The 119,974-nt window shown below is 57.6% G+C and overlaps 5 protein-coding genes and 1 long non-coding RNA gene across 11 annotated transcripts; 2 read left to right on the forward strand and 4 right to left on the reverse strand.

Moving 5' to 3' along the window:
• Nucleotides 1-17,777: 17,777 nt before the first annotated feature.
• FKBP6 (FKBP prolyl isomerase family member 6 (inactive)) lies at nucleotides 17,778-37,933 on the reverse strand. The gene is made up of 8 exons (XM_074844941.1): nucleotides 37,807-37,933; nucleotides 36,399-36,488; nucleotides 35,705-35,907; nucleotides 34,383-34,502; nucleotides 33,102-33,296; nucleotides 32,664-32,773; nucleotides 29,597-29,677; nucleotides 17,778-18,193 (listed from the first exon to the last, which is right to left on the reverse strand). The coding sequence occupies exons 1-7, from the start codon at nucleotides 37,922-37,924 to the stop codon at nucleotides 29,599-29,601; spliced, it is 915 nt and encodes a 304-aa protein (XP_074701042.1). The 5' UTR covers nucleotides 37,925-37,933; the 3' UTR covers nucleotides 17,778-18,193; nucleotides 29,597-29,598.
• A 426-nt stretch (nucleotides 37,934-38,359) lies between these two features.
• On the forward strand, nucleotides 38,360-45,168 carry TRIM50 (tripartite motif containing 50). 2 transcript variants are annotated; one of them, XM_074844775.1, is made up of 7 exons: nucleotides 38,360-39,496; nucleotides 40,600-41,039; nucleotides 41,977-42,072; nucleotides 42,947-43,177; nucleotides 43,520-43,542; nucleotides 43,826-43,950; nucleotides 44,259-45,168. In XM_074844775.1, exons 2-7 carry the CDS (start codon nucleotides 40,635-40,637, stop codon nucleotides 44,864-44,866), a joined length of 1,488 nt encoding a protein of 495 aa, XP_074700876.1. In that variant the 5' UTR covers nucleotides 38,360-39,496; nucleotides 40,600-40,634; the 3' UTR covers nucleotides 44,867-45,168. The 2 variants fall into 2 exon arrangements, with proteins under 2 accessions (XP_074700876.1, XP_074700875.1); XM_074844774.1 differs by lacking the exon at nucleotides 38,360-39,496 and having other exon boundaries at nucleotides 40,582-41,039.
• Nucleotides 45,169-48,032: 2,864 nt separating this feature from the next.
• On the forward strand, nucleotides 48,033-51,675 carry NSUN5 (NOP2/Sun RNA methyltransferase 5). Of its 2 annotated transcripts, none has more exons than XM_074844776.1 (10): nucleotides 48,033-48,172; nucleotides 48,316-48,438; nucleotides 48,512-48,686; nucleotides 48,764-48,872; nucleotides 49,186-49,324; nucleotides 49,740-49,855; nucleotides 50,232-50,410; nucleotides 50,494-50,698; nucleotides 50,786-50,938; nucleotides 51,146-51,675. In XM_074844776.1, the coding sequence occupies exons 1-10, from the start codon at nucleotides 48,080-48,082 to the stop codon at nucleotides 51,249-51,251; spliced, it is 1,398 nt and encodes a 465-aa protein (XP_074700877.1). In that variant the 5' UTR covers nucleotides 48,033-48,079; the 3' UTR covers nucleotides 51,252-51,675. The 2 variants fall into 2 exon arrangements, with proteins under 2 accessions (XP_074700877.1, XP_074700878.1); XM_074844777.1 differs by having other exon boundaries at nucleotides 48,542-48,686.
• Nucleotides 51,676-51,881: 206 nt separating this feature from the next.
• POM121 (POM121 transmembrane nucleoporin) lies at nucleotides 51,882-64,592 on the reverse strand. The gene is given in 14 exon segments (XM_074844778.1): nucleotides 51,882-54,188; nucleotides 54,418-54,546; nucleotides 55,266-56,933; nucleotides 57,256-57,411; nucleotides 57,698-57,800; nucleotides 58,200-58,324; nucleotides 59,034-59,104; nucleotides 59,905-59,996; nucleotides 60,992-61,163; nucleotides 61,481-61,561; nucleotides 63,432-63,593; nucleotides 63,917-64,109; nucleotides 64,249-64,540; nucleotides 64,542-64,592. Coding segments are annotated over 14 exon segments (3,390 nt in total). The 3' UTR covers nucleotides 51,882-54,093.
• Nucleotides 64,593-65,905: 1,313 nt separating this feature from the next.
• On the reverse strand, nucleotides 65,906-119,734 carry HIP1 (huntingtin interacting protein 1). 4 transcript variants are annotated; one of them, XM_074844801.1, is made up of 31 exons: nucleotides 119,541-119,734; nucleotides 86,902-86,965; nucleotides 86,155-86,297; nucleotides 85,623-85,679; nucleotides 85,045-85,125; nucleotides 82,558-82,634; nucleotides 82,235-82,296; nucleotides 80,709-80,849; nucleotides 80,110-80,167; nucleotides 76,732-76,807; nucleotides 76,288-76,419; nucleotides 75,568-75,665; nucleotides 75,312-75,384; nucleotides 74,695-74,878; nucleotides 74,511-74,599; nucleotides 74,302-74,418; nucleotides 74,106-74,207; nucleotides 72,242-72,436; nucleotides 71,976-72,123; nucleotides 71,726-71,812; nucleotides 71,499-71,606; nucleotides 71,004-71,140; nucleotides 70,787-70,897; nucleotides 70,615-70,673; nucleotides 70,388-70,481; nucleotides 69,903-70,003; nucleotides 69,685-69,790; nucleotides 69,322-69,445; nucleotides 69,035-69,096; nucleotides 68,348-68,459; nucleotides 65,906-68,025 (listed from the first exon to the last, which is right to left on the reverse strand). In XM_074844801.1, exons 1-31 carry the CDS (start codon nucleotides 119,655-119,657, stop codon nucleotides 68,015-68,017), a joined length of 3,126 nt encoding a protein of 1,041 aa, XP_074700902.1. In that variant the 5' UTR covers nucleotides 119,658-119,734; the 3' UTR covers nucleotides 65,906-68,014. The 4 variants fall into 4 exon arrangements, with proteins under 4 accessions (XP_074700902.1, XP_074700901.1, XP_074700904.1 ...); XM_074844800.1 differs by having other exon boundaries at nucleotides 71,499-71,609; XM_074844803.1 differs by lacking the exon at nucleotides 119,541-119,734 and adding an exon at nucleotides 95,715-95,849.
• On the reverse strand, nucleotides 91,066-94,857 carry LOC141931967 (uncharacterized). Its single transcript, XR_012625723.1, has 3 exons — nucleotides 94,081-94,857; nucleotides 93,934-93,995; nucleotides 91,066-91,548 (listed from the first exon to the last, which is right to left on the reverse strand). It is a non-coding gene; the product is annotated as an uncharacterized LOC141931967 (long non-coding RNA).
• Nucleotides 119,735-119,974: the final 240 nt, after the last annotated feature.

The following is a 119,974-nucleotide window of genomic DNA, read 5'->3' on the forward strand; positions in this document are numbered from 1 at the left end:
GGCAGGGAGACACCCCCCGGGACCCGCACCGCACCCGGGACCTGCCCCCCCCCACTCCCCTCGCGGGGGCTCCCCAAAGCGTGGGGCACCCACGGGGACACCCCAGCACAGCCCCCGCGGGGTCCCGTCCCGCCCCGCCCGCGCGGCTGTGGGGCACACGCACCCCCCCAGCCCCCGCCGGACCCCCACCTCCCCCGGCCCCAACAGCCCCCCCGCACCCCCCGCACCTACACACCGCCCGCACCCCCAGCCCTGCGGCACACACCCCCTGGGCACACACACACCCACAGAATCACAGAATCCCAGAACCATCTGGGTTGGAAAAGCCCTTGAAGCTCCTCCAGCCCCACCATGAACCTCACACTGACCGTTCCCAACTCCACCAGATCCCTCAGCGCTGGGTCAACCCAACTCTTCAACCCCTCCAGGGATGGGGACTCCCCCCCTGCCCTGGGCAGCCCATTCCAACGCCCAACAGCCCCTTCTGCAAAGAAATCCTTCCTAAGAGCCAGTCTGACCCTGCCCTGGCGCAGCTTGAGGCCATTCCCTCTTGTCCTGGTGCTGGTTCCTTGGGTCAAGAGACTCATCCCCCCTCTCTGCACCCTCCTTTCAGGGAGTTGGAGAGGGCCATGAGGTCTCCCCTCAGCCTCCTCTTCTCCAGACTAAACCCCCCCAGTTCCCTCAGCCGCTCCCCATCAGACCTGTGCTCCAGACCCTGCACCAGCTCCGTTGCCCTTCTCTGGACACGCTCGAGTCATTCAATGGCCTTTTTGGAGTGAGGGGCCCAAAACTGAACACGTGTGCGTGCACACACACACACACACACACACAGAGATTCCCCCCCGCCCCCCCCCAAGCCAGGCACAGCACCCCCCACAGCCCCGCACACCCATGGGGACAGCCTCACCAGCACCCCAAACCCCCCGGGGTGCTGCCGGGGCCCAAACCCCCTCCCAGGGGCACCCGCAGCCTGGCAGTGTTTTGGGGGTGAGCGGTTGTGCACACCCGGGTGACGGTGTGCGGGGCACAGGCGCACACACCGGGGCTTGCTGACGCACGGCTGCCAGGTTCCCCCCTTGGGAACCCCCTTCCCCACAGGCTGGTGGGGTGCCATGCCTCAGCTTGGGGACAGAAAGTGCCGCTTTGGTCCTGCTGCTGAGAACTGGGAAACTCACATCACCAGGAGCAGAGGGTGCCTGTGCCCGGGTCTGGGGGCTGTGGTGGGCCAGTGGGGACCGTGGGAGGTGGCTCTGCCCCAGCACCCACGGCATGGGTGGGGAGAGCCGTGTCCCTGCTCAGGACCCTCCATCCCCGGGTGTCACCCAGGGCTGGTGGTGGCACAGGGTGTCACCATGGGCAGGGGATGGCAGGTCCCGGGCGGTGACACAAGTCAGCGTGGCCGAGCCGGGGCTGCCCGCCCCCAGTCCCACTCCCACTCCCAGGGTGACAGATCACCCGGGGGCAAGGGGAGGCCGAGGGTGCCCGGCTGGAGGAGCCACGGGTGCTGAGGCCAGCGTCAGAACCGTGCTGGGGGTGGCAGCACCCCTGGGGACGGGCTTTGCCACCCGTGCCACCTTCACTGGATGCCACCAGCTGCCCCCCACATCCAGGAGCTGCCGATCCCACACTTCTCCCCGGGGTGCCAGCGCAGGGTGCTCCGTGCCATCCCCAGCACCCAGCAGGATGGGGGGGGACCAGCGGCTCAGCCGTCCCAGGGGCAGTTCGGGCAGTTCGGCAGCGGGTGCGGGCACAGGCTGGCGCCTGGGGGTCCAGGCAGCGCCGCCGTTCCCAGGCATTCCTGCAGCCCTGCGATTTCTTTAGTAACAACATAACAACCTGTCAACGCGGCTCCTAATCGCCAGCCGCACGCTGACACCCCGGCCATACATTATTTAAACATCCCCGATTCGGTGCTATAAGGAAATTCCCTGGGAGCCGCTTATCGGTTGTTGTAACGGTGCAGGAGATAAGCTGTCGCCCTGGAATTTCCCTCTAGCACGGGGTGACTGCGCACCCGGCTCCAGGGCCCTGGGAAAAGGGTTATTTGGGCTTATTTGGGGCACTGAAGGGGGCTTTGTCCCCTTGGCCACCAGCTGGGGGGGGGAGGGTGTCCCAGAAAGCACCGTCCCATGTGCACAGGTGACATGGGCCAGCAGCTTCAGGGGGCTTTGTGCCCCGGGTTAAGGACATGCTCCTCCTTGTGTGCTCTAAAAAATGGATGTTTTGGGGGTATTTTGTGCTGCAGTGCAGGTTTAGGGGCAAATTGTCACCCACGGGTGCGCTGGTCACCACGGATGTGTCTGCTGCAGCTGGGATGGAGGTGGCACCCTCAGGGTGCTGGGACTTATCCCTGGGGTCTCTCATCCCATCCACCCTCCCCAGCCCCAGGATGTGTGTCCTGCGTGGGGTGAGGGACCCAAGGGTGGCACTGCCACCGCTCCAGGGCACCCTGAAGCCCAGTTCCTGCCACCAGAACTTCCCTTTAGGGAGCTGTTTGCTAAGGAAAGCTTGGAAACATCACCTGGAAACACCCGGACGCCTCAGAGCCCAGCTCTGGCTGCCCAGCAAGGGTGGGGGCAGGCAGCAGGCAGGGCAGGGCGCACAGGCGGGGGTCGGATGGGACCAGGGCGTGCCAGCCCCACCATCCCCGCTCACCCCCATGGGTGCCCTCGCACTCCCCAATCCTGCCACCTGAACTGTGAAGGGTTAATGGGGGGGGGGGAGGGGGGGGGCAAACGTACAAATCTAATTTAAAAAAAAGTCTTTTAATTTAATTTTGCTTTAATATGTAAAACTGTTGCTCTTGGCAGGAGGCGCCGCAGCCCAGCCAAGAGCAACACATGGATTTTCAGAGTCAAGGGGCTCCTTTTAACGTAGAGGAGCGGCCGCCACTCCCCTCCGCCCCGCACCCTGGGGTGGCACCCTGGGTGCTGCTCCCCCACCCTGACGCCCTCCTTGGGTGCTCCATGGGATGCCCAAGCCCTGCCCAAGCCTCAGAGACCTGCAGTGGGGACCACAAAGAACCCGTGCAGCCCTTCTCAGAGCTTCACCCCACCCACAGCGGTGGGCGGGGGGTACCAGGGGGTGCCACCAGCACCCCAAGTCTTGCCCTTTCATTGCACCACTGCCCGTGCCTGCTGGGGAGCGACCTGCCCAGCCGTGCCTGCACCCCTGGGGTACGCTGGGGCAGCCGGGGAGGGGACGCTGCTGGGATGGGGACACCACAGCCATGAACAGAAGCTGAGATCTCCAGCAGGTCTGGAAGCCTCGCAGTGAAAACAAGAACACCAGGTAGAGCAACAGAGCAGATTTACAGCCTTGGAAGTGGCCCTGGGCTGGGAATCCAATATCAATAGCTGGAAGAAAGGGCTCACAGAGGCTGCACAGAAATCCTGCCCGGGAAGCAGCCAGGCCGGCGGAGCGGGGCCGTATCGCAGGAGCCCGGGAGCCTGTGGTTCCTGGCAGCAGCTTTGCCCCATTTCCTTTCTTCCCGTCAACAGCGCTTGCAAACCTGTGCAAGAGCCTCAGCGAGGGGAGGGGGAAGGAGAGAAGGATGGGCCACGGGTAGAGAAAAATCCCCCGCTGCCGCCCCGGCATAAAGAGAGGCTGCAGCAAGGCCCCACTTGCCCGGCCATGGATGGGTCCTCCCTGGGTTGCAGGGTTTGGGGGATCCCCCTTGGCACCAGCGATGGGGACAGCCCCGGTGGGAGCCAGGGAGGGGGTGATGGAGCAGAGGAGGGAGCGATGGAGCAGGGGAGGGGGTGATGGAGTGGGGTGTGGTGATGGAGCAGGAGAAGAGGTGATGGAGGAGGGGAGGGGGCAATGGAGCAGGGGAGGGTGTGATAGAGCAGGGGAGGGGGTGATGGATCCAGGGAGGAGGTGATGGGGGTGGGGAGGGGGTGATGGAGGTGAGGAGGGGGTGATGGGGGTGGGGAGGGGGTGATGGAGGTGGGGAGGGGCTATCGAGCTGGGCACAGGGCAGTGGAGGTGGGGCAGTGGGGCAGGGGATGGGGCGATGGAGGCAGGGAAGGGGGAGATGGATTTGAGGAGGGGGCGATGGAGCTGTAGAGGGGACGCCGGCTGTGCTGCCCTCGCCCCTGCCCCTCCCCAGCAGGCTTTGCCCTGCTGAGCCCACGGCCCCTCGGTGGTCCCAGCTGCCCCAGTGCCAGGGTTGCAGGCAGGGGCTGGGGCAGGCAGGGAAACCCCAATAGCAAGGACAGGCCACCGGCCGTGCCCAGGGGCAAACCTGGGCTCCGTGGCACCCAGTGCTCTCCCTGCCAGCCCGGAGGGAGGGCGATGGCACAGCTCCACAGGGATCCGGGGGGGATAATTTTCCTTTCCTGAAGAATTTCACAGGAATAGCTGGCACGAAAGGCCGGCAGCTTCGATTTCAAAGGGATGCCAGTGCTGGGGCCAGATGGGCTGGTGAGCTTGCTCATCCTGGAGGGGTCCATCCTGGCAGCACCCCACGCCAGGCACCCCGCAGGGCTGCAGGCTGGCACCCACCTGACCGGAGGGGCAGCTGCCCCTGCCCCAGCCCCTGTGTCCTTGGGGACACCCTCGCGTGCACCAGCAGGAGCGATCCTCAAGATCAAACCCTTCCTACCCCCAGGCATGGTCCTGCGTGATGCAGACACACACCAGACTGTGCACGCCATGGGGCAAGTGATGCTCTGGGCCCCACGGCCTTGGGCGCGACCTGCCAGGCTCCCTGCCACGGGCAGGTGGCAGCGGGGTGGGAAGATGGGGATTTTGGGGGACAGTCCCCAAACAAATGGATTTCCAGAAGGGGTTGTTGGGCGTTGGAATGGGCTGCCCAGGGCAGGGGGGGAGTCCCCATCCCTGGAGGGGTTGAAGAGTCGGGCTGACCCAGCGCTGAGGGATCTGGTGGAGTTGGGAACGGTCAGGGTGAGGTTCATGGTGGGGCTGGAGGAGCTTCAAGGGCTTTTCCAACCCAGATGATTCTGTGATTCTGTGGATGGAGGAATCTGACACTGGCAGGAGGAGATGGGTGAACACGCGTCACAGATCCTGCCCAGCCCCAGACAGTGTCAATGGAAGGGAAAATCCATTTCTTCCCTGATTCTGGCATTAGTTATACCCCAGCAGGGTGGAATTACCAGCCCCACTCCCTGTACACCCAACCAGCTATTTTGGTGGCTTCACGGGTCTCTGCAGCATGTGCCACCAGGCAGGCAACCCACTCCTGCGAGGGCACCGTGGGCACGGCAGCGGGCAAGGCAGGGAGTGCTGAGCACCCCAGCCCCACATCCTGGGGGTTCCGCCGGTCCCCAGCCGGGCGCTGACACGCTGTCACTTGCTGCTGAGACATCCAGACCCTGGCGTGTATCCCCTGAAGGACAGGACTGTTCCCTCCTCCTCTCCCCCCGCTGCCGTCGGCGCTGCCGGTGTCCCAGCTGGCACAGCAGAGGCTGGCACACTCCCCAGCCACGCCAAAGGCTCTGCAGCATCCCTGAGGGGCCGCAGACCCCCACCCTGTCCTATCCCAGGTCAGGGCCCAACCCGATCCCCCATTCCAGGGAAAGAAATCTCTTCCCAAAGGCTCCGCTGCCCCTCAGAGCAGTGGGATGACACCCCTGCCTGCCCAGCTGCCCCCGGCACACCCTGCTCGCTCACGGGCAGCAGCGCCCACGCCTCTGCACCACCGCCGAGGGGGTTGCAGAGACATTTCCTGCAGGAGCCAGGAGTTTTTCACTCCATTTCCCCCAAGCGTGCGGTTTCGGTAACTCGAGGAGCCACGAGAGCCGCTGCCTCTGTCTCCTTTCCCTGCCTGAACTGGCAACTCTGCGAGTGCCGGCAGTGGAAGGTGCTGCAGGCGCGGGGGCGAGGTGATGGGGCCGCAGTGCAGGGGATGCTGTGCTCAAGACCCACCTCCCCCCTGCCATCCAATCGTCACCCCTGGGGTCCCCCATCCATCCCAGGGCAGTGGGTGACACCAGCGTCCCCGTGTCGTCACCTCGTGGCCTTGGGTCCCCTGCGTGTGTTTGCGGTGACAACCCCAGCCCATGGTGCGAGGACACCGTGGCCAGGGCTCAGGGACATGGGGTGACACAGACTCTCCAGGGGTGCTTGCTGCAGTCTGGTCACCCCGTCACCCCGCAGCTGGGGAGCTGTGGGCACCCTGCAGCCACCGCAAACTGGGAGTGGCATGGAGGGACAGTCCTGGTGCCGGCAGCCCACCTCCCCGGCCACGGTCACAGGGTCCCTGGGCCACAACACCTGTCAGTGAAGGGTTGACGCGAGACAGGCAGGAGACACGTGAGCAGGACACGTCCCCACCACCCACCCCAGGAGCCCTGGGAGCCCGAGGGACCGGCACACGGATGGGGACCACGTGCAGCCATGGGCCTTGGGGGACAGGGCAGGAGGGCAGCGGGGTACCCTGGGGGAGCCCTGGCTGGGAGTGCAAGGGGACAAGAGGGGACATTGGGCAGTCCCCCACCACCTCCCCCGCAGTATTTTAGCTGGCAGCGTAGCTGGCAGCAGAACAGGCTGCTTACAGCCTTCTGGGGGGACTGGGATGCACGTCCCTGGCAGTGGGACCCCCTCGCCATCAAAGGGGAAGCTGAACTGAGCCATTTCCTGTCCCCAGCCACCTTGCTCACCCCTATAGACCCCTCTGAGGGGGTGGGAACAGGACCCAGGTGAGCCTTGGCAGCAGGCGTTCACTCTGAACCCTACTGATGGCAACATCTGCAGTTTGCAGCAGCTGCCTGATGGAGGCAGGTGAAGGGCTGGAACTCCCTCCTAGCTGGCTCAGCCTTGGGAAGAGCAGGTCATACAGCTGCCAGACTGACCATGGGGCGCCCGTCTGCCCCCCAGCTGACCTTCAGTGCCCACCCCTGTTTCCTGGCAGCCTGAGGACAGGCAGAGGAGGAGCCTTGTGCCGGGAGCAGGCTCTGTGGTGCTCCCAGAAAACATCCCAAGCCAGCACAAGAGCCCTTTCATCCCCAGCCCTGCTTGCCCCCCGAAGTGAAACTTCTTCCCCAGGATGCCCCATCCTGCAGTGCCGCCGAGCCGCACGCTGCTGGCAGACGGGTGTCGGCCCTGGGTCCCGGCACAGGCACAGACACACACGCTCCTTTCTTCGCCCCTCAGCCCCGCGTGCGGCTCGGCGCTGGCAGGCAGGTCTGTGCCGCACAATGCGCCTCCTTGTTCGCCCCGGCCCAGGGCTGGCTTGCGGGGAATGGCAGGGAATCGCCTCCGTTTCCTGCTGGAGTTTTATTACATTCACCGTATAAATAAATAAATATGATCCAGAGGAGAAGGGGAGAACCACGGGGCAGCCTGGAGCCAGGCAGGACGTGGGCTGGGGCTGAGCCCCGCGGCACTGGGGCTGGGAGCAGCCTGGGAGGGGGTAGGGGGGTCCTGGGATGCCCCGCGGCGGCTGTGCCCCCTGCGATGTCCGTGCTCCCCGGGTCTGCGCCCTCACGTCTCTCCAAGGAGCAGCTGAAATCCCAGCAAACACAATCCAGGAGGCAGCTCCACAGCCCTGGGGCCGCTTCAAGCACCCGGCAAGGGGCTTGTTGTGGTGGGCATGGACCCTGGCCACCCGCATCACTCCTGGGCTGGCAGAAAAACCTTCTCCCAGGCCATTTGGGAAGTGTGGGAGCGCCCTGAAGCCCTGCCACCCCAAGGCCCAGCAGAAAGCTCCTGCATCCCCGGCCCACTCTCGTGTACTCTGTGCTGCTCCACCACCTCTGAACGGTGCCATGGGCCAAGCACTCCTGCACCGGTTCAACTAGTGTGGGCTGGCGGGCTGCACCTCGGCAGGGACACGGCCAAAGCACCCCTGGGACGCAGGAGCAGCCCTGCAGAGCCGAGCCCAAGGCCACGCTGTGCTGCCCCAGGAGCAGAGATGGCTGTGAGGACTGGACCTTGCTGGAAATGGTTTTAACATACTATTGAATGGGCCAAATTGCCCATTTGGTTGCTAAGTCAAACCAAAGGTCTCCTCAAGCACCATCACCCTGCAACCTCCTTTGGGTGCCCCATAACTGCAGGTGGCCTTTGGCCAGCCCCCACTTGCTGGCAACGCCGTCGGTGCTGTGGTCAGTCCCCCTTGTGCCTGCTGCAAGCTGCAGCCCAGCCGTGACAGCTGGATGCAGACGCCTCCCTCCAAGCTGCAGGGGCTCATCAGGGTGGTCCAGGAAAAATTTCAACCCCTCCAGTGCTTTTGGGTTGGTTTCATCTTCTCCAGTAAGGTTCGGACCAAGAGTAGTGAGCAGGCTGGAGCAGCCCAGACTGAAGCTCTCCAGTCTTCGCAACCTCCGGTTGAGTATTTGCACGTACCTGAAATCTCACTGTCCTCTTCCCTGTTCCTGGACAGAGCTCATCAGCGCTGGGAAACACCATGTTGCATTTCTCCTCCTCCTCCCGGGACCCAGATCAGTCCATGTTCAGGTCACAGGCCTTTTTCTGATGGTTCCTACTCAAGGTTGGGTCACTTCTTGCTCTTAACAAACCATCTGGTACCAGCATCCTGCCCCCTGACCTGGTTCCTCCTTGAGTACCTTCCTCATCTTCTCCTCTCCACACGCAGCATGCTATGAGACCATCAACTCCAGCCTGGCCAGAGGAGCAGCTCCAGGGAAAAGTTCTTCAGCCACGTCTCTAATCTGCTCACCAGGGTGCCGCCATTGGGCAACAATGTCCATCGCAACCTCCACTTGGCCCTCTCTGGAGAAGAGCTACTGTGGACAAGCTGCTGCAATAAGGACCAGAATTACCCCAGTGCCTTATTTCTACAAGGGACAGGTGCTGACATCTCGGCAGAGCCAGCCTGAGGGACACTGAATTTTGACAACTTTGGGGCAACAGATCTTCTGCTCTGCTTGAGGTGAACCCGGAGCCCTTCTGCCCCGCTGCCTCCCACTGCCTGCAGGTTTTGGACTTCACATCCAAACGGGTGTTTCCTGATCAGTCACTCGGCTCCACATCGTGCCCAGCCAGTCAGGTGGGCTCTTACACCCCTGAGTGATCAGCAAACACCCCTCGCCTGCCTGGCACCCACCCGCAGCCCACACCTGACCTGCAAACACTTCACTGGGAGTCCAGACCTGATCCCAGAGGGGGAGATGGGGTTCAGGCACAGGGGACCCAGAACAGTGAAGAATTAAACCCAAGATGAGCCAAGTGTGTTCCAGACGAACGAGGTGACCTACTCGCCATCCCCTGCAGCCCTGCTTGGACCAGCCAAGGACCACCCCAACCCCCACGGCTGCCTGGGCACCCCATCGCTCCAGGGCAGCACTGGTGGGTGCAGGCAGGGAGTCCAGGGGTGTGCATCCCACTGGGAAGGACGGGATGTGGCAAAAGCGTGACCTACTTCTAGCTTAAAAACATGCTAATATGCAAGCATTTATGAAAATGCTCAAGAACGCAAAGTTTAACCAAAAAAAAGCAGTGCCATGGTGGGTAGGCTGGCTGACTCCTTTTCTTTTCCAAATAATATTTTCACAAGATGGGGCAGTGCTGCTTTAGGTCCATCATCGTCATCACAGCACTGAGTGCTCAAGACGGCAACTTGGAATGGAAACCCTCAGGTATGTCAAACAAAAATACTATTTACTGTTCACTTACTAATCCTGTTCTCCTTTGGGGGAAAAAAACACAAAGGTCCCATATTTATTTAGCAGAACTCAGCACTTTTGGGTTTTGCAGATGGTGCCTAAATATAGTTCGTGAGAAACAAATAATCTGTCAGGGATTTCTGATCCCTCCACCTCTGCAACCACTCTTCTTTAAAGGTCGGGTGACAGCAGCAAAGGCTCTTGCCCCAGCTGGCAGCCCCTGACATGTGGGCATGAGTCCTGAACTAAGAAAAGGTGTTTTCTGATGTGTCACCAAGGCTGTGAGGTGGGTCACAGCATCGCGGGCTCCTCCAGCAGTGCTGGGGGTGGGCTGCAGGACAGCTCTGCTCTGTCCCCATCCCCACCTGGTCCCTCTCCTGCCCCTGTAATGGCACCAACCCCCCGGGCATGTGCCAGGTCACGGGAGGAGATGGGGAAGGGCAAAGGCTCGCTCACTATTACTGGGGATGTCAACATCTTGTCCCAGAGCAGCGCCAGGCCACAGGTCCCAGCTCCCTGGGTGCTGGTGGATCTCCCCAAGCTGGCGTGAAACACTCGCTGCTGCTGGGCACGGTGAAGGCAGGAAAGCTGCTGCCCAGGCAGGACCAGAGCTCTGCGGGAGGGAAGAGATGGAGACGGCTGCAGGGATGGGACAGGAGAGAAGAGGAAAGAGCAAAAGGGTTGAAGACAGGGCGATCCCTAAGAGGGAGTCCATCTAAGTATTTGCAGAGGATGAAACCTGAGCTGAGACCCTTCCCCTGATGCCCAGCCTGTGTGTTCCTGCTCTCTGCCTTATCCCAGGGTACCCTGAGTTTTCTTTTTCTACCTCTCCACCTGCAATTCTTTTGCCATGTCCAATGGGCAAAGAACCAAAGGCAGTGAGGTGGAGACGGTGGGCAGCGCCGGCAGGCCTCGTTGGCCCTAGATACTTCCAAAAACCAGGACTGGAAAACAAATATGCCTCCAGGTATGCAGCAGAGACCGGCCTGAGGGCATCATCCATCCGTCTCATCCATCCATCGCGCTGCCCTGGCTGTCTACAAGTCACGCAGGCAGCGCTGAGGGCAGAAGCCAGCTGCCTCTGGGATGGGTTCCAGCCACTCTGCACCCAGCCCACGGCTCCAGGTAAAGTCAGGTTTGCTGAAACCCCCGCAGGAGCAGCAATGAGGCGCACAAGCGCCATTTGGGATGTCAGCATGACAAGACGGATTAGCCTCGGGTGGCGAAAGGGCTCCTGCCCCGCTTGTCCTCGCTGAGATGCATGGCAGGGAGCTGTGGCACAGCAGCAAACCTGAGCCCTCCCCTGTTCTGCCCGGCCTGGGGGGTCCCCCAGCACCCTCTGAGCATCCCCAGCCCACGTGAGCCCCGCGGGGCTGCCAGCCCGTGCTGCGGGAGCCGGGAAGGCCAGGCAGCACTGCCCTGCCCACCACCAAACCCCATCCCCGATCCACCCTGGGAGGGGACGCCCCCCAAAGCCACGGGGGTTTGGTGTGGACCACATCCCTGTCCCCCCCCCCCACCATCTGGCAGAGCACGGATTCTGCCCTGGCAGGCACGGAACGTCCCAAACACCCTGGCAAAGCAAACCCTTCCCCGCCAGCCCCGCTCGCCTTCCCTCCCGCCCTCTCTCCCCTCCTGGCTGCCGCATTTTCCGCCCTCACTGCAAACTCTCCAGCACAGGAAAATGTGAGGCCATGGAAAACCAAGCCGGTCCCCCGGCAGCCAGGCCACCTTCCTCCTCCTCAGCCCCTTCGTCTTGCAGACCACAGGTTGCCCAGCTCCCGGCATCTCTGCGTCCCACCCCAGCTGGGCTGCCCACTCCCCCCACCCCGCAGCTAACCACCCCCAGCAGGACCCCGACCCCTGAGCTGCAGAGAGCCAGTTTTGAGGCTCACTGTGGGTTTCGTGGAGCAGCCAGAGCTCCAAGGGTGAGAGCGCTCAGGAACGAAGGCTCGGCACTGCCAGCAAAGCCCTCGTGGTTTCCCCATCCACCCTTCCCTGTGCTGCTCCAGGCCCGGCTCCTACATCTGTACATCGGCTCCAGCCTTCGTGACGCCCGTGGCCAGCACCAGCCCCGCCAGCGTGCAGCATCCCTGGTGCGCTGGAGGCCGGGGAAGCGCCAGCATCTCTCCCCTCCGGCCTCGCTGCAGGGAGCAGAGCTGGGAATCGCCCTTTCCCCACCACACTGGGCAGTGCACCCAGCACTTCTCATTCCCCAGCTGGGTCAGGATCCCACCCTCAGCTTTCAGTCCTATTTTAAAGCAAATTTGGAGTCTCCTTTTGCCCACATCCCTTCACAACCTTCTCTACTACTTTCCCCGGATCCCCCCAGTCTGCCAGGCATGGTTCCTGTCTGCCTCTGTGCAAGAGGATGCTCCTTACTGGGGGAGAGGCAGGGGAGAAACTGGGGTACACTGGACACAAGGTGTGCATGGGAAGGGGAGGACAGACCAGCAAGACAACTCAAGTCTGATTTGTCTTTTCCTGGAAAAAAGAAGTCCAGGAACATCAGAGAGCTCCCACTTCCCTGCCAGTGCCAGGGAAAGCGAGCGCAGCCCTGCTCCGTGGTAGGGGAACAGACCCCCCCCCAGCCATTCGGGCTGCCGGGCTGGGGTTGGCCCCACAGACTGTGGCCCAGGTCGATGACGGTACAAGCTCCCCATTGCCCAGAGCACTCTCTCCCACTGTTGTCCCCCCCAGCTAAGGGACTGGTCCTCAGCATCTGGTGGACTCAGAGCAGCATCTTGTGTGACTTAATGCCCCGCACGGCAGAGCCGTAACAGGAGCTCGGGAGGGAGGAGAGGTGCCGAGGGTCTCGCGTGGCACCTGCTGGGTCCAGCTCCAGCAGCGTTTCTGTGGTCTCTCTCCACGGCCTGATCTGAGCAAGCCATGAAGCAGGGACCTGCTCGATCTGCGGCGGGGACAGCCACCACACTTGGAGAGGGACAGGCAGGGCCGCTTGAGGAGCTGGGGATGCTCAGTCTTGCACAACTCCTCCCAAGAGCATCTTTAACTGAGAGCTGCATCACCCATCGGGAGCTCCCTTGGCCGCAGTCCCGGCTCCGGATGGGGACGCTTGTGTCAGCCATCAGACAGCGCTCAGCCCCAGGAGCCTCAGCAAACAGAGGTACGTTCACTGAAACAACTGCTAATTGTTCCCAATTAGGGCCAGGTCTTGAATACTCATCAGCACGTGGCACCAGCCCTAATGCATTTCACAGGATGGCCAGGAATGGTGGCAGTGGAGCAGGGGGAAGGCGTCCTGCCGCCAGCGCCTGCCCTGCTGAGGGTGGGATTTGTATTTACGCTGCTTTCAGGGAAAAGAAAAACATGCTCCAGGCTCCTCCGGGCTTTCCTTGAGGGATGGAGCAGGGATCCAAGGGTCCTGAGGGATCCCAGCACCCCTCAGCAGCAGTGCAAGTGCCAGCCCAGGGGTCCCTTCTGCCCCAGCCCAGCCAGACATCCCCCCGCTGTGACCTTTGGGCAGCCCCAGAAGCCAGCAGCGCCTGCAGGGGTGGCACAAGCCTAAGGGTAGCACCAGCCTGAGCCATCCACGGGATCTTCCTGGCTGGGTTGGGCTGAGGACACCCGAGCAAGGGCACCGGGGGCTGCACAGCCACTCGCTGCTGCCCCACACCCCTAGGTATGTGGCTTCAGGGGCTGTGGCCATGCAAAACCACCTGAATATGTCAAAAAAAACAGCTTGTCTGAGCTGCGGATGCCCGTTGAGGAGCTCAGGCAAGAGGGAAGCAGAGCTGTTTCCCCAGGACGACGAAGGCTGAGCCAGGCTGGATGCTCTGTGTGTGATACCACCCCCAGAAGCACCTGTCCTGCAGCTCACAGGGTTTTTCCCAAAGCTGGAGACAAAACCTTACGGCTTTTGCAAAACCCAGAAGAGCAGCGGCACAGCAAGATGACAACACAGGGATCCAGCTGCACCTGATGCCCCAAGACCCACCCAACAGAGAACAAGCTCCTAAAACCTTGCAGATGCTGGAAACACTTTCGTCACCAGCGTTAAGCCAAGCAGCCGGCGCAGCGCACGAGGGGGTCCCTGCGGCCGGGCCCCAACTCCACCGGATGGATTTGCATCTGGGAACACCAGCCCAGGGTGCCAGGAGCCCCTGGGGAGCCTCTGCTCTGCTGCAGGGGGTGGAAACCCCCTTAGTGACCACACTGGAAGGGGGGGGGGGGAAGGTGAGTGTACCCCCAGCTGCCCTGTAAGCAGAGACACCTCCGCCCTCACCTGCAGCTGCTCGCACCGGGCACTGCTGGGCTGCTGCAGCCCGCGCTGCCGCACGCTGGGGCGCTGGGGAAGAAAGGAATTTCTGTGTAAATCCCATTTACCGTCGGGTTTCTCACTTCCCCTCCGGCAGACAATCCCGGCCCTCAGTGCAGCGCTGCATGAAGGGGCTGTTTAATATATTTTTGGAAGAAGGGGAAAAAAAAAAACCCAACCCTCTCTGAAAAGAGCCTCTTTCAGCTAATAATGAAGTGAATATTATATTAAGAGTGAAAACATACTCAGGGTAACTTACAGAGGAAGACAGAAAACCTTTTCATAACACCCTGTCCACAAACACAACTGCCAATTAAACCGGCTTCGTTCGCTGGCCAGTGCCAACACAAACGAGGGGGCAGGGGAGTGGAGCACACCAGAGCCGGCGCGTTTGGTGCCCGGTTGGGCTCAGCTGTGGCTGGCGGCACCGAGGGGTTCCTGCTCTGCTGATTTTCAGAGCCAGCCATCGAAATAAAAAGGCACAAGTCCCCTGTCCCCGCCCCAGGCTGTCCCTGCACAGGGGCACAGGGTGCCCGGTGGAGGCGAGGGGCTCCAGTGCCATTGGGGGTCCTCGGTCCCTGCCCACAGCAACCGGCTCTGCCCCTCCTCTGGTGTGCACCAGAGCACTGTCACCAGCAGTGGGGACACGGTGGGTGACAGGAGCCCCGAGCAGCCAGCCCAAGGCACCAGCAGGATTGCTCCCGGCCGCAGTGGAGGGTGCGGAGCCACCCACCCAGGCTGAGCTGATGGGACCAGCCCAGGCATCGAATGGTTTGGGGGGTAGAAGCTGCATCTCCCACCCCAACACCCTGTGCCGGGAGAGGCGGGGAAGGAGACCTGTGACCAGCCCACAGGGCTGAGCTTAGACTTTAACAGGAGGTGCCAAAACCTGGAGCACCTTCCAGCATCCCCAGCCCTGCCAAGGGGTTCCCGTTTGCCCTGGACGTCTCGTCCTACCTTTAGCTCTGCCATCCCGCACGTTTGGGTCACCTGCCAGCGATCTCAGGCTACCTCCGTCCCCCCCAGAGCGCAGCCACCACACAGCGGGGACATCAACACCCACTGATGCTCTCCAGGGTTTCTGCATCAGCTGCCCCTGGAGGGGACAGGCAGCAAATGGGGGCTCATTGCCCTCGCCGTGTCGCTTGGGGGGCAACAAGCTGGGAGATCCGACCCACAGGAGCACCCACAAGTGACACGCTGGGCTTGTGACTCACACTTGACATAAGCTTTATCTTTGTCTTGCAGCCCAAGGAGCTGAATCGATGGGTTGAGGGTACACAACATCTCAGGTTTTGGTTAAACACCCACGCCGGGAAAACATCATATGATATCAGATAATATTTTAATTGAGCAAATGCTTGGCAAAGCTCAGGAGCTGCAAGTTGACATTTGATAAACCCAAACTGGAAATACAAGACCACTTTTGAGCTGTAACCAACCTTTGGAACAGTTTCTCCAGGGAACACACTGAAGATGTTTGTCAAACTATTTAATGGGGTGGGGGGGGGGGGTGGGGGGAAGAGGCAGTTTGGCCAAAACTTCTCAAAGGCCCACGTTTTTTGATTAACAATCAGAACGTGTGCTGCTCTGTAGAGACTTTTGTCTGTTTTGCTCAAGGACTTGTATTTCTGTTTTAATGCCAAGTTAAGATCCAAACACATCTTTGATTTTGCCCAGAGGCTGAAAGTTTGTATTTCTTCCTTTAATAAAAAACCATAAACATGGGGAAATTAATTTTTGGCCATTATTTGTTAAAGAAAAATGGAAAAATGCACTTTAGCAAAGTCTAATTAACCATGGGAAGTCTCTCATACAGCAGTAAACTGGACATCAACCTGGAGACAGAATGTAGGTCAAATACAAGTTACCAGCCTGGGCTGGGCAGCAGCTCGGGGAAGGGTGGCTGCGGCTCCTGCAGCACGCACCGCTGGCAGCAGACGGGCCATGACGGGACAGACCTTCCAGAGACTTAGAGAGCTCCCCACCATGCACTGGACATATATTTCCGCATTTCAGATTCAGCACAACGCCTTCCACAATGAGTTTTGTCCCTACAGTTTGGAGAGCAGAAGGTCCTGCCTCTGCAAGGTCAGCGACAGACAGGGATGGGCCAAGTTTCCACCTGCAGATCCGGCCGCCCCTGCTCGCTCAACCCAAGCACCCAAAGGCTGTCAGAGAAATGCCAGCACACCCACGTCAGAGCAGAGCCTGAGGAAGCTCCAGGAAAGGCAGAGCTGTGTCCTGCTGGAAAACTCGGCCATGTTTATGTCTTCAGACCTACCTTACCTGAACAGGCAGGAAACACAAAGTTCTCTGCTTCTCGTAGGGGAAGAGGCATCACCTTCCGATCAAAGCAAGTTATTGGGACGATTTGTACAGAAAAAGACCAATATCCAGATTTAAAGCCAATCAGAAACGAACCCCTGAACCACCTGCCCTTGGCAAAGCATTACCAGGGAGGCATTGCCATCTAGTGTCGACCCAGGAAAAAGGACTCTGCGAGACATCCACCTCCCCCGGCCGCCATCCCCACGGGGACTGCTGGGGGGACGGGTCTAGTGCCCTCCTGGAGAAGAGCAAGGCCAAGCAGATGGGACAAGGCTGCCTGTGACAGGAGGACAGCTGGGAAGCCCTTGCCGCAGTGGCCGGGGCAGTCCAAACCCAAAGCGCCGGCCGCTGGACAAGCGAGAGCCCAGGCTTGTGACCTTTCAATCAGAGCAAGTGATGGGAGTTGCTGGCCCAGCTCAGTTAAAAGTCTCACCAACCCCCTTCCACACAACGCTTGGTTTTCAGGGGTGTGTTATCACTGCACACTAGTCATGAGGACAAAGCATCACAGTGCATGATTAAGAGAATTCGTATCATAAAACTTCCTTTCTTCCTTTCTGATCTTTAAGCAGGCTCCCAGGAGTCTTCTGGAAAGAAAGCAGATCTGGGGGGGGAAAAAAAAAAGTAATCACTGGATTCTTCTTAGGGGACAGATGACAAATCCCAAACCCTGCACTTCTTTAGTTCTCTTTTCTTTAAACTAAAGAGCACAGCAGGATTTAACCTCCTCTCAGAGACCAAACCATCCTTCCTCCAAAAGCACAGAGGACCAGAACAGGCAGACAGGCAGCAGGGTCCAGAAGTGTGCTTGCAAGGTGCTGCCAAGCCAAAGCTTTCTGCACATTTTTTATTTTTCCCCTCCTCTTTGGGACATCCTACCAAGAGGGTATTTTATTTTAAGACACTGTCAGAGCATGGTGGTAAGGATTCCAAAAGCCATAAAGACGCTGGCAGAACAAGAACGCTTCAGACATTTTTCTCCTGGCAAGAGGCCGCCTTGGATCTCACAGTGACCACAGGCAACACTCCCTGCCCAGCAAGTCAAGAACAAGGCACTGAATCAAGTTTAGAAGACATCATCCATCCTAATCAAACACAGGCAGGACAAATATCACGAAAACATCGTTTCATGTTACCATGTTCCTCCTCCTCCATGGCTTCCTGCTAGTTTTGCATTTACCTGCCACTGTCTCACTAAGTATTTGATTTTGCATTTAATAAATCTCAGCCACACTACAAAGGCATATGTTCAGCAAGACACAGGGAGTACAGTGGATTTTGCTCCAGAAGGAAACAGACTTGATTGCAGCTAGAGGAGTCAGCAATACCTGTAGAGGAGAAAGCTGGTATTAAGTAATTTGAAAATTAGTATCAGTATTCACAGGTACATTCAACCAAAACAAAGAGCATAACAGGCTGTTGCCCAAGAACAGAGCTCGCTATACAGCAACAAATCAGACCCTATTTCCAAATTCCACCTCCGTACACCGAGAGACATTAATCACTCTTGCACAATAAACTGACACAAGTCCTGCCAGCGTTAGTTCTCAGGTTGGTTTATTTTTTTTCCTCAGAACAAAAATATCAAACGTTTTCTTGAAAAATGACCTGTATAAACAATACAAAACTTCATGGCATCCTACTCCCATTTACAGATTCCCTAAAAGCAGCCCAGAACCTGCAAGTGCTACTATGTCAGGGAACAGTTTTCTTCAAAGAACATGCAGGGGAGAAGACAGGGAACGCTTTCCTCTCCCCTACAGCAGAACTTGGTTCTTCTGGGAACAGCCTCAGAATATGGGAAACAAAAACAGCTTCAGAAAAATGAGGGTTTGTGTATAAACGCAGAACCTCCACTTCACACTCTCAAAACAAGACAGTGCTCTTGCACCTTTTCCCAAAACATGTATGTGATGCTGAGATCTCCACAATCTCAGAGGGAGGTCTGCTTCCTGTCCAAGAACTGCTCTTTTCGTCAGCCAGTGAGGTCCTAGGATAACAAAATACCAGTCAGCGTCCCACAGGGATCACCTGTACATTTTATTCCCGTTCAGCATTAAATGGTCAACTGTTACCAGCACGTCTACAGTGGCCCTGAAAAACACCCAGAATTTTGTGGATTAGCACAAGTGGAATGGGCACAGTGAAATTCCCATAAAATTCATTCAACTTCCTCACATATAGGACTTGGAGAAAACTCAAAACTAGCAAGTCCACCTCAGAGAAACCCTGAGAACACCCTTCAGGTCACCTCCCTCCCTGTATAGGGTCATCCCTGCTACCCATCACTTGTGCTTTTCCTACACTCTTCTGGGAAAGCCAGTGCCTGGATACTTACTCTTTGCCTTTGGGAGATAGTCCTGTGTCTCCTAGAGGATCCACCATTCTCCTCAGCTGAGATTTCTATTGCTTCTCACCATATTTACTTGCTCCCCTCTTCCCCCCTTGCCCACACCCCCTTCCTGGTTGTAGGTACGAGCACCGAGAGGCCTGGCCACACCACTGCGACACTGCCAATGGATCACACAGTACCCCCGGGGGTTTGTTAGCTCCCTCTGCTCCAGCACTCGCACCTGCAGTTGGGTCCTCACCAGCCTTGGGAGTCCTGGCACACACTGAGAAGGTGACAGATTTTGCACCCAGCAAAGCCTCCTTCTCATCTGCAGTCCCCACTCCATCCCTCCCCCTCTTCAGGGTCACGAGAGCTTCACTAGAAGGAAACCACTATGTAGGTACAGGGTCAGTTTTCTCTAGATGTAAACCAGAACTGTTTCTAAACTGTGATTTCCACACCCCACCCCGTATTTGAAAGGGGAACCTCTTGGGTTCAGGACTTGGATCACCTGCCTCACCTTTTACATGGCTACACTGACCTTGCTGCCAAAAGCTCGCCTGCTCCCTCGGTGCCTCTCCCAGCCGTGTTTTCCCTCCCCCTCTCCACCTGCAGACAGAACCAGCACCTTCTCTGTGGCCCCTGCAGGATGTTTGAGTTGGTTTTCAAGCGCTGCTCTAACACTGCAGTGGAGCTGTGGTACACACAAGCATAATGTGGAGGTCCCTCGTGTCCCCAAAGCCATTAACCACCTGGGATAAAACACCCTCAGCACACACATTCACGCTGCTTGCTGATGTGCCTGTTACCGTATTTCAACATCCCGCTGCTCACAATCCTGCTGCAACTGGCACCTCCAAGACATCCACGGAGGAACACTGATACGTAGGGTATTTCTCTTTGAGTGCAGACAGTACTGAAACGCTGCTGAAAAGTCACCCCCGTCCCTTTGTCATCCATGGGATGAACAGCAGAGGAGAAATAAAAAAATTGGAAAAATCCTTGGAAGCCTTTCCACAAGGTAACCCATTATCTATCTCCTACAGAAGTTCTGAGGATCAAAGGAGGTACGTTCAAAAGATGCCCTGTCTTCTCTCAGCTCAAGAATACCAGGAGCCCAAACAGATTTTTGATACTCTTTCAGCAGCCACAGCCACTACAGCTTGCTCAGCCAGCTCTGCTGCAGTGGCGAGCTCTGCAAATGTAAATCAAATTACTAGTAGCAAAATGGGGAAGCCTGCTCCTTAGAGGGTATCAACTTACAGACTCCTAACCAGAAGGCAAAAAAAAAAAAAAAAAAAGCCGTAATTGTGAGGAAAAAAAGACACTTTGCAGACTAAAGGATGAGAAAATAAAGCATCACATGAGGCTCAAAATCCACACCTTGTTCGTTATATATCCTTGAAAGGCACCACAGAATCACAGAATAATTAGGACTGCAAAGAACATCAGTAGGTCTCTAGTCCAACCTCCTGCTCAGAGCAGGGTTAGCTATGAGGTCAACCAGATTACTCATCTTCCTCTGATGACCCTGAAGAAACGGGGTTTTAGTCGGTCCGTATGCTCAGAGCCACACAAAACCTGTGACTCACATGGCACCCTGCCAGAAAACTATGAGTCTGAATCAGGGCCACGTGCCTCTTTCAAGGGCTGACCCCAATTTAAAGTTTGGGATAACAAGAGCACAAAACAGTTGAGCAACTTTCAAGATTGCCAGAAACACCTGAGTAAAGACTTCTAGCCTAGCACAAACTAGGATCCACAGTAACAAGTCAGCGCAGGGTCGCTGTCCTGGTTCTCCCAGACTCAGGAAATCCCACGTTACAGTCTCACTGAACAGGCCACCTTTACTGCCAAACCTTCCAAAACTGGGAGCTGACGAGGTTCGTTATAACTCAAGATTATTCACAGTCAGCTTCAGGATGGCAGCACTTCCTAGTATCTCCCCCGACCAGGAGAAGGGAGAGAGGAAGTTTCCAAAGAAGGAAAACTACTGGAGGACACTTCAGCTGCTCTCTTCTCTTTCAAAATGAATCAGAGAGAGAAATGCTTAAATCATTTCTCCAGTTCACAGCATAAAGTTCTAGCAACTAGGACAAGAAAAGTTTCTACAGTGGAAAAAAGTCACTACACTTGATGTGCTCTAGTGTTCTGTTAGTAGAGAAAAGCATCTTTGCTCCTGCTAAAATGCAACCGACTTCTACTCTGCTACTTGTCAGTCTAATATTATCCCCACACAGCACTTCCTTTTACATGTCCCCGATAGGCATACTTGAAAGATAATCACTTGATGTTTCCACTGGCTGTTAGTTGTGGTTTGGGGTGTCTAGCTGGGTGTAAAACCTATAGCTACTGAGACTTCTTGTGCACCACAAAAACAAAGGATCAAACTGCGAGTCTTCTGGTTTCACGGCTGCTATTTGAAGTAATAAAGTCTTTACATGGAGCTAATTAAAAAAAATATTCAAACTGAAACCCTAAAGCCATTTCATGGAGTGTTTGATCAGTTCATCTCTTTCATTTCCACCTAATGGCTACACAATCAAAAGAGAAGTGGAGGGGAAACACACGGCCCTGAAGACGCAGAGTTGGATCGTGTTCAAAGCGTTTGCTGCTCCTGCACGTAGGAGAACAGCGCGCTCCAACCAGGACTGCTCCAATATTTGTTTCCTTCCCTTAACAGCAGGTTGGCAGCAACTCAGCCATGAAAACCAGCAAGGCACACGCTCGCTTTGAAGTTCAGACAGAAGTCTGTTGGTACCAGCTATTTTAATTCATGCTTCAGAAAGACAAGGCAGTCGATCATCAATTTACAGTAAGCAGCATGCCAGGTCACAGGTCACTTATAATCACAGTCACCTTTACTCTGCATTAAAGCCATAATTAACAGTTAATGTTTAACTAAGGCTTTAAAATTTGTTTAAGCTGCTTTGTTGCTGCCTCTTCCCCAGCTTCCCCTTTCCTGCCTCCATCTCTAGCAGGGCTGTGGGAAAGCGTCACGTAAGCACCAAACACAGCAGGTAAAATTTTTGTCAAAGCATGAGGGAACTGGAAATAAGAAGCATCACTGGAAGCATGGCTCCTGCCAGTTCAGCCCTCGTTACACCCATGCTTTGAAGCAGCAGCACCCAACAGCGCTGCACTGAGATAACCCTCAGTGAGAAGAGCGCTCCTCAAGGAGAGGTAAGCAAGTCATCAGCTTCGTGGAGGGCAGCCTGGAAGGCTGGCCTGGCCTTTACATCCCAGAGAAAGGAGGGTCAAAGAAATTCAGCCTCCACATGTCTTATGGGAGACAGAATGCCTTCTTTTCACCACTTCTGTTCAAATCTGAATAGGGTTCTCACTGGCCACGGAGAAGAAAGGAAGGAAAGTTTTGACTTGGTGGTCAGAAGGACATGGTACATCCTACACCACAGCCCCACATGACCACGCTGGAAAAGCAAATGTTACGTGTGCACATTTGGAGCAGATCAGCAAAGGAGCTAAAACCTTCCTGAATGGCAGTTGCCCAAGAAGTGCTCTTCACTCAAACCCTGACAAATCCAAAAGGAACTGCTGCACTGGGATGACAGCCTGGAGAAAAACCACTGCTACCGGGAGGTGAACAAGCTCCTTCTGAAATGCACCACGTGGACACCACGAGAGGTTACTGACAGGCTGCAGCTCTCCTGAACGGTAAGAAGAAAGCCCAGCAACAGCCAGGGTGCTATCAGCTAGCTGATAACAAGATGTGCCGGGCAATCCACCCTGATACGGGGAGAAGAAACAGCTATTTACAACGCCAGGCTATTGTGGTTTTATCTGGACCCATTTATTAGAGGGAACACGACGTATGGCCACCCCAGGGAGCCTGTCCCTGAGCGTGCGACGTGCCTTCAGAAAATTACCTAATTAGGGTCCCACTTATCTGCTATCTACAGAAGTGATTCTGCAGTCTGCCATACCCTCATTTCTCTCTCTAATGCTTTGTTTGGGGATGTCCAGTTGTTAGTGCTTCAAGTGGACTCACTTTAATGGCCAAGGTGGCTGTCAAGCTTATCTTCAGAGTGCGGTAGCACGCGAGCACGCAGACACTAGAGACTTCCCGAGTCTGAAGGCTTGAGCAGGCTCTGACTACCCCATCGCAGGTGCACCAGGCGTCCAAATTCACAGATGGAGGGTGCAAGGAGCAGATGTGCTACTCCCCATTTATATAACCAAGCTATATGAGCTTCCATTGCCATCTGAAGATCTGTGCTTACATGCTTTTTTCTCAGGATGGTGGTGGTTTGTTTTTTTTTTTTCCCCGCAAGTCAATTTGTCACGATCCTCAGCTCTGCAAAGGATCCACAGCGAGTTTCAAGCACTGCCTGTATGCTAGACAGACAGCTCAGTGGCAGGGTGAATTCTCCAGAGATATTTAACAAGTCTCGATTCCAAAGACCCTGAATGCTGATGACATGCACTACCACCCTGAACCTGAGGTGATGGAAGAAGGATCTGTCAAGTCTGCTCAGATCTGTGATAGGACAAGGATACCTAAAGCAAAAAGGAAAAACAGAAAGCAGAGCTCTTTCCCAAGCATTTCTAAAAAAAGCCCATCAAAACTGCTCCCAGAAAAGCAACAAAAGGACTTGTTCAGAGAGCAAGAGGTATCACAAGAGGGACAATTCTGGGAAGGTGAGAGAAGGGATGAACTCTTTAACACACACTTCTGACTCAGAAAGGACTTCATCTAGCACGCCTGGGCTGAAACAGATCCTTACAGCAGCTCCCAGTCCTTCAAGAGCTCAGACAACTTCCATGTCAATAATGTTCAGCATTCTGTCAAATCAACAGGTCCCTGATAAAGCAGGGTGGGTAGTGGGAGAGGCACGTGAAGGTCATGTCTACCCTTACTGGAAATAACTGCAGTTCTCCAAACCAACTCACAACAATGCTGACACTCCCTGCGTTTAAGCAAAAAGCCCTTCCGAAAGCAACATTCCCCAAATCTGAAGCCCTTAGTATCTCCTGCCTCCATGGTGCTGACAACCATAAACATTGTCTTTTTGCAAAGTGCTGTTGCCACTATGTCAGACACAGCATCAGTGCCCTGGTGCTGTTCAAGCAGTGATGTAGCCCCTGATCCCCTGTCAGCTCCTCGCTGTTGCTGCTGATGGAAAGGACACCCAGTTACGGGGCTGCACTCGGTGAACAACATTTGGCAGCTCACAAGCAGAAGAGTGTTTCCCAAAACCACAATGAACACTTTTGAGGGCACTTAGCAGTTATTTTGTTAACCTCAGCTGTCTCTGTATCACAGCTACTACAATGCCCAGTTAAAGCATTTTAAACTTTTCCAAAGTTTTTCGGTGTCACTTGCTCTGCTGGAGCAGAAAGCTGGCAGGTCTCAAGACCCTGACCAGCACCAGCTGTAACCAGGAGAGCATCTCACCTGAAGTCTAGGGTCTCAGGTCATTAAAAGTCTGCAGTTTCATTTGAACAAAGCAGAGACTGGAATAAGCAAAAAAACCCACCAAAGGGCCCTCCCTCCAAAAAACCAATCAGCCACCAGGGCATTGTTCACACCACCAGCTGAAGTTTTTCTTCCCAGCTGGGCGCTGACATTATCTTCTGCTCTGCTCCAGCTCCCCTCCGCTCTGAATGCTGCTACTGGCAGCGGAGCGCTCAGGGCAGCGCCGTGCTGAAGCAGTGAGACACAGGGACACCTACGTCCCGTGACACCGACCCCAGCGTGGGGAGGATACGTGGGTACACCAGCCAGGCCACAGCTGGCCCACGCCCATGCACAGTGATTTAGATCATTGAGCATGTCTGCTCAGGATGAGACATCGCTGACATAAGCAGGCAAGTGAAAAACATCCTTTGTTCTTTGGAGGTGGCAACGTCCTCCAAGCCCAAGAGGACACATGATTTTTCATACAGGCACAGTTACAGTTCTCTACACTCAACACTCCTTCGAGAAACTGCACTAGAAGAACAAGCACACAACAGTAAAGTGTGGAAAAGTGCCCTTTGTTTTGCTGGGTAAGGCACGATCTTTTAAAATCCCAGATTTAGGATTAAGAGAAACAGATAGGATAAAGACATTTCTCCTGCTAGTTCAGAGAGAAAGTCTGGAGCACCCCAGAGTGGCAGGATTGGTGGCCAGGCATGCCAGTTCTGCCTGGGTTGGCAGAAGCCTAGGGAGAGCTGCTTACCACCATCCATAACACCACAAGGACCAAAAGCAGCACTGGGGACTTCTGGGCCTCAGCTACCAGCACAACTAAGCTGTAACCTGATCCCAGGCTTAGAGTCACAGGCACCTGCAGCAGGCTTCCATTCAAAATCAGTTTGGTCACTACCTGCTTGGGTGAAGCTTTATCCAATTTGCCTTTTTACCCATCAAGGTAACAAAACATTTTTACTAACACTTCATAGAGCTTATCACAACTGAAACCCAAGGGGTGGAGAAAGGAGACTTTAAAAATGGTACTTTAGAGAAAACCTTAAAATAACCATGCATCTCCTTGCTGCTGGAAGTGAAGGCCAGCAACTCCGAATGCTCTGCGAAACTAAAACTTTCTTCATAAAGAAATTCACATCTTAAGCATAGACCATTCTCTTTAAACTCTACCTGCATGATAAAGCAAGTATTATCATGGGAATGAAAAGAGCCCAGCATCTTTTTCACTCTCTACTGATTTGTAACAGCAACATATTTTATCTTCTGGCTGCTGGCAAAAGCTCTGAGAAATAAAAGCCCGCACAGGGGTATTCACTGGAGGCTCAGCCTGTCCTTTCCAGAGCTGGGTGGCCTCAGGCAGACAGGAGCTTGAGGAGCAGTGCAGCCAGGAACCCACTCCTACCTCACCTGGGAGCTTCATGTTTGAGCACAGAGAGGGGAACCCCAGGCTTTAGACACTTACTACGGCTTAGAGAGGATGGCCCTGGGCTAGGCCCTGAGGCAGTCCTCTGATGAGGCTGAAGAACCATCTCTTCACCGAAGCCTTGGAGGACAGGCAGGTAGGTGAGACATTGCAGTGGGCTCCCTCCTTTTCCACTTCACATCATCTTTTCACTTCTAAGCCCAGGCTGGACCTGCTGGTCTGGGCAAAGCCATCCCTAATGCATTCAAAGCAGGGACCCATGTCCAGCACACCTGAGCAGGCAGCATGCAGGCCACGGCACCCCGAAGCAGAGGTGGTGCAGCCACCTCTCCACTGACAGCTTCTAGAAGAGACCACAGCCCACCAATCTTCCAGAGAGGTATCACAGGTACTACTGCAGGCATGAACTGCAGGACTCCTCTGAAAAAAAAGATGCTAGAAAAGGAGAGAGCTGCAGGGAAAACAAAAAAAAAAAACCAATCCAACAACCTTATTAAAGCTTTTCTCCTTCTTCTGCTTAGCAAGGAGAATGCTTAATTAAGTCATCCTTCAAGCCTTCCCACTCGCTCCAGCAATGCTCAGCATAAAGCTGGTATTTAACAATTTCCTTCGCAAGGCAGGACATCTCAGTGGTACGATGATTTGCATATTCTAAAGGAGAAGTGAAATTGCCGGTTCTCTGTTGTTCAGCTTTACGCAGTGGGTAGGGACAGTATCAGCAGGAGGCACATTTTAGATCTGCTCAGTAATAAGGGAGAGCAGGAGGGGAAGGAGCAAGTTGCTGTTTACTCAAAGTCTGAAGCCTTCCCTAGGCAGGAGTTCTGACTGTGTTATGCACATACTTGCCAGTTTATTTGCAAGTCTCTTTCGGCTTATTAGGTCAGTTTAACTGGCAACTGCTGCTGATTTTAAGCCCAATTATAGTCACTTCTACCTGGTGACACAGGCCCAGTTCTGGAGCCAGTTCTCACCAATTAATGGCTTCGGAATTGCTAGATCCTGCCATTCGTAGCAATCTCAAGTTTGACCTCACAGTCATAGTTTCCTGCCATAATTTCAGCATTGTTTGTTTTCACTGGAACACTTCCCTGTGTGCTGTCAACTACTGAGACCACTTCTCCTGTGTATTGAGCCGAGATACACATTAGAGGCAAGCTTTCAATTTTGGCCCACCTTTAATTAAAAAAACCTCAGATACTTCAGCTTTCTGGGATGAAACTATCACCAAGGTCCTTCTACTAGAATCCAGACATTTCTAGGGAATTTGTCCCCACCCTTCATGATTAAGTTCTCTTCTGAAGGACCACAGGATTACAACAATGAGAATTTTTTTTTCTGCCAGGTCTTTCAAACAAGAACAAACAAAAAGCCAGTGGTCCTCAGTCCATTCATCCTGCAATTTAGCGGACGCCGAGGAGGACTTTCAGCTATGCACATCCCAGGTAACCTGGCTCAACACGTCTGCACCACATGAAGTGTAGAAGCAGGCAAATAACCCAAACCCAAAGAGGGGCAAGCATGAGACGCAAGGCACTGCGTTTGCAAGGCTGCAGCAGTATGGATTTAAGAAAGTGTTCATGCTTCTATTTCTACCTCTGAGTACTTCGGAATTCCTCCAGAAAGCATCATGAGTGACCTTGCATTTCACCAAAGTGAAGATTTATTCTGACCTGAAACTGTTAAAAAGGAAGAAAGTGTGTTCTGAGCAAGATGTTGTTTGTGGCAACTAGAGGAACAATGAGAGGGATGCAGAAATACCAGGCAGAATGAAGATACTCAAGTGTGTCTGGGTTTGAGTGTCATTATGCAAAACACACAACACAGTCCTGGATTATTCACTACAGGAAATGAAGCATTTGTCCCTGAAACAGAGCAACTGCTGCAGAACTCACCAAAACGTACAGCAAACCCACCTGGGAAGGAGCTCTGAAGCAGGGGAATGGATGTAACTGTTTCAGGAGGGAGAAAATGCCACAACTACAGCTCCGAGGCATTCAGCTGGTAAACTGGATGATGGGTCAGGTCAATGCTGAACAAGCACCTGCCAGCTGGTATACAGGAAAGTTTTCCATAACTGTTGTGATTCCACTGGATCATTAAGCATGAGCTACAGGCAGCGTTCACAGGCCATCTACTCACTCAATGCCTAAGACAGAAAGGATGAAGCAGGCCTGCCAGACTGATCGAGTACAGCTTGTGCCCTAAACTGAACTTGTACTAAGTTGTCAGAAAACACCAAAGAACGTTCTGCCTCGAGTCGGACTAATTAGCAGTGCCTTTGATAGAGAGCAGCAGCTCTGGTTGGAACTGCTTTGCTCCTCTCTGAATATGTAATGAAGTTTTTAAACAAGATGCAGCAGCAAACCAACCTCCAGCTAGCACAGGGCTCTGCCACCTCCTCCAGCAAGGGATTTTTCTTGCAATGAATTAACAGTAGATTGTTGTGTAGGTCTCAGTGATTTGTCTGGAAGACTGAGTTTATTTCTGATACTGTAACTAAAATCAACTTCAAAGGTTAGCTCTTTTTGACTGACAGCTGTCCATCAGCTGTGTAAGGCGGGAGAACTCCAGGAAAGTGCTGTACATGTGCACTGGTAGGAGTCAGTGGAGAAACTGGCTGATGAACAGTCAGCCCAATCTTTAAGCTTGTCTCCAGCAGAGGTTTCTCTCTTTCCCTTCCCCTTTGCACTTCTCACTCCCCACTAACTGAAGACACTGTTTTACTTACAACAGCTATGTGCCGTTACACCAACTGTGCGGAAATCAGCATCTTTGCAAGCTGCTTTTTGGGAAACAAGAGGCCACACAACCTTACCAGTGGAGGACCTGTCTGGTGACCCAGCAGAACACCACACGCTTTCGGAGTTCCTGCCACAAAGCGGGGCCAGCTGACGCACTGATCGACACAAGAAGCTTCTCAGGTCAGGCACTGCTATGCACTACCATCAGACACAAGACCCAGGTCCTACAGGCTTCCAAACTGCAAGTCTCTGAAATTCAGCAAGTGGAGAACAAGAGCCTCCTTGCCAAGTCCATAGACACAGACTTCCTGCACACACTGGCAAGACAGCTCAATAGTCTTAAATCCCCTTTCACAGCTACTTGCCTGGGTGTAGGTACCTGCTAACAGATGTGATCAGTCTCATCCTGAACCCGGGGCAGAAGAATTTGTGCTCCAAGGCCATTCAGCAACATGCCCAGCTCAGACCCCGTGGGGCACAGGGGCAGCAGGAGGGTCAAAACTACAGCAGGGAGGAACGTCCAGCCAGAAGAGGGTTGTGTTGCTTTAGGAAGCAGTTCGATCAAACCTCTTCCTCAAACACTACCTCAGTTTCCTCACAAGCACAGACAAAAGAGCAGTCAACCTTAAAATACCAGACCTGCACCCTGCACTCACACTGCTACTGATGAAAAGGCTGCCAATACTGCATGAGAGAGAACGGCAGCAAACTCTGACGGCCCTGAGCTGGTGATGCTTTCTGACAGAAGGCTGCTGTCATTTTCCACAACTCCTTCCCTAGGGTTTACCCCGAGGCAAGAGACCAGTGAAGATTTCCACTCCCCCTTGCACCCGCCCCCCCCCCCCGCTTCACCCCCAAAGGTTTTGACAAAAAAAAAAAAAAAAGATCAAAGAGCCTTTGTGCATTTATAAATCTATCAATTTTGCTAGAAGATTTAACACTTTAAAGAGTCCTAAATATCTATTTGAAATTTCCTATACAAACAGGTTTTTTAATATTTTAGAAAACCCAGAAATAAAATATTTAGATTTTTCTGAAGTGAGGCATTCCAACAGCTCCAGACAGGAGTACTGGAGGGGACAAGGAAATTCAATTCTTAAGTTTGACAGGAACAATTTTTTTTGTTTTGTTTCTTTTAATTGGCAGAGAAACAAGAGCACACAGCTCTTTCTCCCCCTGGCTCTGACAAGGAATAGCTGGGATGAGCAGCACAGGAAACATTATTCAAGTGTTGCCAGTTTCAGGTTCCTGTCCCACGCCAGCCTGCCTGAAAGATTCCCCAAGCTGACAATGTGGCAGCGTTTCACACCACCATCCTGCCCCCTCCCCTCTCCACACACTCCTATTACCTTACATTTTGCCTCCAAAATCCTCCCATGCAGAAGAGAAGCAGGTTCCCCACCTGAAAGCAGTTCAGATGCAATAGAGGTGTTGGGAAACCTCAGCCTTTTTCACAACTTGATTACCTTTACTGGTCGTTAGTCTGAAGATGGGTGAACATTCGGCAGCACATTTCTTTCTCCTTTGTCAAGTAGTCCTTGTAGTATCTGCAAAACAGAGCAGAGCATGGCACCACAGGCTGTGGACTGCCCCACCGACCTTCAGTGCCACAATCACAAAATATATATTATTTTTTTCTATATAAATAGATTAGCCTGATGTAAGAGTGTGCTGGTAGCAAAGACACAGCTCCTCCAAGCCCTTCTTTCTGCCACGTCAGGGAAGGAGAGCTGGAAACACTGTGCCTCACCTTCAGACCCTGGGTCTCTGCTTTGCCGGTGACTATCAGCTAGGTACGGCATTTGACTTTTGGTACCCAGATGCTTTCTACACCAGTTTTGCAAGCATGTGATGCAGAGAAACCCCCACCTCTATCCTGTGGTCTAGTTTCATGTCTCCTCATTTGTGCCACTCCTTGTGCCAGCTCCTTCAGCACCTAGCAGGAGACATGGTCCAAGTGCCCTACTCCAGGATATTTACCATTGACACCGAATCTGGGCAGAGGATGGACAGGAGACAGCAGGGATTTGTGTCCTGACTAAGTGGATGACAGGGCAATGCTTCCTCCTCATTTCTCACTCCCCTGCCAGCATCCCATTTACATGGCAAAAGCTTCCCAGACGGCTCCATTTCAATCCCTGCTTCTCCAAGCACAGTGTCCTCTGCACCCTGTGCTCTCACCTCACCAGTAAGGAGGCCTCACTGGTGAGGAATTCCTGAGCCAGAGGGTGACTCAGTTTGGGCACCATCCCAGGAATCAATGGCTGCCCACATGGTCAGCTTTCCCTCATCTGCTACCATATAAGGTCAAAAGCAAAGGTTTTTTGTTGCAACACACCAGAAACAGCACAAGTGCGAGTGGCTAATGCTCTCTCAGCCCCTTACCATCACCACCCTGGTGTTCGGAACCTCAAAGCGTTTCGTTTCATGAGATCCCAGCACAGCAAGTTGCTTCTGTCAAGTCTCAGACAGACGTTGTCCCAGCTGTCCACACCGCGTAGATCAGGGATGCCCACCTAGCCTGTGGATGGCACGCTCGCACGCCTACCTCAGCAGGAAATCCAAGAGCCCCTCATTTGGAGGCACAGATTCACGCCAGATATGGGACCACCACCATTTTGTTCTGGATTTGATGCAATGCAAGCCTTCCAATAAAACTGCCAAATCCAGCAGCAGAATTTGCACCAACAAGACCACTACAGCTGGTACCAAACACGTGTTCCACAAAACCTTCACTCTGGATTCTGCCTGTTTTTCTCCAGTGAAGTGAATTTTGCCAAGAACCTGGCTCAGCTGTTAAACAGACACTTCCTGAAGTTTTGTTTTAGACAGCAAAAGGTAGCTGTTGATTAACACACAGCGTTCCTTTTTGCAAAGTATAAATGTACTCAGTAAGAAAACAAGAAGCCTCTAAGAACAAAATTTTTGATTCACATTCCATTTCTGAAGCATTTGCCAGATGACATTACAAGTTTTCTCAGGCAAGGCAGTTTGGCAACATCACAGGATCTAGACCAAGGTATGGCATAATTAACAACACTCAATAACATGTTTTATACTACTTCCACCCTTTGTCATAGTAAAAGCAAAAGAATACATAAATTTCAACTGGCACTGAGGCAGAAACTCTGAGACAACAGTGGCTGAAAGCATACTCAGCTTCCTGACACGCATTAGCTGTACGTGCTGCTATCTCCAGTCAGAGCTGACCAGCCTGCCCACTGCTTCCCTGAAGGCAGAATGCCTTGTTGCTTCCTGGCAGCACAACCTCAACATTATTAGCAAGATTTCTCTTTTACTTGCCAACATATTTTGAAAGAGTCTAAAGGAACACACAAGGCTTCTACCATGAGACTTCGAGCACTGTACCACGGGTCTTTGACACTACCCCCATCCCAAGCCTCCAAGAGTAGCCAGCCAGCCAGATCTATTTTATAACTACTTGTGCTCACCTAGCAATTTGGTAGCTACATACCCAGGGGCAGATCAGGATGATGAGAAGTGGTTTACTTCAGATTTCCAGACCAGCAGCCAATATTGCCTTCAAGTTCTTCGTATGTCAGAAGTAACAGAACAAGTTTGAAGCCTGGGTGTTATCACAGACAATGTGGGTATACAGGACACCGATGTGCAAGGACAGCCCTCTACCAAAACCTTACCTGGTGAAGACAATCAGCCCAGGAGACTGGCTTTTCCAGCCATACCAAGTACTCTAATAAGAGACGTTACTGCTGCCTACAGACCTTTTCACAAATGCCTAGCAGGGACACACAAAAGAAGAGGGCTTGTATTCAAGGGCTGCTTTGTGATTTCCAAAGCTGGGGACTGCATCACCTTCTGTGGCTGCGAACAGTGCCAGAAGTACAGCACACACTTTTGGGAACCAGCTAGTGCTTCTGCCAGTTTCAAAGGGAAGACCAGAATAAGGGCAGAGACTAGCTTTAGTCATGTCTTGGTGGGGCTAGGGCATGACTAAAGCTGGCAGGATTGTGCTGTGCTCAGCCTGTGGATGAAGGGAAAGTTTGCCTTCAGGATTGCTCACTTACTACCTCCAAGATGGCAAGAAATTCACTTTTAACAGACATTAGTATTTGTAGCATTGCGCAGTGAACCACTTGCAGTGCAGAAGAGCTGCTGTAATTAATCAATGCATCTTAAAGGGAATAAAAGTCATACTTATTAATTCAGAACATCAGCAGCTTGAGTGCTAGCCTCCTGCATTTCATCGGTTCTGAGGCATTTCAGCAGCCCCTGTCTCCCTGTCATCACCCTGACCTACCTAATCACAAGGAGCCTAACACACAAATTCCCCCAGAGAAACTGTCTGGATAGAGTGGGTGCTCTCAGCTTTGCATCTATCACCTGTAACCACTGTGTCTGCAAAACGGTTCAATCAGCTGTCTGCATTTCTCCCAAGTCACTTACTAACCCAACAGCTTTGTGTTTTGCTTTTTTAAACCCTTTAAATATTTTTGAGTGGGTGTTCCAGCCTGTCTAAGCACTCTTGCTCCCAGAGGGATGGAGTTCTCTCACCTTGCCAACTTCTTCAGCTCATCGTTAATCGAGTGGTTAAACGGCTGTATACGCTGAGCTCTCGTCAGGAAATCCCAGGCTTTTGTGTATTCTGTCATGCAGAGACAAGCCTGCCATTGAAAGAAGACAGATGCGTGGCAAGATAAATATAGACTCACTGGCATTCTTCAGAACTCAAACATGTGCAACCACAAACATTTCTGAGACAGATCCAGGTAGCCCAGGAATCCCCCATGAAAAGATCTGTGTGACAGATTTACAGAGCACCAGATTCTCCAAAAGGTCAGATGCAGACAAACCACCTCGACTGCTGCAGCAGCTCAGGAGGCCTGGCCCAGAATTTAGTGGCTCTCCTCAGTTCAGTCGAGGTTCTCTCCACAGTCAGTCAGGCTAGGGTATTCCTTGATGTGGCTACCAGAGGAATTTATTTTTGCCCACCTGGCCACACCTGAACAGCGCTTTGACATTTCTTTGGTCAATCTCCAAGGCCTTCTCCCCGTATGCCAAAGCTTTGTCAGGACGCTCCAGTTTCAGGTAAGTAATCGAGAGATTGAGGAGCACCAGCAACTTGGCAGCGTTGATCTGACACTGCTCTGCGTCACTGGAAGGGTTGCGACCAAGGATGGAAATTGCCTGAGCAGACAGGGAAAAAAAAAACCTAGTGCACAGCAGATCCATTATGGAAAGGGAGAAATCCATCTCATCAGACAGCTACACCCATGTTTGTTTACCTAGGTCTGTTAAAAATAATAATAATAATAAAAACTCTAAATATATTGTATGGCATTATCAGCATGACTAAACAGCTCAGCCATAAGACTACAAGTTTAGGAACCTATCAAGGAACTTGAAAGCAGCAGAATAAAAAAATTACACCTAGGACTCATATTTTAAGAACAAAGATGGAAGAGAAATCTTGCAGGGAGAAAGGCTTTTTTTTTTTTTTTTTTTTAACAAAAATACCAAGAGAAAGCAACTCTGAACAGCGAGAAGAAAAAAAAAATCTCACTAAACGTCACCACCTCTGAAACAAAAGCAGATGCATTCCAGTTTAGGAATAACCAAGTATGTCCCTGCCTGGAGAGGCTGCAGAGTGTCCATCCTTGGAGATGTTCAAAACCTGAACGGACAGTCCTGGGCAAGCTCCTGCTGTGGCTGACCCTCCTTCAGTGAGAGGTTGGACTAGACAACCTCCAGAGGTTCCTACCAACCTCAACTATCCCATGATTTCCAACCGGAGGGCTAAAAATACTGTGTCCAGTGTGCCAGTGATACCTGTTTCCAGGCCAAAGGAATTCTAGTTCCCTTCCCAAAGCCTTTATCAGCACGCTGCTGCAGTACAAGGCCATGCTGCATTAGAACACCTCCCAGGATAAGCTGACCTGGAAGGCTCCAGTTCAGCTGTCAGCCACACAATCAGCTCAGGGCTCGCACTGCCGCTGAGATGGACTCTTCTGTCTGAGCTAGGGCCCACAGGGAGCAAGCCTGAAGGGAAAGGGTTCTGCCTATTTCTGCCAACCCTTCTCCTCCTTCGTTTATCACTGCTGCTCAAACAAAAGCAGGTGTCTAAGATCTGTTCTTAAATAACAAACTATGCCTGGAAAATATAATGAAGTTATTTGATCTCTAAATTGTACTTGTTATGGTGAGCTAGCACTTAATAATCACTGCTTTCACAGCTTTTCACAATGGAAAACACATTTTTTTCTGATGTCATACGTTTTTGTATCTGTCTTTGGCAAGACTGAAGTGCTGCCCACGGAAGAGGTAGTTGCCAAACTCTCTCTCTGTGTCTGCCACTCTTAACACCTTCTGTAGCGGAAACGTATCCTGCTGCTCCTGTATAAAGAAATACCTGAATTTCAGCTCGAACAAAAGAAAACAGGCAGAGAGCTCAGACAGGATAGTCCTGCATAGTCCCCTTCTATTCACAGAGCTGTTGCCAAGGCCCCTGCGGCGTCCAGCCAGGCCACCAGCACATGGCACTTCCCTTCGCCAGGCTGAAACATGCCTCTGTTGTTGTGCTGGTAACTCCTGGTGAAGAGTGCGACCAACCAGGCCAGGAAGCTCACCAGCACCAAAGGGACGCCAGGGGAGGGCAAAAAGCAGGAATTTGTTCTTAAATCCTGCCCAACTCTCTCACCTGCTTAGCACAGAGCAGGCAGTTAATGCGAATGCTACTGCTAGCACAAAAGGTGAAGCTGATTGAAAGACTCCATCGCTCTGATGGCTCGACCAGCCTGACACCCACACAAGACACCAACCAGCAAAACAAAAAAACCCAACATTAATAAAAAAGATAAAAACCAAGGGACAGGTTTTCTCCTGGATTTGCAAGTTTGAGCCAGCTCACAGAGGTCAGTTAGCCACAAAGGGTGGGCAACTGGCAAGAAGGGGAGTAAGCTGTCTTGCAACAAGTGTGGTTTGCTCACTGGGCTATGTGTTGAAAAAATGGCCTGTGCAGCAACAGGAGGAAATGAGCACTGCCCCCTGTGCCCCACTCACTGACCCACAACCACAGCCCAAAGCCCTTTACATGAAAAGGAGGCATTAACAATAACACCGTAACTCACCAGGGAGGAAAGCGAACAGTGAAGGAGCACTTGGGAGAGCAGCCAAGAAGCAGAGACAAAGGGTGGGGGCTGGGGGGCACTTGGATTACAGACTGAACAGGATTTTTAGACAGCTCATTACTGTTCCTTCAGCGAAATTCCTGGAAGCTGGTGCCCTCTAGCGAATCCATGAGGTTTCTTGTAAAGCTAAAACTAAATGGAAGTCGTTCCACCGACTCCAGCACAGGAGCAAACAAAGGCAGCACCCAGCTTCTCCCTCCGCACGGGAGTGCAAACAGAGCAAGGCGTGCGGGGGCAGTGCTAAAGCACGTGTGTTTGTATCCCAGCAGAGCCAGCAGCCCAGGGCGCGGATAACTGCACCTGCATTAAGCTAAACATACATAATGCACAAGCAACAGCAACTGGAAGGAAAGACAACAAAGGTTTAGCTTCCAGATTTAGGTCTCAAACCTTATTAAAGCAACTCACAGCAGTCAACTCAAAGAACGCGTCAGATTCCTCTGTGTCGAGGAAGTCCAGCAACTCCACTGTGAACATGACCGTGGCATTTTGGGGAATAAGAGGAAGACAACCACGCTGCCCGTAGGCGTAATCTGGCATGAAGACAAATCTTGCCACCTCTCCCTTCTTCATCGACAGCAGGCCAACTATCAGACCCTGCAGCGTAATGTCTGTCACAACAAGATATGGAAGGTCATGAGAATCGCCAACATGGAAACCCCCTCGGACACCAATCAATGATTCCTCCTAAAGCCTGGAGGAAAAAATTCCTTGGTAGCTCACATCTCAGCAACTACAATGGTCAACTGCCCCCTGTTACGAATTATCAAGGCAGTCTGCTGTGAGGCCAAGCACACAGTAAACAGCAATGTCTCCTGATGATTTAAAAAGCACTAATTTGCTTTAAAAACACCAAGACAAGCAGCTGCCTCAGGGTGGGTGGTAAGCACCCCTGCTGCCACTAACAGTCAAGAGGGGCAGAGGCTGATCTGTTCCAGACTGACCATCACCTGTGCGACCCAGCAGGCTTTTGGACTCCATTAACAAGTTTTAATGGTTTCAAATAACCTAAAGATACTAAACAGCATTTAAACTGACATGTCTTAATGGGCTGGTCTTTACAACCCGGAGTCCCAGGACAAACTCTCCAGCTCAAACCTACCTTTTCCAAGTTTCATCAGCTCAGGAAACTTTCTGTTCCGGTTTGTGCAGAAGGGCTCATCCAAATCTTCCAGGTACCCAGAGTACCACACTGTGCAGGCCAAAGCGAGGAGTGGGGAGAAGAAAAATGCAAGAATTTGATTTCATATCCCATAACAGTACCATTGGGAGCACACCAGGAGTTAGTTTTGCAACACCATCCTTTTATCCTGCTTTGCTTTTTCCCTCCTGCTGTAAAACAGCAGAGGCAGCACAAACCACACTGTGTTTTATACCAAAAACCTGGTCACATCCAAGTAGCCATGTGGCATTGACTATGTTTTAACATCATCACCAGATAAAGCAGCTGCTTCACAATCTTGATCCCTAATAAAGAGATGTGATTTTGTGTTTTTAAGAATTGGAAACTTCAGCTGTAGAAATTAAAATGCCCCAATTATCTCCAGAAATGCATAACAAAGCCTTTCCTAACCAAAGCTGGAGCCCTGGAAAGAGAATTAAAGGGGAAAAGCTACCCCTCCAGACTCTGCCACTCTCCTGGGCACTCTATGTGTAACTCCAGTTCTCTCAGTTAGTAAACACACTATAATGGGCTTCCCTTGACACAGCACCAGCCCTCTGCACTTCAGGAACCACTTCCAGCTTCAAACTTCTCCATACTGTGAGCCCAGGTGGGACCTGTAAATCCTGCTTTTATCAAGGTCAAGACGCCCTTTCATTTAATCTGTCTGCCACAAGAAGTTAAACAGAGTATCCCAAGTGCTAAATACTGATAAGGAGAGCAGACAGTCTCTGAAAGACATGCTAGTGTATAATATAAGCACTTTTAAGTTCTTGTTCTGATCTCATGCTAAATTCCAAAGCACTCAGATTTGCCAGCCACAAGCACCTCAATGTTAGAGGCTCAGGGGACCTTTTACAACAGATTCAGTCCTCTCCATTCTCTCCAGCATATATTTCAAGTCCAGCCACACACACCAAAGCACTGTCCAAGAACAAGGACCTTGCACTAAGACGTAAATGACAGAGATGAGCATGAGATCCTGACTTCAGTCTACTTTTTCATGGATTTTAGGGTTTTTAAATCTGCTAATCACAGATTAAACTTAACAATTGCCATTTATAAAGCAAGCTGCTCAGGAGACCATCAGTGGAGCCTGCAGGCTCATACCCACAAAGCAGGGCACAACGTTACTGCAGAGCAACTAAAACCCCGGGGAGCCAGGCTGCGAGCTCACGCACAGCACTCGTCGCAGGACACCAGGCTGGCAGTACGGAGCAGAGGACGCGCAGCCTCAGGGAAGGTGTGAGAACCTGCGACAGGGGGTGCCCAGCACAGCCACGGCCCGCGGGAGCAGCACGGGCACCTCGGCCTGCCCAGCACCCCAGGCCCTGGTGCCTGGCAATACCTGCCACAGAGGCGGTCGCGGGCACCATCTCCCCGGTACCAGAGCGCAGCTCCTTCTTGCGCACCCCTCCATCGCCACGCAGGTCCTGGTCCCACCCCAGCTGCTGGAAGAGGGACATGGTCCGGCCCTGCCCGGCCGGGTGCTGCCTCCCGGCGAGACCAGCGCAGGCCGCGGCCGTGCTGCGACCGGCCATCCCCAGACCGGCGCCTCGGCCCGGCCCGCCTTGCCTTGCCTTGCCTTGCCCCAGCCCTCGCCTCGCCCCACCCCTCGTCCTCTTCACCAATCACTGCCCACTACACGCTGCCCCTTCAGCCAATCACGCTCCGAGGAGCGGCTCCATCCCAAGCTGCCGCTGCAGCACCACGCGCCGGCGCCTCTCGGGGACGGACCCGCCCCTGCGCGGCCGATGACCAATGGGCGCTGGAGGCGTTGCGGCCGCCGGCCAATGGGCGCTGGAGGCGGTACGGCCGCCGGCCAATGGGCGCTGGAGGCGGTGCGGCCGCGCAGTGCACCCTGGGAGCTGTAGGCCGCCGCTGCCTTCTCCTGGCCCGGGCCCGCGGCCGCTGCCTCGCCACGGCTTCGCCGCTCCCAGCGGGCCTGCGGGGCAGAGCAGCCCCTTCCAGGCATTGTTCTCTCGGGGAGACCCGGGTGGTCCCGCCGGGCGTGTCTGCGCGCAGGCCGGGGCCGCATTCTGCCGCAGGGCCTGGGCCCACTCCCCTGAGCTGAGTCAGTGGACTGGGGGCCCTCGGCTGGGGAGCCCCCGTGGCTGCAGGAAAGGCCCCTTCGAGGCAGGGACATCCCCATTGCCTGTCCTCACCCGCCAGCCTCCCCTGGGGTGTGGGTGCTGCACCCTCCTGCTCTACTGCAGACTGAAGACCCAACGCCTTCAAGCGTGAGGCAGAGGTGGGAGCCCCGGGCTAATCCTTTAACCTCTGACTCCGCTTCCTGCACCCCACAGCCTCTGGAGGGTTGCCCCAAAGCTGGGCCCTCCTGGCTAAGAGGTCTTCCTCATCTCAGCTTTCCCTGCATGATGCTGAGAGGGAAGCCACCGTGGTGGCTGTAAGCCAAACACATCTGTGAACCAAGGATAATTATATGAAAAACCATTTTTTGCCCAGTCAGACAAAAACACACGCGTGCCTTCCCCTGCGCTGGAGGAGCGACGCTTTGGGTTTCTGTCTGGTCTTTTCCAAAAAACCAAAAAGGTTTTCACCAAACAAGAAAAATACTGTTTCAACCAAAAAAGAAAGTGTTTTGGTGAAAACGTTTCCACTGTCCCAAGCAGTGCAGATGAGTGAAACCCCAGCAGGACTCAGGGAGGCAAACAACACCAGCTCTTATCAAGGCTCCTGCCCACACAGTCATATGATGTGTGTGCACCCGTGGGGCGGTGGGCAGCCCTTCGTGGGGGTGTGACGCCGTCCTCAGAGCAGGCGAAGGGGACAAGAGGCTGCCTGGCCTCTCTCCTGCAAGCAGGGACATCCCTTGCAGGACTGAGGCTGCAGGCTTGGCTCCCTGTCCTGCCGAGGGGCAGCCAGTCCCACCACCTGCCTCATCTGCCCCTTCAACCAAGCCGAAATCTTCAGCTTGATCAGAAGAAGCCAAGGGACGTCAGTTGGCCTTGGTGTGCTGGGACGAGCGGAGCCCGAGCTGGGACCAGGAGGAAGCTGTGCAGGACGCGAGTGGTGTGGTGAGCGAGAGGCTGTTATCTGGGTCTCTGGGAGGTGTTTCTGTATGAGCAGAGGGAGCAGCTGGAGCTGGTTCCCCCGTATGGGGTCCTACAGTGTCTGATGGGTCACAGGCTGACATGTGAGCTTTTCTTGATTGATGAAGCTCCTATAGCAGTGTATAATAAAAGTCAAGCTCAGGTCACAGCCTCCCCTTTCCCTGGGAAAATTACAGAGTCTTTGACCTCAGGTTTATTTTCTTTGACTTCAGGTCATGTCTTTTACTTGCCCAGGATCTTGGTGGTTATATCCCACAGTGCTGCAAACTGCAGGGGAGGCAACGCTGCTTGAACCTTATAGCTGTTAAATAGGCTGGCCACATGCAGCCCCAGGGATTGGAGCAGAGGCTGGGATTTGGGCTTGTGTCTCTTGGGGGTGCTGGCCAGAAGCGTGGAGCGCTGCGGGCACCAGAGACCGCATCATGTTTCAAGGGAGTGAACTGCAGCCGCAGCCCTGCATGCTGTGCCTCAGCTTTCCAGCCCTTGTATCAGTCAAATCCAGCCTCATGGGTGTTTACTGTGTGGTGGTTGTCCCTTTCTCCTAGATAAACGTGCTTTTTATGATTTCCTTCTGCTTTTGCTTAGATGCATCACTTGAGCTAATGCCAATCCTTCTGAGGATGTCCATGACTAGGACAATGAGCCCAAAGAGATCTGCAGGAATTCATACAGGCCAGGGTCAATACTGGAATTTTTCAGCAGAAATTCCCTCTTCTCTCTGCCTCCACCCTGGCACACAGGCAGGTCTCCTCTGAGGTGGGCTGCAGTCTGACGCCCCTGCCAGGCAAAGGCCCCAGATGGTGGTCACTTCCGATACCTTAGGCAGACCCAGCAGATGTGGCCAGGTGTGGTCTCACATCTCCAGAGCCCAAACCCATCGTGGGTTAAAATAAGCATCTCAGACTTTGCGTGGAGCCTAATGATGAGTTTGCAGCTGTCTGTGCTGCTGCTGGGGGGGGTGGAGGTACCTCTCTGTTTCACCTTCCCCAGGTGCTGAGCTCCAGCTTCGCACATCTCCGCTTATCTTGCTCTTGGAACAGGGCTGATCTCTCACCCTTGTTTCCCAGGCCACGTCTGTGCTGCTGTGTGGGAAGGTGGCAGGATGGCTCGGAGGATGAGCATCAACGAGCTGGAGGACCAGCTACTCTGTCCCATCTGCTTGGAGGTCTTCAAGGAGCCCCTGATGCTGCAGTGTGGGCATTCGTACTGCAAGTCCTGTGTGGTGTCACTCTCTGAAGAGCTGGACGGGCAGTTCCTCTGCCCCGTGTGCCGCCAAACCGTAGACTGCAGCGCCTCACCACCCAACGTCACGCTGGCCCGTGTCATCGAGGCGCTGCAGAGCCGGGGCGAGGCAGAGCCCACCCCGGAGTCCTGCCCAACGCACCACAACCCCCTCAGCCTCTTCTGCGAGGCTGACCAAGAGGTGATCTGCGGGCTGTGCGGCACCATTGGCAACCACCGCCAGCACAAGATCACCCCCATCTCTACCGCGTACTGCCGGATGAAGGTCGGCAGGCAGAGCCAGCCACGGCTCCTGGGGTCGGGGTTAGGGCACCTGCAGTGCTTGCTGGCCAAATGTCCCCTCTCCTTTAAGCAACAGGCTGGAAATGATGCCACCAGCGTGGGGAGCACGGCCCCATGGCACAGCCAGATGTGGGGCAGGGTCCCTGGGCTGGGGAGCAGCTGTTTCTCAGGCTAAGTGTGTCCCCAGCTGAGAGGACTCACAGTTTCAGTGGCTGCACTGCGGTGGGGAGAGCCAGGGGTCAGGGAGTGTCGGTGGGGCCTTTCAAGACTGTTTCCAAACACCATCAAAAAGAGTCTGGAGATAAGGGCTGAGGCGAGGTGCCACAGGAGAGGAGGGAGGCAGGGAAACGGGAGCCCCAGCCAGGCAGAGTAAACAGCTGGCGTCCACTGCCCAGCATCACATGAAAGCACCAGGAATGGAAAAGCACAGGGCCACCCGTCCCCTCCGCTCCTGGCCCCGCGGAGATAAGAGCAGGAGGCACCCGAAGTGCTCCTGCCCCGGCCAGGCTCCCGGCACCAGCACTAGGAGGGTGCCACTGGCCTGGTGCTGGCTTGTGGCTGCTCACCACCTGCTTGCCATCCGCTCGCCTGATGCGGAGCCACCACGGGGTGTGAGATACGGAGGGTCAGGAGTGAGATCAGAGACGTGGTGCTCCTGGCAAGAGTGGTTGGTCAGCCGCATCCAGACTGGGGCCATGCTCTGAGCACTCTCCTGACTCTGGCAACCCCAAATCCTCTAGATCAAGACAGTAAAGATCAGCAGGATGTGCAGGGCCCCAGGAAGCTTAGTGAAAGCTTAGTGAAAGCTTAGGAGAACATGGCTTCGGAGGGCCATGTGCTCCTCAGGGGGCTGACAAGCACTGCCTGGGATCGAGGAGGCTGCCACAGAGGTCCCTCCTACAGAGGTGCTGTCTTTTCAGGAGGAGCTGTCTGTGCTGCTGACCGATGTCCACCAGTACAAGAGGAACCTGGATGAACACTTCAGCAAGCTCATCAACAACAAAAGCCGCATCGCAGTGAGTGCCATGTGCCAATGGAGCCTGTGTCCCCGTGTCCTTTGTGTCCCACACAGCTCCTGGAGCAACCTCTGCTCCTGGTTCTCCCCAGCTTGCCGCCTCTACTCCTTGTCATCTCCCTTCCCTGGGTTAGCAGACAGGGCTTACCCTCTACCCTGTTCCCTGAGGTTCATGTTCTCCACAAAACTCAGGGATTAAACATGGACCTGTTTTTGGGAAGGGTGACGTGGCCCTCTCCGGTGGCACAGCCCTGTTTTCAGAAGGGGTGATGTAACCCTCACTGAGCGCCCTGGCAGGAGCAGCAGTCAGAGCTGATTTGACCGAATGTCCTTGGAGATGGGAGATTACAGGTGGAAAGGACCCCACTCAGAGCAGGCTTCCCAGTCAGAGCAACGCCGTTGGCTTCACATCGAGCTTATGCCTGGTTTAGCTGCCTATCTGTTTCCCACACAGCAGATGTCTCCAAGGGACCTCCTGGCATCCCTTCTGAGGCTAAAGGTTCCCACTGGGGCTCCTCAGAAGGGCTCAACCCAAATGAAAGTGGAGCTGGACTTTCTCCCCCTTGGCCCAGGAGACAGGCGGTTCCCTGGGAGCAGAGGGATCCAAGAGCTTTTTCAGGGCTCTGATGTAGCTGGTTGGGACATCAGGAGAGAAAAATCTCAGGGAGGAGAGGTGTAAGGCAGAGGTGGCGTGGTGGTGAGCAGGATGAAACAAGATCCAGCCTGCTGTACAGAGCTGCTTTTTATTTGGAAAGCCAGTGGAGGGCAGCTTGGTGGGACACGTTGACATTGCTGGTGGCATCTCTGAAACCAAAAAGCAGGTGAAGGGGATGGAGCGAGGCAGCCCTGCGCAGCTGCCTGCTGTCTCCTGGCAGAACGAGGCAGATGTCTTCAAGTGGGTGATCCGGAAGGAGTTCCAGGAGCTGCACAGGTACATCGATGAGGAGAAGGCCACCTTCCTGGAGAGCATTGAGGGGAAGGCAGCCCAGCTCATCACCTCCATTGAGTCCCAGGTCAAGCAGACATCAGACGCCCTGCAGAGGCTCAAGGAGATGCAGAGCTCCCTGGAGGCACTCAGCAACGAAAGCCAGCTTGATTTCATCCGGGTGAGTGCGCTCGCTAGTGAAGGCAGTGACAGTCAGCCAGGGTCCCCCGCCCTCAGCACATTGCCCATAGCCCTGAGCCCTGCCCTGGGCAGTGGGAACCCTCCTCAGGCATAGGTGGGACACCACGAGAAGTAAGATGTAGGTGCCCTCTGTCCAGCGAGGGCTTCTCCCGATGGGAGAGACGTGTCCTCCATGAGAGGCGATGCCCTTAGCTCTCCCAGGAGAGGAGAGCCCTGGCCTCTCCATCCCAGGGCACAGGTGTGTGGAGCTGCGACCATGCAGAGGAGCTGCTGTTCTGTCAGGCTCCCACCACCGACTCTCTCTTTCTCTTGTGTTTTCCAGAAATACGGCTCCTCCCAGTTCAGGTGAGTGGTGGGACCCAGCAGCAAACAGCATCGATGGGGATGACAGTGCCTCCGCACCAGGGCTAGAGGTCCCAGGCCAGCGGGCTTCTCAGCATTGCTGGGGCAGCCTCGCATGGACACTGCTGTTGTGATGGATAGTCATGGCCAGAGCCACGCACTCAGCCCAGAAGAGGGCAAGAGCAGCTGGTGAGATGCCAGTGGCTCCGTCATACAGGGCAGCCAGGTAAGAACAGGTCACACACCATCCCCGTCACCTGCATCATGGCTGCCCGTGTCTTTCCAGGTCAGAGCTCCCCAGCCTGCACCCTGGCGATGGCATCTTTAGCCCCGTGTCCTTCAAGCCGTGTTTCCACCAAGATGACATCAAGATGACTGTGTGGAAGCGCCTGCACCGCCGTGTCCTGCCAGGTACCGACCCGCCCCGCTGGCAGCGTGCCGGGAGCTCCGGCTCCCTGGTGCGTGGCACAGGCTGCCCAGCCAGCGTTGTGCGGCCCTGCCTCTGTCTTGCTCTCTGCTTGTGCGCTCCTCTCCCCCAGGAGAGCTCCGGGAGCAGTGACTGACTGTGTCTCGTGCTGGTAGCAGCCTGCTCTGGCGTAACACCCCAGCTGCTTCAAGTTCAGCAGTGCCAGCTTGCCTGGCTGTGCCAGCTCCCGGGGTTGCCTGGAGCCTGGCCACTGCCTGCTAGTATGCCTGGAACCTGTCTGCTTTCCTTCTAGCTCCAGAGATGCTGAAACTGGACCCGGTGACAGCACATCCCCTCCTGGAGCTCTTCAAGGGCGACACGGTGGTGCAGTGTGGGCTCTACCAGCGCCGGGACAGCAACCCCAAGCGTTTTGACTCCAGCAACTGCATCCTCACCTGCAAGGGCTTCTCCTGCGGCCAGCACTACTGGGAGGTGATCGTGGGCACCAGGAACCACTGGCGCGTGGGCATCATTAAGGGCACAGTCAGCCGCAAAGGGAAGCTCAGCAAATCTCCTGAGAACGGCGTGTGGCTCATCGGCCTGAAGGAGGGGAAGGTCTATGAGGCCTTCAGCAGCCCGCGGGCCACTCTGCCGCTGACCACCCGGCCCCAGCGCATCGGCATCTACCTGCACTACGAGAAGGGCGAGCTGACCTTCTACAACGCCGACAACCCCGACGAGCTCAGCCCCATCTACACCTTCCAGGCGGAGTTCCAGGGCCAGCTCTACCCCATCATGGACCTGTGTTGGCCAGAGCGAGGGCCCTACTCGCCCCCCATCATCCTGCCCGCACCCGCCGCGAGCCGGCACCCCCGGGTGCCCTACAACCATCCCGCCCGAGAAGAACCCACGAAGCTGTAGCCTGGGCGGTGGGATGAGGCTGTGGCTGGGAAGGGCTGCGGCTGAGTCCCGGGGGCCTGCAGCAGAGGAGAGTCAGGCTGTGTGTGGCGTTGTCCTGAGCTGGAAGCTGTGGTACTGCAGCGTAAGCTTCAGCAGCACAGGAGGGTCCTTCCCCTCTCCTCTAAGAGCATAAAATGTCAGCCTTGACCTTTGAATCCCTATCCCCAATCTGGCAGGCTGACCCAAAAGCCTAAAACACAGCTGGCCTGCGAAAGATCTCTCTATGGAAAGGTGGGCCTGCCTGAAATGCGTGAGCTGTGAACGTCCAGGGTCTTTATTGGCATGTCTTTCCTCTGAATAAATAGAGTTTGTGTTAGGTGAGCTGGCTGCTGGCTAACACGGGTATGTCTCTGAGGAACCGGCTGCAGCCAGAGCTGGGGGGGCAGCTGCAGTGCTCTGCAGAGCTGCGAGGGGCTGCCAGGAGGGGAAAATGGGAGCCAAGAAAGCTGCTGCAGAGAGCTGTTTGCGAGGCAGCAGAGGTCAGCCTCCCGCAGGAGGACGCTGGCCTGCCCCGGGCAGCGCCTCTTCCAGCTGCTCAGGGGTGTGAGGTGGTGCAGGGAACCACACGCACAGCCCAGCGGGTGGGACACTGTGCCTGGGGCCGTGGCAGCGTGAGGGGAGCCGGGCTGTGCACCCCAACACAGCGGGGAGCACGGCCTGACCCTGCACACAGCCCGGCAGCAGCCCCCCATGGCCCCTTGGCGAGTTGTTCCCACTAACCACAAAGAGTTCCCAGGGCTCGCCACCAACATTCACAAGCCCACACCAACTAGGAGAGGCTAGGACACAAAATATTCCATTACTAGAGTAAATATTCTGGTGCATGAGGTGTCCCGACCAAATTGGGGCATCTGAATGTGCCTTTACACAGGTTCTTACACCCTTCATTTGTTTAGGTACAAGATGACTTGACTGATCACTAGCAGCCACACTACTGATTACTAATCAGAGTCAAACTTCACAAAGCGGTTCTAGTTTTGCAGCATTCTTGCTGCTTGTCTATTGATCCGGGTGTCCCCAGAGTCAGCCTTGCTAGAGCTACTGATCTGTGGCACCAGACGATGCTGGGAGGGTTTCAGAGACGTGTCAGAGGGGCTGGGATGCTGCTGTTACCTTGGTTGACTCGGGGTATCCTTTATTGTCCATGAACAGCTCTAAGCTTCCCAGAAGCAAAGTTCTTTCTAGGGCTGGGCTTTCCTCTCGTTTGTTTTATTTAAGCACGAACAATGCCACAATCTCCAATAAAACTCCACTACCCCACCGAACCGCAGGGCGTCGCGTGGGGTAACACGCGTGGACGACATTAACAGGCCCCCACAGCAGAGCCTGGCTGACGGGTTCCCAGAGCAGCCCGTGGGCGCTGCCCTCACGCCTCAGGCTGCCCCACTGCTCCCGCACGGCCGCGGCCCCCCCGCACGCCGCTCTCCCCCGCGCTGCGGGCGGCTCTGACGCGTGGAAACAAACTCTACAACTCGGATAGAGTTATAGAATCACAGAATCAGAATTGTCTGGGTTGGAAAAGCCCTTGAAGCTCCTCCAGCCCCACCATGAACCTCACCCTGACCATTCCCAACTCCACCAGATCCCTCAGCGCTGGCTCAACCCGACTCTTCAACCCCTCCAGGGATGGGGACTCCCCCCCTGCCCTGGGCAGCCCATTCCAACGCCCAACAGCCCCTTCTGGACAGAAATCCTTCCTAAGAGCCAGTCTGACCCTGCCCTGGCGCAGCTTGAGGCCATTCCCTCTTGTCCTGGCACTCATTACTTGGTTAAATCAGGTATGTTTATTCTGGCCAGGGTGCAAGGGGACTTCTTCACAAAGCTTGCACACCGTCTCTGGCAAGTAGCCGAATATTTATTACACCAAATCATACATATTCATTAGGAAAGGCCAGGTTATTACAATTAGTTTGGGGAATAGGCATGATTATTATAATTATTTCTCAGAACTCATTTGCATAGTCTGAGCATGTGTAGTAGAAATAGAGTGAGGGTCTTTGGTGGTCAAGGGAAGAAGTACGTGGTCATCCTCACTTGTCTGCTCTTTCCAGGGCGTGCGCTGTGAAGCAAAGTCCAGGTGTCTTCTTCCTAAATCGGTGAGATCACCCTCCCTACATAGCATCTCTGAGTCCTTTTGTTCATGTTTAAGTTTGCCCAAGCGCCCACTGAGGGCTTTGAGTCTGCTATCAGTGAGTTATCTTTTTAATTCATACCCCAGGGCTACCTGCTACTTTCTTATCGTAGCCAATCCCCAAACTATCGGGTAAGCTGCACTGAATCCACAGAATGGTCTGGGCAAGCGGGATTCTCAGGAGACATTTGAAGGCCAGTGGCATCCTGGCTTGTATCAGCCATAGCGTGGCCAGCAGGGACAGGGAAGGGATCTGACCCCTGTGCTCGGCACTGGTGAGGCCGCCCCTCGATGAGTGGGTTCAGTTTTGGGCCCCTCACTCCAAAAAGGCCATTGAATGACTCGAGCGTGTCCAGAGAAGGGCAACGGAGCTGGTGCAGGGTCTGGAGCACAGGTCTGATGGGGAGCGGCTGAGGGAACTGGGGGGGTTTAGTCTGGAGAAGAGGAGACTGAGGGGAGACCTCATGGCCCTCTACAGCTACCTGAAAGGAGGGTGCAGAGAGGGGGGATGAGTCTCTTGAGCCAAGGAACCAGCGCCAGGACAAGAGGGAATGGCCTCAAGCTGCGCCAGGGCAGGGTCAGACTGGCTCTTAGGAAGGATTTCTTTGCAGAAGGGGCTGTTGGGCGTTGGAATGGGCTGCCCAGGGCAGGGGGGGAGTCCCCATCCCTGGAGGGGTTGAAGAGTCGGGTTGACCCAGCGCTGAGGGATCTGGTGGAGTTGGGAACGGTCAGGGTGAGGTTCATGGTGGGGCTGGAGGAGCTTCAAGGGCTTTTCCAACCCAGATGGTTCTGAGGTTCTGTTCAGAAATCATCACAAGCTGCTGTCAGTAAATGATTTTCCAGGGTCATTCCTCTGGATCACTCCGGCCGAGCTCCCGCACTCCGGCGGGGACCCCCAGGCCCCGGCCTGGCCCCACCGCCCGCCCCCTCGCCCCAGCCCAGGCCGCGCCCCCGGGGGGGTGTTGGCGGCCCCGCGGCGCCCCCTGGCGGCCGGACTCTCCCTGTCCCCGCCGGAAGTGGCGGCGCACGCGGCCGGGCGGCTCATGGCGCTCTACAGCGCGGCCGCCGCCGTCCTGGAGGGGCTGGAGCGCGGCCAGGGCGGCATCAAGAGCCTGGTCTACAACAGCCGCTTCCCGGTGCGCGGGGCCCGGCGGGATGGGGGGGCCGGGGAGGGGAAGGGGGGCGGCCCGAGGTGGGAGGGGGAGGCCCGAGGGGTGAGGCCCGAGGGGGGCCGTCGGCGGGCGCGGGCCGGTGACCGCAGCCCCTGACCGCCCCGCAGCACGTCCGGCAGCTGTACGCGCTGGTGGCCCAGACCCTCCGCTACTCGCCCGTGCTGGAGAAGCTGCTGGCCGGCGCCGCGCTGCTGCAGGCCGAGAAGAAGCTGCAGCCGCAGCTGGCGAAGGTGAGGGGGGGGCGGGGTGGCCCCTGGCGGCCGGGCCCCGCACGGGGCGGCCGGGCTCACCCGCGGCCCGCAGGTGCTGGTGTACGACCTGCTCTTCGGCAAGGGCCTGCAGTGCGGGGGCCGCTGGAAGGCGCTGGCCCGGCGGCACCGGGCGCGGCTGGAGGCCGAGCTGGCCCGCCTGAAGGTGCAGCACAAGGTGAGCCGCAACGAGGATCTGCTGGCCCCGGCGCAGGCAGCGAGCCCCGGAGGTGAGTGGGCCTCGGGGCCGGGTGGTCGCCCCGTGCTGGCCGCAGTGGGGGGGGTCTGACCCCCGCGGCTCCCCCAGCCTCCCAGGTCCCGCGCTACGTCCGAGTCAACACCCTGAAGACGTGTGTGGACGATGTGATCGACTTCTTCAAGCGCCAGGGCTACTCCTACCTGGGCAAGGCAGCCAGGTGAGCGACTCTGCCATCCCGCCTTGTCTGGGCTGACAGCGAGAGGCGAGGGCTTGGGACGGGGTCCTGCGGCTTGAAGGGCTGTTGGGCTTGGTGCTTGCAGTGGACAGGTTGGGTCTCTGTCACTCTGTCACTCCCTGCTCTTACTTTCCACCTCTCCACGTGTTGCGTGGGGCCAAAGTGGACAGGAGGTCTGGGACAAAGGAGGTTCTGTGCCTGGGCTGGGGTGGGGGGGGGGGGGGGGGGGCTCTGAATTTGGGCGCGGTGAAACACGACTGTGTGTGTGTTCATCCTTCCTGTGCCTCATGGACAGTGTGGAGGAACTGAGGGCCCTCTCTGGGAAGAAATTCGTGTTGGATCTTCATCTCCCGGAGCTGCTGGTTTTCCCTCCACAGACAGACTTCCACGACAACCTGCTGTATACTTCAGGACACATAATTCTGCAGGACAAGGTGGGGGAGCAGGAGGTTTGCAGGGGTGGGAAAACTCCTGACATGGGTGGAGGGTCAGTCTGTTCCTCCATGCCAGGGGCTGGGCTTGGGCCAGCTTTGCTGCAACACTTTAAGTGGAAATCGTGAATGCAGCCTGCAGCTAAGGGGCTCCCCTGCAGCTTTACTTCCCTAGCCTGTAGGTATGGGATGAATTCCTCTGAACTGGGCTGCAACCCCCCCCCAGGGAGCTGGGGACCAGAAGCCGGGAGGAGCGCGGGGCTGTGCGCTGGGCAGAGGCTTCCAGTGGTGGATGGTGGTGGTGGACGTGGCCCTGTGGTGCTGTGGCTCCTGTGACCCTGCAGCGTCAGCCGTGCCCCGAGGAGGGTCCAGGGGTGCTTGCTGCCTCCACCTCTCACAGGAGTTTGCCCTCTTGCAGGCCAGCTGCCTCCCTGCCTTCCTCCTCGCCCCTGCTGCCGGCTCCCACGTCATCGATGCCTGCGCTGCCCCTGGGAACAAGACCAGCCACCTGGCTGCCATCCTGAAGAACAAGGGGTGAGGGCAGGTTTGTGTGCTGGGGGAGGGAAGGGCTGCAGGTGGCCCTTTTCCCCCCAAGCCCACAGAGAACACAAGGTAAAGGTGGCAGGAAGAGGTGCAGCCTGTCACCCTGGCCCACCCACTTCTCCCTAGGTGGGCTGGTGGTTCTGAGTGATAGTGCTGAGCCATTGGAAGGGCTTGAGGGAACGTGAAGGCACGTAGGGGTTGACTTCCCAGCCCCTGTCCCTGCTCTCTGCCCTTGCCCTGCTCCTGGGGGAGCAGCTCCCAGGCTCTGCCCGTTTAGGGCTGCTGTTGCATCCCACTGCTGTCAGCGCAGTTCCTGGGGCTGGGTGGGACGTTCACACCTCTCTCGGGTACCGCGCTCTGCTTTCAGCCAGATCTTTGCCTTTGACGTGGACACCAAGCGCCTGGCCACCATGAACACCATGCTGATGCGGGCTGGCGTCACTGGCTTCCAGCTGGCCCAGCAGGACTTCCTGACCGTGGATCCCGGAGACCCCCGCTACAGCAAGGTGACCTATATCCTCCTCGACCCGTCCTGCAGCGGCTCAGGTAACGCGCGGGGCTCCGGCTGCCCCACCTGGAGCTGGGCTCTGGGCACCTGCAGCCCCAGGTGACGGCTGCTCCCCCCGCAGGGATGGTGACCCGGGGGCTGAGGGAGGAGGCTGCCCCGAGCGCCGAGAGGCTGCAGGCGCTGGCTGGTTTCCAGCGCAAGGTCTTGAGCCATGCCCTGAGCTTCCCGGCTCTCCGCCGCCTCGTCTACTCCACCTGCTCTCTGCACCAGGAGGAGAATGAGGACGTGGTGCAGGAGGTGCTGCAGGAGCACGGCTCAGCCTTCAGGTGCGCTTGCCTCGGGGTGGGGGGGGTGTGGGGGGACGCAGCGCAGGGTGCTGCGGGGCTCAGCACTGACCCTCGTCCCCGCTGCAGGCTGGTGAACGCCTTCCCTTCCTGGCCCTGCCGAGGACTCGCCGCCTTCCCCGGGGCGGAGAGCTGCCTCCGCGCCTCTCCTGCCGACACGCTCACCCACGGCTTCTTCGTGGCTGTCCTGGAGCGGTGCGGGGAAGAGGCTGCTGCCCCCAGGTGAGGGGAGGGCCTGGGGGGGCTCTGCCTGTCTCCAGCAGCTTCTGGGGGGGAACATGGGTGGGCTTGGGGCTGCCGGGGCACCCAGAGGGAGGGCGTCGCCTTCCTGGTGTGAGGAGGAGGGAAGTTGGAGGGGTCTGGCTGTAGCGGGCACGGAGGGCAGGAGCTGTGGTGAGCACAGCTTAGGCTGTTCACTCTTGTCCGCAGCTCCCTGCCTGCAGCAGCTGAGCAGAACCCGCAGCACGGAGAGACAACGGAGCCCAGAGCAGCTCCCAGGAAGAGGAAGAGGAAAAAGCAGCGGGTGAAGGAGTGAAATAACATTTTTAGGGCAGCACCTGCCAGCTGGGGCTGGCAGGGAGCGCTCCTCCGCTGCCACCTGAACACAAGTAAAGCTTTGTGCCAGCTGCAGCCATGGTGGAATTGTCTAAGACCCTGCTCCCCTGCGCCGAGGGCCAGCCCCAGGGCCACCCGTGGGCCAGGGAGGGGGAACTGGCCCTCGCAGCCAGCCCCCAGCTGAAGGTTTGTCCCCAGAGCCAGACCTGGGCTGGGGCGTTGGGAGGGCTGCAGACAGCCACCGTTTCTGCACCCTGCAGGGCTGGAGTGCTCCAGCTGGATTAAGGGCGTTATTTTACCATGTTCCCTCCCCTAAAAATCCTTACTCCAGCCTGATGTGGGGTTTCAGAAAAGCCTTTGACTGTAAGGGTGAAGCAGATTAAAGTTTCTTTCTCTGCCCTGTCTTTTCCAGCATGTTTGTGCAGTCTTGTCCTGAAATTACCAAAGCAAAGGAGGGGGGGGGGGGGGGAAAATATACTACTACTACTAATGCTGTCTGTGCACCTGCCTTTGAACAGCGGGAGCGAGGCACACGCAGCAGAGGGCCCTGTGCTGCACCAGCAGTGCCTGGCTCTGCTCAGGCCCAGGAATCCAACACGGGCAAGGCAGATGTGAACACAACCTTTTTATTTTAAATCGGGAACAGAAGAAGCAAGGAAAAAAATTGCACATTCACACTAAAAATCCTCCTCAGCCACACCAGGAATGATCCAAGTCCTCAGTTTTGAGTTAAAACCCAGCCTCCCCCTGGCCCTGTCCGCAGCCCAGGCGCCAGGGACTGCCCGGGCACGGAGGGGACACGGCTCCAGGGCTGCTGCAGCCGCGGGGCCGTGCGGGGAGGGGGGGGCTGGAAGAGCCCCCGGCAGCACCACGGCAGGTGCCTGCCTGCAGGCCCGCTGCCCGCGTCCCCTCCGCGCCAGCTCACCGCCCTCCTGCCTGCTGGGAGAGACGCCCTGTCACCGTAACGCGTGAGAGCTCCTGTGCCTCGTCCTCGGAGAATTAAAAAAAAAAAAAAACCAAAAACCAAAGGCTTAGTCACATCCACATACATGACATTTTAAAATGAAGGAGGTTCCAGGCCGGGAGGAGCGTGCGGCGGCAGAGCCTGCAGGACGGGGCTGCCTTTCCCCAGCACAGTGAGTTCCTGCGGGGCAGGGCCGGGGCACAGCTGAACACTACCAACAGCGCGGCGGGGCCGGCAGCCTCACTGAACCAAGCTTGAAGGAATTCAAAGGCAATTTAGCTTAAATATAAAAATAAATTTTTGTTAAAAAACGTTTAAATATTTGTTTGTGTGTTTGTTTTTTTTTTTTTGTTTTTTTTTTTTCTCTTTAATTTAGACTTCAGCAGACACACACACTCACACGGCTCGGAGAGTAAAAAACCTGGCAGCAAAGCACTCCTGGAAGTGGTGGGGAGCCCACAGGCGTGGGTGCCCATCCCTCACCCAGGGCAGGGTGGGAGCAGCTTTTGGGTGACCCCCGGCTCCAGCAATCTCTTCCCGCAGGAGCTCCCAGGCAGGGGAAGGGCTGGATGGGAACAGAGGAGGCAGCACCGTAGCTCCTAGGAGCTGGTAAAACCCAAAAGGATGGGAATGAGCTAAAAATAAAGAACAATTTGGATTTGGGGAGGTGGGGGAACCCATCTGCTCTGGACTCCTTCTGTTAGCAGTTCCAGAGCACCCCGAGGTGGGGAAGGGGCACCAGAAGAGAGGGGAAGGGAGGGGAGAGACTGCCAGGGCTGGAGTCCCCTCACCAGGGGGTCCAGGCCCCACCCCCCCACCCCAGCTGCCTGCCTTTCAGTCACGACAACCAAGGGACAACTCACCCAGCACGAGCAGCCACGCAGTGATGCTACTGTCAACACCCAATTAGCCAGGGCACGTCCCCCGCAAAGGGACAGGTGCCCCCCAAAAAAAAGAAACTCCAAACAGCAAATCCGGCATAACCAACATGCCGCCACGCACACGGTTCAGTTCTTCCTCCAAACTCGGTTCAATGAGCGCATCGAAGCGGGGGCACGAATAAAGCAAAACAGAGGGGGCTTTAGAAGAGCAGGGTGGGGGGGGTGCAGCCCAGCGGGGAGCACTGAGGGCTGGGGGTGCTGCTTGGTGGCTGGGAGAGGGGTGGAGGGACCCCCCCCATCCCCACCCCACACCTGCAGCCGAGGTCCTGAGCTACAGCACGTCCTCAGCTGGGGGTCTGACAGGGGATTAAGTCACAGCGAGGGGGTCGTCACCCAGCTGCAAAAGCCGGGCTGGTCACCCACGGCACCGAGACACCCACGGCACCGAGACACCCACGGCACCGAGACACCCACGGCACCGAGACACCCACGGCACCGAGACACCCACGGCAGGCTGGCACCGGCCCTGGCTCCTGCTCGGCAGGGGTGGGAAGGAAGCAGAGCCCTCCGGAGGGAGCGTGTTCACCAGACCACGGGATCAAACAGCGGGGAAAGATTTTGGGAGCTGGTGAAGACGGCAGCCCTCAGCAGCCTGGACCCGCAGCCGGCAGGAACGCGGCACGTCCCCAGTCGGGCTCTGAACGGGGACATGTGGCTCTGCTGGCCGCCGCAGGGCAGGGGGCTGGGGAGGAGGGCACAGGACAACTAGAAGAAGCAAACGGGGAAAAAACTTACACATTATGAAACATGGCAAAATAAAGTGAGGGAGCAAATGCTGCAAATATGTACAGAGGTTCATCCAGCTTTGGCTGTGGAACTGTTCAAGTAAGAAGAGTTTGGTTTATCCCGTCCCACCCTGGGTCACTGCCACCCGTGCGTGGGCACAGGCTCCTCGCGCAGGCCAGTAGTCCCAGAGGTTATTTTTTGCGGGTGTGCTGTCTCCGTGCCTGCAGCCGCTGGCGAGCACCCATCCTGGATCCTGCCCCGATGGAAAAGGCAGGGGTGGATGAACCTGGAAGCAGAAAGGTTGCTCAGGTCTCTGCAGCCAAACTCTGAGCTGGCACAGGGGGTATTGTAATCCCCATCCTGGGGGGAATGGATGGTTTTGCATCCCCTGGAGCCCAGCAGGTACCACCCGAGCTGGTTCCCAGAGCATGGCCTGGCCCTTCTGCCATCCCCGGCCCGAGGGGACACCCTGACCCATCAGCTCCCCAAGGCTGAAGCACCAACTCCCTCCTTACCGAAGGAAGCACCGACTCCTCCGAAGCCCGAAGCAGGAGTGCTGGGCGTCCCGAAGGAAAGGCTACTGCTTCCGCTCCCCACCGCTCCTGGGACAGGCGTGCTCTGTCCGAAGGTGGGCGCAGGAGTTCCTGGAAAGCAACATGCCACCGTGAGCCGGGGCCAGCAAAGGAGGAAGAGCCTGGCCTTCAGGAGCCTGCGGCACCCGCAGGAGGTACAGATGTCCCCCCACGGGCTGAAGCACCACAGTCCCCTGAAAGCAGCCTCTTCACCCGAGAAGCCCTTTTAATGCAAGAATCTGCACTCTCATGGTAATCCCTGGGCTCTCCTGCCAGCAGGGCAGCACAGGATTTGTGGGCCAGGGAACAAAGGGCTCTTTCTAGATCAAGTAGTTGCTCAGCATGTGGGTTTCAGCTCTGTGGGAGGTGAGACGACCCAGTGAGGGTGCAAAGCAGTAGGGAAAACCTCAGAGAGCAAGCAAGAAGCGACTGCAATTGCTAGCTGGCAGGGCTTCTACTCGCCAAGAGGCTCCAGATTGCTTTTAAGCACTGGCAAGCCCTTGGCTTCGGCAGGGCACCTGGCTGGGCTCAGCACTTGTGTGGAGCCAGAGAGCTGGTGGAAGGGCCAAGGAGCAGAAGTTAAGGATTCCCCTCCACCACCAAGGGCTGGGGATCAGGACAGCGAGTGATGGAAGCACCTTCCCTTCCCTTAGCAAGGCTCTGCACAGCACGAGCACCAGCCCCTCTGGGCTGCTGAGCCTGGGGAGCTCAGCAAGGACTGTCAGGAGAGCTGCTGCCTAAATCTGGCCCTGCTCTTCACCACTCCAGACGGCCCCTCTGCCCGCACTCACCTCTGAACACAGGACTGCTGTTGGGCATGGTGAAGGCGAAGGGCGTGCTCTGGTTCTGCGCACCCAGCGCGCTCTGCGTCAGGGAAGAGCCAAAGGGCGTCGCCGCCAGGGCTGCCCCGCTCTGCCCAGCCCCGAAGCTGAACGCCACGGCGGGGGAGCCGCTGCTCAGGGCGGGCGTGCCGATCCCAAAGGCGCTGGTGGAGGGGCCTGGCTGGGCGAAGGTAAAAGGAGAAGGGGTGGTGCCGAAAACGGTGGTGCCAGTGGTGCTGCTCGTGGTCTGGGTGGTGGAACCAAAGCTGGTGGTGGTGGAGGTGGCCGTCCCGAAAGAGAAGACCGACGTGGTGGTCCCGAAGGCCACCTGGGTGCTGCTGGTGCCGAAGGAGCCCTGGGTGCTGGTTGTGCCGAAGGCTGGCTGAGCACCGCTGCCAAACGCCGGCTGAGCAGCGGACTGGGCTGTGGGGGCTCCAAAACTGAACGGGGTGCCAAAGGTGACGGGGCCAGCAGCGGGCTTGCTGGCAGGCAGCTGGTTCTCCACAGCACCGGCACTGAAGGCGGGCTGACTCGCTGCGCTCGGATACGGCAGCAGTGGCTTCGCGCTCGTGCTGAAGGAACTGCCGAACGCTGAAACGGAGGGGCCAAATGTCAATGTCGCTTGACCTGTGGTGGTGGCTGGGGTAGAAGAGGTCAGCGTGGTGTCCCCAAATATGCTAAAGCCCACAGTGGTGGTAGGAGCCGTCGAGTTTGAAGGTGCCTGGCCAAAGGCAGGGCCTCCTGGGACACTGGTGGTGGTGGTGACCGTGGCTGGAGGTGGCTTTCCGAACTGGAACATGGGCCCTGGGGTGGCAAAGCTGGTTTCCGTGCTGGGAGCTGAGCTGGCCAGGCCTTGGAAGAGGAAGGGCTGTGACGTGCTGGTGGACGTGGCAGCGGTGACAGTCAGGCTGGTGGTGGGGCCAGTGGAGGCGGGAGGGTTGAGTCCAAAGCTAAAGATGGGTTTAATGGTGGCATCTGTGGAGGAACTCTGCATGGTGGCAGTTGTAGCCGCGGTGGTGAAGATGACGTTAGGGAGACCTGTGAATCCTGCCTGGGTAGTCGTGGAGGCTGCGGGCAGGTCTGAGGCCGAGGCCGGCTGTGACGTTGGTTCAAAGGCGAAAGGAGAGGCCGCTGCTGGAGATGAAGCTGCGGTGACGCTGCCAAAGATAGGCTTGAACATCGTGGTGGTGGAGGGTGTCGAGGAGGGGCCAGAGCTCGCAGACACAGTGACTGTGGTGGAGACAACAGCTGTACAGGGTGCTGTGCTCTCGCTTTTCTGCAAAGCGCCGAAGATGGGTTTGAAGACGGGGCTCGTGGTGGGCACAGCAGCAGCCACGGTTATTGCCGGCTGGCTGGCAGGAAGGGTGTTCAGCACCCCAAAAGGGGTGCTTGGCTTTGGGAGGGAGGAAGGCTTGCTGGGGGTCTGGCCCAGCTCCGGGAATGCAGGAGATGCCAGGTTGCTGGGGGCCTGCACCCCCAGGGCAGCGGGGGCCGCAGGGGCAGGTGTGCTCAGCACAGGCACGGGCTTGGTGTCAGCAGAGGTGGTGGGCAGAGAACTTGACTCCAGCGATACAGCAGGAGCAGGGGGCTGTGCAGCTGATGGAGGTGGCTGGGACATGACCTCAGCTCCAGTGGAGTCTGGAAAAGGAAAAAGCTCATTTAAGGATAGGGGGTCACCTACAGCCAGCCCACCCTTCCGCCCGGCACCCACCCCGCTGCTGCAGAGGCTCCTGGAGCAGCACCCACCCGTACCAGACCCACCCAGTCTGCCAGGCTTACCGCAGCTCCCAGCAGGAGCACGGGCTCAGTGTCCCCAGACTTGCCCTCCCAAGACCTGCCTGAGCTCCACCGCCAGCAGAGCATTTGAACAGGGAGTTTTGCCACTGCCTCCCACAGAGGCAACGCAGAGCTTTGACTGCGCCTGCCTTGCTCTGCCGATCCTCCTCCTCCTCTTCCTCACCTGCTGGCACGGGCGCAGCCTGGCTGCTCTGCATCTTCTTCAGGCTGTCCAGGAGCGAGTTGGTGCTGGCCAGGACAGGAGCTGTTGAGGCAGGTGCAGGCTCTGGGGAGGTCACGGCAAACGTTGTCTCTGCAGTGGTGCTGGGGACTGCATCTACTGGGAAGGAGCCAAAAATCAGGACCCGCAACTTGCTGTAGGGGCCTACCCCTTAGCAGAGCTTCCAGCAGGAACATCCCACAGCTCTGGCCCTGGAAAGCCTCACCCATCAGCCTGGGGACTCTGGGCCTTAAGGTCTCCTGAATCTGAAGGCACTAAGAACACCCCCAGACCCGAGGACCAGGCAGTTCTGGCCCAGGAGCTTCCCCGGCCTGCGCTACACCGACACCCCCAGCCTGGGTTTCCACTCATAGCCATCCCCTCTGCGTTCCCAGTCCGCCCTTACCAGCCTTATCCTCCAAGGCTCTGTTTAACCGCTGCAATGCTGCCGCCCTCTCCGCATCCAGGTCCTCTGACGTGATGGAGTAGCCCAGCAGAGGCGGCAGGGGCTGCCAAGAGAGAGCAGCAGCTTAGCTCCTTCTCAGGGAAGCCAGCAGAGCCTCTCTGAACGTGTGGTGAAGGCTGGCCGTCGCAAGACCCGTGAAGCAGGTGGTTCTGCCACAGCACGCTACCGCGGAGCTCCGATCCCCTTCATTTTGGCCCCCGGCTTGGCACTGAGGGCATGGCAGGCCTTCCCCAGGCCATTACCTGGTCCGGCAGCAGGCAGCACAATCACGCACAGCCCACCAGACACTGGGGCTGGGGATAGCGTCACTTCCCACTTGGCCAAGGACGGGGCCTCCTTCCCGAGGGCAGGCAGGTCAGTCTCCCCCCAGCCCTGCAGAAATTGCAGTGAGCACATTCTATTGCCAGAGGAGGGCAAAAGGGGCTGCGAGACAGCGACGTACCAGCACCAGCTGGTCCACCGAGCAAGCTGACAGCAACTGGTTCTTCCGTTTGTGGTTCCTGCTGCTCCCCGATGCGGACGGTGGACTCAGGGAGTTCTGCTTCTTCCGCACCGGCGTCTCCATCACTACAGGAGGAAACAAGTCAGGGCCAGCTCCGGGCAGAGGTGGCATTTGGCTTGCACCAACGGGGTTGTCCCTTCCGACTCCTCTCTGGATGACCCATCTCAGAGAGCACAGCCGGGGTCTAAGCCGAGGACAAGGCTGCGATGCCCTGGAAGAGCTGCTGGCTGTGACACACCCCAGGGCAGCCTGGTACAAGAGCCTGCTGGGGCTCCACGGGGCTGCAGCCCCTTCCCACCTCCACGGACAGTCCTTGCACACTGCCTACCACAGACACTTTGCTAGCCACATCTAGGGCTGTGCCATGGGATGTCTGCGATGGGCACAAAGGATTTCCTCTCCATCTTAGCTGAGGAAGTGCTGGAATAAGCTCAACCTGGGATTTGATTGGGGTGCTACGCGTATTGCAGCAGATCTTGCCCCAAGGTGGATACCTGGACCCGTGCTGGCTTGGGGGCTGGTGTTCTCCCTTGCAAACCAGCCCCCAGGCATCTGCTAGCACACTGACACTGTCAGCACCCCTTGCTTATCACCTTAGGGCAGCTGCTGAGGCCAGCAGAAGTGCCACTGCCTTGGGACCAGCTCGTTCCTAGTTTCCCAGTGACATCTCAAGCCAATCCCACCTGCAGACCTCAGCTACCTCCTGTCCTGCTGCTTGCTCACACCAGTGGCCCATCCAACCCAGTCAGAGAGCTGGGGCCCACCTACGCTCACCTTTCTCTGTCTGCAGCTCCTTGTCCGATTTCGCTGGAGAGGAAGTGTTGGAGCGATGCAACTCCTCTTCCCTGTGCAAGCGGGAGAGCGCCAGTTAGGGTCAACCCCAGGCTTGGCCCCGTCCCCAGGGAGCAGGACGAGACCGAACATGCGAAGGATTCCCACCAGCACCCGTGGTGTGCTGCTTCACCTCTGCCAAACAACAGCCCTCAGGACAACAGCCTCGCCCTCTCCATACCAGCCTGAAAGCAGCTGCAGGTGGAGAAGCTGCTCCCTGCTCCCAGGACCCTGGCTCAGTTGGGCCTGCGCACCCTCCGCAGGACAAGTCAGCCTCAGGGCAGCAGCCGGGGGTCCCGGACAGGAGCCGCTGCCCCTCACAGGTCCTTGGCTGGGACCCACCCTGTCCCCAGGGCAGGCAGTTGTGTCGGTTTTAGTTATGACTGAAGCTCTTCTGAGCCAGAAGAGAGGAAAACAAGGGCCTGTGCTCCAAACCAGGCGCTAAAATACAACTCTGCTGTAGCTCCTGTGAATTGATTTTGAGGTGATGGCAAAAATCTGGGCCCGTCTCTTCCCAACGTTTTGGCAACCAGCAACCCAGGCCACAAGGCAACGTCGCCTCTGCAGCCATCTGAGCCCTCAAATCTCTAACCCGGAGTGGGAGAAGGGCAGGGACGGTGCAGCTCAGCACTGCCGCAGAGATGCCAACTGACACAACAAGGGGGTTTCCATGCTGGCGGGTGACCCAGCAGCCCCATCTCAGAAAGGGGCCTGGACTGTCCCGGCTCTGGGTGCCCGGGTGGCTACGAAGGCGACTGCTCTCCTCCCGGCTGGCATTGACAAGCGGGCGCGCGCCAGGCGAGTGGTTAGTTACCTGGCTTTCTTAAAAGGCCACTCCGGTGTCTGGGAGCAGGAGGACGCCGGGCTGGACGGCGGGGACACACTCATGCCACTTCTATTCTGCAGCTGGAACGCAGAGACCAGCAGTAACTCAGTATGGGGCTGGCAGGCAGCACAGCCTCCCATCCTCTTGCTTGCCCGCAGATTAGATCCCATCTCCCAGGGCCGTGGCTAATGAGCCCAGAGCCTCTCTTGCTTCAACACTGCTTATCTCCCTCCCATGTTCCGTGGAGCACAAAGTCTGGCCACCCCAAACTCAATCCACTCTGGGAACAAGCGGCCTCCAGGCTCGTTACAGTCTGGCCGAGAGGATGGGGAGGGAGGATGCTGCTGGTCAGACACTGGCTCTTGCCTTCGTGCGGCACAGGCAGAGGCTGCCTGGCTGCCTCAAACACCCTCGTGTGCGCGGGGCTGCTCTAGCAGGAGCAGGACATGTCCTCACCAGGAGCTCAGAGCTAATGGATCCCGCCTCAAGGATTTTAAACTCACCCCACCAGAGGAAACCTTTCCCCACACAGACTGCAGAGCTCCATTAGCCATCGCTACGTCTCACCATCGCATCTGCTAGCCTGACCCAGGATGTAAGCAGTGTTTTATTATAGCTCAGCAGCTGCTGAGGGGACCTGGGTCAAAGCAGGAGTGCACGGCTCCAATACTTGCTGACTCTGGCTGAAAAGGTGGCAGCGCAGCACAGTGATTTTATTTTCCTTTCACCTGGATCTATCCACCCCAGCAGACTGGCCAAGGCTGAGTAGGGAGGGGAAAAGAGCCTCCTTTTTGCTTCAGAGTTAAACAAGCACTGCAGCGGGACTGCTCACCTGGGGACACCCCGGGCATGTGCACCGAAGGACAAGCAGCATCACTGCTTGCTGCTGTGGCCCAGCAGCCTGCCTAACCCACGAGGAGATGAAACTGCCCGGCTGAGCCACACTGGACTCCCTGCAGTGCTCGCTGCCAGGCGCCCAGCAACGCCACCCTCTCCTTACGAGCTCAGGGCTCGAGTTACACAGGGCGATCCCAGAGAAGGCTCTGGACGCTGCCTTTGGCAGGGTGTTTCCTACCTGTGAGAGGCCCCGGCTGGAGCTGTAGGAGCTGGCGATGGCATTGCGGGTGGAGCTGGGGATCCCGGCAGCGTACGTATTGTTGAGGGAGCTCATGGAAGAGGTGCGTGACCTCTTGTTTGAGCAGTCATCTGGGCAGTGTAAGACAAGGTTCCTCTTCAGAGAGCCAGGCCTAGAGGTTAAAGAAGATTTTATGAGCTCCCCACCACTCTGCCCACAGGCCCTTTAGATGCAACGTAGGTGGGAGGAAAGCAACTCCACTCTTTCTCACAGCACAGGGCTTGGAAAGAGGCCTCAGCAGTGGCACAGCCCTTACGGCGCCCGGCCTGCGCTCAGGGCGACAGACCAAAGGCACAGCCACAGCCTCTCTTGCTCTTCCCCAAAGCTGGGCTCCGCAAGCAAAAGCAAAGCACCCTTCCCAGGGCCCACAGGCTTTCGGATCCCCCCTCCCAGCTCTCAGCAGTTGCTTCTGGCCCGAGGGGCACTTACTTGGGTACGAGAGAGGTGGGGGTACCGTTGGCTACCAACGGCTCAAACGCCGACTGCCCACTTCCACTGCTATCATGGCGCCTGCAGGAGAGAGGGCAGAAGCCTGTGGTAGTGTGGAGGCAGCAGAGACAGGGGCTGCTCTCCCAACCTCGGGAGAAGATTCCTTCCAGGTGGGTTCAGCATAGAGAAAGCAGAAACCTTGCTTTTTTCTTGTCACCCAATACCCCAGGACAGAGGTTTCCCCATCCACATCCTGACTGTCGATTTCCTCTCTACCTGGTCCTGTCCTCATGGACTCTCACCCCGAGTTGCCTCCTCCCAAGCACCAGTAGCTCCACCAGCTGCCTGCTGGCCAGAGTAGTTCTGATGTAATGAAATCGTTGCTCAAATCCATTATTCTAAGTCAAACCATTTCAGAGAGTCTCAGCAGCTCATTTCTGAAGCGGACCTGAGCTCCGAAAGTCAGATCTCTTACCTCTTCCTAGCCAGTGCCCTGGACTGTTTGAGTCAGAAACCGAATACCCTTCCCACAATGATTCAGTGAAGATCTGAAGTCTTAAGGCCAACCCTGCTGCAAAGAAGACTGGAGGTGTATGATCAGCCCTGTCACTTAGCCCAAGCACTTCCCTCAAGCTCAAGCATGCTGTCCCCATCGCACAGGTCATCTCCAGCTTTCCAGCTGACGCAGGCTCCTTTCTTCCCTCAAAGGTCGTGGGATTTTCTGCCTACAAGCATTCTTTGTGCTTGCCAGGATTTAATACCTTCGAAATTGACTGTCGTGGCAAAGCTGGGTACTGGCATGTTAAAAAATAGAATGGAGAAAAAAACCAAGCCAATTCTGTCTGTGCACCCATCCTGTTGCTGTGGGGCTCCGCTCTTGTGGGGCTCAAATTCACCAAGCGGAGGTAAAGGTTCAAAGGTGGAGGGCAATCCAGTGACGGAGGAGAGGACCACACGCCCTGCCGCAGCAGGAAGGCAGCCGGCAGCTCCCTGCAAACCGCCGCGCTCTCGGGGAGCTCCAGCAGCAGCCCCAGCGCCGCAGGCAGGACCCGCACCCCAGCACTGCCCAAGCCAGTCTTCTGCCATCTCTCGGCTCCCCTGCTCGAGCCCAGGCAGGCAGTCCTGGCACATGAAGGGCAGATGGGCACGAGGCAAATGGCCTCCACGTACACAAGCAGAAAGATGAAAAAGAGAAGGAGAGAGAAGGGCAAGGCAGCACTGTGTCCAGGCAGTCAGAAAGGCTCCGGCAGCCCCCGGCACCCAGGATTTACGCCTTGTCCTTCCCAGAGCACTAGCAAAGACACTGTGCCCTCATTTCTTGGAGCTGGAAATCGCTGACCTTGACTAACAAAAGCAGAAGATAGTCTCTCTTGTTTACCTTCGTGTTTTTACCTCCTTTTGCTAGCTACAGTGCACAAAGGAAGCACACAGATCTTTTAACATGCGATGCTTCCACCTGGGGCTGCAAGACTTGGGGATCCTGTCTCTCCTGGAAGTCTGGGGCTGACTGAAGGATAGGGATGATAAGCCTACAGCAGATGCCAGCATTTCACACCAAGTTTCCCTGGTCTGCAAACCCCTGAGATGACAGAGGCCGCTTTCCTGCCAGGGAGCCCTGCCAGACCTCCCCAATTCACACCCCAGCCTCTCCCAAGGCCAGCAATGTCGGGGAACACGCTTGACCCACGAGCTTGTCCAGACAAAAACCTAAACCCCATCCCTTTGACCTCGATGACAAAAAGAGCTCTTGGAGGACCTTCCAACACAGCCCAGAGGGCCAGGTGACAGGGTGTGCTTCACCTCTGCTGTTCAATTCCCGCAGCACTTTTCCAACCCAGGCTCCTGGTCCCTGTGCACTCTGTGACACAGCCCATTTGTCACCACTAAAGCACCAGCCCCATTTACGACCTTCCCAACACACGGGCAGGGACCTGGACTGTTGGCTTATTACCTTCTTTTGCTCTCCTGATCGTTCCCAAAAGCCTGATCCTCCCGCTTCTGCTCCACTGCCCTCTTCCTGCTCTCCCTGATGGCATTCAGCACAGTCTCGCTTGCACATGGGTCTGGGCTGCTGTTGGCCACGAAGGCCACAGGTGAGAGCTGCTGCTCCAGGCTGCAAGGCAAAGCAAAGCACGGCGTTAGGCAAGTTGGGACCCCCAGAGCGAGATCCCCCCACCCGATGCCCTGGCTGCTCCTGCGGAAGGGGGGAGCGCGCTCTCCCGTGCCGCCTCTCCGGGGGGTTTGGATGGCACAATCCTCCCCACAGCGCGGTCACGGCAGGCCGGAGCAGCAGGCTGTCCCCGGGGAGCACAGCTGGCTGAGGGCCCCAGGGAACCAGCTTCCCCTAGGTCAGCCCGGTCAAGGGGAAGGTCCGTCGACGCCGTCCACGTGTGAGGCAAGGCCAAAGCGGGGCCCGGTCCCCGCTCCCGTACTCACGCTGGGGAGTGGGCCAGGCCGCCGGCCGGCCGGCTGGTCCTCCAGGTGCCGGGGCTGTGGCTCAGGTCGGCCCGGCGAGCCCAAGGCGCGCTCCTGGGCGAGCAGCCCTCCCAGCGGGCGGCGGGCAGGCCGAGCGGCAGCGCGCTTCGGGCCGGCGGCAGCGGGTACCGGCGGCGCAGAGCGGGCGGCAGCGGGTACCGGCGGCGCAGCGGCTGCGGCGGGCAGCGCGGGGTGGCCGGCGGGGTCCTGAGGGGACAGAGAGGTCAGGGCCGCGGGGGGGCGTCGCGGGAATTCCCACTCCCCCCCCCTCCCCGCCTCCCCCCGCCCCGCTTACCCGAGGCCGCGCGGCGGGGCCCTCGCGGGCCTGCCCGAGGCGGCGGCCGGGCGCCCGTTAACAGCCGCTTGTCCGGGCGCGCGTGGGGCGGGCGGGCCGGGCCGCACCGCGCACCAGGCCGCCGCCGCCGCGCCCAGCGCCGCCGCGCCCAGCAGCGCGCCCCGCAGCCACAGCAGCAGGCAGGCCAGGGCCAGGGCCAGGGCCAGGGCCAGCGCTAGGGCCAGCGCCAGCGCCGCCGCGCCCCGCCGCCCCCAGTGCCCGGCGCCCGGCCCGCCCCCCGCCATCCCCGCCGAGCCGAGCCGCGCCGCGCCGAGCCGCCCGCCAGCCGCGGCCGCCCGGCATGCACCGCGCGGGGGCGGGACCGGGGCGGGGCGGGGCGGGGCCGGGCGCTCCTGGCGCGTCCCTGCGGGCCCGGCCCCGAGCGCCGCCACCCGGCCCAGCTCCCGGTGCTGACCCGTGCGTGACCCCGGCCCGGCCCCTGGGGCCTCCCGCCCCACCCCCGTGTCCCCATCCCGACCGGCGTCCCCTCGGCCACATGGCCCAGCCCACGCGCCCGTGTCCCCCCCCCCCTCCCCGGCCCCTCGAGTCTCCCCCACCCCGCCCGCCGTCCCCACCCCGATCCCCCTTTCCCCGTCCCCACTCCAAAGCCAGTGTCCTCGTTAGCCCCCCAACCCCCATGTCCCTCCCGATCCCGACGTCCCCACCCCTGCAGCCCCCCAGCCCCTGTGTCCCAGCCCCTGCGGTCACCTGCATGTCCCCACACGCCCCCATCCCTGACCGCGTGTGACCCAACGCTGCAGGCACCCACGGGCGCTCGGCCCCAGCCCGGCACCCGCCCATCCCGGGTCACCCCCAGGCCCAGGGGCAGCTCCCCGTCCCCCTGCCCTGGCTGGAGGGTGCCACCACCACCAGCCGGCTCTGCGGGGCAGGGCTGGGGACAAGCCCCCCGTGGCCCTGGGGACCGTTGGAAGGCCGTTCAGGGGACACGGGTCTCCAGGGGGGGGCTGCCTGCAGCCCTGCTGTGTCCTGCAGAGCAGGGGGTCACGGCAGGGCCCATGTCAGGGACGATGGCACAGACCATGCAGAACACGGATGTGGGGACAGACCACGGCTGCGGGGACAGGCTGGCATGGGGCATTCTGGGGGGCTGGGTAGCCCTGGCAGGGTCGGGGGTGGGAATCTGGGGGCTGCCCAGGGCAGGAGGACACCCTGGGAGCATGATGTCCTGCTGCAACATCACACCTAGCAGGGGACATTCCCCTGAGCATCCCCCAGTCATGGCCCCCACACGCCACCCAGCAGCAGGACCCCCCTGCCATGGTGACCCTGCAGCACAGCCAGGGAGGACAGGGTGGTCTGCACAGGGCCCCCACTGCAGCGTCACCCCCCCCGGAAGGGAATGGGGCCATGGGGAGGCCAAAGCCACCCCTGGTCCTCTGGGGTGAGCAGGGACCAGGAAGGGCAGAGGTGATGTGCAGGGTGGCCCTGGGGACAGAGCCAGGAGAGGGGCATCATCGCCAGGACATCACTCAGGTTACCTCAACAGCATCTCCCCAAATTATTTTTTGCAGAGGGCTGAGCACACCCACCAGGGCAGAGCTGTGGGACCCCCATGGTGACACAGCCCAGCTGCCGACCACCCCGGAGCCGGCAGGGCTGGGCTGAAGGCTTTATTGAAAAATCGAAAACACACGACGTAGTAATTATTATACAATGAAAAAAAAAAAAGTCAACCCAACCTGCAGTGGAAGGGCACCCCCACTGTCCCCAACACCAGCCACCAGAGCCAGGGACCACGCAGGGGACAATCCCCCCCGCCAGCGCCCAGCCAAGATACAAAAAGTGGTTTCGGCCGAGAGTGGTGCCACCGCCCCCAAGCCCCTGCCACCACCGTGACCTCCCTGCAGCCCCCCAGCCCCGACCCGGCCTGGAGGCCTGAGGTAGTTGGGGGTACCCCACGCAGGCAAGACCCCCTGCCCTCCCAAAAAGAGCGGGGCGGGTTTTGGGGCTCCCCCTGTCCTGCAGGATGGTTGGTATTGCATCCAGAGGGGAGCCGGCGCAGGTCGGGATACGGCCGTGGTGGGGCGTGGGGAGGCTGTGGGAGCCCCAGCGGGGAGCCTTGGGAGGTCCCCAGCAGGCTGAGTGTGTTGGCAGCAGGGCTGGTTGGGGGACATGGGGACACCGGGTCCCTGCACGGTGGACAGTTGCGCTCTCCTGCGCGTAGAGGGGGGAGCAGCCCTGAGGCCATGGTGACGGCGTGGCCGGGCAGGGGGATGCAGGTGGGTCCCACTGCTCCGAGTGCCAGCCAAGGGCTGACGGACGTCACTGGGAAAGCACATGGTGACAGCCCACCACTCTGGGCAATGCGACCACTTCCTAAAGGGAGAAAGGCCAAATCCTGCACACCCAGCACCCCGAGGGAGCTGGTCTGGCTGTCTCCCCCCAGGAAGAGGCGGCTGCCTGAAGGCAGGGTGCAGGCAGCAATGCTGCCAGGCCGGGAAAGACACCCTGGCCCTGCAAGGGGCACCAGCAGGACCATGGGGGCGGCTGTGGGGGACGGAGACAGCGTTGCGCAGGCTGATGCCACCGTCCCCACCGCAGTGAGACGAGCTGGGGGGCCCAGAGCTGGCAGACACCCCCTGCCCTCCGAGCCCCCTGCTCCAAGGCACAAAGGTTCCCTGGCCACTGCCAGCCCCATAGCTGCTCCTGCCCACGGCAACGCTGGCACCGCTCCCCCACGCACCAAGGAGGGTGGTGAGGACACAGGGGTGGCACCAGCCCAGAGAGAGCGGGTCCGGGGAGCTGCTTGCTCTGGCTTTGGGGTGCTCTGCTTTTGGGGCACCCTCGCTTCCCCCAAACCCTCTTCTATGCTGCTGCCCTAGAACCACCCCCCATCCCCAGGAGCTGATGGCTTGTGCGGTGGCACCACAGTTGCCCAAACCCGTGCTCAGCACCTTGCGGAGGGTTTATTGCTGGCATGAACACAGTGATCTGTTAGGGCAGGGCAGCCCAGCTCTTGGGGGGGTGGGGGTGGAGCAGGCATTTTGAGGACCTAGGATGGGGGGCAGAAGCTCACAGCAGCATCCATCCCACTGCCTGCCCCACTCCCTCCTCACCACCCGCTCTCCCGGTGTTGCTGCCACCAGCATCCTGGCCTCAGAACCCAAGGTTGTCTCACGGGAACGCTCCCCCCACCCTGCAGTGGCCAAAGGCACTCAGTGCCCCCACCGGAGGGGGGAGCACACCTAGCACCAAGCCCAGCAGCACCCTAAAAGCTGTCTCCCGACCCGGCGGCACCCCCGGGGCCCTTGGCACCGCGGCAGGCTCCTTTGCGGAGCGGGGGGATGTTCGTGCCGAGCCAGGGACCGGGTTAAGGCTGGAGAAGCAGCGAGAAGCAGAAGAAACCTGACTGCTCTCGCTCAGCCAGAGCTGGCTCCAAGAGTTCCGAAAATCTGTGCAAAAACAAAACTAAAGGGTTAAAGACCCCCCCCGGAGAACCCCCCAACCCCAAGCAGCTAATAAATACATGTGCGGTTTGCGGCTGGCGTCAGGCTGGCGAGCCCTCGCTCCCAGCCCCGGGGTCTCGCCAGGCGGCTCTTGGTGCTCCGGCGCTGGAGGCGGCTCTTGGCGGGGGGGACGCGGAGGACGTGTGCTTCGGGGTGGCTTTTGCACCGGTTTGTTGTGGATCTTCCCAAAAGGCTGCACCAAGCTGGGTCTCAGCCCACCACAGGGGTGTCCCCTGCAGGCTGCTTCCACCACGGGAGTTAATCTGCAGCTGGAGCGGGGAGAGAGGGTAAGGGGGCGCAGAGCAACGCGGCGTCCCAGCATCCCTCTGCCCCATCCCCCTGGGACCCCAGGGCTTCGCAGGGCAGCAGAGCCCCAGCAGCACCCAAGCACCCTGCCCAGGGGCGATGTGGGTCCCACAGGCTCCTGCACAGGTCAGGGGCCCATGTGCCAACTGTCCCCAGGCTCCACTTGCACCAGCGGGGGTGAAACCCAAGCCTGCTCGCTGCCTGGACTGCTGGCACGGCTTCCCCGTCCTGCCCTGCTCCTTCCCGGAGCAGCTTCCCGGAGGAGCAGGACCAGGATCCACTCACCGTCCTCCTCCCAGCCCTCTGCCACTCCTGCCAGCTCATAGTGCTTCTTGCGCAGCTCCCCCAGCTTCTGCCGCTCCTTCTGCAGCTGGTTTTCCAGCTCCAGCACCCGCACCTGAAGGACATCACGCACGCCATGGCCACCCCGCACGCTGGCAAAGCACCTGGGTGCTGCCGCTGGCACGGAGCCGTGCTGGGCTGGGCACCCCCCTTCATGTCCGTTATCTCCCCAGTATAAGCCCAAAGACCACTGAGGTCCATCCCACGAGTGCTCCGATGGCACACGGTGCTGGGGAGGGGGTTGAGCTCAGGCAGGTGAAGGCAGAGTGACCCATGTGGGCACCCTGGGAAGGGGAATTCCCCAGGCCTGCCCCATGCCAGGCAGAGGTGGGTGCTGTGGGGGTACATGAGGGCAGGGGGAGACCACGGGCTGTTGTGCCATGAAGGGGACAGTGTCAGGGAAGGCTCAAGGACCAGCTGCATGCAGCTCCTGGGCAAACCCATCTGTTGTCTTTACACCCTGGGCCCTCCCCATGAGCTGGTGCTGCCTGGGGCAGGCAGCCGGGCAGGGTGCCCCCACCCACCACATTTTGTACCCCCACCCACCTCCCCTCCAGCCCCGGCAGCCCCTCGTTAGCCCAAGTGAGGCACCAGCGGGTGTGTTTCCCAAAACATGGGGGAACTTCCTACCTGTGAGTCCATCTCCTGACGCTTGATCTGGGTGAGTGTCATGCTGGAGAAGTCCATGCTGTCTGTGGAGAAAGACACCACCAGCCCCCCTTAAACTCCGCTCCCCAGAGATGCCCCAGCAGCTCCAACGCTGCTGCCAGCGCCTGCCACTGCCTGCCACCACGGGATATGCAGGCAGAGAGGGGCAGCCGCAGGCAGAAGCCACTGGGGCACAGCCAACCGAAGACACTAAGTGCAAAGAGCAGAGGTTCCGGGGCAGGTCTGTGCTCTTGCAGCCCCACACTTACCTTTCTCCTCCACTTGTGACTTCCCAGCCTTGGTGGAGGCCACCACACCGGCCGTGGCCTGGTTGACACCCCGGGAGGCTTGTTGGAGTTTGCAAAGGTTGGCGCTGTCTTTGTCTGCCTTCACCTGCCGGGGCAGTGAGGAGGGATGCGCTTACACCCCGCCGGGTGAGAAGACCAGCCCCACGGTTTGGGGTGAGCACGTGGTGCCTCAGGGTCACCCTAAAGCACAGCCAGGGGAGCAGCCTCGCTGCTGCCTGCCTGGGGATGGAGCATCTCCCAGAGCCAAGCGCAGGCCGCGGCGGGGGGAGCTGCCGGGCGATGCAGGCAGTGGTCTGGGAGCCCCCCGAGGTGCCGGGCTCCTACCTTGGAGGCTGCGACCAGCTGGGCAGTGCTGGCCGCGATCTCCCGGGAACAGACCATCAGCTCCTCAAACGTCCCTTTGCCTTGCACCACCAGGTCGGCAGCGTCGCTGCAGGAGGGCAGAGAGGGGCTGGAGCATTGTCCCGCCGTCCCCGTCCCCTCCCTGTGGGGACGGCAGGACCCTGCAGTCCTCTCCCCGCTCTGGTGATGGTGGCACTTACACCATGACGGTGGCACCCCAGCCCACGGCCTTGGAGGCAGAGATAAGACCCTCGGTCCAGCGGGAATTCTTGGCGTAAAACTCCTTGGGGGACGCCGCACCCTGCCATCAGGAAAGGCCCAGTCATGCACTGGGGACAGGGGAGTGGCAGGGCCTGGGAGCCCCAGACCCCCCCCTTGGGGGAACGGAGTAGGTCAGGGCTTCGTTTAGGATGTGTGTGGGAGCTGGGGAGACACCGAACATGGGGGTCATGGGGTCTCCTATGTGGGAGGGGACATCAGGGACCTCTGTGACACCCCAGGGGCCGCAGCCAGGGTGAGACCCCGGGGCTGGGGCAGGAGGTCCTGGCAGCCAGTGTTGGTGTCCCAACGGGCCAAGGCCGGGAGCAGCATGTCCCCAGCAAGCACACGGTGACCCCCAGCTGGCCAAGCACCCGCTGCCCCCTGCCCTGCCCGACTCCTGCCTGCACCCATGCCCCCCGCTCACCCGTCCACTCTCCACGATCTCTTTCTGCAGGTCCTTGGAGGCCAGGACCAGGATGTGGATGGCCTGCATGAGGCCCGTGCAGGAGCCCAGGATCCTGCAAGACAAACTCCACTGAGCCCCACTTGTGGGGCAGGGAGACCCCAGAGCCATGGGGCAGCTGCTCTGCCCGCGGCGCCGGGCCCCATCCTGCCTGCCCAGCTCTCTCCAGCGCCCTGGCCACTGCTCACCTCTCGTTCACTTCCAGTTTGACCCCAGTATCACCAGCCCGTGCCTTGCTCAGCATCTCCTGGTAGAGAGAGGAGAGGCCACGCTGAGCCCTGTGCTCCATCCTGGCCTCACGCCGGTGGCCGCGGCAGGCACAGCACCCATGGGTGCCTTGTGGCACGCGGCAACCCTCACCTCAATGCGGGCAGCCGCTGTTTCAATGGCCGCTGCTGTTGCCGCCATCTCCTTGTCCACCAGGTCACCCAGCTCCTCCTGCTTGACATCCAGCCCTCTGGGCCGCAGCTCCTGGGGACAGGACGGGACGAAAGGGACCATCCAGGGGTGGCACAGCCCCTCTGGCGGTGCCCGCCATGGCCTGACCCCACCCCACCAGCCCTCCTGAGGCACCCACCTCCCCGATGGTGCTGATGCGGCTCAGGCAGGTCATCACCAGGCTGCAGTCAGCACCTTCCACCGACTCCGGGTCCTGCAGGGCGCTGAGGTAGCTCACAGCCTCGCTGCCGCACTGCCTGCACATCTCCAGCAGACCTGTGCGGGCAGCACCAGAGGCTGTGGGTGCCGCACGGGGGGACACAGAGGCCTGGCTCCTGCTTGTCCCAGCACCCCGCCCGTGCTGGCCCCTGCCCACTCTGGCCCTTGTCTGCCCCAGCATCCTGCCCTGCCTTGGCCCCTGCCCACCCCAGAATCCTGCCCACCTCAGCATCCTACTTTTCCCAGCATCCTGCCCACCCGGTCCCCTGCCTGCCCCAGCATCCTGCCCACCCCAGCATCCTGCCCACCCGGTCCCCTGCCTGCCCCAGCATCCTGCCCACCCCAGCATCCTGCCCACCCAGACCCCTGCCTGCCCCAGTGCCTGCCCACCCCAGCCCCGTCGGGCAGCACTCACGGTCAGCGGGCTCCATGGGGGCCACGTGGGAGGTAGCGCTGCCCTGCAGGAGGGTGTCGCTGACGAGGTGGGCGAAGAGGGCCAGGCAGGGCAGCAGGGAGCCCACGGCTGCGGCGGGAGAGCAGGCACATGCCTCAGCCCCGGCGGGTGCTGCCCATCCGGCCCACGAGTGCCAGAGCTGCCCCCTTCCCCCAGCCCAGCCCCTGCCCGGGGCTGCCGGCTCTTACCTGCGCGATTCGAAAGGTATTTGCCATGAGCATCCCGCAGCCGCTCCACGCACTCGGAGGCTGCCAGCGTCCTGGACAGGAGGTAATCTGCAGGCAGACAGCAGGCAGGACTCAAACACGGGGTGTCCCCATGTGTGGCATGGCTGCTCCCCGCCGCTGGCACGGCCCAGGGGACAGCAGGGAGGGTGGGCTTTGGGCGGTGGGGGCAGGTGGGAATAACACCAGGTTTGGCAAGCACCGGGGGACTCACCTGCCGAGCCGGTGCAGCCGATGTGAGCGGGATCCTCCAGGCGGCCGAGGGCATCCTGCACCATCCTCTCTGCCTCCCGCGCAGTGCCCTGCAGCAGGGCAAACTGCTCCTCGGCCAGGCGCTGCTGCAGCGCCTGCTCCCCGCTCTCCTGCCGAGCCAGTGCAGGCGTCACGGCCCCGCCGGCACCTCCAGCTCTGCCGAAGCCCCGCAGCGGGGCAGGGAGAGGGATGCTGGGATGCCCCACGCCAGCGGTGCCCGCTGGGTACCTTGTCTCTCAGCTGGGTCTGCAACGTCTCCAGCTCCATCTTGCTGCTCTCCCGCTCGCGGCTGAGCGTGTCCCGCAGGTGCTGCAGCTCAGCACGTAGGGCAGCCATCTCCTCCCCGTGCTGCTCTGCTGCCTGGCTCAGCCTGTCCCTCTCCTGCTCCAGGCCAGTGATCCGGGTGCTCTGCTCCACTCCCACCTGGTTGGGCACGAAACAGTACTTGGGGCTGTGCTGAGGGCAAACCCTCCAGTCTGGGACTTGTTCATGGTCCACACAGAATCACAGAATCATTCAGGTTGGAAAAGCCCCTCGGGATCACCGAGTCCAACCCTCAGCCCTGCTCTACAAAGTTCTCCCCTACACCACATCCCCCAATATCTCACCCAAACGACCCTTAAACACACCCAGGGATGGGGACTCCACCCCCTCCCTGGGCAGCCTATTCCACTCTCTGACCACTCTTTCTGGGAAACATTTCTTCCTCGTGTCCAGCCTAAACCTCCCCTGTTGCAGTTTAAAGCCGTTCCCTCTTGTTCTGTCACTAATTCCCTGTGAGAAGAGACCAGCACCCACCTCTCTACAATGTCCAGGCTTGGACCACCTCGACCATCCCTGCTCGGTGCATCACAGCCCTTGCAGGTCACAGCCCTGCATCACCCACCACCTGGCAGCACCCCTGCAGTGCTGACAGCTTCACCTGCGGCCAACCAAGACTCCCTGGGGAGCCCTTTCACTTTTACCAGTGAAAATTCACTTTTATTATGATTGCTAGCATCCTGGTGGACGACAAGATGAAGGTTGCTGGCTGCTGGCCCCAGAGCCGACTCTGTCCCACCCTGTCCTGCTGCAGCACATCTGCCCACCCCGGGGAAGGGCAGCTCCATTTTTCTGCCAGCTTCTGCCTTCTACAACGAGCCTGGAAACCCCTACTGTCCTCCACGGCTTCACAGGCATGAAATACCCTCTGGCATGGCAGCAAACTTGTGCAAAGGCTTGCGATGTGATGGCATGCTCCCTGCCCGGGTTTTACAGTGGGCAGAGCCCCCCTGCCTGACCCTGCTCTCACAGGGAATTTAGTTCAACAATCCGTGCTGCTGGAGGCCATCGCTTCGCATGCTCTTGCACCCAGGAGTGTTAAACCCCCCGGTATGATCATTAAACTCATCTAGATGTGGGGAAGAAGACAGGGAGTTGATTCATGGTACCCCTGTGCTCGGCACTGGTGAGGCCGCCCCTCGATGAGTGGGTTCAGTTTTGGGCCCCTCACTCCAAAAAGGCCATTGAATGACTCGAGCGTGTCCAGAGAAGGGCAACGGAGCTGGTGCAGGGTCTGGAGCACAGGTCTGATGGGGAGCGGCTGAGGGAACTGGGGGGGTTTAGTCTGGAGAAGAGGAGGCTGAGGGGAGACCTCATGGCCCTCTACAACTCCCTGAAAGGAGGGTGCAGAGAGGGGGGATGAGTCTCTTGAACCAAGGAACCAGCGCCAGGACAAGAGGGAATGGCCTCAAGCTGCGCCAGGGCAGGGTCAGACTGGCTCTTAGGAAGGATTTCTTTGCAGAAGGGGCTGTTGGGCGTTGGAATGGGCTGCCCAGGGCAGGGGGGGAGTCCCCATCCCGGGAGGGGTTGAAGAGTCGGGTTGACCCAGCGCTGAGGGATCTGGTGGAGTTGGGAACGGTCAGGGTGAGGTTCATGGTGGGACTGGAGGAGCTTCAAGGGCTTTTCCAACTGAGATGATTCTGGGATTATCAGGCCAATGGTGGGTAACACCTCACCCAAGCACCATGACAGCAGGAAGACCTCCCCTTCATGTGGGCTGCCCCTCCCGGGGTGGTGGTGGGCTGGCAGGGGGCCACCCCTGGGCTCTCACCTGCGTGCTGGACTCCAGGGTGCCCTGGAGGACCTGCAGCTCCTGTCTGCTGGCTGCCAGCTCCCGCTTCAGCGTGTCCAGCACCTCTGCCTGCTCCTGGGACTGTGGGCAAGAAGAGAGGTTGCTGGCACTGGTACCCCATGGGGGAACCCCTGCCCATCCCTGGTGTGTCCCCCTGCCCTCAGTCCCCACTCACCTTCCTCTGAGCCTGCTCGCTCACCCGCTGGAAGGAGTCCTCCAGCTCCTTCTTCTCCCGCTCCACGTCCCCCTGGGCCTGCCTGGCCGCTGTCACCTGCTTGGTCACCTCCGCGTTCTGGTGACGGCAGAGAGGGAGCTCAGTGACCCCCGGTGCTGGGGGGGCACGGCAGGCAAAGGGGATGCCGGGAGGGGTTTCAGGGAGCTCACCTTCCGCAGCAGGTCGGCGTGGTTCTGCACCAGCTCGCTGTACTTCTCCTTCAGCTTGCTGTAGCGCTGCTCGTTGGCCTGCGCCCGCCCTGCCACGCACCCAGGGGTGCCGAGGTGAGCACCCGGGACCCCCACCCCGGGGCTCACCCCCACCCCAAGCTGAGTGCTGGCTCTCCCTGCTCACTTTCAATCTCTGTCAGGCTCCTCTGTGCCTTCTCGGTGTCCTCCCGTTGCTTCTTCAGCTCCTCCAGCTCCGCACGCAGGAACTCGCTCTCGTCCTGCGCTTGCTGCTTCAGGTGCCGCTGCTCGGCCAGCTCGGCCTCCAGCTCGCTGCTGCGACCGCGCAGCTGCACCATGCCCCGGGCGCTCTGCAGGGACAGCGGGCGGGCAGCTCCCGGGGCCACTCGCTGGCTGCCAGCACTGTCTGATGCCCGCTGGGAACATCTGGTGGCCACCCCATGGGCAGCCATCCCACAGAGCCCCAAACGCAGCAGGGCGAAGCACTGGGGATGCTGGGCAGTGGGGGTGAGCCTGGCCCCCCCACCCCCAGGGCAGGGATGCAGCCCCCCTGTCCCTGGCACACCTGGGAACCCCCTGTACGGGCAGGGATGGCTGCGCTAGGGATGCTGAAGCCACTGGGGACAGGGCAGGACAGACAGACAGAGTCACTGCCTTGCCCAGCTGGGGACACAGCCAGCACCCCACCAGCCCCATTCCCAGTGTAAGCCGCCGGCTCTCATCCTGCCCCTGGACTGCCCCTGGACTGACACACTGCATGACACCCAGATGGTTGTCACCCACCTCGGCCTTGAAGTTCTCCAGCTCCTCCTTCAGGGCTGAGATCTCCCTGTAAAGCTGCTCGATTAACCGGTCCCTGGGAAGGAGAGACACCGGGTACATCCTCAGCACCCCCAGCCATGCCGGGGCCGTGGGGACGCATCCCGGGACGGGAGGTGTCCCCTGTGCCACCGCAGCTGCTGTGTGGCAGCAGCCTGGCAGGCGGCCGCGCTGCCACGCCGGGGAGGCAGCCCTCCCCAGCACCGCCGGGACTGCTCACTTCTCATCCTTGTTCATCCCATTCTGGCTGTTGAAGTTGAAGGGATCGCTGCTGAAAGAGCTGCCGAAGATGTCATCAAACTTATTGTCAAACAGGCTCTGTGGGGAGAGTAGCATGGACCTGGAGTGAACCCACCACCACCTGGGAGCCCCTGTCCCTCCAAGTCCCCGGTGGCACCGCCAAGCCAGCCCACATGCCCGCAGGGCTGCTGCCTGCTCCTGCTGCCTGGACTGGGGCTGGATCCCCCCCACTGCTCCCAGGGCATTGAACTTGTTGAACATCTCTGGTCCATCCCCACTTAACTCCTGGGGGGCGGGGAAGACCCTCAAAGCTATGTCAGCACACAACCCTTGCCCTCCTAAAATGCTCAGTGCCTGGGGTAACCCTTGGTGGAGAGGGGCATGAAGACCTGATGCCAGCATGCACAGCTGAGGGGCGATGCTGGGAAGCCAAACATCTCCAGCCAGCCATCACTGGAGGGCACCAAACCACTAAGAGAAGCACCGTGAGATGAATTCAGCCTGGCTCAGACCTAACAGCACCCACATGCGACACCCAGCACCCACATGGCCCCTGCAGTGATGCTCCCCAGCACACGAGGCCATCCCCACCGTCTCAGCTCCCACCATGGCATGGCTTTGGAGAAATAACCCCAGAGCTGAAGAGCACCCGCGTCCTCTCTGCAGCCTGAGAGGCAACAGCAGCGCCGCAGCAGCTCACCTGCGAGGCCGTGTCCATCTCCACCAGGTCGGTGATGGGCTCACTGTCGGGCGAGGAAGCCTCGGCGGGGATGACCACCACGGGGCTGATGTGCTCCGACAGCGCCGAGGCGCGCAGGAAATTGGGAGGGTTCTGGGGAGGGAGGGGAGCATGGCTGGGTGGGGGAGGACCGGCACTGCGGTTGGTCAAAATCCTGTCCTGGTGCAGAGCTGGCTGTGTCTGGACCCGTGGGAATGGAGCCAGGACCCACGGGGACGGATCCCACCCAGGGAGGGATGCAAGGATGAGCCTCACACCCCATGAGCCCCAATTGCCACCAGCCCTCGGAAGCCGGGCAAGGTGGCAAGCGACCCTTTTTGGGCACTCTCCCAGTGCCACTGGCCCCATGGCTGCTCCTGGCCACAGGGATGGTGAGCATGGGGACCAGGGACCATGGGGCCTCACCTCTGGCAGCTGCGGGATCTGAATCAGCCGCTTGAAGTACTGCAGGTTGCTGGAGCGGTAGAAGAGGTCCTTCAGCCTGCAAGGGGCAGGGAATGGTTAGGGACAGCTCTTGCCCAACCCAGACACCCCACCCCAAACGTGGGTAGCTCCAACCCCTCGCCTGGCTCCAGGAGGGTGTCACCAGGTCATGGCACTGTGCTGGAGGGGACGGTGGTGTGTGCTGCCACCAAACCCATGGCAGGTCCTGGGAAGACCCCATCGCCAGCCTCCCACCTCTGGCAACAAGTGACTGCTGGAGGCTTTCTCCCATAAACCCAGGACCTGTAACTTCAGCAACCTGATCTAGTGAAAGATGTCCCTGCCCATTGCAGAGGGGTTGACTGGATGGTCTTCAAAGATCCCTTCCAACCCAAACCACTCTGCAAGTCTATGAAACCCTGAACCGCAGCAGAATGGCTGCACTGGGTCCCACCGAGGTACAGCCACCTCTCTGTGCTGTCCTCACCACGGCCAAAGCTTGAAAGGACAGCTGAGAAACATCACCATTGCTCCCACTACAGACCCGGCCATCAGCAGGTTGGGGACTTCCTGCCTGGAGGGTTCTGCACCATCACCTTTAGCTCCCCCAGGAGCATCTCCCCCAGCAGCATGGCCACCTCCCTTCAGGATTTCCAACTCTGGGGAGGAGTGGCAGTGCCTGGCCACGCCACTCGTGGCTCCCCTCCAGCTACCCCTGCATCCCAGTCGCTGTCTTGGCGCTGTTGATACCCGCCCCAAGGTCTCTGCCCTGGGTGGTCAGAGCCCACGGACAGCCCCCGCTATCTGCTGACGTTCGTGCCTGGTGTTTTTCCCGCAGTGGTCTGCAGTTTGTAACATCAAATTGAGCTGTCCCTCGGCACCGTGACATCCTCCCCCTGCTCTTGGCAGCCAGTTTTCATTTCAACTACCCTAAAGAATCACATACCAGAGGCCACGGCACTTCACTGCTCACTCTTTTTTGATCTCATTTAAAATACGTCGAGAGGACCAGTTCCAGCACTGCCACTGGGGACCACCCCGGGACACTCACTGGTACAAAACCTGACCATTTGTCTCCTCTCCTCTGTGCAGTTACTAATCCAGGGGAGACCTGTCCTCACATCCCATAGGATCATGGACTCACAGAATGGTGAGTTGGGAGGGACCTTCAAAGATGATCCGCTCCAGCTCCCCTGACGTATGCAGGGACACCTCCCACTAGCCCAGGTTGCCCAAAGCCCCGTCCAACGTGGCCTTGAACCCTTCGAGGGAGGGGGCAGCCACAGCTTCTCTGGGCAACCTGTGCCAGTGTCTCCCCACCCTCAGTTGTACAACATTTCTTCCTTATGTCCAGCCTAACCCCACCCTCGGTCAGTTTAGAACCGTTGCCCCTTGTCCTGTCACTGCAGGCCCTGGTCAAAAGTCTCTCTCCCTCTCTCCTATAAGCCCCCTTTAAGTACTGAGTGGCCACAGTCAGGTCTCCCCGGAGCCATCCCTTCTCCAGGCTGCACAACCCCAATGCTCTCAGCCTTTCTCCATAGCAGAGCTCTTCCAGCCCTCGGACCATTTTGGTGGCCGCCTCTGGACCAGGTTCCTGCCTGCCCTGTGCTGGAGACCCCCGAGCTGGCCGCAGTGCTCCAGGGCTCTGAGGAGAGCGGGGCAGAGGGGGAGCATCCCCTCCGTCGGCCCGCTGGCCACGCTGCTGGGGACGCAGCCCAGGAGACGCTTGGCTTTCTGGGCTGCGAGCGCACATTGCTGGCTCATGTCCCATTTGTCACCCACCAGCAGCTCCCAGTCCTTCTCTGAGGGGCTGCTCTCCCTCCTCCCTCCCTCCCTCCCCCAGTCTGTGCTGGTTCTGGGGTTGCCCACCCCCTGTGCAGGACCTTGCACTTGGCCTGGTTGAACTCCATGAGGTTCACATGTCCCCCTCCTCCAGCCTGTCCAGGTCCCTCTGGATGCCACCCCTTCCCTCCAGCGTATGGACTGCACCGCTCAGCTCAGTCTCACTTGCATTTCTCAGGGTAGTTCCATTTTTTCCCAGAACTTTTGACAATAAATATGTTCACTCCCACTGCATATCACCCTGCAGCAGTTCACGGCCTCTCATGAACTCAGTGCCCACATATACAACATACAGCAGCACCCACCCCATCCCATGCTGGTTTTTTTCATGAAGACCCTCTTCCATTCCCCTCGTCATTTCCCTGCTGCACCAAGCACCGGGTCAGTCCCTCTGCTGCCTCCCTCCCCTCTCCCTGGAGCCTTTTTTATCAACCAGCACCGTAACACTTCTCAGCCCCGGGGCACTGGCAATACTCCAGCAGCATCACAGCCACCCTCATGTCCAAGGTCTCAGGGAACTGAGTGACCATGACTGGGTGGTTCTGGCTCTCTCCTCCTACACCTGTTATCTGCTGCTTTCTTTGGGACAGACACAAGTGCCATGAGCTTTACACTTTCCTTTTCTGTGTCCCCTCAGGGATGGCTTTTCCCACCCGAAAGCCACCTGTGCTCCACTGCACCACCCAACAGCATTCCTGGCGCCCAGGCTCTCTGCAAGGCTCTTCATGGACCCCTCCTCAGCTTTGCAACACCCAAAGGTTTCATCCTTTGGCTGTCCCTTTTAACAAGCTCCCTTGGGTTTGTGCAAATGGCATTTTTTTTTTAATTCAATAGAATTGGGGGGGAAAAAAATCTCCTTTCCCTGTCCCACACCCCCAGCGCCATGACTGCGAGTCCCTGCCAGGGCTGGTGCAGACCCTCCCTCCTGCAGCAGCGTCTTGAATCACCTCCATGTGCTGTTTGCATTCTCCTACCAACACATCCCTCTCCTGATGGAGCCGACGGACCCATGGCAAGCAGAGAACACTGCTGAGGGTGCTGAGCACCCTGCTCACTCAACACCCATCCGGGAGCATCCCTGGAGTGTCCCCATTGGCAACCCCCCCACGCTCGGCTTCTCAGCCTGTGCCCAGACTTTCATCTCAGCACGTCGACTGCAAATTGCATTTAAATCTGCAATTAAAGGGTTTGAGGGTTTTAAATCGTTGGATGTGCTGTCAGCAGTTGAACGCCGTGTTAGAATTAATAACGCTGTTATCTGGTAATTCAATAGCTGTAGATTAGCCAAGCGGAGCGGCTGTCCTGGAGGAAGCCCCAGGGAGAGCCAAGAGGTAGAAGCAGGCTGGATTTCAGAGCCCCAAGCAAGACTGACTCCTGCACTTCCCTCATCTCCATCACTTGACTGCTGAGCCCTGACACGGGGGCTCCGGCACCCCTCTGCGCTCCCTCCGCGCTGGGAGCACCCCCGGAGCATCAGCGGCAGTGGGGACAGCCAGCACTCTGGGTCTGGGAACTTACTTTCTGAACTGCTCCAGGAAGCGATCCCGGTGGCCCTGCAGCGTGTCTGCTGGCAGACCTGGAAGAAGGAGCAAGCAGGAAGGTCACTGGGCATCTCCGTGCTGGGAGGGAGCACAGATCAGGGGACAACCCAGTGGCACAGCCAAGTGGGGATGGGTCTTTCCCAGAGACGACCACCCTCCTCCCAGGGTCTGAATGTTTCAGGCTCAGCGTCCTGCTGCAGGAAAGGCTCACCTCTCCCCCCAGACACCCCCAGGGCAGGGAAAGGCAGCAAGCTGGCGTTCAGGCAGCTGCCACCACAATTCAAGGTCCTGAGGGATGCGGGTTTTGCAGGCAGTGCCTGCCCAAAGCTGGGGAGCCCCTGGTTGGCACCATCCCCGTGGCCGAGGGGCGTTTGGCAAGGCAGGCTCCTGGGACAGCTCAGGCCCCCAGCGCTTGCACCTCCTTGTCCCTTGTCCTGGTGACTCCCTTCACCCCCCAAAAAGGCTGGGAAGGAGGTGGGGGGGTGAACAGTCCAGCCTGAGCAGGGTGGTGACCCCCTGTGTCCCTACCCTGCCCGAATGTCATGGTTTGAACTCAGTGGTGCTGGGGACACTCACAGGAGTGGAGCTTGAAGAGCAGCTTGACAGTGTAGTCGTAGAGGTGGCTGCAGTCCAGGATCACCTGGATGAGCGGGGCCAGGCGGCACTGCCCCGCGGCCGTCACCGACACCGAGCGTGACATGTCCAGGGAACTGAACACTGCGGGAAGGAGCGTGGGATCAGGCTCTGGCAGCACCAGCGGGTGCCACGCCAGGTCAGTCACATCCACAAACGTCACCCGGAGCAAGAGACCTTCACCTGGAGCAAGAGCCCTGCTGGCCCTTGGGGGCCCAGCCCGCCGCCCTGCAGGCTCAGCAGGAGGGGAAATTCCCACCCGGGACTCCCACGCAGGCCCGGGAACACCTCAGCCTGGCACCATGGGCTGGAGGTGCAGAGCTCCCGGCCCCCCGAGGACAGGCAGCCCCTGTGCTCTGCCCGTCACTGCCATCCCAGTGGCATTTGGGTGCGCCGTGCAGGCCGGTGGGGAGATGCTCCAAAACCAGCTGGGAGCAGCGGGCAGCACCTCACGTCCACAACCCTCTGTCCAGGTCACATCGAACCGCATCTCGTGCCGGGGTTGCAGGATGTACCCCACAACACCAAGGTATTTCTGCCAGGGCTGGGGCCAGCCTGGGGCGTGGGACGCTGAGCTGCTGGTGATGTGTCCAGTGACCACCTTCATGGTCCAGCCCTGCGGGTCTGCCACGAACTGCGGGCTGCCCGCCCTCAAAGGCTGCTGGTGCAGCAGGCAGGCTAGCAGGGCAGCTGGAGGAGATGGCAGCTTCACCTCCCTCCATCCAGCAACACCCCTCTGATGGGCAGAGAAGCAAGAGCTCCCCGGAGCGCTTCAGGGACGTGGCTGTGCCGCATGGATGAGCCCCCCGGCACTGTCCCCATCCCACTGTGCCAGCACACAGCCACGAGACAAGGGTGCTGCTCCAGTTCCAGTGACACACAGCCCTGTCCCGCCAGCACCCACGCCTGGTGCATGCAGCACATGAAGGCTTGCCCCAGAATTGCTTTAATTTACCCCAAACTAATCCTGCTCGAGCGTACAGAGGTGCATGACAGTCCCGAGGGTTCAGATTGTTTTTACCCCTCCGCTTGCTTGTGCAGGAGGGCAGGAGGAAGGCAGGGTGCCCCCATGCCTCCCCCAGCTCCACCACTGCCAAACACCCACAGCAGCTTGCGTTCGCTGCTAATAAAAACCAAAACCTGTCGCAAGCCCGTGAGTAAGACAAGAAGAAATTCAGCCCGGGGAGGCTGCCATAGCAGGAGAGCCCGAAGTCTGGGCGGTGGAAGTGATGCACACGGCGGGGAGTGGGATGGAGTGATGTGGCCAGCCCCACGGCACTGCCAGAGGGCGGCCACGAGGCAGCACGACACACAGGGACTTCATCTAATAATAACTCGGGTGCAGTGCTCAGAAAGGAGATGAGCTGCGATGCCCTCAGACAGCATCCTTCCCCGAGCCTCTCCCCAGCACAGCTCAGCCCCTTCAGACCCCCCACCCCACCCTGCGGCAGGGCAGCGTGGGGGCTTACCTGTCTGGAAGAGGTTCAGCTCACACTCCAGGTAGTCAAACATCTCCACTGTCAGCTGAAAACTAGGAAAAAAGGATGAGGATGATTGGGGAGCATCCCTGCAGCCACCCGTGGGCCTCAACCTGTGCCAGGTGCCACCCCAGAGGGACAAGTGGCTCCGGCATGGATGCACCAGCCCTGCCCAGGGGCTGTGCCCACCCCCAGCACCCGTGGCAGGGGAGGGGGAAGGTCCCGTCCCTGGCTTGGTCGCGCTGCCAGTGAGGTTGGGCACCCTGCCTGCACCCGCCCCCCTCCCTCACCTCCTGCCCCTGCCCTGCGCTCACAAATTATTGACGTCGTTCTCCCCCGCTTCATCAAGCTGCCGGTCGGACATCTGGAGATTGCCAGGGAAGCGGGGATTCTGCATGGGGAAACAGGAGTTGGGAAAGGGTTTCTGAGGATCTCCTGCTCCGGCCACAGCTCTGCGAGCACCAGGGTTGCCAAACCGGCTGGCAGCCTCGGTGCTAGAGACCGGGAGAACTCTTCTGATGTGCTGCGGGAGTGATGTGGAGGGGAAAGAGGGCAAACACAAGGTCTGCTGAGCCCCGGGTGACGGCAGCATCTCCAATCCATGGTGCCTGTATTCTCCCCAGCAAGAAGAGCCATTTCTCCCTGGGCTTAGAAACCTGCTGGGCAGGGAGGAGATGGGGCTCCAGCTCATGCACGGCATCGCCGAGAGCTGGAGGGGAAGGAGCCAATATCTGCTCTGAGGGGCAAAGCCTCTTCACGCTGCCCAGGCGTTCCGGGGAAGGTCACATCACAGCTCCAGACCAAATCGGGGTGATGGGTACAGCCTGGCTTCAGAAAACACCTCTTTCCAGCAGAGCTCAGAAAGGAAGGAAACACTGCGGGTACCAAACCTGCTGTAGCTGGTTACTGTAAGGATGAGGACACTTGAAGCCACACAGAGATGCGCTTGTGTACAAGCCCACCATGACTTTCCATCCTGCTCTTGGCAGCATGCTGTTACTTTAACACCACAAGCATATTCTATTTTATTCTATAAGAAAGCATCTGGCTAATAAGCTCCATTGATGTGAGGGCAGGGTCAGACTGGCTCTTAGGAAGGATTTCTTTGCAGAAGGGGTTGTTGGGCGTTGGAATGGGCTGCCCAGGGCAGGGGGGGAGTCCCCATCCCTGGAGGGGTTGAAGAGTCGGGTTGACCCAGAGCTGAGGGATCTGGTGGAGTTGGGAACGGTCAGTGTGAGGTTCATGGTTGGACTGGAGGAGCTTCAAGGACTTTTCCAACCGAGATGGTTCTGGGATTCTGTGAGCGTGGCTTCCCGGGGCACAACAGGGCATGCCACATCCCTGACTAAAACCACGCTCCCCATCACCCCTGGCAGCCAGCACGGCATGTGCAGAGCCGACCCAGAGCCAGTGCATCCTCTCTGAACGCCAACCCAAAGAAGGGACCTGCACAGCAGCGCTGCTCCAGGGGCTGAAAACAAGATCCTGATAATGGGGGAAAAAACCCGTCTGGGATCATCCCCTGGGATTCCCCTGGGATGCTCCCGTGCCCAGGAGCACCCATGGCCCAGGAGCCCAAAGGAGAGAGAGAAAAAATGGATTTTGGTGACCAGCACGGATTATTTCAAGCTGGGGACAGCACTGGGTGGGACAGGATGGGACATCGTGCTGGCTCCGGCCGGGACGGATCCCACCGCACCCTGTGCATAGTGGTGTTTACCAAGCAGGGCAGGCGATGGAGGGCAGAAGCCCTGGGAGCACTGAGGCTGCTGGGGACAGAGATGTTTGTTCTGTGCTACCTCATCCTGTTTTCCTGATTTGCCTAATAAATCTAAGTTGAGATTTTTGGTCTGCAATGAACTGGGTGCTCATAAAGAGATCTTAAACCTGTGACTCTGCTGAAGTTCTGCTGAGAACAACTAAGTTGTGCTCAGATTAAGTTAATCATTATTTCCCCATCATTCTTGAGTTTCCAGGCTGACTTGTTGCTCCCACTTCACTTTCTCTGTCCACATAAAAACCTTATTTTAGAAAGCACTAGGAGGTCCCAAGCAAAGGGAGCTTTCTGTACACATCTATTTAATTTCTCCTTTGCTGACTGTGGTGAATAACCTTTCATGCTCACACGCCAGCCAGGGCAGGTGCTGCTGCTCATCCTCCTCCATGCACCAACAGGGACACCCCACCAGCCGAAATCCCAGGCATCCCTCCCCGCATTCGTGGTGATGCAGAAAAGCCAGGCTCCACCACAGGTTTTTCCAGGGGATTTACACCTCATCGCTGGCCCCTGCCCTGCCTGCACTGCCTCCTGCCTGTCCCTGCTGCCTAGGCTTGCTTTAGCTCTTGCAGATCTTGCCAGGGCAGTGCTGGGGATGGGCAGGGACTGCTCCTACAGGGTGGCACAGCCTAGCATGGCCCCCACAAGCTCTCCCCACTCTAGAACCCTACGGCCTCTTCCATCTCTGCCCATCTAGGATACCTGGGAGGGGATATGCACCCCAAAGCTGGGGGTCTCTTACGGCTTCTTGTAGCCCCCCAACTCCCAGCCCAGTCCAGGTGCCTCCAAGGAGCCCTGATCCACCAGGAAACCATCCATCCCCGAGGCATTGGTCCTTGGGCCTGGGATGTTTCATGGAGGCAGCAGGATGGCCATGACAGAGGAGAGGACCCTCTGGGGTGACAGCACCAGGACAGCTCTGCCAGCCCCTGTCTGGCCCTGTAACATTGCCACCACTTTCGCCTCAGCACTGCATCACCCACACCTGCTGTGGCCGTGGGGATGGGGACGGGATGATGCTCACCTTGGTGTGAAACTCCATCTTGGTTCTCAGCAGTTTGAGGTAGATGCTGCAGAGCTGTCCGTAGCCCTCGCTTAGGTGGCCCTGGGGACACCAAAAAGCTGTTGAGACCTGGGGCAGGCTGTGAAAAAGCCTTCTTCCCTTGCAGCATGAGTGTCCCCTCCCTTATCTCCCCCCAAAACACAGCTGAAACCCCCCTTGCCAACACACAGGCTGCAGGCTGTCTTGCAGCAGCCAAAAGGATTTGGTCAAGACCTTCTCGTCATCTTCTCTGCAGATCTCAGTGCCGTGTTTGATCACCAGAGCTGAGTTTTACTGGGTTTTGCCATAAAATAGGAAGAAAGCATTTGATTTTGGTGGAATGGGGTATCAAATACAGTTGGCAAACCCAGCCTGGGGAGGTCACAGCAGCTACGGATCAGCTGCAGCTGAGCGTCTGCTCAGCCCTTGCAGCCTGGCTCCTCCTGGGTGCAACCACTGTCCAAGCCAACACCACCCCCCAGCCTGGCTGGGGTGCTGGGTGCTGCTGAGGGACCCCTGGGGTGTCCCCACCGCGGTGGCTGGCAGGCTCAGCCGCTTACCCACATCCTGCTCATGTCGCTCAGCTCATTCTTGTATCTCACGGAGTCCTTCAGGACCTGGAGGAACGAGGATGAAAATAAGCAGGCAGCGTGGGCAGCAGGCAGAGCACCGGGGCAAGGCGTGCCATACTTGGAGCCAGCAGCTGGGGTAAGCAATGGGAGGTCTTGATGCGTTCCCGACCCTGGTGTCACTACTGGCAGCTCCAGGGTGCCTCAGTTTCCCCATCTGCACGTGGGGCAGGAGGATCCTTGCTGATGGCTCCCGCGCCAGCGGTGACACCCCGTGCTGAGCCGTTTCCTCCGGCACCAGCGCTGGGGTCGGCCCCGGGGTCTGTAGCGCAGGGGTTGGTTTGTGGGCAGAGCAGCGCCAGGAAGGCTCTGGCAAAACGAGCAGGTCCCTGCACCAGCCCCCACCCGGGACTGACCCCCAGGAGGGCACTGACCCACCAGCACCTCCCACCACCCTGTGCAGCCCCGCAGGGGAAAGGATTTGGCCCCGGGGCAGCTGCCGAGCCCAGCCCGCAGCACTCACGTTCGAGTGGCCGTCCCGGAGGAGTTTGTGGAAGACGTGGCAGAACTTCCAGCAGAGCACGGCGTTGCCCGACAGCGGCAGCCGGTTCACCACTGACCAGAAGGTCTGTGCCCCCTTCTCGTGATGCGTGCCCAGGATGCATGGTGGTGGCTGGTCAAGGAAATGTTCCTCTCCCCTTGGGCGGTGATGGAGAGTGGCCACCCCGAAGCCCGCTGGTACCCGCAGAGCCGGGGGGAGCTGGGCCACCGCGGGGAACCGATGAGCTGCCAAGCCCAGGCACACGCTGTCCCCTCTCTTCCAGCGCACCACGGCTCTGGGAGCACTGTGGTGTGCTCGGGGCTGGGGCTGGGCCTCTGCCAAACCCTCCTGGCTGCCTTGCTGGGATGCTGGGGATCTACTTTTAGGGGATTAAGCATCCTCACCTCAGGCAGACAACCTGCTGCGGGCATCTGCCCCTCCTGGAACGGCAGCGTTGGGAGCACAACGCTGGGCACCCACTGACAAGCACAGGCTGCAGCAGCAGGAGCAGGGACCCTGTGCCATGCCAGAAAAAACCCCCAACCATCATCAAGAACCACCCCAGGGTCCCATCCAGCCACTCTCAGCACCCTGGCAGCCAGCTTGTGGCGCTGGCCCAGCTGCACCGGCACCTCTCCCCACGTGTCGCCTCACCGCTGCCCCTTTTCCGGGCAGCCCCGGCCCCGCTCCCACGCTCGCTTGTCCCACGGCCAACTTTGGGAAGGATATTTCTGGCATGTTTCTCCTTGACAGCCACTTCCTGTGCATTAATAGCCTTATTGATGCTGACAGTCTGCAAAAGAGAAGCGGTGGAGGGGGGGTGGTGAGATGGGAAGGGTTCAGACTTCCCCTCGGTCCCCCCTCACCCGCTGAGACCCCCCGGCTTTGCCGGCACCTGTCAGTGGCTGGCTCCCATCCAGGTCCCCGGCCCCTGCTCGTGCCAGCTGGATGCTGCCCGTTGCCGGATGCCTTTCTGGGATGTGGTTGGCATCCGCCAGGTTCAGCTGCTGCCAGGACTCATTTACTCAGCATAATAACGATGCAATTAAAGCCGGGACCACAAAGGACACTCTCCTGCCCTCGGGGTGGTGGGACGGGCAGAGGGAAGGCAATTCCCTCCCCTGCCCTTGGATCACAGGCAGCAGCCTCCAGCTCCTACTCCACCTTCGGGGGGGCTGAGCGAAGAGGGTGTTTTGGGGGCACGGGGAATCCGGCAGCGGGATGGCAAGACCACTGCACGCTGCAGAGCAGGACCAGGGCTGCCCGCGTTGTCTGGCAGCAAAGGACAGGGACCTAGCTGGGGGGTTAGAAGGGCAGGAGACAACCTGCTGCCCCCAGCGCAGGCAGCTGCCCTGGCTGGTACCTGCTGCCACCTCCCCGTCTCACCACCGACAGGCACATCCAGACACGGCACAACCATCCCCACTGCCGGAGCTCCACAGCCGCTCTGGTCCTGCCGGGAGCCTGCACAACCCTCCTGCGGGGCAGGCAGCCTCTCCCCAGCACAACCCTGCCCACAAGCTGCCCTTTTGCTCTCTGCCAGGAAGGGCAAGACTTGCAGTGCGGATGTCAGGGACCTCGGGAAGCCCACGCTGAGGAGCCTGGGCAGAGCCAGCGCCCCATTTAGCTTCCAGAGAGGCAGCAGCAGCCTGGAAATGTTTGCTGAGCAGGACTTTTAACCCTACTCCATTTCTACCCCTCGGAGAGCTCTGTCAGCAGCGGGGGGACGCTGTGGCTGATCCTACGTGGGAGCACAGCGATGCCAGCACAGGACCACCCTCCCCAAGCTCCTGCATTGCTGGCAGCGGCACTGAGCACTTGCCCAGCACCTGCTCCGTGAGGATCCTGCTGCTGAGGGAAGAAACCGTCTGGCTCAGCACTGCCACAAGTAGCTAATTACTGACATAAACCAATTAATTAAAGCAGCGGGATTAATCCCAGCGCCTTCCTCACTGCCACCCTTCTTGCACCCCCGCTTGCTCACCCTCTCCGAGGTGGCCCCGCTACGGCTTCATCAGGACCAATCCCAATGATTCTGTGCTGAGCAGGGCTGGGGGAGCCCACAGGCACCAGCCACGGGCACCCCACATACAACTGAGCATGGCCCCAACCCTGCAGCATTGAGCCCAGCTCACCTCCCCAGGAAGTCCCTCAGCCACCGAAGCATCCACCAGCCAGAGCAGGGACAAAGTGCTGAAGGGCTGAGACAGCTGATCCCACCCACCGCTGCCAGCTGCACCCCCATCCCAGGACCGAGCACCCCCTTAGCTGAAACACGGGGTCTGGGTCCTGATGTCCCAGTATGAACCAGTTCTGCTGTGGGGATGCTGCTGCTCGCTCCAGCTGCGCTGCCAGCTGTGGAGCAGGGCTGGTCCATGCAGCCCTGTGGTGTTCGCAGCCCCATCCCTATGGTGCTGGCTCTGTCGGGGACCACGGTGGGTCTCCAGCCGTGCTGAGCTGCTCACTGCCCTCACCACCAGGTCCTTGCTTACTGGTGACCATGGAGGTCATGGAGGTGACCATGAAGGTCATCAGTAAGATGGCAGGAGGCTCATTTCGGGGTGGCAGGGGACCTGGATCACCAGCTGCAAGGTATGAGCATCCTGGTCCAGTGGCAGGCTGGACACGGACCAGAACCCGCATCTTAGCTTGGTTTTAAGAAGAGCTGAAAGAAACACTGTCGGTGCAGAAACCTGACCCCATCAGACATCCCTTCCTGAGGGGCTGGATGGAGGGAAGCAGGTTCCCAACGCCAGAGAACCAAGCACGGCCACAGCCCCTTGTCCTTTATGAAAACCATAAAATGAAAATCAGCATTAGAAAAATCCCCACAAAATCCTCAGGAAGGCGCCTCTCTGCCAGTGGTGGCAGCCCAGAGCGTGATGCCCACGTCCCAACAGCCCCGGGTGACACATGCCATGGATCCAGCTCCAGGTGCAGCTTGTCCTCATCCAAAATCCCAGTCCACAGCCAGGAAGGCGCAGGCAGGCAGGATAACCGTGACGGGCCACCTGGCACCGTGAGGGAGTGCCAGGATCAGTGTTTAAACGCGCATCCCACCTCGAAACGGGACTCCTGGACCACAATGCAGAGCTGGAGCTGGCGAGTGGAAGCTCCCAGGCAGGGGCAGGGTGCAGGCAGCGCTCTCCCAAAGCCGGCGGCTTCACCCCAGCACGCGTCCGCTCCCGCTGCCCTTGAAAGACCGGAGGGGGGGTGGTGTCCGGAGGGAAGCAGTGCCAGCGGTCAGCACATCCCCAGGAAAGCTGGAAATGGAGCTCCCAGTTTAACTGCTCTTTCCTGACAACTTTTCCTGGTAAAGCATGGACACTTTTTTCCAACCGAAGAGGCCCTCAGTGATGCCCCAGAGTGGGGAGACACAGTGTGAGGGTGACAGCGGGCTGGCAGCCCCTGGGTCCGGGCAGTGGCCTCCAGGACCCTCCATCCCCGAGCCCCCTGCTCTGTTTGAAGCACACGCAATGTCCGTCTGGATGGCAGAAAGGTTTTCTGAGGAAAAGCTGGATCCCATGCTTCTGTGCTTGCGGGTGTCACAGGCACCCCACCTCCCCGCTGCATCCTCCAGGAGGGCAGGGCAGGGCAGGGGTCCCACCCCGGGAGCCACTCGGAGCAGGCACCAGGCCTTGGGAGTTGCCCAAACCATCGCTCCATCAGCCAGCGGCTCCGGCAGCGCCTGCACAAGCCAACTGGAGGAGCACAGGGCAGCAGCGAGGGACCAAGGCTGCAAGCATCACCTCCAAGGGACGAGCAGGGTCAGGGAAGGCGACAGTGGCATACGGTCCTGTCCACGAGCCTTGGCTGCAAAACTGGGTCAAGGAGGAGCAAAATTTAAGACTGCCTTGAAAAAAAGCTCAGACCTCTTTGCCATGGAGAGGGTCTTCAACCCAGACCCACAGGCACTGCTGCCCCACACCATCCGGCACCTACAGCTGATGGTTTTGTAAATTTAATTTAATTATGGGTTTCTACACCACAAGGGCTGTTTCTAACCTGCCAGGCCACAAGTGTGTCCTTGGCAGCACCGCTGGCTCAGCTCTGATTTCTTGCCGATGGAGGGATGTCAGCCCCAGGTGCCCAGACCCCCACGGGCGCCCAAAGGGCTCCTCTCCCACTGCTGCCCCCCCAGCGCTGGGAGCAGGGCAGGGGACCACGGCAGGCACGGGGCAGCTGGGCCCTTCCTCCAGCCCCACACCCTGCCCTGTCACCGGGGAAGGAAAACCCCAGTGTTTCCTCTTGTGCAACAACGCCGAGGCAGCGGGGCTGGGAGGGAAGCGAGAGGAGAGGCTGGTGGGGCCCCGTTTGCACAACGAGAGCTGCAAGGGGGGGACACCGCCAAGGTGGCCTCCCCCTGGCAGGGCCGCGGGGCTGGGGTGGGGGTCAGACCTCAGCGGAGCAGCACCCAGTGCAGGGCTGGGCCATGGGTGCTCTGCTGAGGCTGGGCAGCACCGGGAACGCTACGAGCGAGGGCGGGACAAGGAAACCCCACTGCCACAAGCACGGAAAGGCTCGGGCCCTTGAGGGAAGGAACAGAGTCGGATAACACAGACCAGGGACTATCCAACCCGGCATCTCTGCCCTGGAACAGCAGGACCTGCCTGAGCGGCTTCTCCTCTCTCTGCAGCACCCAGAGGTCCCCAGGAACCCGTGCAAGGTCTTTTCCTGCGGTTTGATATGTCACCACAGCCCTGCCCGGGGGAATTTAGCACCGTTCCCACAGGACTTCAGGAATCCTGCTGGCAAGGAGTGCTGCCAGCCCTTGGGGCGAGCTGGACCGCATCCCGCGGGACCCCCGTGACTCCTGTCTCTCACCAGAGCTGAGCCCCTGGCAGCTCTGCACCAGGGTGACCCCACTCCCAACCGGGGCTAGTGTCAACTAAAACACGAGGCACGCGACTGCAGGCTCCAGACAGGGACAGAGGAGCCCAAAAATGCACAGAGGGACCTGGGACAGAGTGACAGAGGCTGTCTGAGCACCGAGGAACATCTCTCTCTTTCACATGCACATTTGCACACCCTCACCCCCTGCCAGATCTCCCCAAACTACACCCTCAGTCTTCCCTGAATTGCAAATCTCCTGTTCCACCGCGAAGAGCCAAACTCTGCTCAGGACCTGCACGGCGCCTTCCCGCTTCTCCTTTCATTTCCAAAAGGAAATGAGTGTTGATTAAAGAATCCAGAGCTATTGCAAATTATTTGGAGAAATTGAGTAAGTCTCAGTGCAAATCCTCTTAGTAATGCTCTCTCATTTCTCCTTAATTCCTTTCTATAAATGGAGAGCTGGGACGGAGCATACCTCTGGAAAACTGCTCGCAACCAAGCCCTGCAGGGGCTCCAGGGGAAGCAGACCCGACTACAGCAAGCCTGGAAAAAAAATCCATGATCTTAATTAAAATGCAAATCCCAGTCTAGCAAAGCTTCACTCCAGCCCTGGAGGTGTGCAGGACACAGCCGTGAGGGCAAGCTTTTCAGAGGGCACATGCCTTTCTTTAAACATCGCTCGCCAACAGTAGCTAAAAGCAAATCAGAGCCTCGCAGGGCTCAGGAAAGGTTTTTCTCTGGCAAAATCCCAAAGCAAAGCCAACTGGGTAACACCAGAGGTGCTCAGCGCCCCACTGGGGACCAGCGAGAGCTCCTGGGGAGAGCCGGGGCAGCCGTGTCCCCCCTCCGCGGGGCTGCCCAGTGCCTGTGGCCTTGGACAGCAGCGGCAGGAGCAGGGAACAAGCCCGGCTTTGTGCCCGCCGGCAGCCAGAGGAGAAGGAAGGCAGAAAGACAGCGCTGGCCGGGCGTGCAGGGCCAGGTGCTGCGTGCCTCGTATGTGCACGTACGTGTCTCTACATAAGAGGATGCTCAGCACAAACCAGTCTTCCTGTTCAGTCCTAAATGCTTCCTTTGAGTATGGAGTGAGAGGAGACATTAGAAATACCCTCCCATCATTTAATCCAGGCTATTTGGCTGCATCTGCTACTGAATCCATGAGTTTAGAATCACAGAATCACAGAATCATCTCGGTTGGAAAGGACCTTGAAGATCATCCAGTCCAACCGTTAACCCAGCACTGACAGATCCCAACTATACCAGATCCCTCAGTGCTATGACAACCCACCTCTTGAACACCTCCAGGGATGGGGACTCCACCACCTCCCTGGGCAGCCCATTCCAACGCCCAACAACCCCCTCTGGAAAGAAATACTTCCCAATATCTAGTCTAAACCTTCCCCGACGCATCTTGAGGCCATTACCTCTTGTCCTATCACTTATTACTTGATTAAAGAGGCTCGTCCCCAGCTTTCTGCACCCTCCTTTCAGGTAGTTTAGAGGGCGATGAGGTCTCCCCTCAGTCTCCTCTTCTCCAGACTAAACCCCCCCAGTTCCCTCAGCCGCTCCTCGTAAGACATGTGCTCTTCTCCAGGCTGGCTACGTGCCAGAATTGCTCCAGGGATGAAGTGCCTTGACCAGGGCTGTGTGAGCATCCCCCTGAAGGTGCTGCTGTCCTGCTCTCACCAGATGAGATAATCCCCAAAATGACACAAGTCTCAGATTTCCCCTCCTTTGGCCATAAACCAACCACATTTTCCACAAAGCAATGTCGGCCTCCAGCGTGAGACCCCCAAACCTCGCTGCCTCCCCCCCGAAACCCCACCCCTCCGCTGGGGTTTGCTCCCAGCCATGGTGGCTCAGACGTACCTCTCCAGGAGGAGATGCTGACACCACCAGCTCTGATGCCAGCACGAGAAGAAGGACCAAGGTGTACCAGAGACAGCCCTGAATCCCAAGGGACACCACCACGGGGGCCTCAGGGTGGGGTTTGGGGACACCTTGCCCCACACCCTGCCCCACAGCACACAGGACACCCCAAACCAGAGTCATCAGGGAGACAGCCACAGGCTCTGAGAGCCACGCTGGAAACCAACAGCATCGCCACAACGCTCTTCTTGGCAAACCTGTCCTGGCATCGCCACCCCGGTGTCTGCACTCCTGGGTTTGGGAGGATGATGACTTCAGATCAACGTCCAGCTTGGTCTACCCACAGTCAGCACCGTCAGCGGAAGCCTGATGTGAGCCTTATGGAGGAGCTATTCCAGCACGGGCAGTGCTTACAGGGCAGAAACCACCTGGGCCAGGCCAGGGAGGGGTGATGGGATGTTCAGAGGTCTCCACACCACAAGAAGAGCTGCTGTCTGACTCCCACCAAAGCCTTTGCCTCATGAGCTGTAGCACCGTTATCACGGTAGAAAAATGAAAATAAGTTGAAGGATACATGTTCTGAGTGTATCTGAACAGATCACCCCACTAGCTCCCAGCTCCTCTCAAGGGCAGCAGGGTGGCATCAAAGCAGAGGTTGGGATCCCCAGGGTGATGAGCCCATGAGCTGCACGTGCAAGGACTTAACCCATCGCTCCTCCTGGCCTTTCCAGAGCCTCCAGCAAAAATAATGAGTTCAACACCATCACGAGAGCTGGGGCAGGCCAAGACAGCACAGGTCGATCACTTCTCCACCTCCGAGACAAGCAAAAGGAAAGAACAAAGACAACCACCCAACCGACTTGTGGTGGGTCCCAAGGACTCAAGTGAGACATCTGATGCCAGCAGGGGAGAGCTGGGCTGGTCACCGGAGCCTGGAAGGGTTTGGCTCCACCAACGCTTGCTACGTTGAACACATCACTGTCCACCATCGGGGGACCAGCACCCAAAGAGCTGGGCCACTGGATTTCTCCAGTGCCATAAATACTTAATGCAGATAATTACCTGGAGGTGTGTTTTTTAAATCCAGTTTAAGGAATACAGACTTTTCCCATACACAGATAAACCTTTGGGAAAAAAAAAGGACAGTGAGAAAACTGATTTTGGGGAGAAGAGCTGGCAAAAAGCGAGGCTACAGAAGCCAAATCTCACCAATGACCATGGGGGAAGTTGACACTGTAAAACTTGGATCCCTTTGAAGCCTCCAGCTGAAATAACAGTCAAAAGAGAAGTCAACCGAGGCTGCAGAAGAGCTTGGGGAGTGCTTTGGTCACCTCCCGCACCACAAAGGGCCAGCACGGGCCCTGGCTCCCGCTGCTGGGCACTTCTGACCCACCGCAAGCGGAGACCCCTCAGCACAACCAGACCCCATGCCGGGTGGGTGGATCTGAGGAGAGGTGGAAAACCAGGAGCTCCCTGGGAGCCCTGCACCCCTCCACGGCTGCTCCCCGCAAAAATCACTCGTTACTCTTCTCGCTTAATTACTGATATGGGCACTCGATCACTTACGCCCCACGTTGCCCAGCTGGCTCGGCCATGGCTAAAGCCTTTCCCACAAGCTGCTCCGTTAGCCAGGATTTTAATTTTAAGTGGGGATTTTATGCGAAGATAATCTCTTCTAGCAGCGGTGATTTCTATCGGGGGAGGGAGGATGGCTGTGTATTCCAGGGTTGATGGCTCAGGAAGGTCCTCCACCGCCTTCACATATTCCTGAAACATTCCCAGTGGTCCCGACCGGAGCCTTCTGCTTCCCAACAAAGGCAAATATTTGGGCATATTTTGGAACAGGAGGAAATAAAAGAGCGAGGCTGGAGGATGCGAGGAGCAGACGCCGGGAGCTCGTCTCCGAAGGCACATTTTGGTGACCAGCTGGACCCCAGGACCCACCTTCCTCGGGAAGTTTCACCCCGGCAGCAACACCCGGGGGTGTCTCGCCCTAGCGCGATGCTCCCGAATTTAGCGGAGCTGGGATGCTCTGGGGCTGCGCAGCCCGGCGGTGCCGAGGTAGCTTTGGTGCCAATCCTTCCTCCAACGCCTCCCGCCGAGCAGCAGCTCCCGCCGGCAGGACGGGGCGTCCCTCGCCCGTTCCCCTCCGGGAGCTCCGGATCCTGCAACGGAGCCAAGAACGGAGCCAGGACCGCACGGGCTGCGCCCGGGGGACCTTCCCCGTCCCCAGCCTGGCTCTGCCGGAGCCCCGCGAAAAGCAAAATCCCTCTTCGCAGGTGAGCAGCAGAGGGGATGGTCGTGCCCCCCTGCAGCAACAGACCCTAAAATCCCAATTTTTACCCCAAACTTGTTTCCATCCCTGATGGCCGGGTGAGGGGCTGCCCTCACAGGGCGAAGGGGCTGTGACAGCAGCACCACGCATGAGGACACGGGGACGCGGGGACACGGCTGCTCGTGGCACCCAGCCGAGCCGAAGACCGGGGGGAAAGCACGTTAACCGGGTGGGTGGGAGCAAAGCCCGAGCCGGGCTGCGGCAGCACGGCGGGGAGCAGCTTCAACCGCGAGTAGGAGCCCCCCGATAACCGAAGGGGGGGGCGCACGGCTCCCGCTGCCCCCACAAACCCCCTCCCCTGCTGCCCCCGGATTTTACACCGCCGAGAGCTGGGGGCTCACAAACTTCCCTGGGAAGGAGTTTCGCTGGATGGAAACCCTCAGTCCAGGCATAAACCTTGGATGCCGGTGCCCTGCCGAGGGGCTGGGGGGGCGTCCCTGCGGGGGGTCCCCGGGGTGGGGGGGGCGTCCCTTTGGCGGGGGGGGGTTCCCCGGGGCCGCGCACTTACCACCTTGCCCAGCTCCATGGCGGAGGGGCGGCGGCGGCGGCTCCGGCCCCCGCGGGCTCAGGGCGGCGCGGCGGCGCCCATGGCGGCGGCCCCTCGGGGCGGCGGCGCTGGAAGGTTCTGCCGGGCGGCGGCGGCGGCGGAACGGCGGGGGGGGGGCGGGCGCGCTCCCGCGCACGGGCGCGCTCCCGCGGGGGGCGGCACAGCCGAGCTGGGCAGGGGGCGGGGGAAGGGGGGGGGGAGCCGCGGCGCTCCGCAGGAATAACAAAGGAGCCCCGCGGGGGCGCGCGTGGGGGGGGGGGGGGGGGGGGCGTGGGGGGGCGGCTCGTCACCGCCCGCGCGGGACCGCCCGCCCGCCCCTCCGGGAGCGCCCGCCCGCAGCCCGCGGGGTGGTGTCGGGGCAGCGGCCGAGCGGAGGTGGAGGGGGTGGCTGGAGGCAGGGCGGGCGGTGGGCTCCGCGCCCCCCCGGCGCAGCCTGCCCGACCCTCTGCCCCATTGCCCGACCCCCCTGCCTGACCCCCTGCCCCACTGCCCAACGCCAAGCCCGAGCCCCTGTCCCACTGCCCGACCGTCTGCCCCACTGCCCGACCCCCTGCCTGACCCTCTGCCCCACGCCCGACCCCCTGCCCCCTTGCCAGATCCCCTGCCCGACCCCCTGCCCCCCTGCCCGTCTCTCTGCCCCACGCCTGACCCCCTGCCAAATCCCCTTCCAGATCCCCTGCCAGATCCCCTGCCCGACCCCCTGCCCCACTGCCAGGTCCCTGCTCCATCCTCTGCCCCATCCCCTGCCCCACCTGCCCCTCCCTGCTCCCTGTCCCCCTGCCCCAGTCACCCCAGCTCTGTGCCCGGGGGAAGCTGCACCCCCGGCTCTGCCCGGGGACCTGCACTGGGTTTCGCTCGCACAGGAGCCCCCTCGGCTGTCACAGTACCGGTTGCAACAACAAAAGCAATTAAACTGGGGTGGTAAACGAGTCCCCCGACCTCAGCCCCCATCCTCGGGCAGGCACGGCACGGCACAGACTGCCCGTGCTGCCTGCACCCTGAGCAGGGATTGCTGACCCGCTGGGACAGGCAAACACCCAGGCAGGAATATTTTGGGTTTTTCCCAGCTCCTATCGGTGCTCAGGAGGGGAAGCACGAAAGAAACCCAAATGATTCTTCTATTTTTCTGTGATCCCCTAAAAGCAACCCCAAAGCAGGGAGGAGGAAAGGCAGAGGAGAAGCTTCACAGCCCTAAGAAAAAAACGCTCCTGCAGTGCCGGCCTGGCTGAAGACACTAATCCCCCAGGATTACTACAGTCTAGTCGCGGCTCAGCCACTTACTCCAGGATGGTGACTTGGCCGCTCTTAATAAGATAACGGGATCCCACATCCCTGCGGCGACGGAGAACCGCCACCCCGTGCCCTGCCAGCACCCAGCTCTGCACCCACCCTCCCCACCCAATTAATCCCAGCCCTGGGGGGAGGACAGATTTTAGGGCCAGGTTGTGTTTTCCTCAGGTGGGTGTTAAAGTCTCCGCTGCAATTCCTGGGACAGACGGGTAGACGCACCGCTCCGCAGGTACACGGCTCCTCGGTGTTCTGCTGGACCAGATGGTTTCAAGCAGCAGCCAGATTTCTCCAGGAGCAGAGTCTGGTCCCGGCTCTGAGCCTGGGGGTGGGCACGAGGCAGCGCTCTGGGGGTGGGGTACCTGCCCCGATTGCGGGTGCCTGCTCCTATCACAGGTACCTGCCCCTGTCGTGGATATCTGCCCCTGTCACGCCAGGCACGACGGGGCTCCACAGTCCCTATCACGACAGGCATGACAGCATGTGTGTGCATGGCAAGAATGGTCTCTGCTGCGCTGGCCACAGGGGGCAAAGCACCAACCCCGGCATCCCCGGCACCGAAAGCAGAGGGGACAGACCCAGCATCGAGCACCGCGGCTGACAGCGGCACGGGGGTTTGTCCCCTCCCCACGGCGAAGCCCCTTGCTGAGCGATTCCCAGCTGTGCTCTCGGCATGGAAAGTGGGCGCTTGGGGCCTTGCGATGCAGCCCAGCCCCCAGCCTGGTGTTCCCCCTGGCTTAAGGGGATCCTGGAATTAATTAATTCACCCTTAGCTGGGTTTAGCATTGCTCTGAATGCTGCCACCGCTGCTGCCTTGCTGTCCCAGGACGTCCCGCAGATGCGGTGCTTGCTTCCCAGAGCGCTGTTCTCCAGAGGCACCAAGAAGCCACAGCTTCCAGAGGCCACAGCCCTGCAATTAGCACTTGGCCATCAGGTTTTAATGCCTTATTTGCATGAAGAGATCTTAAGGCAGGTATGCAAAGAGCACACCCTGCAAGGCACAGCCAAAACCAGAGCATCCTCCGGAGAAAACCCAATCCCCCCCGCCACACGCATAGGATGGATGTGACGTTTCCTACAATGCCACCTGCATAGGAAATAAGTAGTTTGTAAAATAACATGCAGGATCCATCCTTTAGCCATATTTACTGGCAACACCCTGTAATACCATCGAAACCTGTGTGCAGCCATAGCAAGCTGCCCACCTCCTGCGTCCAGGCTTTGTGTTCCCAACATTCCTCCTTAATCCCACAAATTAAGTCAGCTCGTCATCATTAACCTTTTTTTTCAAAATCAAGCTTTCACACAAGCTCACTCCTGAACCAAACATCTCAGCTGGTGCTAAAGCCAGCTCAGAGAGAAGATGGATATTGTCGTTATTGATGGTTTCCTACAGATGCTGCAGAGCTGGGACATGCAAGTGTCCTGCTGCTGCGGCACGGCCACGGTCACTGTGTGGTTCCTCACGGCTGAGCCGCTCCAGCCAGTAAAACCCAGATTTTGGAGGCCACCAGGAAGCACTTGAAAAGGGAACAAGCTCCAAGTCTACCCGGCTTCACAGCAAGGAGGGGGGGGTCTTCAGCTAGAGCGCAAAAATAAGAGCCAAGACGAAAATCTGAAAATTAATTTAAAGGCAATTTCACGAGGGTCCCCAGAGCAAAGGGAAACCCGGATTCCCCAGTGGCTGGCAGAGCTGCGCTCCCCAAGCTGAAAGCACCAAGTGGGGAGTGGAGGTGGCAGCGCACACGATCACACCAGGGCTCAGGAGGGGCCAGTGTGACCCCTGGGGACAAATGCCACTGCTACGGGGATGCATCGGGGTGAAAGGAATTTCCTTCTTGCTTTACCGAGCCCAGGGGAGTTCCCTGCTCTGGTTCACTGCATCGTGGTGCAGAAACACTGGTGCTGGCACACAAGAGCCACTTGTGCCCTGCACGGTGCTCCTGGGTTACTCCCAGGGGCTCCGGTAAAGATGCTGAGGTGCTGACCTGCTGCTCTGCAGCTGAAGGAGCACCTGCTATAGATACAAATATATATTTATTATACTTAACTCACTTGCACAAATCCACTGATGGCTGTGCAATAAGTGAACTCACTCTAAATCTCTGTGCCGCTGCGGCGGGAGCCCGGGAGGACACACAGAGCATCCCAGTTGGGTGTGCAAACCCACCCACTTCATCCCAGGCTCCTGCATCCCATCCCAGCAATTCGGGATGAGCTTGCGGAAGATCAGCCCTAGCAAGCCTCTCCAGAGCAGATGCTCTCCACCTGGGATGGAGGCAATTACCTTGTGAATAAAGGCAGTGGGGGGGGATGCTGGGGATGCACTGAGGGGGCTGCTGGAAAACCACAGGGCATCAGAGGTGCTGCCTCCGTCAACCCCTCTGGCTCGGGGGTAGGAAGGGACCTTTCCTGGCAGGGAATAGGGAAGGCAAAGCAAGGGCTGCTTCCCTGGAGAACCAGGGGGGAGGCAGCCCCTTGCCTCACCCTGTCCCCTGAGTGCCTTCATCATCCTCCCAGCTGATCTGGACAGGCAGAGACCCCCCTCCTCTCCCCACTGGCTGTATTAAGCCTCCTCCAATGCTGCACTCTGAGACCCTTTACACCCCGCTGGAAACACCCTCCATCCTCCTGCAGCTCCATTATGCTCCTCTGAGCTGCCAGGACAGTACGTGTGGTCCAGACCACGATGGATGAAGAAGGAAGAGACATTCAGCATCTTCCCCAAGCACACTGGAGGCTCAGCAAGCAGCTTTTAAACTCTATCTTGGCAACTGACTCCTGTTAAAATGAGGGGAATTAGGGCTAAAATATCTCGGCAAATGTGGCCTTTTGTCATTACAGCCAGCTTGACGAGGTTCGTCGGGTAATGTTCTAGAAGGCATTTTCTTTTATTGGTTTTACATCCCCTACTTCTGTTTGAGCAAATCTCAGCCTGAGTTGATGCTCAGGGCAGGATGGAGCAGAAAGTCCAGGCCACTCTGCTCCATGAAGCATCTACATCTCTCTCACAGGTCTCCTTGCTTCTTTTTCCCCCCCTTACTGTTCATTTTACCAGGTCTAAAAATACTCTGAAGCCTTTTAAACCCTCTTCCCCTGCAGCCGCCTCCCTCCTGGATGACTAATAATATCTGTTGCTCCCTCTTGATCTCTCTGTATTTCCCAAGTCTTCCCCGAGGGAAGGAACCAAATGGGAGCTGCGCTCTCAAACCACCCCCCTCTCTTAAAGTTATTTTCCTTGGGGAACGTCTTTTTTTTCCAGCTGCTCCAGTGCAGAAGCACTTTAAACCCACCTCCCCAGAGCAGCTCTTTTAGCTCACAATAAAACAGTCCTGCACCATGGCTCAACCATGCAAGATGCTGCTGGAGCATCTTTCTGATATGGGATCTCCAGGATCCTGGGGTTTTCTGAGCTCTAGGTATAAAGCAGAATAGCAAGTTCATTGGGAAAACCACTGAGCACTTCGAAAACTATTTCTTTTCTATTTTGCAGGTTTGAGCTCTTTTCAGTATCTCTGCAGATCCCCAAGCACTCGCTCGGGGGATATGCCTTTGAGGACTCATTAAGCTGGGTTTAGCTGCTGGTCCATGAAGCTGGGAGAGCATTGCTGGCTGTGCAAGGAGTTTTGCTTTTTACGAGACGGGAGTGAATGCTGGGCACCGGGGTGTATTTGTAACAGTGTGATTTAGAGGAAAAACCCACCTCGCCATCACCGTTGGCAGAAACGGATTTTTTTTTCCACTGAGCTGGGAGGTTAGAGCATCGAAACACAGCCCACCTTCCCTGACTGATCCACTGCGCTGCTCCACGTCCTTCTGAAACAGAGCTGAGACCTGCCCCAGGCACCAGCATCACGCCACTGGTTATTTGGGATACAGGGATGGAGCAGCTGCATTAGCAGAAGCTGAAGGTGTGATGAGTTTCTCTGGACTCAGACGTCGCAATACGGTCAAACCCCTCCAGGCTGATCCCACACCACCAGGATTTTCAGAAGAGCTCCAGCAATGAACAACCTTCAGAAAACCCTTACACTAACACTGGTGATGTAAAAAAATATTCCCCAAATTGCTTGGTGAGCCAGCTGCTCTTCAGTACCAAACCTGCACTTGCATGGGAGGCAGATTTAAAGGGTGTTTGGGTGCTCTGGTACTTCTGGAAATGCTCCCAGCTGACTAATGCCCAAATCTTTGCAAATCTTGATTTAGGAAAAATATCCGCTCTGGACCAGTGCTTAAAAAGCTCAAGGCCATTTTCAAATCCTTGTAATGCCGCAGTTTCCTGGGCATGTGAAAGCGAGAGGAAAAAGCAGATCAGTCTGAAGCGGGCATGGGTCCAGGGCTGGCGGCCGCGCTGAAGTGGAGCAGGCAGTGCAGGCAGGAGCAGGCAGCCGGGCTGCCAGCGAGGGGGTTATTTCAGGGAGTACCGAGCTCCCCCAGCTCCTCACCACGGGCTGGAGCAGCACAGGGAGTCGGGGGGGAGTGCTGCCCTTCCACATCGCCCCAAGCAGCTCAGTGCAGGGCTCCCGGGGTGCAGAACCCGCGGGACCCAGGGCCGTGGGCGAAGCCAGCGCCGCTGCCAGCCCCAGGCCCGGGCATGGGCAGGGAGCCCGGCTCCATTATTCCTCCTGCCTTTACAGGAAGCCGCTTTGTTGTGTTGTCAATACACAGATTTTCTTAAAAAAAAAAAAAAAAAGCCAGGGTTCATGCTGCCATTATTGATCATTTGTTATTTTTAGCTCCTTGTTCAATCTATAGCCGTTGGTGTTACAGCAACTGCACGAGCCTCGTGTAACATCGCTCAGACAGCGCCGGCGGACGGGGCCCGTCCAAGGTTAGCGGGAACTCAGCGAGCAGCTCTGCAAAGCTAATGGGATTAAAAATGCAAGAGGAAAAGTGAGACACGGGATAAGCAGTATCCTCCCTGCTCACTGCTTCACCCCCCTGCTGAGGCTGCAAGGAGCCAGGCAGATCCTTCTATCCAAACCTGGAGAAGGAGAAATTCCCGTTCCCCACCTGGAGTGGAGGGCTGGGAAGGCACAGAAAGGGTGACACTGAGCTGAGCGGTGCAGCCATACGCTGGAGGGAAGGGGTGGCATCCAGAGGGACCTGGACAGGCTGGAGGAGGGGGACGTGTGAACCTCATGGAGTTCAACCAGGCCAAGTGCAAGGTCCTGCACAGGGGGTGGGCAACCCCAGAACCAGCACAGACTGGGGGAGGGAGGGAGGGAGGGAGGGAGGGAGGGAGGGAGGGAGGAGGGAGAGCAACCCCTCAGAGAAGGACTGGGAGCTGCTGGTGGGTGACAAATGGGACATGAGCCGGCAATGTGCGCTCGCAGCCCAGAAAGCCAAGCATCTCCTGGGCTGCGTCCCCAGCAGCGTGGCCAGCAGGCCGACGGAGGGGATGCTCCCCCTCTGCCCCGCTCTCCTCAGAGCCCTGGAGCACTGCGGCCAGCTCGGGGGTCCCCAGCACAAGGCAACGGTTCTAAACTGACCGAGGGTGGGGTTAGGCTGGACATAAGGAAGAAATGTTGTACACTGAGGGTGGGGAGACACTGGCACAGGTTGCCCAGAGAAGCTGTGGCTGTCCCCTCCCTCGAAGGGTTCAAGGCCACGTTGGATGGGGCTTTGGGCAACCTGGGCTAGTGGAAGGTGTCCCTGCATACGTCAGGGGAGCTGGAGCGGATCATCTTTGAAGGTCCCTCCCAACCCAAACCATTCTGTGAGTCCATGATCCTATGATGAATGGGGAAGGCACCACCTGAAGTCCTCGATCCAAAAGGACAGCCTTCAGCAGCAACAACAGCAACTGTGTGTGAGGAAATCATGGCAGTGGGGTGTAAAACCTGCACGCTTAACCTTAGCTAGTATGTACATGGCCACTTGCTCAGCACTCACAGGTGTCTTCTGTGTCCCCTGAGGCCCCTCTGTATATGCAGGTTATCTGGAAACCCTTCTTGACTCCAGCTGAGGCTCAGTCTTCCTTTACACATGCACAATGCACTGCTGTAGTTAGTCGCTTCCTTCTTATAAGCCTAACACTGACACCCTCGAGATAACCAAAACGCCCAGAAGAAGGAAACAGGGTTAGCAAAGGTCACAACCCCACTGCGGAACCGCCAGCGCTGTGCTCACCACTCCCATGTTTGCCACCTCGCTGCTCCCTGCGCTGCCAGCGCCCAGAGCTCCTCTGTCACCCACCTCCTTTCAAGCCTGAGATCTGCGGGGACAAATGCCCCCAGCATCTGTCCCCATCAGTGGGGCCATTTACGCCCTTCAGTGGCCGCCCACTTTGTCCGCATTTCTCCACTTTGCAGCCCCCCCATATCTGGGTCAGTGCTGTCAATGATTCAGAAGATGGTTGGTAAATCACGGCTCCCACCAAGCGCCCAGGTTCTGCCCTGGAGGCTTCATGTATGGGGAGCTGGAGACTTCATGTGGAGCATGGCTCGTGCTTGTGGGGCTGGAGAGGAAGCCATGCCAAAACACCTTCAGCATCTGCCCTCAGGTGCCTTCCTCCCTCTCCCGAAGCGCATGGAGCCCCCATCCCTTCCAAAGTCTCCAAATCTCTGCCTTAGGCGATCTTCGAATTGCCCCATCAGAGGAATCATTTTAATTATCTTCTTCTGTTTGTCCCTTGAATTGAGACCCGCAGACCTGGTGGCAATGCCACATGCGTGATGCTTCAGCTCAGTGCCCAGCCAAGACTCACACACCCCCCAGCCAGGACCTTCTCACACCTTCTCCTGAGCTTTATTTCCACACAGACCCAAAAGACGAGGGAGCAGGGGGCTGAGTGGATGCTCCCAGCAGGTTTGCAAATGCCTACACACACCCCAGCACCTACAACAAGCCCTAAATGTTAGGAGCTTTGTCACGTCTGCGTAACAAATGAGGAACAAACCCGTCTGAAATGAAACCACCTGATGCAATAGGTTGGGAAATGCCACAGCAAATGTTTTCCCCGCAGCCAGACCCCTGCCAGACCCTGCCTGCAGTCTGCAAAGCAGTGCCGGCGGGATGCAGAGGGCTGCAGACACTGAGCCTGCCTCTAGCTAACAGGCAGCAGCAAAAGTATTTATAGGAAATAGGCAACATATTTACAGCCCCGGGAAAGTTTTGAGCTCTGAGTATATTCATATTTAAGTGCCGCGCGGTTGCAGGGAGAGGTCGGAACAAAGCAGGCAATGCCGGCTCGCAGCAACGCCGCCTCCTCCTCCTTGTGCTCCCAGAGGTTTTTCTGCTTTCTTTGGCATTGCAGGTCACTTCCCAGCTCTCTCAACCCCCAACCCAGTCCCCAAGACCTCTGTCCACCTCCCCATCCCTGGCAGAGCCGCTTCCCAGTGTGCTCCAAAGAGCTGTGGGTTTGCAGCCCTTGCTCTTGCAAAGGGGCAGTGGGCTCGTCTCCCTCCCGGCAGACCCAGTGGGATCAAGGCACCCATTTCAGTTGCAGTGGGAAAATGGTGGAGCAAATGAACCGATGCCGAAATGACAGATAAAAATTACATTTTAGTCTCTGCTCAGCATCCCCTCACACGCAGCGGGAAACCAGTGTCAGGATGATACCCCATGACTGAATCTGCTCCCCTCTCCCCCAGCAAGGAAATAGCTCACTCCTGGCATCCAGATCTCCACCACTGGGAAGGTCTGACCCTTATAATTAATAAATACTGGTTTAATAAATACATAGGACCTAAGCCTACATATACTTAATAAATACATAGGACCTATCCCCAAGGTGACAGAGGGCCGTTGGCGCTGGAGCAGGATGGAGGTCTGCATGCACTCCCCTGGGATGTCCTAGGAGATCAGAAACGAGCATCCAGCTTTGTTAAGCCACGACTACAGTCCCCAAGCCCCAGTCCCCAGCATCCCTCCCCGGTGCCCAGGCCACCATGTGCTGCTGGCACACTGTACGTGCCACTGGCAGCTGAGCCGGAGATCAGCACCTGGTGATGGGGCGTCCGCTCCCCGTGAAGGGGAGCAGGATGAGGCAGAGGAGGAACAAGGGATGTTCTCTGATGGATGGATAAGTGGAAAATAATCCAGTCCCATTCTGGTACGTGAGAGCAAGCTTTCCTTGTGCTCTTTTAAGTGTACCAGCTTTTAAGTGTTCAACACCTCTCCTGTGTCTGCGGATGCCCCCCACCGCAGGTGATGGTCCCCACAAGGAGCTCCATGACTTTGCTGGGCTGTGAGCATCTGGCACGCTGCCTGCTCGCTGGGTGTGGAAAGCGCCTGGGGAGCACGCGGAGCCGGAGCAGGAATCTCCGCTGGGACGCAGGGTGGAGCCCGAGGTGGAAAAAATCCCAGCGTATAAAGGAAACTGTGTTTCATGTGTTATTGCTGCCTGTCTGACGTTTACCAACGGGGGAATTGCAGGCATGATTCCGTGCAAAAGGCTGCGAAATCCCTTCCCAAGATCTAAATATTAGTTTTCGCTCATTTTCCTTGTTCAAAAACAAACACTGCTGGCTGGAGCGCATGCCAGCACGCCCTTTGGCTTACCCAGCCCAAGAAGAAAGGGTTGCACTGTCCTGCTCCCACCAGCCCCAGCACCGTGGCTGGAGAGGAACTGAGAGTGTAAAACCCAGCTCTGGGTGTGGAAAACACGCCTGTGCCTCCTGGCAGGATGGGGAAGACGGATGAGAGACACTTGGACCGGGCACAGACTGCAAGAGGCAGCTCCATCAGGAGCCTCTCTGGCAGCAGGAGGAGATGCCCCCACACTGGGAGCCACTGGTGCCCCGTGGCTCACCCATGTGGGATCCCACAGGGACACAGGCTTGGGGGGGTCAGGGGGGCTGCACCCACCACCCTGCTCCCTGCCTTCCCCGGCCCCTCAAGCAGGATGATGCATCCTCTGCAGCAGGGTGGAGTTAGGGGGGATTCAGTGCTTGTCCCCATGGCTACAGCAGGCAGGAAAGCCCTGCACTGAGCCCTGCCTGCACACTGCCGCCCTGCCTGCACACCACAGCTGCAGGCAGCAGCCCAGACCCAGCCCCGTCCATGACAGGGAGGCAGGGTTCTGCACCCCAAGGATGCCCCTGCCAGAGTTAGATAGAGGGAAGGGCAGCCCCAGTACCTCCACGTTGTCTCAAGAAATCAGAGGGTGTAATCTGAGAGGGAAATCTGCTCTCAAAAGCAAATCACAGCATCCAGAGCATGCACATTGCTATCGCTGCCAACTGCCTCTGCCTGCCTGACGCTGGGTGTGCATCGCTGGCAGAGGGGCACAGAGGACACCAAAATGATGAGGTATCGGCTCCAAGAGCGTGGCCAGCAGGGACAGGGAGGGGATCTTACCCCTGGGCTCGGCACTGGTGAGGCTGCCCCTCAATGAGTGTGTTCAGTTTTGGGCCCCTCACTCCAAAAAGGCCATTGAATGACTCGAGTGTGTCCAGAGAAGGGCAACGGAGCTGGTGCAGGGTCTGGAGCACAGGTCTGATGGGGAGCGGCTGAGGGACCTGGGGGGGTTTAGTGTGGAGAAGAGGAGGCTGAGGGGAGACCTCATGGCCCTCTACAGCTACCTGAAAGGAGGGTGCAGAGAGGGGGGATGAGTCTCTTGAGCCAAGGAACAAGCGCCAGGACAAGTGGTAATGGCCTCAAGCTGCGCCAGGGAAGGTTTAGACTAGATATTAGGAAGCATTTCTTTACAGAAGGGGTTGTTGGGCGTTGGAATGGGCTGCCCAGGGCAGGGGGGGAGTCCCCATCCCTGGAGGAGTTGAAAAGTCGGGTTGACCCAGCGCTGAGGGATCTGGTGGAGTTGGGAACTGTTAATGTTGGGTTGATTGCTGGACTGGATGATCTTCAAGGTCTTTTCCAACCTAGACAACTCTGTGATTCTGTGATTCTGTGAGAGATGAAATGTGTGCTCCTGGCTACATATCGACAGCTGAACTGGAACTGAAGGGCAAGCAGGCACCTCTTCCCGAATCATCAGTCACCCCCCATCTGCGATACAGCTCTTGCGTCAGCAAACGAGCCACGTGCAGCAACTCAATCCCCATCTCCCAGAAATGGCAACAAGGGGTCCCGCTGGTGCAGTGGAGCCCTGAAGTTTTCCAAGTACTTAAAATCAAACATTCCACTCAACACACCCAATTTCACTATTTTTCAGCAATTCATCAGCTGTCAGACACTGCCAGGCCAGCCCAGCACAGGGGACCATGGTCCTCACCACCCCCAGGGCATCCTCCTCCTACACGCTCTGCTGTAGGCTGACAGGGCTGGACAGCGTGACGCACAGACAAGGGCTCCCGTGTGACCGGGGACAAGGGCTCCTGTGAAATCTGGCGAGTGACAGCCAGCCTCTTGGACACAAAACCACAGGGATGATCAGACTCGTCTGGGCAAAGGTGGATGGATGGCTGAGCCCGAGGACCACAGGAGCTGCACTCAGTGCTTCTGTGGAGAAAAACCTCCATGTTCCTACGGCATTTGGAAAATCAGGACTTTTTTAACATTTTTGGCTAAATAAAGAAAATTGTGCTAGAAATCTACTGACTGATATTATCAGAAACAACCCAGAGAGCCCTGAACACAGCCCAGCTGCCACAGCCAGTCCCCCGTGCCATACCCAAGCGCTCACCGGTGAGGCACAGAGAAACAGAAATCCACATGGTGAGAACCGGAGAGAATTTGCACGATGCTGCTACCTGGGAGAAGAGCATATTGCAACTAAAAACCAGGACCAGGAAAAAATGCAGGTGAGAAGCAGATGCTCCTGTACAGGAGCAGCCAGGCTGCCAGGACTGCCCAGACCCTGCCGCTGCGGTGCTGCAGTCGTTACGTGGGGCAGTCACACGGAAGGAGCTGAGCACTGGTCCTTCCTACCCTTTAGGGCCAGAAAAGATGAAAATACCTAGGATAAGAAGAATAAGCTCTTGCCATTGCCTTGCATGCTGCTCACAGGATGCTGGTTATTTCACCAAGCAGTAAACACGCTGCTTCTCTTGCAGGCTGGAAAGGTCCCTTGGAGGTGCTGGGATCAGAGATCCCAAATTTGCTTAGCATCAGAAGAAAGGAGCTGGCAGACTTCATCCCCTCTGATAGGAATCAGCAGTTCTTAGCATTTCCACAATGTGCAAAATCCCTTTTTCCTGATGATGGGAAGAGAAGCTGGATAACTAGAGAGTAATTGCTCCCGGAGCTAGTGAATGTGGCAGAAAGGGAGGAAAAAGGGTTAAAATGATAAACGATGTAATGGAGACAGCCTGGCTAATTGCCATTTCCACGAGATGGCTGATTGGAAGAAAGAATTGGTTCAGATTTGACCTCAGATGGATTTTTCTCAGGCAAGTCCCATTCCCAGCAGGCATCCGTGTCCCATCAGCCCGTCCTGGCCGACGCAGCCCTGCCTGAGCGATGCTTGCCCACACACGGGACTGCGGAGACCAGCAGGCAACTGGCAGCAGGGACCCAAAACGGTTCCTGTCTGATAAAAACTCTCAGAGAGGGAGATTGCAGCCCAAGAATGGTATCCGAGTATTAAGGGATTAATGGAGAAGTCTAGAGGTGATACAGTTAATCATACCCCTCTCCCATGGGAGAGAGGAGCAGACCTGCTGGGATGCCCAGGCGAGCCTGTGCCAGCCCTCGGGCAGTGGCAGGGCAGCTCTGCCCGCACACCCCTGCCCTGCCTTGGCACCGCAGCCAAAATCCCAGCTAATTTTAAGGGGCTGATAACCACAGGTTTTGTTAAACAAACTGTCCTCTCCTTTTCACTCTGATTTATTCTCGGCCGTGCAGCAGACAGAGCTTCGCTTCTCTCCCAGTGGGCCAAAATCACTGAACATTTTGTCTGAGCTCTTTGCTCACCACCCAGCAGCTTTAGCAAATACCCAATTGCTTATCCACCCCCCAGACATTATTAATTCCTGTGTCTTTGTCCAGCACTACCGGCACACAGGGACCTCTTCTGCCAAACCAGCCATGCCAAGGCGTGAAGGCTGAGGGTTATGGAAAATACAGGCAGGAGTGAGAGACCTCATTCCCTGGGAAAGCCATCCCACGGAGGCACAACGGCTGGTATGAGGGCATTGGGAATAAGGCAAAGCAGAAAGAAGACCCAGTCCGAGTGGAAAAAATGCAGGACATGGTTCCCAGCTTGGCACTTGCAGCTGTGGGACTCTTCAAACTTGGACATCTCAGCTAAAAAAATAATAAAACTGGAATGCATAAGCAGAGAGCAGCCCTATTTCTAGCTGCGACTCCTCCCTGTGTGCTTGGCCTCCCAGACGACTCAGAAACTCAAGGCACTTCTTTCTGAGCTATAAAAAGAGCTGGAGCAGGACTGCAATAGCCAGGAAGACAAACAAGAGGGAAGTGTGTCCTCCTGTCGAGGTCAGGAGCATCTCACCAAGAGAGGAGCGAAGTCAGGAAATGGTCTTGCTCGCCCCAACTCCTCAGCTAACATCACCCTTTGAGGTGCCCACAAGGAGCGGGGGCTGGGGGGCATGGCAGAAACTCCAAGCTGGATCCCACCCACTGAAATGCTGGCTGTGTCGTGTCCCGAGTCATCCCACCACCTCTCACCCCTCCTGCTCAAGGAGGAGTGGTGAAGTCCAGCTTCGTGCCATGCTGTATGTGACCCCCCGACCCGTCACCCCAGTATAAGCCTGGGTCACTGGAGCAACGAGATGCTCTGTGCTTTGGGAGGAGGCACAGGCACGTCCATGGATATCTGTGGCAGGTACCACCGTGAGCAGAGCTGGGACCATGGGGAGGAATGAGCTGCACCAAAGCGCAAGTCCCTGCTCATCAGCTGGGCTGCTAAAAGGGTTAAAAACCTTGCCTGACACCCACTCCACATGTCCCAGCAGGACAGTACAGACCATGCAAGTACCAGCTAACAGAATGAGACTATAAAATTCAGCAAACTCAGAAATACCTACCTTTGCCCTCTCCAGACAAGTATTTACCTCCACAGAAGCAAACCTTGCTGACTCTGTCAGAACAATTCATTCCCATCTGTGAAGTGCACAAAACCTTTCTGGCTGGGAAAACACAAGGTCTCCACCAGGTCACAGACTTCTTCAATGACTTCATTGACTTGTTCAATGCAGAAGTCATCATCTCTCTCCTGGTGGAGCCATTCCTATTCTACACTGACTTCTTCAACACAGAAGAAGTCAAAGTCTTCTGATGCCTCCACTTCAGCATTGCCTTAATACTTTGGAAAATCTTCACGCACCGCTAATTGGTGGTGTGGGACTTTTATTGTGACCAGTTCTGAGGGTTGTAGAGCTGGAGTGGCTGGCCCACAAGAAGCAAGCTGAGGTGGCACAGTTGGTGCATACAGTAACCGTGGCTCAGGGGGAAAGGGACAACCACGATGCCCATGGACCAGCAAGGGTGAGGGCCAGCACCAGTATGACCTGCTGCCAAGCCCACTGAGATGCAGAAGTGGTGATCAGTGCTTGATTCAGTGGACTGCACAAACTGCATTTAGTCCACACCTGGATGAGCAGTGACCTTCGCCAGCAGTAGGTTGGGGACCTGAGGGCCACATCTCGCTTGGGCAGAAGATGCAAATTGCTCATTGCAACCGTAGCCAGAGCCTTCCCACGCCCAGATGCCCAATCCCGGGGGAACACTGCTTGGTGGGAGTTGTAATCTCAGGACATACATCACTAGGTCAGTGAGGTTTACTGCTGACGTCTCAGCACTCATGCCATCGCCTCTTTTCTGGACTCTCAGGAGGAGGAGGAGGGACAATTCCTGGGTGTCCCTTATGCCTTGGCACAAACACCTTGCAAGCCCATTTGTGCTTACAAAACCCTGTATTCTTGTTCACTTTCATGTGAACACAATGACTGGAAAACACTGTCTTTCAGCCAGCAGCTGCTAAATAAAATAAAAAGCGGTGCCACACACTCTCTAGAGAGCGCTGATCTGCTCGCATGGAATAAAAGAGACAAATGGTAACAATAAATACCAAGTCTCCAGTCCGGCCCTGGTGAGAGAAGCCTCTTCTCCCAAAGGGTCCCTTTGTTTGCTGCAACTTGCCTCTTCTCTGCATGGTAAATATTTAACGTGCCCTCCTCGGCGGCAGCGCCTCGGCTGCCAGCCCAGCTCCAGCAGCACAGAGGTGCTGGCCGAGGGGCTGCACCGTCCCACGCAGGAATTGGGTCACTTGGCAAAGTGGTGAACACGGTTGAAAGCCGGGCGGTGAACACCAGACCACAGGAAACCCCCAAGGAACAGGAACACAGATGCCAACAGCCTCTGATGGAATATTAGGGGCAGCAGGACCAAAAACCCACCCAGGAAGGACGCAGGCTGATGCTGTTAAATTGGGATTTATTGCCATCACATCAAGCTGGCTACCAGTGAGACTAGGTAAAAATAGCATGTAAAATTATGAAAGTCCTGGAATAAAGTAACCACAGCTTCAGCAATAGGATCTGCAAGCATGCTTAGCAGTTTTGTTAGTTTGCTCAACAGCTGAGAAACAAAGAATCTTCTCTATCTCAAGGCTCAAAGGATGGCAGATCTGGGCAACTCAAGTCAACCTCACAACCTGAGTTTCATGACAAAGCCATGAAGAAAGCCTGGGAACCTCACTATGAGCTGCATAAAGCTGAATGAGCTCTGAAGCTACCTGATTTCTCAGTAACACAGCTTTCGCAGCCAGCATGATGATGCTTTTTGTGTTGGTGGGAACAGAGAATACAATGATGTCTACTTGTCTGAACACCAAACCAGCATGGCTGGCTAAAGGCTGGGCAAGAGGGGATCAGCAAGCGTGTGCCAAGCCCTGCGGGAGGGCACGGGCTCCAGGACGCAGCTGATGGACATACCCACCTCAAAGCCTGCGGTGGGGACTGGGACTATCTGGGAGCATCTCTGCGCTGGACTGAAGATGTTGGAAGCCATGGCCAGGGCCATACCCTACAGCAGCCACAAGGCTAAGCCCATCCTCATGTCACACCACCAACCATGACCACAATCAACCTACTCCATTGGCATGTGACTCGTCAAGCTGCCAAAACGTTCCACCAAAGAAGGGACCAAAATTTTGTGATTACAAAAGGAAGCTCCACGTGCTAAGACACAGTTTTAGTCTGAATGAGGGTGGGGTTAGGCTGGACATAAGGAAGAAATGTTGTACACTGAGGGTGGTGAGGCCCTGGCACAGGTTGCCCACAGAAGCTGTGGCTGCCCCCTCCCTGGAAGGGTTCAAGGCCAGGTTGGACGGGGCTTTGGGCAACCTGGGCTAGTGGGAGGTGTCCCTGACCAGGGCAGGGGGGCTGGACTCAGTGATCTTTGAAGGTCCCTCCAACCCAAACCATTCTGTGAATCCATGATAAAATATTAAATGTCTGCATATGGCTTTGGGCAAGTAACTTCACCTTTCGCATGTAGACCAGGGATCGTTTACCTTCCACTGTAATTAGCACACAATGTATAATTAGTCCAGCCGTAGGCTGGGACTTGCACATCCGGGCTAAAATACCGGCTGTGCTGCTGGTTTCTGCTGTCACCGGGGGACAGTCTGTCCCCAGGAAGTTTTCTTATTTGGTGACTGTGCAAAATAAATCAGCCAAGCTGGTGGCAGAGATTAGGGCCCTTCCTCTAGCCCTTGTGCTGCTGTGTGACCCCCTGGTTGGTGGCCCCGTGACCCCACTGCCCCAGCATGGGTCAGCCTCAGGGGAAAGCGGAGAGGGACCAAATCCCTTTAGGACACAGGGGTTTTAAGTTGATTCTCTGCCACCCTGCACCAGCACCCAGCCCACCAGGGCTGAGCCACGGGGCTGCCTGCAAAGCCTCTTCTCCTGCCTGCACTGGGGTGTCCCTGGGGCAGTCCTCACCAGCCCTCCAGCATTGTTTGCTGGGTGCTGACTATGGTTTTTTTAAACATAATTATCAATATTCTTCATTAAAAATACATTTTTAATATGACATTTGTTTTTTTAAGTGTCAGGTTTTCATAAGAACAAGCTGGCAAAGATGTAGCGACGTCTGGCTCTAGCGACTGCCCCTGTTCTTGCTTGCTTTGAGTTATGAATACAGCCAGTTTTCCAGCTCAGAAATACACACGTCTGAGGACCCGGGCGTCTGTGGAGCTCAGGATCTGTGCAAAGGCTGGGGCAGCTGTTTTCATCTGCCAGCCACAACAGCGAATGAGTTACACAGCTGGAGGCGGGCGATGGGACGAGCACAGGCACAGCATTCGGGTGCCGGGGCTCTGCCTCAGTGCCCGTGTGCCGGACGGTGCCAGAGCAGGCGATGCTCAGCCTGGCCTCGTGTCGCACCCATGGGATGATGCACCGGGAGCTGCAACGGGCACCTTCTCCCCATCCATGGTTCTCAATCTTCAGCCAAAACTGTCCCTTCTGCAGCTTCAGTCCCTTCACTTTCGTCTGTCCATGGAAGAGCAAAGCTGGGACAAGCCACCCCCTCCTCGTGACAGGCGCCCACATCCTACCTGCCCTTCCCCACCGTTTTCCCTGGGCTCAAGGGTCACTGCCCGTGCTGGCAGAGAGGACCACACTCAGTCTCTCATGGGGAATTTGGTAAAAATAATCTGCCTGCCTGGCTGCTTCTCCCTAGATTTGCACAAAGATGGAGTTAAACGAGCTGAATTTCAAAGGGCGAGAGCCCCTGCGCTCCTTAGCACAAGAGACCCTCGGCGGGGAGCCCTCTCCTAACTGCAGAGCCACTGAATTACAACCACTCTGGCTCACATCGTTCGTGCTGATCTGTATTTCAAAGATCAGATTTTAAAGAGCCTCTTGAAACCATCAAAGAGGGGCAAAGGGGTTTTGGGGCAGCAACGTCTCCCGGCATCTCAACCTTCCTGCTCAGGCCTGGTGTGATTTGGAGCAAGGTTCCCCCTTGCCACTTGGTGGTCCAAAACCATCACGTTCCCATCTGGAGCAGCCCCTGGACTTGGAGGCACAAATCCCCTCACTTTCAGCACCAAACCTATTTATTCTCCTGAGGCTTGGCTGCTTCTGGATGCCATCACATTAAAAAACCCAGTTATTTCTGCATATATTTAAAAAAAACCCCAAACCCTTCCATCCCAGATCGCACTAAAGAGAAAAGCAGCCCCTAATCTGGTAAAAGACAAACTATTTTCTTTCCCTGGGGATGGAAATAAATTCCTAAGAGGGACTTGCTGAAAAGAGATGAGATGACTCATTTCTTTGCTGCTGAAGCTGTATTCAATCCCAAGCACCTCTAATTCCGATTAAAAGACAGGAGACCGAAAGCATGGGAGTTCACACAGCACAAAGCACAGGAGCTCATTTTCCTGGAGATGAAAGAGCTGTGAATTAATCCCCTGTATCACCTACTCCCCCAGGATGGGCTCAGCTGCCTTCAGCCCTCGCTCCCCGCAGTCAGGAGCTATTTTTTCCTGTTCTCGCTAGTGTCAATATGTTTCTTTAAATATCTTTTCAGAGAGGCTATATATATAGCCCTACTCTGGTGCTTTGAAAGGAGCCTCATTTCCTGTGTAAGAACTGAAGTTCTTGGCAAAGCTGCCGGCGGCTGCAGCATCCGAACCACAAAAATTGTTTTTTTCAGCAGCAAAATGGTATTTCCTCTGCAACTGCGAGTTGTACCGAGCCGGGTCTGGTCTGAAACCAATGGGGCTGCTGTGGATGGAAGATACGGTGCCATATTCCCAATTATGTAAATGATGGGGTAAAGGGATTAATTGCATTAATAGCAGTGGCCGGGCGGTAACGGTGCCCAAAGGTGGCACAGCCTATCGCAGGGACCAGGATGGGCACAAAGCTGCTTTCAACCTGCATTTGGCTGTGATAACTTTTGGTTCCCACATCAAAAGGATTTATTAACCAAGACTGGGGGAGGGAAAAAAAACAAAGCCCATTTCATTTGACACCACTTTGTGCCCGACAGGTTTTCTCCTTCTTCCACACGGTCTCTACATGTCTTGTTTTTGAGAGAAAACAGCTTTCTAGCCCCTGCGAGATGCTGGTGGGATGGCTCATGGATGCTCAGGACCTTAAAAACTTTTCTGAGGAGATGTGGCATCAGCTGCGTTCAGTGTGCTGCATCTCCCCACCGGGAAGCCCCAAGCTGCAGGGTTTGCCACATCGGGGACCTCTTATGATAGTGATGCAGACAGAGCAGCAATCACCTTCTGCTGCAAATATGTCTTTCCAGGGTAATTTCTGAGTCATAAGTTGCTTTTATTGCTGGTCCAGCAGCAACACACAGTCCTAAGGACCCAAAGTGCGAACGTGGAAGAGAAAGTGGTGGCCATGGCCAACCCAAGTAGTCCACGTTTCTCTATGCTGCTCGCTGACTTTCTCAGAAAAAAACCCTGCAGTTAAAGAAGATAAAGTGCAAGTTTTTTAGATTTTCTAGAGGAATTGTAAACAAAAAATGTCTTCTCCCACCCCTCACAACTATCAGGACGGATCACCCTTGGTATTGTCCCTAGTGACGGGCATGTAGCCTTGGTACAAGGCAGCACCACATCTCCTGGCAGAAAGCCCTAGCAGAGACGAACTCTGCGGGACAAGCACAAAACTTCTGTCCCCCTCCACAACCCCTGGCACTGTCTCCACCGGAGCTGCATGGATGTCCTCATCACTGGGACCCAGCACCGCCTCCAGACGGGGCAGCCCATGCTCACAATGAAGCATGGCTGGAGCATCAGAGCAACACTCAGGACAGGGGGAAGGGTTATGTTGTGTTTGCAGTCCAGAAGACAACATGCAATCACAATATACTGCTTTCCTTCTGCCCAGAAGCCATGGGGGGCAGGAATGAGGACCGGAACTCAGTGCACGTCCTGCTGGACTCCAAGGACACTTCCCCTGTCTTTGCTTTCTGAGCACATTTGCCCCTCTTTGGTTTCCCAAAAGAGGGAAGGGGCCGGTGCAGGAGCAGCTGAGCAGAACCACACTGGTCAGGAGACCTTCCCACACCTTCAGCTTTCCAGGGACCAGATGGCACCACCTCCGTGAGTCTGCAATTCTGCCTGCACTGATGCCAAGCAGCGTCTGGCCTCGCTGGCCACGTCCCTGCTGGGAACAAAGGGAAATTCCCCACGGCAGTCTGAAACAGGAGTGAAGAAGCAGCACAGCCTGGCATTTCACCCCAATGTGCGTCCTCTGCGCCCCACAGAGATCCTGCATCCTTCTGACTCCGCTTTCACCCTCAAGACCTTGGCTCATCCAACTGCTGTTGGTCTTTGCCAACCCAGCCAAGCGAGTCAGTGCAGAACAAGATTTGCTCCTTGGCACCATCATGGCACAACGACATCCACTGAGGACTGCTGCAGTGAGGAGGCGGGGAGGGAGACCCAAGGAGGGAAGATCTCAATGCACCAACCTAAATGAGGAGGTCTTCAGACCTTCCCTGCAGAGCTCTGACACCAGGACATGCTCCTCAATACAACCAGGAGAACTTGCAGGGGATCCAAATGTCAGACTCATCATGTGAAATACAAATATTTATCTCAACATATGGCAGAATTTTTGCTTTTGGTGTTTTTTCTCCTCCCTTGGTGACTTTTGCTCTGTCCGAAGATTTATCCTACTGAGGTTGAGGCAACAACCAGTGGTGAATCACAGCAAATGAAACACCAGCAAAGGGAGACAGTCATTGCAACACCCATCCCCTCCATGGCAGTGATGCACCCCATACAGCCGTGCATCTGCAGGACAGCAGAACTGCAGGATTTGGTGTCCCTGTTGCTCAACTTCCCATGAAAACTATCAGTGTTGATGGCAGAAGAAAAGGGGAGCCCCTGGGCGTGTGTCTAAACCAGACAGCCCGATCTCCATGGTTCTCACTGCTCTTACCCAGCAGGCAGCAAGGACATGCACAGCAGCACAATGTCGGGGACGCTGTGTCTCACCATGTCCTCAGGTTTCTCACATTTGCATCGCCAGGAAAACTGAGACACCTGACCAACCATGGCAGAAGAAAAGAGGCCATTGGGAAATTTATTCCTGTTTGTCCCCAAGCCAACAGACACACGTTGTCAGGGCAGAGCTGTTGTGCAATATGATGACCACCACAAAAGCATCCCACTACCAGAATTTGCCACCACCATGTGAGTGTCCCACCACCAGAATGTCCCTCCACCATAAGAGCATCCAATCACCAGAATGTTCCACCACCACGAGAGCTTCCCACCTCCACCACCAGACCTTCACACTACTCGGATGTCCCACCACCACCAGAGCTTTATAGGGTGTTCTTTTTCCCAAACTGAGTCTCAGATCACATAAATCAGATGGTGCCAAACGCAAGCAGGTGTTATTCAGGATCACCAAAAGCCCATTTTGACACACTTTCTGCCTGTTCAGGCTCTTTTAGCCCAGAACAGACTTCCTGGTGATTGCGCTGCTGTCATGAGACAGGCAGGTTTGGCGGTGAGGAGGGAATGAACCTGTACATGCAGAAACGTGAGTAAAATTTTCATTTTAAATGCCATTTAACAGATTAAACTTTTCTTAAGAAAAGTCACTTTCAAAAAAAACCCAACCCAAACCCACAAAGTTTCTGTTAAAAAACCTCAGAAAGAAGAAGTTCGACAAAAACTGGACAGTCAATGTGTGGAAGATCTGAGGGGTGCCTGGCAAGTTCCCTAAACTGGAGAGAAAGAGAGAATGATGCAAAAAAAAAAAGGAAAGTGAGAAAAGAAATTGCACAGAGCTGAACACACAGAACAAAAATCCAGGCAGGGACTGAGCTCCTAAAAACACCTGCTGTGTCATTTGTCTGCAAATCGGACCAGGAACATTAAATGCAGCTCGCAGGGATGTGGCAGGCGGTGGGAGGGCTTGCAGTGCTGCCAGCGCAGTGCTGGGTGCTGCTCCTCCAGCCCAGCCCGCTGCCCGCGCCGGGTCTGCCCTTCCCAGGGGAGCAGCAGCTCTCGGGGAGCACGTGGGAGCTCCCGGAATCTCATGGGGTCATTTGCTGACACAAAGGAGCAGGCAGGCATGGGCAGGCTAGCGCTATAAATAATTGATTTTTGAGGTAACTTGAGCAAGGAAGGTAAGAAGACTCCCTGTGCATAATCTCGCATCCAACCTTAAATTCTGTTGTTTTTCTTTCTGCAAAAAAGATCCTTGGTCTTTATTTTCATTACCGAGCCATCACCCACGTGCTGTTCCCACTGTGGTCTCGTCCAGGTCCTGCTCCCACCCTGCACCACTCTCAGAGCAGCTGATCCCGCTGGCCACCACCTCTGCCCCTCTCCTGCCTCAGTTTCCCTTCCTCTCCCACAGCAGGTCAGGACAGCAATGCTTTACCTTTATTTTCCGTCCCTGGACACAGAGCAGGGGCAAGCTGTCCCCAACTCCTCCTACTGCCATCCATCCCTCTTCACCCTCCCCGTGGCTCATCCAGGCATCTCCCCAGCTGCTTCCAAGCATGTCCTTTCCCCATATCACCACCTTTTTCCCCCAAAACACCCCTGCTGACCTGCCAGCTCTGTCACCACCTTCCCCTCTGCGCAGGACATCAAGCCATCACTTAAAACACAGGTGAAGGGCAGGAAAGCCCCATACAGACACTCTGGATGTTGCTGTGGAGCAAACTACGTCTGTTTTTCAACAAATTGGTGACTCTTCCCAAGAGCCACCCACAAGGGCAGTCCCTGTCCCATGTCCTGCCCATGCCAGGTGTCCCCAAATGGCATGGGAGGTCTCTGGCGGGGTAGCACCCAAGGGGGTGACAGACCCCGCTCGCTATGGAGCCACACCACCGATGGAGGCAGAGGCTGTCATGCCCTGAGGGTGGCTCTGAGGAGGGGACACAAGATGGAGCCCAGGGATGGAGGGGGCACTGGCCTGGGCCTGATGCTCAGCTCTGGCAGGGCCCAGAGGTCGAACCCCTCCAGCAACCCAAGCCAGCCGGTAAGTGCCCCCTGGCTGGAGCTGCGCTTGTCCCCCGCTCCGTGGCCAAGGCCAGAGGTGACCCCCTCGACCCCCGGCCAGCAGCCCCAGCTGCTGGGACAGCTGCTGGCAGGAGGTGCCCGGGCTGAGCAGCCCACTGCTGGGCCCAGGCCGCCCGGGTGCCACCGTGCTCCGCTGTCCCCAGGCACGCTGCCCACCCTGCAGGGGAAAGGCCTCGGGGCTGGCCCGAGGGGGAGCCCAGGGGTCCCCCATCCCCTGCCCCCCACCGGGCACCCACTGCCCTGATGGGCGGGGCTGTCCAGGGTGGGTGGAGTTAGACAGGCCCCGCCCACTCCGGCCGACCCCCCCCCCCGAAGCTCCGCCCACTCGTGTCAACACAGCCTATTGGCCAATGCGTGTTAGCCCCGCCCCCCGGGACAGCCCCGCCCCTGCTCACCTGGCTTGACCCCGCCCACTCGACTAAGCCCCGCCCACTCGGATTAACCCCGCCCACGCGGGCCAGCCCCACCCAATTGACCCGACTCCGGCTACCTGCCGCGCCCCGCCCCCCCGGCGGCCCCGCCCCTTCTGGCGGCACCACCCCCCACCCCCCCCGCGGCCGGCATCACCCGCCGGGCCGGCCCCGCCCCGCAGCCCCGCCCCGTACCTGGGCACGCTCGAAGCTCTCCCGCTCCGCCTCCAGGCCGCCTCCGCCCGCCCGCCGGCTCAGCACCTTGGGCAGCGGGTTGGACACCTGCTTCATGGAGCTGCTCACGCGGTCCATGGCCCCGCCGCGCCCGCCGCCGCTCCGGCCCCGCCGCGCCGCGCCCTCGCCACCGCTCCGCTCCGGCGCCGCCGCTGGCCGGACCCCGCGCCATTGGCCCGCCCACCTGCCACTCACGCGTGGGCACGCCCCGCCAGCACCGCCTGCACGCCGGCGGCTCCGCCCTCCGTCCCGCCCCTTCGCTCTCATTGACCGCTCCCACTGTCACTCGGGAGGAGCTCCCGGGAGGCCCGCCCCCTAGCCGCCGGCTCACGTGAGCGCCGCCAAGCTTACTGGTCCGGCCGGACGCCACTCAACGCCAGCTCCCGCCCCCCCGC

Source organism: Strix aluco, chromosome 19, assembly GCF_031877795.1.
Source record: "Strix aluco isolate bStrAlu1 chromosome 19, bStrAlu1.hap1, whole genome shotgun sequence".
Lineage (NCBI taxonomy): Eukaryota > Metazoa > Chordata > Aves > Strigiformes > Strigidae > Strix > Strix aluco.

Coding starts and splice junctions, on each gene's coding strand:
- NSUN5 (XM_074844776.1), top strand. CDS start 48,080: ATGGCGCTCTACAGCGCGGCCGCCGCCGTCCTGGAGGGGCTGGAGCGC. Junction 48,439..48,511: donor TGCAGCCGCAGCTGGCGAAG/GTGAGGGGGGGG, acceptor CGCGGCCCGCAG/GTGCTGGTGTACGACCTGCT. Junction 50,939..51,145: donor GAAGAGGCTGCTGCCCCCAG/GTGAGGGGAGGG, acceptor TCTTGTCCGCAG/CTCCCTGCCTGCAGCAGCTG.
- FKBP6 (XM_074844941.1), bottom strand. CDS start 37,924: ATGTCCCTCTTCCAGCAGCTGGGGTGGGACCAGGACCTGCGTGGCGAT. Junction 35,908..36,398: donor GCTGATGAAACTTGGAAAAG/GTAGGTTTGAGC, acceptor TTGTTGTGACAG/ACATTACGCTGCAGGGTCTG. Junction 29,678..32,663: donor GAGCTGAAGAAGTTGGCAAG/GTGAGAGAACTC, acceptor TCTGTTTTGCAG/ATACTACAAGGACTACTTGA.
- TRIM50 (XM_074844775.1), top strand. CDS start 40,635: ATGGCTCGGAGGATGAGCATCAACGAGCTGGAGGACCAGCTACTCTGT. Junction 41,040..41,976: donor CCGCGTACTGCCGGATGAAG/GTCGGCAGGCAG, acceptor CTGTCTTTTCAG/GAGGAGCTGTCTGTGCTGCT. Junction 43,543..43,825: donor TACGGCTCCTCCCAGTTCAG/GTGAGTGGTGGG, acceptor GTGTCTTTCCAG/GTCAGAGCTCCCCAGCCTGC.
- HIP1 (XM_074844800.1), bottom strand. CDS start 119,657: ATGGACCGCGTGAGCAGCTCCATGAAGCAGGTGTCCAACCCGCTGCCC. Junction 86,298..86,901: donor CAAGGAGAAACATGCCAGAA/ATATCCTTCCCA, acceptor ACCAGCCACCAC/CATGCATCCTGGGCACGCAT. Junction 70,898..71,003: donor GCATCAGCACCATCGGGGAG/GTGGGTGCCTCA, acceptor TCCTGTCCCCAG/GAGCTGCGGCCCAGAGGGCT.